Here is a 144179-nt window from a genome sequence, read left to right as displayed (position 1 = left end):
TACCTTCTTACACAGTATATCTTTGGCTGTTGGTCTATACTCAGGCTAGGTTTTGTCCCTTCAGATGGCCTGCTAAAGGTCACGCAGAATGGCAAATTGCTTGGAGAGATGCATCCCAGGACTGCCTTTGGAGAGTTGGCTATATTGTACAACTGTAAGAGAACTGCTACAGTGAAAGGTGAGTTTAACTAGTAGAGTCTCTAGAATGAGAGGATTTCCCCTTTTAGATACAATACTTTTCCACACACATCGTAAACAAAGTGTTCATACTTAAGTGAAGCAAACCACTCATGTGACATACACGATTACCAATGTATGACAGAGCAGCATGGCGGCACATGATTTTATGAAGTCACCAAGGGACTATTAAATCGCCATTAGAATGTGCAAAACCATATTTCACACAGGTGCTTTCTCTAATCTTGCATGGAATAGTACTGTAGGAACCACACACCTTTTTCACATATTGAAAGTATGTTCATGCAATGTTCACGCAATGTTTTTCCAGCTCATATAATGTTCTAAGAATACCCGGCCCAGTGAATGTCTAATGTTGTGTGGTGTGTTGATCGGACTTGTGATTTCCAATGGCCAGCTGTATCCCAGGCTCATATCTGGGCTCTGGACCGGCAGACCTTCCAGAGTATTATGATGAAGTCTACACAGGCCACACAAGAAGAGTACTTCAGCTTCCTACGCAGGTACAGCTAGAGGATTGGTCCTCAACCGTGAAGCAGGCATTGACGTCTAAGGGAGATGTGCATGAATGTTTAGGAACATTAGGAACACAATAGAGATCCAGTATGGAAAATAAGTATTTGGTCAATAACAAAAGTTTCTCAATACTTTGTTATATACCCTTTGTTGGCAATGACAGAGGTCAAACGTTTTCTGTAAGGCTTCACAAGGTTTTCACACACTGTTGCTGGTATTTTGGCCCATTCCTCCATGTAGATCTCCTCTAGAGAGAGATGTTGATGTTTTGGGGCTGTTGCTGGGCTGTTGCTGGGCAACATGGACTTTCAACTCCCTCCAAAGATTTTCCATGGGGTTGAGATCTGGAGACTGGCTAGGCCTCTCCAGGACCTTGAAATGCTTCTTACGAAGCCACTCCTTCGTTGCCCGGGCGGTGTGTTTGGGATCATTGTCATGATGAAAGACCCAGCCATGTTTCATCTTCAATGCCCTTGCTGATGGAAGGAGGTTTTCACTCAAAATCTCACGATACATGGCCCATTCATTCTTTTCTTTACACGGATCAGTCGTCCTGGTCCCTTTGCAGAAAAACAGCCCCAAAGCATGATGTTTCCACCCCCATGCTTCATAGTAGGTATGGTGTTCTTTGGATGCAACTCAGCATTCTTTGACCTCCAAACACGACGAGTTGAGTTTTTACCGAAAATTTCTATTTTGGTTTCATCTGACCACATGACATTCTCCCAATCTTCTTCTGGATCATCCAAATGCTCTCTAGCAAACTTCAGATGGGTCTGTACATGTACTGGCTTAAGCAGGGGGACACGTCTGGCACCTGGTGGCGTAGTGTGTTACTGATGGTAGGCTTTGTTACTTTGGTCCCAGCTCTCTGCACAGTCATTCACTAGGTCCCCCCGTGTGGTTCTGGGATTTTGCTCACCGTTCTTGTGATCATTTTGACCCCACGGGGTGAGATCTTGCGTGGAGCCCCAGATCGAGGGAGATTATCAGTGGTCTTGTATGTCTTCCATTTCCTAATAATTGCTCCCACAGTTGATTTCTTCAAACCAAGCTGCTTACTGTCACGTTCTGACCTTTATTTCCTTTGTTTTGTCATTATTTAGTATGGTCAGGGCGTGAGTTGGGGTGGGCAGTCTGTTTGTTTTTCTATGATTTTGGGGATTTCTATGTTTCGGCCTGGTATGGTTCTCAATCAGAGGCAGGTGTCATTAGTTGTCTCTGATTGAGAATCATACTTAGGTAGCCTGGGTTTCACTGTTTGTTTGTGGGTGATTGTCTATGTTAGTTGCTTGTGTCAACACAGTTCTTATGATAGCTTCACGGTCGTTATTTGTTTATTGTTTTTGTACAGTTTACTTCGTGTTTTTTGTCATCTATTAAATGATGCATTTACACCACGCTGTGCGTTGGTCCGCTTCTTACGACGATCGTGACACTTACCTATTGCAGATTCAGTCTTCCCAGCCTGGTGCAGGTCTACAATTTTGTTTTTGGTGTCCTTTGACAGCTCTTTGGTCTTGGCCATAGTGGAGTTTGGAGTGTGACTGTATGAGGTTGTGGACAGGTGTCTTTTATACTGATAACAAGTTCAAACAGGTGCCATTAATACAGTGGGGGACAGAGGAGCCTCTTAAAGAAGAGGTTACAGGTCAGTGTCAGCCAGAAATCTTGCTTGTTTGTAGGTGACCAAATACTTTTTTTCCACCATAATTTGCAAATAAATTCATTAAAAATCCTACAATGTGATTTTCTGGATTTCTTTTTCTAATTTTGTCTGTCATAGATGAAGTGTACCTATGATGAAAATTACAGGTCTCTCTCATCTTTTTAAGTGGGAGAACTTGCACAATTGGTGGCTGACTAAATACTTTTTTGCCCCACTGTATATGTATGTATGTATGTATGTATGTATGTATGTATGTATGTATGTATGTATGTATGTATGTATGTATGTATATAAATAAATGCAAAAATTGGAATTGATGCAGACAATTACATTGATGGAATTTATCTGCAATATTAAAGCTGATCTACCCCTTAACATTTTTTTAAATAAACATTTTACATTAGGAACACCTTCATTATATTGTGTTACAATATATGGAATGGCATCAAACCATGTGTTTGATGTATTTGATTCCATCCCATAATTCCGCTTCAGCCATTACCACGAGCCCGTCCTCCCCAATTAAGGTGCCAGCAACCTCCTGTGCTACTACAATACCCCGTTCAAAGGCACTTAAATACTTTGTCTTGCCCATTCACCCTATGAATGGCGCACACACACAATCCATGTCTCAATTGTCTCAAGGCTTAAACATCCTTATTTACGCTGCCTCCCCCCCTTCGTCTACACTGATTGAAGTGGATTCATCATCATGTGACATCAGTAAGGGAGCTTTCACCTGGTCAGTCTATGTCATGGAAAGAGCAGCTGTTCTTAATGTTTTGTACACTCAGTGTCTACTATTAAGTTAGGTTATCTTTGAAGTAGTTGTGAATATGTTGCATTGCTAAATCCACATTTCCCCCCCCCCCAATACCTATCTCTGTGTCCTTAACTTTTACAGTGTATCTCTACTGAGAGACCTGCCAGAAGAGAAGCTTTCTAAAATCGTTGACTGTCTGGAAATTGTGAGCCTTTTACTTTGTTTCTTAATCAGACTTTTTTTTTTATAACAGGTGATTTGGGAAGATTTGTTGATTTATTTTGTCTCATGCCTAGGACTATTTTGATAAAGGAGAGTATATCATTCGGGAGGGCGAAGAAGGGAACACTTTCTTCATTATAGCTAAAGGAGAGGTAAGACACAAGTGACACATGGTTCATGTTTGTAGCTGAAAAGACTCATTTTCGTATCTGGCGTTACAGAGAAGTTGAAGTGCTTTATCCGACCGTGATAGATCATGCTAACTTGATTGCAGAAAACGTAGTCTGCCATATTGGATCGAGGGCAAAAGAGATAGCCCTTAACATGCTGTGGTTTCTGGCCAGGTGTGTGTCACCCAGACCACAGGGGGATGTACTGAGCCGCGGGAGATAAAGACGCTGGGTGTGGGCGACTACTTTGGAGAAAAAGCCCTCATAAGGTAAGAGCTGTTACTGATCGCTTTGACCGACTCAAAATGTTAAATGGGCAAAAGCACTCTGACCTGGTTTGTCTTGCACCAAGGCAAGTATCAAACACACTTGTAACACACCGTCGGTTCCCTCGTTCTCCCATGTTAATATGCGTTTGTCCACTTTCTATCAATTGTCATTGCTAGCCCCCTGATTGACAATCCACACATTTTACCAACGCGGTTTCAATCAAATCCTTTCACCATATTGTAGAGTAGTGGGCCTCGGAATGTCTGTCTGTCTGACAAAGGCATGCATTATCTGGCGGCTATTGCATGATTCTGTGGTGAATTTCCATTGGATTCAATTGTGTGTAGCTCTGCTGAATAAGACTCTTGTTTCTTTCCAGTGAGGATGTGCGTTCAGCAAACATCATCTCTACTGAGAATGACACACAGTGCTTGGTGGTGGACAGAGAGTGAGTGCGTTCACTGCACACACACACACACACTGAAAGGAAACAGCAGTCATGTGTTTATGCCACCTCTCCAGCAACTTCAACCAGATGGTGGGCACTTATGAGGAGCTGCAGGCGTATCTGAAGGAATATGTCGAAAAGCTCTCCCGATGTGACGTGAGGAGAAATGCACTGTAAGTAGTTCCACAAAATTACTGTTTCCACATAATTCAAATAACAAATGGCAGTTACGTACATTGACAAATACCCAGCCACCCCAGACATTGTAGGGCCCCACTGTGGGCAGAAACAGAGATTTAGGAGTTGAACCCAAATGGTTCCTCCCTCCCTCCCTCCTTCCCTCTTTCCACAGGCCTCATTCCCCCGTTATCGACTCGTCCCCAGAGGCCCAGGAAGTGCATCGGCTCAGGGAGAGGATTGCTGTCCTCCCCACCCATGACCCCTTCCAGGACCTGGAGGTCATAGCCACACTGGGCATGGGTGGGTTCGGCCGAGTAGAGCTGGTGAGTGGCCTGATGTCTGGGTCACACCACAACATAAAGCAACGGCAAAAACAACAGCATAGGCCTACAGTTGCTATAAAAACGATGTAACATCATGTCAATAATTGTTATGTTTATATTGCAGGTGAAACTGAGAGATGAAGACACCACATTTGCTCTGAAGTGTATTAAAAAGAACCACATTTTGGACACGAGACAACAGGAGCACATCTACTCTGAGAGGAATGTCCTTCAGCTGACCAAGTCACACTTCATAGTCAGGTCTGCGTCATGTGCTCACAATGCTCTCTGGTTGTCCTCACACAACACTGCCTATTGCAAAGTCCCCAAAGCAGTGTAAACATCCATAGCCTTTTATTCAGGCTTTTTTTTTCAAGCTTTGACAACTGCAATGTTTTCTTAGAGTACTTCACATGATACATGTTTATATCAGTGTAAAGGAGTTCCAATATGAATGGAGCATGACTACTATCACCTGGACCATATGACAATCAGGTTCAATCTAAAGAGCAAGGCCAACTACTCTGTCACTGTAAGGTCTACACCTGTTGTACTCTGAGCACGTGACAAATACACATTTATTTGAAGAGGGAGACAAGACATTGATGTTTGCAAGGCCTCCCATGTGGAAAATCAGATACAGTGGGGTCTGAAATGATTGACACCATTGATAAAGATGAGCAATAATGATGGTATAAAATAAATAATGAAAATACTTAGCATTTTAGCATACAATATAGCTAACTTCCCCTGTTATTGGTAAGGGTGAAAGGTTAGCATGTCTTGCAGGTATGAAATGTTGAGCATACAATATAGCTCAGTATTGAAATGATTGATTTCATACAGTCATCTTTAATCAAGGGTGTCAATTTCAGGCCCCACTGTAGATGTACTCTATTCCCAATCATCATTTGCTTTTTGAGGATCCTGTATTGTTTCATAAAAAACAACGTATGGTTATACAACATCATACAATCGCAGTGGGATGCAAAGTGGGACCTCGTGAATCCGCTGAATGCATGAACAAACAGTTAAGTGAAGGACAAATTCGTTGTTCAGATCTATGAAACAGAGAAGAGAGTGTTTGTATTCACAATGGAAATGAATACAGCATGTATTGTATCCATCTAGTCAATGCGTAACACATGTTTAGAGTGGTTTCTGACAAAAGTCAAACTTGAAATATAAATGAGGCAAATGCTGCCAAGACCAGTCTTACTTTCACATACTTTCGATGGCTTTAAAATTCATTGAAACAAATATTGTAATCTAGTGTAACTAGGTTTCCATCCAATTGGCGACAGATATTCATGCCAATATTCTAAAATCTGCATTGAACAATATGCGCATTTTCACACCAGAGATGTTTCCATCAAACGGACTTATTGCGGATAAAAGGCTGTGCCTGATGACATAGTGCGTATAAAAATATATTTTGCGATTTTTAACTCCAATGTACCGAATAAAAAGTTAAATGGGTTTCAATTGCATTTTTCAACTTGACTGATGGTTTGTCACAAAAACCGTTATGTAATATTGCAAATGTGCCCACTCTGGTCTTGGCACGTGCACTATAGCCAACAGCTCACAGATACAGTGTGGGTGGGGCTAACTATACATGATGAGATTATCATGGATCATTTTTATTTGTCAAACGGCAACCAAACATCGATCATCATGTCACCAGAATAAGACCCTCGAAATGTATTGGAAAGGAGCATCAAGCTCACTTTCAGCACCCTGTGAAGTTCACATTAATGGATTTAATCTGTAGCCTAATAAACTGCATGCTTTCACAAGTAGTAGTGGGAGGACAACACAACATACAGTACCAGTCAAAAGTTTGGACACACCTACTCATTCAAGGGTTTTTCTTTATTTTTTACTATTTTCTTCATTGTAGTGTAATAGTGAAGACATCAAAACTATGAAATAACACATGGAATCATAACCAAAAAAGTGTTAAACAAATGTTTTATATTTGAGATTCTTCAAAGTAGCCACCCTTTGCCTTGATGACAGCTTTGCACACTCTTGGGATTCTCTCAACCAGCTTCATGAGGAATGCATTTCCAACGGTCTTGAAGGAGTTCCCACATATGCTGAGCACTTGTTGGCTGCTTTTCCTTCACTCTGTGGTCCAATTCATCCCAAACCATCTCAATTGGGTTGAGTTCAGGTGATTGTGGAGGCCCGGTCATCTGATGTAGCACTCAAATAGCCCTTACAGTGTGGAGGTGTGTTTTGGGTCATTGTGCTGTTGAAAACAAATGATAGTCCAACTAAGAGCAAACCAGATGGGATGGCGTATTGCTGCAGAATGCTATTATGCTGGTTAAGTGTGCCTTGAATTCTAAATCAATCACAAAGAGTGAGCAACCCCACACTATCACACCACCTCCTCCATGCTTCACGGTGGGAACCATACATAAGGAGATCATCCGTTCACCTGCTCTGCATCTCGCAAAGATCTCAAATTTGGACTCATTAGGTTTCATCAGGTTTCCACTGGTCTGATGTCCATTGCTCATGTTTCTTGCCCCAAGCAAGTCTCTTCTTCTTCTTGGTGTCCTTTAGTAGTCGTTTCTTTGCAGCAATTCGACCATGAAGGCCTGATTCACGCAGTCTCCTCTGAACAGATGTTGAGATGTGTCTGTTACTTGAATTCTGTGTTGCATTTATTTGGGCTGCAATCTGAGGTGCAGTTAACTCCTTTGCAGCAGAGGTAACTCTGGGTCTTCCTTTCATGTGGCGGTCCTCATAAGAGCCAGTTTCATCATAGCGCTTGAAGGTTTTTGCGACTGCACTTCAAGAAACTTTCAAAGTTCTGGAAATTTTCCACATTGACTGACCTTCATGTCTTAAAGTAATGATGGACTGTCGTTTCTCTTTGCTTATTCGAGCTGTTCTTGCCATAATATGGACTTGGTCTTACCAAATAGGGCTATCTTCCGTATACCACCTCCGACCACCAGAGCTGGTTGGCTCAAACGCATTAAAAAGTAAAGAAATTCCGCAAATTAACTTTTAACAAGGCACACCTGTTAATTGAAATGCATTCCAGGTGATTACCTCATGAAGCTGGTTGAGAGAAGGCAAAGAGTGTGCAAAGCTGTCATCAAGGCAAAGGGTGGCTACTTTGAAGAATCTGTCTAACACCTTTTTGGTTACTACATAATTCCATGTGTGTTATTTCATAGCTTTGATGTCTTCACTATAGTAAGAAAAACCCTTGAATTAGTAGGTGTGCCCAAACTTTTGTCTGGTACTGTATCGTTGCTTGACTCCAAATTTACTTCGATGTGTTGGTTACTATATTTCCACATAAAGGCATTTCCATCGCCATTTCTCGCATAATACACTTTACTGACCAAAAAGATCCCTCCATGTCGAAGGAACAAATGGTCTGTCAGCATTTATAAAATCCCCCGTTTCCATCAGCTCAGTCATGACTTTTTTCATACATCAGGTAATTAATCCGCATGAAATGAATGGATGGAAACCTGGCTAGTTTTAGACAAAGTGATGTTTATTATTTCCCAAGTGATTTAGTTCTATTGCCATGACTCCCATGACTTGAGAGTGAAAGGTCTCATTTCACTGAATACCCTATAAGACAAGTCAGCCCTCAGATTGACACGGGAAAAGGGACTGTGGAAGTGAAGGGTGTTGACCATGAAACAAGAAGTGGTTCATGAGAGGAAAGTTAGAACTTGTCCTATTAAGAGTGAGAGGCCCCCCTCCACGTGTTCTATGGTCCAGTATGAGTTGCTAAGGAGTCCCTTTGGAGAATGTCGTTGTCCTTGGTCTCACCGCTGAGTGTAGACTGAGGTTTGATTTATCCGCCCTGTGACATTCAAGGACAAAAGGTCTGGGCAAACACTGATTCCAGCTGCCACTCAAAGAGGAAAGTTCAGCTTGAATGCCATATCCATCTTCACACATCTCTCTTCTCTCTCTTTTTCAAAATGCTCCTTTCTCTCACTCTGCTTTCCTAGTAACTGTTCTTAGGGGCTCAATTGACAAACAGATCCAAGGCAAACAAAAAGCAGCTTAACACCTGAAAGTACCTCACCCAAAGAAACATACTGCGGAGCAGAAGACCTCTGTCAAGCAGTCATGTCTTTAAGAACCCCAGAACAGTAACATTGTTCAGATGGTCCTAAGTCCTCTAAATGTCACTTTGTGTTCCAGGTTGTTTCGGACATTCCGAGATGACAAGTATGTGTACTTGCTACTGGAGGCCTGCCTGGGTGGTGAACTGTGGAGTGTACTACGGGACATGTGAGTGTAGGTTGTCTTACATCTGCTAAAACACCTCAAAAGCCTGTAATCAATAGAGCTCGCCAGCTTGTAGTCCTAAAAACACAACGTTTTGTTTCGTAAAGCCGTTCCTATGGGGAAAAATGAATGGGGAAAGAAGCCTTTATGTGCGTCGTGTTTTTTTGAATTACATAAATGCTTCAAAATTCATAAGTTATGTTAGCTGATTAAGATTATCTCATAGAACAAAATGTATAAGATGTCTTAAGCCTGTGTTTATCACAGACCTTATTTTCAACGTTTATTCCAAAATCCTACAAAAACTCCATTCATTTTCCCATAGGCTTTGTCCAATGAACCGTAGTGGAGTTTGTGCCTAAAAAAAATATGCCATTACTATTGCTCTTATGATGCCAATTAAAAGTAATCAGTACAAAATCCTAGTATGTGTCTTAATGTTGGCCTTGACTGTGAAACAGGAGTTTGAGGAGCAGACAGCCCGCTTCTGCATTGCCTGTGTCCTGGAAGCCTTTGACTACCTCCACGCCAGAGGAATCATCTACAGAGACCTGAAACCTGAGAACCTACTACTGGATGCAGAAGGCTATGTCAAAATGGTAATATACCTTAATTTGATCACTGCTCATTTTCAGTTGTTTGTACATAGTCATACACTACATGACCAACAGTATGTGGACACCTGCTCATCAAACATCTCATTCCAAAATCAAGGACATGAATATCGAGTTGGTCCCCCCTTTGCTGCTATAACATCCTCCACTCTTCTGGGAAGGCTTTCCACTAGATGTTGGAACATTGCTGCTGGGACTTGCTTCCATTCAGCCACAAGAGGTTTAGTGAGGTCAAGCACTGATGTAGGGTGGTTTGTACTGGCTCGCAGTCGCTGTTCCAATTCATCCCAAAGGTGTTCGACAGGGTTGAGTTCAGGGTTCTGTGCAGCCTAGTCAAGTTCTTCCACACTGATCTCAATAAACCATTTCTGTATGGACCTTGCTTAGTACACGGGGGCATTGTCATGCTGAAACAGGAAAGGGCCTTCCCCAAACTGTTGCCACAAAGTTGGAAGCACAGAATCCTCTACAATATCATTGTACTGTATGCGGTGAGATTTCCCTTCACTGGAACTAATGGACCTAGCCATAGACCATTATTCCTCCTCCACCAAACATTACAGTTGGCACCATTCATTCGGGCAGGTAGCATTCTCCTGGCATCCGCCAAACCCAAATTTGTCCATCGGACTGCCAGTTGGTGAAGCGTGATTCATTACTCCAGAGAAGGCGTTTCCATTGCTCCAGAGTCCAATGGTGGTGAGCTTTACACCACTCCAACCGACACTTGGCATTGTGAATAGTGGTCTGTGTCGGCCATGGAAAGCTTCCAATGAACAGTTCTTGTGTTGACGTTGCTTCCAGAGGCAGTGTAACGGAGTGAATAACTGGTTGCCGGGAAGTAAGGTGCAGGAGAGCAGAGATGGTTGATAACAGGAGAACTTTAATATATACCCTGGCCCAAAGGCACAGGCGAGGCAACACAAAGCACAACCACGGTAACATGAACCGGATTAAACAAAACAAACAAACCTAGGTTTGAAACAAACCTAACGCAAGCCAGCCTGTAGCGTAACACCCTACACAAAGAACAATTCCACACACAGACATGGGGGAAACAGAGGGTAATATACATTTAGTCTGATGAGGGAATGTGAACCAGGTGTGCGGGAAAACAAGACAAATCCAATGGAAAATGAAAGTGGAGTGGCGATGGCTAGAAGACCGGTGACGTCGACCGCCGAACGTCGCCCGAACAAGGAGAGGGACCGACTTCGGCGGAAGTCATGACAGGCAGTTTGTAGTGATTGTTGCAACTAAGGACAGATTCTTTTTTTTGTGCGCTACACGCTTCAGCACTCTGCTGTTCAATTTTGTGAGCTTGTGTGGCCTACCACTTTATGGCCGAGCCGTTGTTGCTCCTAGACGTTTCCACTTCCCAATAACAGCACTTACAGTTGACCGGGGCATCTCTAGCAGGGCAGAAATTTGATGAACTGACTTGTTGCAAAGGTGGCATCCTATGACGGTGACAAATTGAAAGTCTCTTAGCTCTTCAGTAAGATCATTCTAGCCTTCTATAGCCAAAACTATGACATACATGTTTGAAGGGGTGTCCATGTTACAGTATCTGTCTGTTTCCACAGGCTGACTTTGGTTTTGCTAAGAGGATAGGCCTGGGGAAGAAGACATGGACATTCTGTGGGACCCCAGAGTATGTGGCCCCAGAGGTCATCATGAACAAGGGCCATGACTTTGGAGCTGACTGCTGGTCTCTAGGGATCCTCATCTTTGAGCTGCTGACTGGCAGGTGAGTCAGTAGGACAGTATGACCTGTGATGTGATCTGCCTTTGACAATAACAGTGCCCCAAAAGGGTGGAGTGTTGTGGACACTGAGTATGTGCTTGAATCTTGAATAAGGCTCTTCAGGCACTTCACTCTGAGAGGAACCATTAGACGTTAGGCCTCATTCCCCAACCACGGTAACATATGACACTAGGATGTTGAGTGTATGAGTGTCTATCAGCCTACTTGAGATAGTTTGTTGGGCTGCATAAGACAATACAGTGTGTGCAAGTGCCCCAAGCATATCCACGATACCATTTAGCTAGAGCCTGTCATGTTCATCATGAGCAAGATCCCTCAAGATCCCCTATTTGTTTTCTACACGTTTTCTACCCTCCAAACCACCTCTTCCAGCCCACCATTTTCTGGAACTGACCCTATAAAGATCTACACCATGGTCCTCCATGGGATTGAAAAGGTTGAGTTCCCCAAGAGGATCAGCAAGCGCCCCGATGACCTCATCAGGAGACTCTGCAAGTATGTGGCTGTGGCATCACTGACTGCTGCTGTAGTAATCCCATTAAGCGACAAATAAGGCTGTAGTTGAATTAAATTAACAGTGTGTCTGTCTGTCTACTTTGTTTGAGGTAAAGCCAACAAAAATAATGAAACCCTAGTTCCCCATAGGGTGGCGCACAATTGGCCCAGCGTCGTGCGGGTTTGGCCGGGGTAGGCCGTCATTGTAAATAAGAATTTGTTCTGAACTGACTTGCCTAGTTAAATAAAGGTTAAATAAAATGTTTTTTAAATTAATAATAATTGTGGTCCGTCCCCCTAGTAATTGATGTCCGTCCCCCTAGTAACATCCCTAGCAACCTATCAGGGCACAAGTCACACAGGTCAGAGAGAGTTTGAGAGGCTGGTTTATGGTACCCCCTAGACTCTCAGGCTCCAGTCATGGGGGATGGGGTGTGGAGTGTGCAGCTCAGGGTTGTGAGGTGCTAATAACAGTCCCTACTCACTGTATTCTCCCGATTAGCACCTTAACACCAGTAAACCTGACGAAGATCCTCTGGATCTAAATGTTGTCGTGGTGGTAATTGGCAGCATATAAAGGATGTGTTTGTAAATTCAATCTGGCAGTCTGCTCTGATAGCAGAGCACTCTGTATTGAGAGTGCCAGAGTACCAGAGAGAATAATGAAGGAATATACCAACGCCCTTCACGTGTGGATATGACAGGTGACAGTAAACATCTGCAAAAAAATATTTAATTAAATTGTTGCCAGCAGCACAGTTACATTCACTAACCCTCTAAATTACATGAAAACAGTCCAACTAGCTCTGCTAGGGCAGTAGAGTGTGTTCACTCATTTGTGTCTGGAAGTAGCTAGTAAGCTAGCCAACTTTAGCCTGTTAGCTTGGGTGCTTGACTGCTGTTGTGAGTTCAGAACACTCAGATTAAACCCTACCAGAGCATCCAGTGTGTGCTCTGAACGCTCAGAGAGTGAAACGATCTGAATTTATGCATGGACAATCTGACAACGCTCTGAATTTACTAACAACCCAGAGTGCACATTGACACACTTTCAGCTGACAAAACAGTATGTTGATATTTGATTGGTCATAAATAGGCTACTGGACAAGGCTAGTGAGCACCATGTTTAAAATCCTTTGGCCACCTCAGTGAGTCACACAGCAATTGAGCCTTTAGTAATTGACCAGACAAAAACAACTGAATGTAATTGGTCCATGAGTCCTACATGGATAATAATCACATATCAAACCAGACCAGGTCTGAATCAAATAGACTGTGTCATATCTACTGTATCAACCTGCTTTCGTGTGTGTGTATAGGGTATTAGCTGCAATCATGTTAGCATTCCGTTTGTCCAGATGGTTGTCAACAATAACAGGTACATATATATATTGTCCTGCCTTTAGGCTCAACCCTGTGGATAGGCTTGGTAATAAGAAGAACGGAATCCTCGACATTAAGAAACACAAGTAGGTCTGCTTATTTTTAATAAAGCATCATCAACAGCAACTACACACCTAGACAGATCCTAGATCCTAGCCACTGATCAGCTACGGTTCTTTAACGTATTCAGCCATTGATGGATTTCTGATCAAATGTGATATAAATCCAGCTCAGTTTGAACAACTTGCTCAGTGGTGCCTTCATAACCAGTAGGCTATGGATCATTCTCTCTCCGTTCAGTCACCCGAGACATTAGGATAATTATTTCTGAACCTATTGGTGTCATACCTCTCTGCACTGTGCAGAGCAATGTGTGTTGAGCACCTACCCCCTCCCTTCTCTTCAGTATCATGTCACAATAGTCAGTACTGCATAACAAAACAGCACTTTCACCTGGGAGCAATTAGTTGTGAGAATGGGGGGTGCATCTGCCTCCTTATTTAATCAGCAGAGCAGAGCCTGAATAGACCATAGGACTGGCAGAGCTGGCTCCCTCTCAACAGTCATCTGAGCACTAATGCTCAAAGCTGGAGGAACTCACTGAGCAAATCATAAAATCGTGACAGCCATTTTGACCTTTGTTTGGTCATTAGAGAGATGTTCCTGTTCTGTGTAGGCAAGTGATGTTTGGTAGAAATGGTATGTAAACATTAGTGGCCCTATTTGCAGTTCAATATGACCTAAATCATTCTGTTTTTAGTGTTGCTGTGACTGTATACTCCTGTGTGTGTGTGCAAAATAAATAAAAATTTTCACTGCTTGATACAGGGTCCTATAGGCTGGGGTCTGTCTTTGTGGGGTGATGTGTGTGCATGTATGCAATATCTATGCCAACTGTTCTGTATTGTATTGGGTCTGGTGGAGTGTGTGGGCACTGGGGGATGATGGGATCTGTAGTTCTGACAGAAAATGAATAGCTGACTGTTTGGGATGTCTTGCAGGTGGTTCCAGGGCTTCAACGGGGAGGGGCTGAGATGCCAGAAACTCATATCCCCACTGAAGAGAGAGGTGAAGTGTTCTGATGCGTAGTACTCTAATCACAAAAGTATAGAGTACAGGTATATGACCGTCAAAGGAGTTCTTGGATGTGACTGTATCTGACGGGTGTTCTTTGATGTTCCTCTCCCCAGCTGAAGGGGCCGATGGACCACAGCCACTTTGACATCTTTCCCCCAGAGCTGGAGGAGCCTCCAGATGAGCTGTCAGGCTGGGACAAAGACTTCTGAGGTGCCATTTTGAGCCTCTACTCCGCACAGCCAGACAGGTGATGTCACTCTACTACCTGACGCTGGTGTTCCACTACTGCAGTGAGCTGTGCTATCTGACCTAAGACAATAGACACCACAGAAGCAGCCTTGACTGAATACTGTAATCCCGTCTCTTCCCTGCGGTTGCCATTCTTGCCATATATTTGACATCATGAATGCCTGGCTGTTGCTGCCTTGCAGACGGAGAAGATCACCTTTTTTGGGGCTCTTGGCCAGAGGAACAGTGTGTGAAGTGTCACTTGAAACTCTCATGTGACAGCAAGGACTTTCATCAAGTGATTAACTTTGAGTGCCAAAAACTCTAATCTAGTCAAATTCTTTCCCTCAGACAGAAACTCTTAGGACAATGGAAATAAATAATAAAGCTTCTTGATTGTTACAATTAAAAACCAATGCATTTCGGCTTTTGGAATTCTTCAGGGTTTTTACAAAAGAAAATAAATAATGAGGGTTTTATACAGTACATTTCAAAATGGCCTACCATGGACAAATCACTATAAGACAACATACTGTAACAAAATATCTGATTAGTAAAAAATCTGACCAATTGTCCTTGACACACAATACATATTACAGTCACACATTATTTGGATAGTCCGGATCTGGATAGTCCATCTGTTGATGCTCTACAGATGGTCATATTATCAACAAACTATATGTTGATAAGCAACTGCTTGCTAAGATTAGGGTAAGGGTTAAGTTTAGGGTTAAGGCTAGGGTTAGTAGATACCAGTGGCGGTAAACTTCTTCAGGATCGGTGGATCCCCTGCGAGACAGTTGAGCTAACGTAAGCTAATGCGATTAGCATGAGGTTGTAAGTAACAAGAACATTTCCCAGAACATAGACATATGTTATTGGCTGAAAGCTTAAATGATTGTTAATCAAACTGCACTGTCAAATTTACAGTAGCTATTACAGTCAAAGACTACCATGCTATTGTTTGAGGAGAGTACACAGTTTTGAACATGAAAAGTTGTTAATAAACAAATTAGACACATTTGGGCAGTCTTGATACAACATTTTGAACAGAAATGCAATGGTTCATCGGACCAGTATAGATTTTGCACTTACACTGCTGCCATCTAGTGGGCTGGAATATTACATTTTGGCCTTTCTCTTGTGTTTAAAAGATGGTAGAATTTTTTTTACAAAAACCAGTTGTTTTTTTCTTTGTATTATCTTTTACCGGATCTAATGTGTTATATTCTACATTCCTCTCACATTTCCACAAACTTCAAAGTGTATCCTTTCAAATGGTACCAAGAATATTCATATCCTTGCTTCAGGGCCTGAGCTACAGGCAGTCAGATTAGGGTATGTCATTTTAGGCGAAAATTGACAAAAAAAGGGTCCGATCCTTAAGGTTACCAGATTTCTGAAATGAAAACCGGGGACATTTCCAGTTCGGCGGTCAATATATCATTAAATATCAATGTTTTTGTCTATGAAATAAAAAAAGGGGACAATTCCGGTTTCATGTATCTAGTCTAACAGGCACACTGATTAGAGAAAACTATATATACAGAAACACTACAGACAAGACAGAACAGCCTTTTAGTGGTCCTGGTAGTCTGGGTAGAATAAGAGCAGAAGAGAACATGAGCAAAATGTAAGAAAACAGAAATGTCCTGTCCTGATCTGTTTCACCTGTGATTGTCTGTCCCCCCCAGTGTATTTATCCCTGTGTCCTGTCTCTCTGTGCCAGTTCGTCTTTGTTATGAATCCCTTTTGGCCCGACAGTCTAGGGGGGATGGTAATGAGACCCGTAACGTAACTCATGCAAATTATAATTGTGACAAAGTAAAAGTGTGAACGAAATAACCACGATAACTGAAATTATACCGTCAAACTCAGGGTTTATTGTAAAACACACGGTAATGGGGGGAGCAGGAAAAGGGGCTGAGCTGGACCCAAGGAAAGAAACAATAAGCATCCAAAACACCCCTAAGCTAGACTAGCCTATTTTAACATCAGCTACCTAACTAACCAAAAATACAGTGGGTGGTCCGCCCAGTTCTAACTAGTGTTTTTAACAAAGTCTACCTACGGGTAGTGTATGCCCATGGGCGACTTGTCTTGGTTTCCCCTTTTCCCACCAGCAATCAAACACAAACACCATAACCAAAAACAATACTCACAGGAGATGACAAAGTGATTTGGAGGTGCTCAAACAAAAGAGAGGTTAAGACACAAAGCGAGAGTGAAACACAGAGATCTACATACATGGCATTTACAGAGAGATTAAGCTGAAGAGCCAACAACTGATGGGTTTTTAAACCAAGGGAAAGGAACTGTGATAGGGTAGGAAACAGGCGGAGGTGTGTCTTCTGATTGATGATTGATTGTTGTCTGATTGGGGAGTGATGATTTTCACCTGTGAGGGGAGAAGGAGAGAAAAGTAACACACACAGGATACTTGTATCCGTAACAGTCGTGTATGTTTAGTCAAGTCAAACAGTGGGTTTTTCCCGTACTCCTTTTGCTATTCTCCTTTTTCTAGTCCTCCTGGTTTTGACCCTTGCCTGTTTCTGGACTCTGTACCTGCCTGCCTGACCATTCTGCCTGCCTGACCATTCTGCCTGCCTTGATTCTGCCACTCTGTACCTCCTGGACTCTGATCTGGTTTTGACTTTTTGCCTGTCCACGACCATTCTCTTGCCTACCCCTTTGGATTATTAAACATTGTAAGACTCCAACCATCTGCATCCTGTGTCTCGCCTTGATAAAAAAAATAGTGTATGTGAAATATTTAACAACATTAAAAAAATAAGATGATGATGAGATTGGTAACTACATAATATACTTAAACCAACCTAATCTGTATATTTCTCAGAATAATGTATTTTCATCAGGATTGCTCTGTCTTTGGCCAGCTTCTCCATGAACTCCTGGCAGGGGAGGTTGAAGTTTGTCTTCACAATAAGCATGGCCTTGATGGTAGGAACAGTGACCCTATTTCTTGCTACTGTCCATATATCATTAATTTGGGAGAACACTCTCTCGACTGGTGCATTACTTCCAGGTAAGCACAGGACAACAGACGCTAATCTAGTCAGGTTAGTGTGCGGGATGTCACTCTCTTTGAAGTGGGTAACCACCGTGCTCCATCTATGACTAAGCGGTGTCTCAGATGTTTTCCATGCGATTTTATTTTTTTCCTTCCCCCTCTTTAGGAAATCTTGCAGGCCATTAACCTCGTCAAACAATGCATCCTCATTGATGGTCACATTGGGGCATTTTTCCTGCAGTGTGGCCGCTGCCTTCTGGATCTCTTCACCCGGAGGTTGCCTTTTTAAAAGGAGACAACCTAAACCAATCACCTCCCGCTGCGGAACATTTTTAATTTTGGTATGGACATTGACCCTCCCCAGCCTATTCAGTCCTCCAAAGTCGGTATTTGTGTTGCCACGACTTTGTTTTCCAGGTTACATTTTTGGATGACCACCAGGACCTCAGCTGCAATTTCCTCTGCTGTTTCTCCTTTCAATTTAACAAAATCAAGCAGTTTTGTTTCCACAGACGTGCTGCCATCATATATTTTAACATATCTGACTATTATTGGCAGCAGCTTTACATGTCTATGATTGAACGCATCAATGGACAGGGACACAAATTCAACTTGGTCTAGGTCCTGTAGTTGCCCATGGTGCTAACACGTTACTAACTATGGATATGTGTAACTATGATTGTGTCGCATAGTGTGGTAGCAAAGACATCCTCCTGCACAACTAAATCATATTCTTCTTGGGAAGTCTCTACCTTCTTGAAGAATGTGGTGACAGAGGGCATACCAACACGGCCAATCAGAGAGGCTTTATGCTTTTTCGTTCTACCACTGCCGTTCTCCCCCCCCCCCACTGCCAATTGAAAAAGAGGAATTGCAAAGGGTGCAGTGAACCATTCTATCGCCTTGACCTGAGCGTATAAATGGAAATTCTCTCATCACGTTGTCATTAAAATGGCATTTCCACTTGGAAAGAGCCATTGTACCTCCTTTGTCTGCTCTTCTTCACTCCCCTTGTGTCACTCTTCTTACTCTCAACTTGTTCTTTTCCTCCGATATTTCTCCTCTTTTCTTCACTCGTCTTCCTTCTCTTTCTTCCTTTCCTTCTCTTTACCTTTCCACCTCACTCTTCTACACTCTCCTCGCTTCACTCTTTTTACTCCCTTCATTTTTCCTTCTCTCTCTTCTCCTTCCTCTCCAATCTTTAGTAATTCATAGTAAACTATTACATAATATACTTTGGTTAACAGATTCCCAATGGTTGCCTCATTTTTGTATTTTATCTCAAAATCATTGTTTGGAATAATAAATTGGCAGGCTCTGTAATCATATCTTTACCTTTCCTCCTCTATCTCCTTCACTCTTCTTCCTATCCAGTCTTCCTCCTCTCCTTCTCCACTCTCTAACAGAAAACATTATGCTAATGTTATCCATGAAAATGGAGAGTGGGGGCTCCCTCTTTAATAATTTGTGCATCTTCGTTTTTAATCGCAGTGCTTAAAGCAAAGGCCCGCGGAATCATGCTCAGATCACATAAAGAATTTGCGATAGTAAAGTTTTGAAAAACGTATTTGTTATTCAAAGTAAAAGCCCAATGAATAATCGCCTTTGGGTAATGATTTAACTCCCAGTGCTTGTGGGACATTTATTTTGAAGGCACGTATAAATAACAACAGCACGAGGACAGACAGTGACTGACAGGCTGACACACACGTCACATTCTTATGAGGCTTAACCCCAGACTTTGAAATGACAGAGGAGCTTGCAGTCAATGAAGAGCACAACCATAGTGAAAGATTTATTGGGGAAGGTTAATAAGTGTGTGGCAAAGCTGGGACTGAGTTTTGAAAAGTTATCCAGTGTGACCACTGATGGTGCCCAAACTTGACAGGAAAAAAACGTTGGCCTTTTGAAAAGGATACAAGATCAAGTAGCTGAGCTGAACCCAGATCAGAAAATTATTTTCCTGCTTTGCATTATTCATCAGGAGGTGCTCTGTAAATGTGTTCTAAAAATGAGCCATGTTGGGGATACAGTCTCTAAAGCGGCAAACTTCATAAGAGCAAAATCTTTAAACCACAGACAGTTTCTCTCACTGTTGGAAGAGACAGAGTCGGGTCATGCAGATCTCCCCTACCACACAAACGTGAGATGGCTGAGTTTGGGGAAGGTGCTTAAAAGTGTGTGGGACCTGAAGTCTGAGATTGCTACGTTTTTGCAAATGAAAGGAAAATATGTGGATTTCCCTCAACTGCAAGATAACGAATGGTTGACTGATTTTGCCTTCACCATGGACATCATGGCCCTCATAAATGTACTGAATTCCAAACTACAAGGGAATGTACAGATGTACAGCCTTGTCAAAGCCTTCAAGGGACAATTACTCCTCCTGATTCGCGAAGTAGAAGCCAACAACCTCACCCACCTTCCGGCACTACTAGTCTGTTCCCTATCAGATGACCAGCGGGGGAAGTATACATCGCTGCTGTGTGCTTTGAACTGTGAATTTTCTCGTCGTTTTGACGATTTCAAAGTGTTGGAAAATGACATGCTGTTGGTTTCCTCTCCTTTCACCTTCAATGTGGGTAATGCTCCCACTGACCTGCAACTTGAGCTTATCAATCTTCAGTCTAATGCAGTGATTGGAGAACTATTTTTTTAAATGTCACTGACCAGGTTCTATGCATCTCGCAATGAACAAAACTTTCCAAAGATTAGGAGTCATGCTCAGAAGATGTTTATGGGTCAACCTATGTATGTGAACAGACATTTTCAATGGCGAAATATAACAAGTCAAGGCACAGATGATATCTTACTGACCCTCACCTCTCAGCACTCCTGCGCATAGCGACGTCAGAAACTATACCTGACTTCACTGCTCTAGTCAATCCCCATCAGAGACTTCACTCCTCACTCTGAGTGTTTTAAATGTCATCTCTCTCTTTCTTGTGTTTTTGTACATACCCGTTAACAAGAGTTCTGTCCGTGGTGCTGAATGCACAATGTACTTTTCCCTCCATGTAGTTCATTGCATGTTTAATAATGAAAATACCTACCAAAAGGAGAACATGGATGTGATTAATTTCTGTGCATGTTAAAAAAGTAAAATAAGTAGCATATCTGGATGTGATTTACAGTAGATATATCTGTCAACACAGTCATACACTTGTTAATCCTGTAATATGATGGCAAAAATATATTCTAATGTGGCCCTCCATGGAAAATAATTGCCCAGGCCTGACCTAGCCTATGAACGAAAGTTTACAATGTACGCTAGGTGCACAGGTCGAGAGGAATTTGAGTAATCAAGGTGACACGTTGACACATTCAATACAGCTTTGCACACTCTTTCCTGCATCTAGCTGATGTAGGATGTAATCATTAGTCCAGCAGTCGCAAAAGAGAGTTTCTATTGGACAAATTCAGGTATGTTTATCCCCGTTTCATTCCGTTTGCTTCTGTTTAAGAAACTTTTTTTAACAGAATCGGCAGAATGAATACACCCCTGATCACACGCAAACACAGGTCACTTTCATAGCAGCCATGTACATACAGCATGATCCCTTTGATCGTTGTATAATTTCTTCTCACTTCTATGCTCTCTCCTCCTCTCATCTTTTCTTTTCACTTGTGGACTTCAGTGCACAACACATCAGCTGTCTGTTACTAGGCAAAGAAAAAAAATCAGGCCAAATCTTCATATCTGTCATGTCCTGACCATAGAGAGCCATTGTTTCTCTATGGTGAAGTAGGTCAGGGCGTGACTGGGGGTGATCTAGTTTATTTATTTCTATGTGGTGATCTAAGTTTATTTTCTATGTTGGTGATTTGTATGATTCCCAATTAGAGGCAGCTTGTAATCGTTGTCTCTAATTGGGGATCATATTTAAGTAGCTGTTTTTTCCACCTGTGTTTGTGGGATATTATTTTGTGTTTTGTGCATGTGCACCACTTAGTCACATTTGGTTGTTTCTTTATTGTTTTGTTTTGCTTAAGTTGAACTTTTCTAATAAAAGATGTGCAACCCAGATCATGCTGCACGTTGGTCCGAGTATGCTTCCAGTTCGTACGACGAGCATGACAGAATATCCCACCACACCAGGACCAAGCAGCGTGCCCAGGAGGAGATGGCATCCTGGTCTTTGGAGGAGATCGAGGAGAGAATATCCTGGACTTGGGAGGAAGTCTTGGCAAGACATGAAAGGCTGCTGTGGAAAAAGACGACAGGAGAGAAGGGAGGACAGTGATGACGCCGGGGTTCGAGGCCACATAAAAAGCCCAAAAAACAGACCGAAGATATTTTGGGGGGGAGGCACAAGGGGTGGTTGGCGGAGCCGAGGAGTGAATCAGAGCCAGTCTGGAGAAGAGGGAGAAACTGGAGGAGAGTCAATGGAGAGAGTCAGAGACCGTCAGAGAGTGGATGGAGGTATTGGATGAAAAAGAGCGGAGAGAGTTGTTGAGTTGGTGGAAGATGCACGACATTTGCCCTAAGGAGCGTGTAATCAGTCTAATGCCACCTGAGTCAGCTCCCCGTATTCGTCCTGAGGAGCGTGCTATTAGTCTGGTGAAATCTGTACTGGCTCCATGCATCAGGTCTCCAGTACGCATCCACAGCCCAGTAAGTCCTGTGCCAGCTTTCCACACTCGCCTTGAGGAGCGTGTCATTTGTCCGTTGCCATGTGTGCCGGTTCTACGCACCAGGTCTCCAGTGCGCCTCCACAGCCCAGTACGTCCTGTGCCAGCTCCTCGCACTCACCGTGCGAAGTGTGTCATAATTCCGGTACAATTGATGCCGGCTATACGCACCAGGTCTCCAGTGCGCCTTCACAGCCCAGTACGTCCTGTGCCAGCTCCTCACACTTGCCGTGCGAGGTGTGTCATCGAACCGGTACCATTCATGCCGGCTTTACGCACTAGGTCTCCAGTACGTCTCCACAGCCCAGTAGGTCCTGTGCCAGCTCCACGCACCAGGCCTCCAGTGCACCTTCCCAGTCCGGTACGTCCTGTGCCTGCTCCCCGCACCTGCCCTGAAGTGCGTGTCACCAGCCCGGTGCCACCTGTACCGGCCCCACGCATCAGGTCTCCAGTGCGCCTTCACAGTCCAGAGCTTCCGGCAACAGTTCCCAGTCCAGAGCTTCCGGCAACAGTTCCCAGTCCAGAGCTTCCGGCGACATTCCACAGTCCGGAACCTCCTGAGATGGCCCGCAGTCCGGAACCTCCTGAGCCAGTCCGCAGTCCGGAACCTCCTGAGACGGTCCACAGTCCGGAACCTCCTGAGACGGCTCACAGTCCGGAACCTCCTGAGATGGTCCACAACCCGGAACCTCCGGCGACGGTCCACAGTCCGGAACCTCCAGCGACGGTCAACGATCCGGAACCTTCAGCGAGGGTCAACGGTCCGGAGCTTCCAAACACGGCGTCCAGTCCAGCTCCATGGCAGGAGCTCTCATCTGCGCCGATGCCCAGTCCAGACACGGCGTCCAGTCCCGCTCCATGGCAGGAGCCTTCCTCTGCGCCGATATCCAGTCCAAACACGGCGTCCAGTCCAGCTCCATGGCAGGAACCCTCCTCTGCGCCGATGCCCAGTCCTGACACGGCGTCCAGTCCCGCTCCATTGCAGGAGTCTTCCTCTGCACCGATGTCCAGGCCAGGGCCGGTGTCCAGTCCCGCTCCATGGCAGGAACCTTCCTCGGCATCGAGGTCCAGTCCAGGCACAGTGTTCAGCCTGGGTCCATGACTGGATCCGCGAGATGAGCGGGTTCTTCGTCCCGCACCAGAGCCGCCACTGACACTAATCACCCCCCTCCTACCCTCCCTATTTGGTTTCAGGGATTGCGGCCGGAGTCCGGGGGTACTTTCACGCCCTGACCATAGAGAACCATTGTGTCGCTATGGTGAAGTAGGTCAGGGCGTGACTGGGGGTGATCTAGTTTATTTTATTTCTATGTGGTGTTCTAAGTTTATTTTCTATGTTGGTGATTTGTATGATTCCCAATTAGAGGCAGCTGGTAATCGTTGTTTCTAATTGGGGATCATATTTAAGTAGCTGTTTTTCCCACCTGTGTTTGTGGGATATTATTTTGTGTTTTGTGCATGTGCACCACTTAGTCATGTTTCGTTGTTTCTTTATTGTTTTGTTTTGCTTATGTTTCACTTTTCTAATAAAAGATGTGGAACCCAGATCATGCTGCACATATTTTTAGAAATTTTTGCCAATTTATTGAATATTAAATACAGATATCTAATTTACATAAGAATTCATACCCCTGAGTCAATACATGCTAGAATCACATTTGGCAGCAATTACAGCTGTGAGTGTTTTGGGATAAGTCTCTAAGAGCTTTGCACACCTGGATTGTACAACATTTGCACATTATTCTTTAACAAACTCTTTAACTCCTGTCAAGTTGGTTGTTGATCATTGCTAGATAGCCATTTTCATGTCTTGCCATAGATTTTCAAGCCGATTTAAGTCAAAACTGTAACTAGGCCACTCAGGAACATTCAATGTCATTTTGGTAAGCAATTCCAGTGTATATTTGACCTGGGGTTTTAGGTTATTGTCCTGCTAAAAGGTGAATTAATCTCCCAGTGTCCTAGTCCTTGCCGATGACAAGCATATCCTTAATGTGATGTAACACTCGTCTGAAGAAGAGGGAGTGGACATAAGCAAAATGGACCAATAACAAAGAGCAAAAGGACAACGACCAGTTCTGTCAGGCGCAGAAACACAAAACAGAAAATAACTACCCACAAAACACAGGTGGGAAAAAGCTGCCTACGTATGATTCTCAATCAAAGACAACGATAGACAGCTGCCTCTGATTGAGAATCACACCCGGCCAAAGACACAGAAATAGAAAACATAGAAATAAAGAAACTAGAATGCCCACCCTAGTCACACCCTGGCCTAACCAAAATAGAGAATAAAAGCCTCTCTATGGCCAGGGTGTGACACATGATGCAGCCACCATCATTCTTGAAAATATGACGAGTGGTACTGCCCCAAACATAACACTTTTTATTCAGGACATAATGTACATTTCTTTGACACATGTTAGCAGTTTTACTTTAGTGCCTCATTGCAAACAGGATGCATGTTTTGGAATATTTTTATTCTGTACAGGCTTCCTTCTTTTCACTCTGTCATTTAGGTTAGTTTTGTGGAGTAACTACAATGATCCACCCCCAGTTTTCCATCACAGTCATTAAACTCTGTAACTGTTTTTAAGTTACCATTGGCCCCATGGTGAAATTCCCTGAACGGTTTCTTTCCTCTCCGGCAACTGAGTTAGGAAGGACGCCTGTATCTTTGTATTGACTAGGTGCATTGATACAACATCCTAAGTGTAATTAATAACTGTGCTCAAAGGGATATTCAATGTCTGCTTTTTAAAAATCCATCTGGATTTGATCTCGACTTCATCTCAGGCATAACACCCATGCCAATATATCCTCCAAACATCGGCTTCTCGGGCATTATCAGTTAAATATTTAATCCAGCTTGTTTGGTGAAAACAAGCATTAATAATTAGTTCACATTATTCCCAAAGGGGGCATAAAACATGAGAACCCGGGGGTTACGTGCGATAACGCCCTCCTAAGGGCTGTTCTTAGGCCCGAAAAAAACAGCACTTAGGAGGGCATTATCACACGATAATTCCCGGGTTCGAGGACCTTATTACTTTTATAAAACGGTTGCAAACATGTATATTTTTAAGATGAACAGCATGTTTTCAGTAAAACTTTATTTTATTTAGTAAATTTGTTTTATTTCATCCTTCCACCAGACAATATAGTCTGGGCAAAAGTCAGTTTTAAGTTCGGCAGTTGCTAACCAAACAGGCAGGTCATTATTAATACTCATGTTTTGAATCATTGGCATGGAGCTAGCTAGCTGAGGTTGCATGATAACGAGAGAGACAATAACTAACAATAAATCATTATTTAGTAAATCAATTATAAATAGGCAACAACTTATATTGTTGAGTAAATAAGATAGCTATGGAGGATAGCTAGGCTAACGTTACTTCTGTTTTACTAGCTAGCTAGCCAACTACAGGTAATACACAATGACATTAAACAGCTGAAATGACAGTAAACCATGTGCATTTTTGTTTGTTTTACTTTGGTTTATTTAGCTAATTCTTTGGATATATCCATTATAATGACCCTGATAATCATTGAGTTCATATGCATGGCACAGTGGATATCCACCCCAAAAAACAGCTTGCATAGGCACACATTGAGACGTATATGACTGCATTTAGAGAGGCAGTCCAATTCTGATATTTTTCCCCACTAATTTTAACCAATCACATTAGATCTTTCACATCAGCTCTTCATCAGAGCTGTTCTGATTGGTTAAAAAAAACATCAGAATTGGGCTGCCTGTCTAAACACAGCCGATTAACCCCCTGTACCAAACCAAATGCTAGGGTAGTAGCATGGGGAAATATTGTCGAGACACTTTTTTTCACGGGGGGGCTAAAGTTTAAAAATTGATGGGCTGTGGGACAGTGGATGCGCATTGATAAATGTAATGGAACTGTTACAGGCATTACCCGTGGAATTCATGGATTATGGTGCTATAACTCTCTGCTATCAATCAATCAGCATACAGGATCCAAACAACCCGTTTTATAAAGTTAGTTAGTTGAGTAATTTACCTGTAAATAAAGTAAGGCATTTGTACAATTTTATCACTAACTGATGGCAGTCATTATGGTTGTAAATAATCTGTAAATGAAAATGCATTGTAGATGCAAAACAGAAAGCTAGGCACTATTGGTTTTACCCCGGACAATCATTTTGGGCATGTTGCTTTGAATGTGCCGAAACACATTTCTGAGGACCGGTAATTTTAGATGGATATATTTCCCTTATATGAATGTAATGCAGCATTAATGTATTTGAATATAATGCAGCATTTGACATAACTCCAAAAAAGTATGTGCACCCTTAACTTATTGAGAAAAGCTCTATCGCAGCATATGGATTTGTAGATGTTACCAAAGTGAACCCAATATTTTTTCTCTTTATAATTAAACATATTTTCAACACCTGATACCAGTTCAACATTTTCAAGGTTGTTGATTTTGAAAGTAGTCACACCATTGCAATGACATTACAATAAATTGAAAAAATAATAAACATATTAGAAGCATTACAGACAGACAACATTTTACAGCAATAACTATTGCTTGTCATTTTGGTCATTTTAATTTGCGCTCTGTGAAAACGTGGCTTTGTAGAAATGTGTGTCATTCTGTGAACCACTCAAATTTTGCCTTGCAGCGATTTTAGGGAAGCAATGGCGCCCTCATCTGACCAGAGCCAAGTGAACAATGCCTTGAAACAGGTAGTCAAAAATAAAGATTTCAACTTTCCTTTAGTAGGGAAAGGGGGATACCTTCAACTGAAGTGTGTCTTCCACATTTAACCCAGCTCTGAATCAGAGAGGTGCAGGGGGCTGCCTTAATCAACATCCACAGTGCCCGGGGAACAGTGGGTTAACTGCCTTGCTCAGGGGCAGAACAACAGAACAATAGGTATCAGTAACAAATTATTTCAACTCTTGTCAGCTCAAGGATTTGATCCAGCAACTGGCCCAACGCTCTACCTGCCACCCATAGGTAAGGTATCTGTGTCAAATTGTGATATCTAAAATATGAGAAATCAGGGATACACAAAAAGAAAATGGTGACCTGTGATTGATGTTGCTTTGGAGGTTCTCAGATACAGGCCTGTGGTGCAGGTTCTATGGCACATAGCCCTGGGGGAGATGAGGCTCTCTGTTTGGCTCTGATTGGCTCTGAAAGAGAAGGTATTGTATACAAGTCAAGTCCTAATAGCTTTATGATGGTAAGTTATGGGGTCCTGTGTGGATCAGCTGGTAGAGCATGGTGTTTGTAACACCAGGGTTGAGTGTTTGATTCCCACAGGAGTACAAAAATGTATGCGTTCACAACTGAAAGTTGTTCAGGTTAAGAGCACCTGCTAAATGTATATTAATGTTTACCCCAAACATACTGCACAAGTCCACATGAGGGGACATGCCAGCAAGACTCAATCGCAGAGGAGATGTACACTACATGACCAAAAGTATGTGGACACCTGCTCGTCAAACATCTCATTCCTAAATCATGGGCATTAATATGGAGTTGGTCCTCCCTTTGCTGCTATAACAGCCTCCACTCTTCTGGGAAGGCATTCCACTAGATGTTGGAATATTGCTGTGGGAACTTGCTTCCATTCAGCCACAAGAGAATTAGTGAGGTCGGGCACTGATGTTGGTGATTAGGCCTGGCTCACAGTCAGCTTTCCAATTCATCCCAAAGGTGTTTAATGAGGTTGAGGTCAGGGCTCTGTGCAGGCTAGTCAAGTTCTTCCACACCAATTTTTAAAAAACAATTCTGTATGGACCTCGCTTTGTGCACAGGGCATTGTCATGCTGAAACAGGAAAGGGCCTGCCCCAAATTGCTGCCACAAAGTTGGAAGCACAGAATCTTCTAGAATATCATTGTATGCTGTAACATTAAGATTTCTCTTCACTGGAACTAAGGGGCCTAGACCGAATCATGAAAAACAGCCCCAGACCATTATTCCTCCTCCACCAAACTTTACAGTTGGCACTATGCATTGGTGCAGGTAGTGTTCTCTTGGCATCCGCCAAACACAGATTCGTCTGTCGAACTGCCAGATGCTCTTTAATTATTTGTTCCTTTCATTCATTTTTATTTTTATTATTTTTCTTAAAACTGCATTGTTGGTTTTAAGAGCTTGTAAGTAAGCATTTCACTGTAAGGTCTACCTACGCCTGTTGTATTCGGCGCATGTGACAAATACATTTGATTTCATTTGAAGCGTAATTCATCACCCCAGAGAACGCGTTTCCACTGCTCCAGAATCCAAAGGCGGCGAGCTTTACATCAAATCAAATCAAATTTATTTATATAGCCCTTCGTACATCAGCTGATATCTCAAAGTGCTGTACAGAAACCCAGCCTAAAACCCTAAACAGCAAGCAATGCAGGTGTAGAAGCACGGTGGCTAGGAAAAACTCCCTAGTAAGGCCAAAACCTAGGAAGAAACCGAGAGAGGAACCAGGCTATGTGGGGTGGCCAGTCCTCTTCTGGCTGTGCCGGGTGGAGATTATAACAGAACATGGCCAAGATGTTCAAATGTTCATAAATTACCAGCATGGTCAAATAATACTAATCACGGGCAGAACAGTTGAAACTGGAGCAGCAGCACGGCCAGGTGGACTGGGGACAGCAAGGAGTCATCATGTCAGGTAGTCCTGAGGCATGGTCCTAGGGCTCAGGTCCTCCGAGAGAGAGAAAGAAAGAGAGAAAGAGAGAATTAGAGAGAGCATACTTAAATTCACACAGGACACCGGAGGAGAAGTACTCCAGATATAACAAACTGACCCTAGCCCCCCGACACATAAACTACTGCAGCATAAATACTGGAGGCTGAGACAGGAGGGGTCACATCACTCCAGCCAAAGCTTGGCATTGTGCATGGTGATCTTAGTCTTGTGTGAGGCTACTCGGGCATTGAAACCCATTTCCTGAAGCTCCCGACAAACAGTTATTTTGCTGACGTTGCTTCCAGAGGCAGTTTGGAACTCGGTAGTGATTGTTGCAACCAAGGATAGACTTTTTACGCGCTTCTGCACTTGGCAGTCCCGTTCTGTGAGCTTGTGTGGCCTACCACTTCTCAGCTGAGCCATTGTTGCTCCTAGATGTTTCCACTTCACAATAACAGCATTTACAGTTGACCGGGGACGCTCTAGCAGGGCAGAAATTTGACAAACTGGCTTGTTGGAAAGGTGGCATTCTGTGACGGTGCCACGTTGAAAGTCATTGAATTCTTCAGTAAGATCATTCTACTGCCTGTTTGTCGATGGAGATTTCATGGCAGTGTGCACGATTATATACACCTGTTAGCAATAGGTATGGCTGAAATAGCCAAATCCACTCATTTGAAGGGGTGTCCACATACTTCTGTATATATAGTGTATTTCCCTTGCTATGAGGTAAGATAAGTCAGTTGGTCAATAGACACTTGATACTGGATTTATTCAGGGGATCTTCTGTTGTGACCTTAAATGACTCCTCTGTAGGCTACACAGATGTGAGAATATCACTAAACTGGAGGTGAGCGCTCTGCATAGACTTTAATAGAGTTCAATATGTGCAAAGATGACATACCTTGTCTCCGTGACAACCAAGCTGACCAGTCAAGGAACATTAACACTTGGTGAAACGTCCCCCTGTACTCTTATCACAGCCCCTACCTGCCAGAAAGAGAGGATGATGCTTTCATCAATATCAAGTTCAATGCGATCCATCACGCATTTGAGGTAAGCAATCCCCTTACTGGTCATGTGTCAGGCAGAGAACGACACATAAGCAGAATATTATGCCACTCATCCATGTCTGTTTCCTGCACCACAGCACATTCTCAGAGACCCATGGGCCAAACACATCCTGAAGGAGACAGGAAAGAGCCTGGTATGAGGGCTGCTAGCTTTAACAGGAAAGTTATGTAGCTAGTAGTATACCCACCTCACCCACTCGAAAAAATATGTACTGCGTGGAGAATAAATGCTTTGGTAGGTATTCAATACTTGTAACACCCTGACCATAGTTTGCTTTGTATGTTTCTATGTTTTGGTTGGTCAGGGTGTGATCTGAGTGGGCATTCTATGTTGGATGTCTTGTTTGTCTATTTCTATGTCTGGCCTGATATGGTTCTCAATCAGAGGCAGGTGTTAGTCATTGTCTCTGATTGGGAACCATATTTAGGTAGCCTGGGTTTCACTGTGTGTTGGTGGGTGATTGTTCCTGTCTCTGTGTTTTGCACCAGATAGGACTGTTTTAGGTTTTAGCACTTTTGTTGTTTTGTTAGTTTATTAGTGTACAGTTTCTTTATTAAAGTACAATGAATAACAACCACGCTGCATTTTGGTCCGCCTCTACTTCACCTAAAGAAAACCGTTACAATACTTGCATCCATTATATTAGCTGTCATCAATAATATAATTTTTGACATCTACTGTAAGAGCTTGGTATTTATCAAGACAAGCCCTGAAGGTTTTGAAGTTGTAAGTCTCCCTGCTATGTGAAGCAGTGGGTTTAATAGCCCTGTATCTCTCAGTGGGTTTGTACAGTACACAATTCTCTCTGCATCGCATGTTTTTTCCTGAATTCCTCTGGAGGTAGGCAATAGGAAACAGCCTATTTTCCTCAGAAACTTCACACAGTAAATATCATATATGTCCCAAGTTAGAATTATGCCATTAGATGCCTCTGAGTGTTTGTTTGGGTGTTGATCTCTGAAGGGCTCAGTGGGTTTTGGTCTGGTATGAGAAAAGCTCATGGCATTCACTGAAAATCCAACACTCGTTAACGAGTACCAAGAGGCAGGGGTGAGCTGCTGTCATAGAGACACATTATATCAGTACCATCCGGGAATACATTTTTCCGTTGATGATAGCAAGCTGTCCAGGCCCTGAGGTAGCATAGCAGTCCCAAACCATGACGCTCCCTCCACCATCCTTTACACTGGGGATGAGGTTTAGATGTTGGTGTGCTGTGCCTTTTCTTCTCCACGCATAGTGTTGTGTGTTCCTTCCAAATAACTCAGCTTAAGTTTCATCTGTCCATAGACTATTTTGCCAGTAGCGCTGTGGAACATCCAGGTGATCTTTTGTGAACTTCATACGTGCTTCAATGTTTTTTTCTACAGCAGCGGCTTCTTCCATGGTGTCCTCCCAAAAGGACGTATTGTAGACTCGTCAACAGAGATGTTAGTTTCTTCTAGAGATTTCTGTAAGTCTTTAGCTGACACTCTAGGATTCCTCTTAACCTCATTGAGCATTCTGCGCTGTGCTCTTGCAGTCATCTTTGCAGGACGGACACTCCTAGGGAGCATAGAAACAGTGCTGAACTTTCTCCATGTATAGACAATTTGTCTTACTGTGGACTGACTTTTAGAGATACATTTGTAACCCTTTCCAGCTTTATATAGACAAGAAAAATACAATAATTTGTGTGTTATTAGTTTAAGCACACTAGTTTAAGCACATTAGTTTAAGCACACATTGTTGTGACTTAGATGAAGATCAGATCAAATTGTATGTCAAATTTATGCAGAAATCCAGGTAATTCCAAATTCACATACCTTTTCTTGCCACTGAATCTCTATGGGACATTGTTCATCAAAGCACCATGTGAACCTACACAGTATACTAAAGCTATTAGAGCTACCTGTATTGTTAAAAGGGTCTGGGGAAACCTGATTTAGACATAAAGGGAGCAGTACGATTTTCCCTGCAGTAAATCATCCTTACCAGAAAGAATTTCCTCCATATTTCACTGAACAATGGCTCTGCTCCCTGCCTGCTATCTTTAGAAGCACATGTTGGGCTTTTATTACATCGTTTACGAGTCCATTGTCCAGGAGCACATTCTTAAAGCCAACTCTATGCACATAGATCTCAGAGGGCACCAAGAAAACAGTACACTTTTAAAAAAAATTCTCATAATCAATAACGCATACATTTTTTAAATCATATGTGTACTCAGCATTGATTCTAATGAGATTTCTACAGATGATTGGACATACTTTCACAATGGTAAAACGTCTCTTACGGTAAACAGGTGAAAGTCAAACCTTTATGTTCTGGTCACATTCAGCATGTAATAAGGTGAACCCACAGTCACTGTCTGTTTGAAAAATGTCTTCACAGTCTGTGACGTTCTATGCCTGGTCACACATTAAGAAGAAGATGGAGTGTTTAATGGTAGGATGAAAAAAAGGAGGGTGTAGGCAAAATAAATTCAATAGTATCAATATTTTTTCTTTTATCATACATGTATTACCACATATTACCAGAAGATGTCAGGATGGTTCTGAGGTAATGTATCCATGTGTCTGTGGAGGCCTGGCCTGGACTCTACCATCCACCAACTGTATAAGGTGTTCAACTACACAGACCCAAAGATTTATGTGGGCAGCCTATGGCCCACAGAGCAAAACCAAATAATTATACATCCTTCTTAGGGTATGTGACTTTTTGTTTCCCTTCTCTCAACTGTGAGTGAGTTAGTTTGCTTCCTCCCCGGTAGTTCTGTATGCTGAAGTAATTTACTATTGTGTAGTATCCTTTCTATGCCAATAGATCCAGTTGCAGTATTTGTATTTGATACAGACCTACTTAACCATGACGTGACGATCAAATACTTTTCCTTTGCCTTCAGATACCATTCTCTAATTCTGTCTTTTTATCCGACAACATTTCAGCCTGGACAGAAAGAGGTATGAATCTCTGGAGTCACTGGCTGTGAAGGTCCTTTCTGATTGGAAAAGGGCTTTTCTGCTTACTGTAGTCCTACCTGGATGAAGATCAGTAGTCATTACCTATTAGTGTTGTGATAAACTGAGTTTATAGATGATATGGCCACACATTGATTAATTCACCAGCGTGCAGCTAACTAGGGGGGAACTGCACAGGTGCGCGTAGGACAGGATAGGAAACCCAGTTCTCTGGTGTTGGGAGCAATTGCCTTGTGGACGCTGCAAGGAGAACTCCTTCGTTGTGGTATAGCTACAGCAAGAGCTGTTACATGTATTGTTGGGCGGAGCCCAAAGAACAGTGGGTGTATAGATGCACAGACTGAGTGTTGGGTATTAGACCGAAGAGTATCGCACTAGCTGACATAGGTTAGCCTGGTTTATGCCGAAGATGGGAGTGTGCGAGTTAGGACAGAGTTTGACATTCATTTGACATTTTAGTCATTTAGCAGACGCTCTTAGCGACTCTTAGTAGTAAGTGCATGCATTTTCATATTTTTCCCCTGTGGGAATTGAACCCACAACTCTGCGTTGCAAGCAACATGCCCTAACAACTGAGCCACACGGGTATTTGTTTGAAGATTTATGAGCTGCGTAACCATTTCACACAGACTGTGTTTCTGGTCCTCGGCTGAAGAGTGATTAGTACTAGGTCGGCATCGGCCGAAGGGGAGGGATGCTCACATGAACTTTGTTAGGACTTTGGTCTGAAGAAGAGTATGGTTTGCACTGTTCAATAAGAGACGGAACCTGGGTGGAGCCAACAAAAAATCATTTCCTAATGGATACAAACATTGCCATTGGCGTTCCGGCTAGGGCTGTTGCGGTGACTGGCCTCTATTAAAAAGAGGAGGTTCCCATGAGCTTTCTATAGTCTAGGCTTCCTATATTTCTCAACTTTCCTAATATTAAGCACATTGTTTATCTTTACAACAGGAGTATTGTCTACCTGGCTGGCATGAAAATGAACCACTGGATAAGCTTCCTCCATTTGCTATTCAATGGATGACATGTATTTTTTCCGCTGCCCCTGTTTAGAGACAGGTGCATGATAATGGTCCATTTGAAATCAAGTTTCACACATATATTATTTAGTGTATGTAAAGACGAGATTGCATCAAGAATAGTCTGATGGGTGACAATATTAGCCTATTTCTTGTGAATTATATATTATCACTTGTGAATGATGACCAGCTTAAGGCAAGAATCCTAGTCACACACCTCATGTAGCCTAGCCCATAGGCGTACATTGGGGCAAAAAAGTATTTAGTCAGCCACCAATTGTGCAAGTTCTCCCACTTAAAAATATGAGAGAGGTCTGTAATTTTCATCATAGGTACACTTCAACTATGACAGACAAAATTAGAAAAAGAAATCCAGAAAATCACATTGTAGGATTTTTTATGAATTTATTTGCAAATTATGGTGGAAAATAAGTATTTGGTCACCTACAAACAAGCAAGATTTCTGGCTCTCACAGATCAGTATAAAAGACACCTGTCCACAACCTCAAACAGTCACACTCCAAACTCCACTATGGCCAAGACCAAAGAGCTGTCAAAGGACACCAGAAACAAAATTGTAGACCTGCACCGGGCTGGGAAGACTGAATCTGCAATAGGTAAGCAGCTTGGTTTGAAGAAATCAACTGTGGGAGCAATTATTAGGAAATGGAAGACATACAAGACCACTGATAATCTCCCTCGATCTGGGGCTCCACGCAAGATCTCACCCCGTGGGGTCAAAATTATCTCAAGTACGGTGAGCAAAAATCCCAGAACCACATGGGGGGACCTAGTGAATGACCTGCAGAGAGCTGGGACCAAAGTAACAAAGCCTACCATCAGTAACACACTACGCCGCCAGGGACTCAAATCCTGCAGTGCCAGACGTGTCCCTCTGCTTAAGCCAGTACATGTCCAGGCCCGTCTGAAGTTTGCTAGAGAGCATTTGGATGATCCAGAAGAAGATTGGGAGAATGTCATATGGTCAGATGAAACCAAAATATAACTTTTTGGTAAAAACTCAACTCGTCGTGTTTGGAGGACAAAGAATGCTGAGTTGCATCCAAAGAACACCATACCTACTGTGAAGCATGGGGGTGGAAACATCATGCTTTGGGGCTGTTTTTCTGCAAAGGGACCAGGACGACTGATCCGTGTAAAGAAAAGAATGAATGGGGCCATGTATCGTGAGATTTTGAGTGAAAACCTCCTTCCATTGAAGATGGTTTGGCTGGGTCTTTCAGCATTACAATGATCCCAAACACACCGCCCGGGCAACCAAGGAGTGGCTTTGTAAGAAGCGTTTCAAGGTCCTGGAATGGTCTAGCCAGTCTCCAGATCTCAACCCCATAGAAAATCTTTGGAGGGAGTTGAAAGTCTGTGTTGCCCAGCAACAGCCCCAAAACATCACTGCTCTAGAAGAGATCTGCATGGAGGAATGGGCCAAAATACCAGCAACAGTGTGTGAAAACCTTGTGAAGACTTACAGAAAACGTTTGACCTCTGTCATTTCCAACAAAGGGTATATAACAAAGTATTGAGATAACCTTTTGTTATTGACCAAATACTTATTTTCCATCAAAATTGCTAATTAATTAATTAAAAATACTACAATGTGATTTTCTGGATTTTTTTTTTCTCATTTTGTCTGTCATAGTTGAAGTGTACCTATGATGAAAATTACAGACCTCTCTCATCTTTTTAAGTGGGAGAACTTGAACAATTGGTGGCTGACAAAATACTTTTTTGCCCCACTGTATATGTTTTGATAAGGTTTGTATCACAACTAAAGTGGCCAAATAACTTCTTAAAATTAAGCACATAAATTAGCTTTACAAGTGGTGTAGAGTCTAACTGGCATACATAAGCAGTGCGAGTTTCAAGTTTGTGAAAGATAATTTTCACAGTAAAAAAATGCACCTTTATAATAAAAGCATTACATACATAATCACATTTGCGGTCACTTTGATAATGATGTTTTCCCGCTAATGGAACATTTGCGCTTATAGCCTACTGCCTTGTGCACATTGCTGCGCTTGTAATGTGAAGAAATAGCCTAATAGTTTATCAACATTTTAAGCTAAATCAACATCTAAAGCTCTGATCTGTTATGTCAGCCACATTGTGTAAAAAAGTTTTTTTTGGTGCTAGTAATTGTATTCATTTGGGATCTATCACATCCCACAACTGTCTCAGACTATGCTTGGAATATTTATTTCTCGCACAGAATAGAATAGGTACATTTTTGTACTATGGGGGATAGTAGATTGATATAGGCTAGTGCTTTTGATGTTTGTTAGGCCTACTCATCTTGTTAGCTGACAAAAAATAAATGTGGACCTTGGAAATGGATAAGGACGCACGCAGTTGCGTCCCCGATGTCTGTCTTCACTTGTAGCCTGTGAGAAAGACCCATCATGTGAGCCATGTGACGCATTCAGGGAGAAGGTCGCAAGGCAGCACTCCGGGTGAAGGGCACAAAGGCCACTAGCCGCAAAAGGCATGGATTATTTTAGGGTGCATTACGGCCACACAAAGGGAATGCCACCGGGAAAAGCAAGGCATTAGTAAGTGCTTGTTAAATTGTGAATGAGAGACAGATGATGTGTACAGCCTGCGCAAAAAAGCAGAGCTCGTGCTTTTCAAGCAACTTTTTCCAAATCATCATTAGGATCGAATCATGCAGTCTTACAATGTCTTAAAACTCTAAACATATAGCCCAACATTTGTAGAACAACTAAAGTTACATTAATAACATTAATAAATAATTAAGCATATAGGAGTGCCCATTTTTTTGTTAAGTGCTCAACACAGAATAGCCGCATGTGCGCACTCCCTCAAATCGTTTGGTGAAAATATCCTTTCTATTTTATTCAGCTTTGTTCAATTGTATTCTTTATATTATAAAATAATGCCACGGAATTGTACGCAAATCTTGTCTGCTAAAGGAAGTAGTGTAGCCCACAGCCATTTGGAATAGCCAGATCAGGGTCTAACATAAGGACAACTCAGAGTATGTGATTCTGTTCTCCTGAAATAGACTACATTTTCTTCATATCATGTTTCTTTAGACCTGTCTAAAATAAATAATGGATTTATTGTGAAGGTGTCGGCTATTATATTACATGGATTTATTAGACTTTTTAAAAACGTATATGTTTTTAAAAAGTGTGTGGAAGCCAGGAGATGCTAAATGTGTTTATGTTAATTAACGGAAAATTACCATGAGACCGATTCCAGCAACAAGGATTACAGGAACAAGCGCTCCATCTAAATATAGCGCTCTCCACACCACTTCCAATTTCACTCATTTAATAGACCCCCCCTTCCTTAACATTCATAGATAATATCTGATGTCCCTTTGCTTTGTCATCTTATTTTTCCCCCTATGTTTAGTTAATTTTTAGAGTGTTTAGGGATTAAGGTAGAGTGTTTAGGGATTAAGGTGGAGTGTTTAGGGATTAAGGTAGAGTGTTTAGGGATTAAGTGCAGGGACCGGGTGAAAGGCAGGGTAAATTAGGGAAAGCGTAAGGGTACTGGGCTGTCTATTCATGGGTTCTGCTAGCTCTGGGTGATTGGTTGATATTCTATTTGTTTAATAAATGGATTACTGTGAACTACAAACTCTGTGTTGTATCCAATGCACACTCTACCCTGTGATGGAAAATGTTATGTTTGTGCTCTTCTAATTACCAATTTCTGTGTTCTATGTTTGTGCTGTTCTAATAACCAATTTCTGTGTTCATGCAAGTGACTGATTGAACGTGCCTGGGAGGAATTCTCACTATCAGTAGAGCACTTTGGTAGTACGCCCAGAACCTTGTTTTGGGAACACAAGGGATATCTCAGTTTCAAGGTCTCAGCTTGGAGAGGAAGTCTTGTGAGGTATTGGTCGGTCACATGCATGAACCAAACGTTAATGATGAATTAATTATGAATAATGAATAAGCTAAATTGTGCAAATATAACTTGTCTGTGTAAGCAGTATATAAGAGAACTAACGGGACTGCCCCGGGAGAGATAACTTCAGACCGGTACTTTATGCATCTAAGTTTGACTGTGACCTCTTCAGCATGCTGTTAATGAACAATGATCCATTTAAGTGTGGATATCGATTGTCCCTGTGTAGAATTTCCAAGAAAACCGCATCGTAGGTTTTACTATAGAATGAATCATAAAGAGAGGGGAATCTCTAAGGGCACACTGTTGAGTGTATCTTTCCACTTATTTGGAAACTCTAGTTTATAGTGAATGATCTTTACATCTTTCTTTCCATGAGAAACACAATTTGCTTTATATCCTGCAGGACTCGGTGAGTGGTATAAAATTACTAAAAGCACAGCATTTCATGTCATTGAAAATGTCAACTTTATTTCGAAAAATAACTTTGAATAATGATACATTACACATATTGAGATATTCCATCCATGTACAACTTACTGTGACTCTACAATATACAGATATAACAATCTTTAGTCTTTAGATCCCAGTCCTGACAAAACATGTAGGCCTATCATGCATATTGACAGCATTTACTGCCTCTCAAGTTGCAACAGATGTATTTTCTACTTGATTAGAGTATTTAGAAGTACATGAATTCCGTATGATACAGCCACAGCTGTGCTACGTGTACAGTACTACAGAGTACATTATTATTTTAATAGGAGTACACGTTGACCATGATGAATAACTCATTGGTGTTGTACTATACTGTTGTTCACATTGCTGAAGTACATACTTGGATAACTAACTGTTTTGTTCTTTCTGTGGGATTAGTATTTTCTAAAAATGTGATGACCTCCATTCCTGTTGTAAACAACACTGGACAGTTTTGAGCATTTGGAATTGACCTCTGCTGTATTTCAATTAGATGTCCAGGCTTTGAAGCCATTGTAATCATCCTTTTCAAAGCTTCTGTGTTGAACCTTCCTTCTGTAGTTTTACCCAGTGAGATTTCCAAGGTACCATGGCACTTGCCTGTCTGTTATCAAAGGAAGCTCATAGTGACGTAACTAAGGTTGCAAAATTCCAGTAGCTTTCCCAAAATTCCCAATTTTTCAAGGAAGCCTGTTGGGAAGATTCATGGCATTACGAGGGAAAAGCAGGAAATACGGGAATATTCCAACCAGGATTTCTGGAAAACCAGGGAATGTAACCGTGATGTAGAAAAGCTAAAATCACCGTTAGCTTGTCAAACCAGACTTGCATGTCACAATAAAATAAAAAATGCCTTGAAGATGAACATATGCAACAGCAGCCTCTGATAAAATACTGTACATGTTGCAGTGATGCGAAATTGTTTTTTTTCTTTGCTGTTTTTTTTTTTTACATAAATGTTTGAGAGGAACATTAAAAAACCTTGCGGCAATGCATCACAAACGTTTTCTAGCATCCTCAAAGTGTTTTTTTTTTATCATAAGGGATCTGGAACCCCTATCTCCAAAAAGTAAAAAAAAAAGTAAATTTCCATCATATAAACATAGGAATTTACAGAGGCATAACTCCCCTCCTGTACATACACGGTGACTGTACACAATTACCTTTTGTTATATACAGCACATTCACACAACATCACCACGATCTATTATCCCTGTATAGTGCATGCACACACAGCCTCTTAGGCCTACACTCAAAACAAGAAGAGAATTCATACAAAATGTGTTGAATAGTTAAGTACAATCCTCAAATATGTATGATATGTGTATGTTTCACATTTGTTCAAGGGGGCATGATAACCAAAGCGATTAGTTCACCCAAACACCAAATTACATATTGGTTTCCTTACCCTGTCATGGGACCGAAATTAATATTTTTCAAGCATCATGTTCAAATAATCTATGTGACTTTGTTGAGTTTGACAAGCGACTTTAGATACTTTCAAATGATTTTTACATTTACATTTTCATTTTAGTCATTTAGCAAACGCTCTTATCTAGAATTTAAATCATGTATTGATTTGGGCATGATGCGCGAATAATATCGGTCCCGTGACTTGAATGGGATTTGTGCCACAAATGCTAAAATGCTAGCATGTTGAAACAGTGGCAGGGAAACTAAACCAAAGGATGCATTGCTGCCATAGCTTGTCCATAGACGGCTTACAGTGTAAGGAAACCAATGTCATTTTGTAATTTGGGTGAACTATCCCTTTAATTTCACCCCAGAATATTGTCTAGGCTATTTCTTAGTTGGAACAACCATGTCAAAGAGTTGTTGTTTTCTCCATCAACACATAGTACTGAAATGTCACTAACATAACACATATTTAGAGAAAGCATTACAATATGAATTTATAGTACAAGATTAAATCATTTGTATCGTATTCATGTTCATTGTGGAGTACATGCATGTCTGTTCTCATATAAATACCAATGTTCCCTTATCTGAAACAATACAATCCCTTAGTTTAGAATTGTATCTCAAGAGAGATGTCTATGACCATCCCTCTTTTTGTTTTCTTTTCACTCCTCACTCAAAGTTTTGTCATCCATCACAAATGTTATTTCTCACATCCCTCCTTACACACTACTCTCTCAGTCCAGTCGAGAATCTGTGCAACTTCACCTTCCGGGCATTCTCTTCCCACTTCGGGCCGTCTGTTTCATATCTGGGTAGAAAACAAAGACATTCAGTGTGGGCAGTGTTACAAAAGTGTTGCCTCTTCACCTCTATGGATATCTTTATTACACATGTACGCTGAGAATAGATCGCACGACAGCTGCTAAATCAGTTGTGCTTGTACATGCACAGCATCCTTCCAACATGTTTCACTACGCATTAGCAATATTTTGCGTCAGAACTTTCTGTACCAACAATGGTTATCTGGGCCACTGGAAGTCCAGTTTGTTCTGATGGCCCAAGGCGATCATGGAGTTCCTGTTTCTTCCTGGTAGGTCCACTGGTCCCAGGTCAGGGCTGTAGGGAAATGGGTTATTGTTATTGGTGTGCTCCAATGCTATTACAATGAGCAACGCATTAGTTTGCACAACGCTTGAGAACAGGATGGTTTTTCCACATGCATTTCTTTCCAAGAGAGGGTCTCCCTTTTGATAAATTATGCATATCTCTATATATCATTGGACCACTCTGAAATACATGTGGAATTCTCCAACTCCTCCTTGCATACCTCAAACCTGACACTGCAACCCCTCCGCTATTTTTCTGGGTCCGTGCCCAGCTCCCTCACTCTGAGGAGTGCCCATCCAAGTTGTGGAATACGTTGAAGGGCACAACAAATAGCTGTTCTTTCCTCAAGCTTTTCAACTCCCACCAGATCCTTATGTTCTACAACCCTCAAACAGAATAATGCCACAATTCATCCACTGACACAGCCATCTCGCATGAACAAAATAAAATAAAATCTTGAAGTGCCAAGAACCTGTCATAGTTTGGTATTCGTCTAAAGTCGCTAAGGCTGTCAATACTTTCTAACCCAAAATATCCACGTCTTTTTGTCTACTCCAAATATGTTGACGTAGATTCCTGCTTAGTAGAAGCTGACATACTGTTAGAGGGGGCCAATTGTGTTTTGTTTAATAAATGAGGGAGGTTGGTTTGTTTTCAGTGGTTTTGAGCTTAGGCCATTTAAACCCAGCAGTGCTAGTCACCATTTACCACCAGTGGAGAGAGCCAGTGAACTTGGGAAGTATAATTTTACAAGCTTGTACTCAGATAAAAACACTTAAGCTTATCATATTTGCCTCAGTCATATTGAAATAAATGGTGCGTAGTCGCTCCCTGACACTGAAGAGTGCATCTGCTTTGTGTACAAGTCAGTTTTTTTGCTTCATTTGGACATTTTCGGGATGCTATTTAAGATAGATTCCAGTGGTTGTGGGCTAAGTTCTCCATGGCGTATGCTGAATGTTGTAAAATAAAATATTAAAGCCGTGGTTATTACTCAAGATAATTTGTCAAGGCACATACTTCTGACAGTTGTGTTGACTGAGTAACAATATATTCTGGTTAGTGGTACATTTTATTCTCAAAATCCATTTGATTTTTATGTGTTTAGCTTGGCTGATAATTTGGCACAGGGGAAAGTTAAATCGCTACTTACAAGTGATGTGTTATAACTGCATTTTAAAAAACAATATAAAAGTAATTTAATTTAAGTAATTATCTCTAAATGGTAAGATGATATGAGTCAGTTGGGCATTTTCAGTATTTTCAGTGTCTCTATTCTTCCTAGGAAGCAGTTGAATCATTCTGCAAACACAACCCATGACCTACTGCCAAAGACAGTCTTAACTCCTCTTTCTGCTAAGACTAAATTATCTAGAAGTAATAGGCACTTACAAAATATGAAACTAAAGCGAGCTGTGATTAATTACAACTTAACCTCTCCTTCCTTGTAGCATGATTGGCTCAAGATTTTCAAACATCCTTGAAGGAGCAACAAGCGCCAGCTGTTTTAATTTTATGAAGTTAAAGGTAATCCTAGTGTTAGTTACGTGTTTGTTTACAGATACTGTAGTAAGAGATACAGTATTTCGAGTAGACTGAGTGTTTCCTTCGGAAGAGAGCGAGAGAGAGCGGGGGTGGGTGGGTGGGTGGGGAGCGTCCTCACCGGTAAAGCTGTGGACAGGATCTCTTGAGGGAGGTGGATGTTTGTCCCAGTCTGCTCTGGTTCCTCAGCTTGGTCTTCTTCACCAGATCCTTCACTCTGCCCCACGTGTAGTTCTCACTCAGCTACACAACCATACACACATCTCTCAGCATTAACGAATGGGCGCTTTATCCACTGTTTGGTCGGGTAACATCGAGCTGCGCTGATGTAGATATTTGCACCGTAAACAGGGGTTGAGGGTATTATGCAGAGCCAGTGAGTCAGAGGAGGGATGTTAGAGTGACTCACCCGTCTGTGTGGGGCAGAGAGACCCTCTGTACTGTCAGATAGATAGGAGCGCGTATCTCCCTCTGTGTAGCTCATCCGATTCAGGCCCCTCTTCCAAAGGGGCACCAGGGGCTGGCATCCACCCTGGTCACTCTCTATAGAGAGAGAGAATAAATGAATCAGAAGATCTGTTTATACCTGGTTCTAGCATGCATACTTTGTTCTGATCTTGTCCACATTCTGATTGTGCCCACATTTTCAGACCAGTGTAGACTGGAGATGATTAAAATACGCATTGTGATCTGATTGTGATTTTTCTGACCACCTACGAAGGTAGTCAGGCACGCATTGTGTCTGGAAACATTACAAGTGTAGACGGACCTGGACAGTGAAACAGTTTAATTCATCATTATCCCACCTTCTTAACTCATTGACAGGTGGCACCATTTGACTTATGGCATCAATATGGGTCTTAAAATAAATAAATACTTACATTTTTTAAAGAATAGTGGATCACAATGCAAACACAGTGAGACACATTTTAATACCATGTGTAGACATATTTCTGAAAATGTGGGCACAGTCAGAATGTGGGCAAGATCAGGACAAAGGACGCATGTTAGCGCCAGGTATAAATGAGGCTAGAGTCACAAGGGTTGGAACCACTCGCTGCTCATAGTGGGGGGAAACTGTTATGACACATGGTGATGTGAATCAGCAGTCCCAGAGGAACCCCTTCTTTCAACCTGCCGCCACTGCCCACTCAACCTCCCCACGTCCTCAATCTGTTATCGCAGTACCATTCGCCATCCTCCTACTCCCCAGCTCCAATTTCCTGAATCCTGCTTATCGGAAGAGCAAGAAATTCCTGAATCTATGGGACTCTATATGTTCCCTCCATTTAACTACCTCATCAGTATGTTTTTTTGAACATTAGATCTTTATCAATCCAAACGCACAGATTTTTGTAGGCTGGAACCCGCTTGATGAGAGAGCTGTCCAATGAGTGAATATGTAGCCCTTTCGAGATTTTTTTTGTGAATTAAAGAACAACATATATTTAGTTTTGCCCGCATTAAGTACACGTTTTAAATCAACGAGGGCTTTCTGTAATGCAACAAAATCAGATTGCAGCTCTAACATAGCTCAGACAACACTCAGTGCAATGGCATACATAACCGTATTGTCTGCATAGTGATGAATATTACAGGATTGCATAGACCAATATTATTTATGTAAATAGTGAAGAGAACAGGTCCCAATACCAACCCTTGCGGTACACCTTTCGTAATATAGTGGCAACTAGACTTGACACCATGAGAGAGCACACATTGTGTCCTGTCGCAGTGTTCGTTAACTCTTGAGATCCAGCTTGTATTCATAAAGTTTAAATCTGCCTTTAGTTTTAACGCACCACAGTTACGGAATATCTTACAAAACAAATTACACCTGGATTCCCTGATGCCTATAAGGATGTTTAAAACTCTGTTGTTAAATTAGTTTACTGAAGTGTGCAATCATTTCAATGGACTATTATAACTTGTTGTAATAACCTGATGTAATGTATTCATAGCTATCTTGTGTCTTATCTTTTGTTGTTGTGTTGATGGAATCTCTGTCCTCAGGGCACCATTACAAATGAGACACTGGTTTCAATTGGTCTTCCCTGAATAAATAAAAGTAGATAATAATAGTCAGCCCACCTGAGGGAACGTGAGCCACTCTGAAAACAGGACAGTAAAAACATGATGAAAAAGTGAACATTGGGCGAAATCACACCTGGGGTCGTCGCCCGGTCACATTTTGAAAACCCCTAATGATTTTTAAATAAACCCAGAAAATCCATTTCAGGAAAACTTTGGGCAAACATTACTATAAATTGGTCTTGTGACTGAATGATTACCGCAGGAGCAGGTTATGAAGTGCTAATCTACCTGCCAATGAAATAATACACTATGGTTTTCTGAGGGAAACAAAAGGATTGGGCTGGAAACATCTGATGAGATTACAGTCAAACTGGGACAAAATTACTTTTGGAGAATTTATGGAATATCCATTGGATTTTGAGTGAGGAGAGATGCCTGGATGTAGATTATGGGTTGTTATCATGTTATTAAGTAGTTAACTGACCTCCCCTGGCTGTGAGTCCTGTGTGGTGTGTGACCTCAGGGATGGTGGAGAGGTCAGAGAGTGTGCCGCTCACGGAGGTGGTCAGGAACTCACTCCTAGAGTGTCTTTTCTGTTCATGGAAGGCCAGGCCGGCCGTTCCACAGCTACAGTGCTGCAGGAAGAAGTCCTGGGGGACAGACAGGAAGAAAAGGTACAGGACTGTGAGTAGGAGGCACATGAAATGTATTTTACAATATCCAAATCTAGTTTTGTTGTTTTTCTCACTCGTTGGTCAAGAATGGCCCTCCAATACTGCATACTTGGCTCAGCCAGCAACCATCTGTTACAAATTCAGGAGAGTGAAAATGTGTTATGGCCATCACACTCTTGTATTTCTTGGCCTTATATGCTACCACATTTTTTTACAAGAGTCTTTGGGATATCTGAGTTTATTGTTATTGTTTTAAACCTACTTCAACTTAATAACTTACTTTAATTATTGTTTTCATACATAGTGTGTATTTACTATTTATTTTCCAGACTGAGTTGGGTTTATGCTAACCTAACCTCAAACTTCTGAACTCAACATTAACTTGTCCAAAGTAGGCCTTCCAATCTATGTGCCATGCCGATACATGTATGGTGATTCAAAGAACAATGAGAGACACTTTCCGAGTCATTGTGTAAAGTTGGAATTTGTCAGGAAAATGTTCACATCCGTTTATCCCAGCTGAGGAAACTCTGGATGTCACATCCACGCTAACGTAAAAAAAATCACATTTATAACTCAAACAACGCAGGCACCCAGCAGTAGCATAAACGGAATAAGATGAAAGCCTGGAGACGAGTGTTGTTTTTTCCTGCTTCATAGTTAACATTTAAACGTGCAGTGTCACTTCTACAGTAGGGGGATTTTTCATCACGTGAAGGTTACACACTCACCACTTGCACAACTTCAGAACCCAGGACCGATACTCAGGAGGCTCATTAGGTGAAGTCACTTCCTAATCTTGTGCAAAATACTTTCCTTCTCCGCACTGAAGTTACCTCTAACCTGGACACAAGGTGCAAACTCTACACTAGAATATAATCATCTCTGGGCAGTGCTCTCTTCCAGAATTCCTTGTTGGAACTCTGAATAGCCTGTTACAAAACCGCTGGATGTTTAAACATAAAAAGGGGTAAATAGCATGATGAATGACCACTGAAGTCACACTCCATGGCTTTGTTTTTGTCTCACGGGACTTTGACCATCGTCTGACTTCCCCGCTGGAACCACGACCACACTCTCCACACGGTGAAGACACTGCCTCTACTGAGAAGGGGCTAGGCCCAGGTTCCTGGCCCTGGTTCCATGGGCGAAAACAGTGTGGTCTTTGCACTCTCCAAGGACCTACCCCATCCCCCAGCTCTATGTAGGTGGTAATTGGCCATTGTCTCATTGATCTCTGTGTTTATAGTGAGCCCAGCGGTGACCCTGGTGTTGATTTGAAAGGTGGGGTAGATGTGTGTAGGCACAGGGAACCATGGGTGTCATTCATGGAGCTTAGATGTGCCCCAACTGACTTGCTCCTCCTTTTGATGTGTCATCTATGGGGTTCAGCTTGTGGCATAACCATAGAAACACTCACAGCAGGGGAAAAGACCAACTGCTTGGGAGGCCAGCCGGTGTGGTCCTAAAAATCTTCTTTCAAGTCAGGGTTTGGCGCAAAGAGAATAACAACACCAAGTTATCTGGACAAATATCACAATCAAGGTGAAATCATGTCAGAATTTGATGACCTCAAAGAATAGTAAGTTCTGCTAAGAATGTTAAGAAATAGCTTTTGTAAGAGAGGATGCGTTTTCTTTGAATGAGCACTTTTTGGGATCTCTCTCTCTCTCTCTCTCTCTCTCTCTCTTACTGTGCCCCTTTCCCCTCTTACTGTGCCCCTTTCCCCCCTTCCTTTTTCTTTTCCTCTCTCACCCCTATCTCTCTCTCTTTCTCCCACTTTCTTTTTTTTTTCTCTCTCTCTGTCTTTGAAGACTTTGTAGTGTATGCTCCTGCTGGGCTCACCCTTTGCTTCAGTGGAAAGCTTTTCCGGACCCCAGGCCCAAACTGACAGGGATAGTTTGGAACCAGCTCTCTCTGAAACCCCCTGAACATAGCTGCTCCGGTAATGTGCCAAAGTCTCAAAAGGAAAGGGAGGCATCCACACAATGCCAAAATTATTTTCTTTAGAAGCACAGGCAACTGTCACAAGAGAGGGGGCAAAGTTGAATACAATGCAATAGGGTTGGGATAAATCTTGTGCCAATGTTGTTATTTTTCATATTCAAGGTCAGGATTTCTTATGATGTTGGGCTGAAAATAAAAACATAAAATTTAAGTAGCTTTGGGACTCTGTGAACTCTACGAGCCTCATTTTCTATTCAAGTGTGTTAAAATGCCACCCATGTGCCCATGTTTTACCATACTGATGTTTTTTAAATGACAACAATGCCACAACTTTTAAAAAGCCATAAATAATAAAAAATGTCTCTCTGGCGTTGGTAAGATAACATTCAGAGCCAACACATTCATCCTGTTTGGGAACGGAAAGTGAGCGCAGGGAGAGCTGGCCTGGGGATTTTATAGGTTACACATTGTTAACTGAGCAGAATTGTAGTTATTTTATGAGAGTTTACTGGAATACTACTCTAAAATGGTGCTTACTACAGAAAAACAAGAAATGTAATTTGCCCGATTTTACTGCTGACATTGTGCTTGCATTTGTACATTTTCATAGACAAAGGTTTAACAAACAAATGTGGCTATCTAATTTTGGACAGCTGTGAGAGAGTGATGTTACAGATACAGTACATGGTTAGCAAACATGGAGATTATTTCAGATATAAACAGATAATTCTTTTTTATTTACACCAATTCTGGTAAACCGTCTCGTTTGCACGATGTTGTTTGGGTTCAGATGTAGATTTTTCAGGTTATCATCATGAATGATGCATCATTGGCCCAGCCACATACTCTAACTTCTCTTCTCTCTCTAAACAGGTGACTGGAAAGCCCCTGATGTTTGTTATTAATAAACATAAACATACACGTGCCCCTTTGCCATGCTACAACAAACCCTTTACCGTGCTGTAAGGACCACTTTACCGTGCTATAAGGACCACTTTACCGTGCTATAACAATCCCTTTACCGTGCTATAACGACCCCTTTACCGTGCTATGAGGACCACTTTACCAGGCTATAACGACCCCTTTACCGTGCTATGAGGACCCCTTTACCGTGCTATAACAACCCCTTTACCGTGCTATAACGACCCCTTTACCGTGCTATAACGACCCCTTTACCGTGCTATAACAATCCCTTTACCGTGATATAATGACCCCTTTACCGTGCTATAACAACCCCTTTACCGTGCTATAAGAACCACTTTACCAGGCTATAATAGACCCTTTACCGTGCTATAAGGACCACTTTACCGTGCTATAACAATCCCTTTACCAGGCTATAATGACCCCTTTACCGTGCTATAAGGACCACTTTACCAGGCTATAACGACCCCTTTACCGTGCTATAAGGACCACTTTACCATGCTATAACAACCCCTTTACCAGGCTATAATGACCCTTTTACCATGCTATAAGGACCACCTTACCGTGCTATAACAACCCCTTTACCAGGCTATAATGACCCCTTTACCGTGCTATAAGGACCACTTTACCAGGCTATAACGACCCCTTTACCGTGCTATAAGGACCACTTTACCATGCTATAACAACCCCTTTACCAGGCTATAATGACCCTTTTACCGTGCTATAAGGACCACTTTACCTAGCTATAACGACCCCTTTACCATGCTATAAGGACCACTTTACCAGGCTATAACAACCCCTTTACCATGCTATAAGGACCACTTTACCAGGCTATAACAAAACATTTACCGTGCTATAACAAACCCTTTACCGTGCTATAACGACCCCTTTACCGTGCTATAACAAAACCTTTACCGTGCTATAACAAACCCTTTACCGTGCTATTACGACCTCTTTACCGTGATATAACGACCCCTTTAACGTGCTATAAGAACCACTTTACCAGGCTATAATAGACCCTTTACCGTGCTATAAGGACCACTTTACCGTGCTATAACAATCCCTTTACCAGGCTATAACGACCCCTTTACCAGGATATAACGACCCCTTTACCGTGCTATAAGGACCACTTTACCGTGCTATAACAACCCCTTTACCAGGCTATAATGACCCCTTTACCGTGCTATAAGGACCACTTTACCAGGCTATAACGACCCCTTTACCATGCTATAAGGACCACCTTGCCGTGCTATAACAACCCCTTTACCACGCTACAATGACCCTTTTACCGTGCTATAAGGACCACTTTACCTAGCTATAACGACCCCTTTACCATGCTATAAGGACCACTTTACCAGGCTATAACGACCCCTTTACCATGCTATAAGGACCACTTTACCAGGCTATAACAAAACATTTACCCTGCTATAACAAACCCTTTACCGTGCTATAACGACCCCTTTACCGAGCTATAACAAAACCTTTACCATGCTATAACAAACCCTTTACCGTGCTATAATGACCCCTTTACCGTGCTATAAGGACCCCTTTACCGTGCTATAAGGACCACTTTACCGTGCTATAACAACCCCTTTACCAGGCTATAACAAACCCTTTACCGTGCTATTACGACCCCTTTACCGTGCTATAACAAAACCTTTACCGTGCTATAACAAACCCTTTACCGTGCTATAATGACCCCTTTACCGTGCTATAAGGACCACTTTACCGTGCTATAACAACCCCTTTACCAGGCTATAACAAAACTTTTACCGTGCTATAACAAACCCTTTACCGTGCTATAACGACCCCTTTGCCGTGCTATAACGACCCCTTTGCCGTGCTACAACGACCCCTTTGCCCTGCTATAACAATCCCTTTACCGTGCTATAACGACCCCTTTACCGTGCTATAACAACCCCTTTACCGTGCTATAAGGACCACTTTACCGTGCTATAACAATCCCTTTACCAGGCTATAATGACCCCTTTACCGTGCTATAAGGGCCACTTTACCGTGCTATAACAACCCCTTTACCAGGCTATCACAAAACTTTTACCGTGCTATAACAAACCCTTTACCGTGCTATAACAAAACCTTTACCGTGCTATAACGACCCCTTTACCGTGCTATAACGACCCCTTTACCGTGCTATAACGACCCCTTTACCGTGCTACAACGACCCCTTTGCCGTGCTAGAAGGACCCCTTTGCCGTGCTACAACGACCCCTTTGCCGTGCTACAACGACCCTTTGCCGTGCTACAACGACCCCTTTGCCGTGACCCCTTTGCCGTGCTACAACGACCCCTTTGCTGTGCTACAACGACCCCTTTGCCGTGCTACAACGACCACTTTGCCGTGCTACAACGACCCCTTTGCCGTGCTACAACGACCCCTTTGCCGTGCTATAAGGACGTTACTAAATGTGTGCCCCATATGTGTTCCGGGCGGCAGGTAGCTTAGTGGCTAGAGCGTTGGGCTAGTAACCGAAAGGTTGGTCGATCGAATCCCTGAGCTGACAAGGTACAAAATCTGTCGTTCTGCCCCTGAACAAGGCAGTTAACCCACTGTTCCTAGGCCGTCATTGTAAATAAGAGTTTGTTCTTAACTGACTTGCCTCGTGAAAATAAAGGTAAAATAACTGAATAAATGTTTGAAGACTGCAGTGGGCTGGACCCAGCTGTTCTATTTATTAAACACACTTTCCTCCGGCATGACTTACAGCTCCTACTACCGTTCTGAAACCACTGGATTAGCACTGGGACCTAATGGTGAGTAATCAGTCACTTCAAGGCATGGCTATCTCTGCACCACCTGGACAGCAAGTCAGCTGCAAATCAAAGATCAATGGTCTTAGGTCTGCCCTGCACGACCTACAGCTACGTTCACAATGCTTTTACAACATTTGTAGGAGCTTTGTATCGCTGACAAATTAGCTAGTAACTGAGATAAATCATAATACCGTAACATTAGAACATTCACACTGTTAAGGACCCCTTTGTTTGCTATAACTCATTGAGAGAGATGGTTTGACCATAAGCAGGCTTTGTCTCAGTACTTACTCTCTTCGCCCTCCCTGATCTGACAAGACTAGATATGTTGTGCAAAAGCTATGTTGCGGAAGCCTATCTTTGATAGGACGCACAAGTCCAATCCAGATGTTTTAACCTGGGATTCTTCCCAGGTTGCTCACTGTGTGAGTATGCTGATGAGGATGATAGCGCATAGTATGTGTCTGTATGTGACTCACCTCTTTGGTCTTGGTCATCCTTCCATCCTTTTGCAGCCCACAGATTTGCTTCTGCAGCCTTAGGTTGTGTTCCTGGAGCTGCCCAATCTTCTCAATGAGCTGGCAGATGTGCTCCAGGTAGCCCAGTCCGGAGCCCAGGGGGTTGGAGCTGGCCTGGTGCACCTGAGGAAATAGAGACCATTTGGTTGGTGAGTTTAGTCATTAGGGCTCTGTAGGGCTTCAAAAATGAAACTTTACTGCTGAGAAGTAGTGGTCAAAGGTATTTGGTCAAATGATTCCAGAGGTTTACATCACCCTGTCATTCCTGATAACCAGATTAAAGAAAGGGCTACTGATTTACTGATCCCTAATCCACAAAAATGTTCCTGTGTGATAAAAATATCTTTACGTCCTCTGAAGTTCTTGGGTCCAGATATAACATCGACCTTAATGGTGCCCCATATATCGGTGGATTTAACAAGGTGACGTTTGATGAATGGTGTAACCTGCCAGGCAGGTTCTCCATCCACTCTGACATTTTCATTTTATTCCATTTTTATCATGGTCCTGTTTTTTTGTGGGATATTTTTTTGACTTACAAAACACTGTTACATGTGAACCATGTAGACGGAGTCTGTTTTACTACTCCGAATCATTGTTCAGACTCGTAAATACATTCCCCCACTGCCGCGTGGCCCACTCGTCTTCACCTAGCTTCCTGTCATCGTTGACCGGGAGGAGACGAGTCAGAAAGTCTGAAAGGGATTACTTGCGACTCATATGAATTCATCTTAGGGTCTCGCCTCATCGTGACGGTATTGCATAATCTATCGACATACCATAGTGGCAGTGGATACGTTTCTAATCGTCTGATGGATGGTAACGGCGGGTGGTGGTTTTATTCCCATGGTAGTTATGAAGATGTTCAAATTTAAACATCAAATTGCCATTGGCTGGAGATGGGTAGGTGAAAGGTCTGCGATGACAATGTAGAGTGCCTTTGGAAGGGGTGGGGGGGAGGGGGGACAGAGGTTAAGTCATTGCCATTGGTGTGGGAACACAAAGTCAGGTGTGTGCCATTTATTTGTTTGTTTGTTTTCTGGTGTGACTTTTAGCCCGAGAGGCGCAGATGCTCACGTTTGCAGAAATATGAAAAGGACATTTTGAGCAAATATTTATACACTCGTCCACCATTCCACAGTGTCCAAACAAAAGCAGGAAGTAAGCTCAGGTCGAAGCCCAGAAGGCTTTTCCGTGCCACTTCTGTGAAACTCCAGTAAGGGCCGTGTCCACTAATGGAAACGCAGGCCAAACAATGGGACAAAAAGTCATAACAGTCAGGAGAACTGACATCACTCATTTCCTCCACGGAGAAATTAACCTTCTACCCATGACACACGGTCTTGACTTACTACTCATTTCCCAGACAGTGGTTTTGAAGCATTACATTTTGTCAATGGCTCATGGAGACGTCCAGTACTGTCCTAGCTCTCCCCAGATATGCAGGTGTCTGGCCAGGGCCTCAGTGATGATATGTCGGGTGGACAGTGAATTGGTGCCTGTTCCTCGAGCCTGTAGCCTGGTCATCCCAGCTCTGTTTTACAGGGGTTCAATTAAGATAAGGAGGAGATTCCTCCTCACACACAGTAAGTCATGGGCAGAGGATATGAGACAGGCAGTCATTAGCAGTCTTCCTGGCAGAGGCGGTGATGGAAGCAGGTTGGGACTGATCTTATCACCCCTCCATGGCCCTCCTGGTCCCCCGTGGGTCAGGGAAGGGGACTAGAGGGGAAAAGAGAGAGGGAAGATATGCCCCCACTCCCTTCCTCAGAACTTCCTCTGGCCCCTTATGTTGTGAGGGGGTAACAATGTTTCAGACGTGGGAATCGCTGACGTGTGGAGGAAATGCCAGGCTTTGGCCTAGTTAGTGAATTACTTTTCACTTGGCTCTTTCCTTTAAAGTTGTGAGAGTGTGAAATGGAGAGAAAGGAGAGGTGCATGTGTTAAAATGGCATTTATGGGCAGGTCCATTTTCCAAAGCAAATACACAAGACCATCCATTGCCTTGACAATGAGAAACATATATTTAAAAAAATAACTGTGGATTATTTTTCTATTTTTCATATCATACAGTATCTAATGATTTTATTAATTTAGCAGACATTTATCCCAAGCGTCAGCATACATGGGAATCAAACCCACAACCCCGGCGTCGCAAGTGCCATGCCCTACCAAGTGAGCCAGACGCAACATAGAAAATATGAGCATGATATGCCAACATATCAAAGTTGTGGAAAACTGAGACTCTCCTCGGGTCTTGGTTCTGGACATTCCACTGCGTCTACTGCATCAAAAAATACTTTCCTAAACAGGACAGCGTTGAAAAGGAATTAGCCGTCAGATGTGGGATGCACACAGAGATAGATTGAAAGACAGAGATTGGGAGAAAGACAGAGAGAGGGAGAAAGACAGAGAGAGGGAGAAAAGTATGTGCTGTACACGTTTACTCGTTTTCTACCCAGAAAGCCCCATTTATTTTCAGCGCACACAGTCTGCGGAGAGAGTTGAGATAATATTCTTGCCTCTCTGCTTTGTTGTTTATCTCCCAAGCCACTCTCTGGGGAACACTTTGTGTGTCAATGCTGGCTCTGTCAAACTTTGACAGGAAAAGGGGATCTTGAGGATTTACAGAGAGACAGAATGCATGACGTAAGGTAAAAATGCCGACAAGGTAAAAATCTGTCGTTCGGCCCCTGAACAAGGCAGTTAACCCACTGTTCCCTGGTAGGCCGTCATTGTAAATAAGAATTTGTTCTTAACTGACTTGCCTAGCTAAATAAAGTTAAAATAAAAACATTTGATGGGTTCGTGGTGAGATTAACAACCCTAATGATGCTAGCTACCTGTCTCAATTAGCCACCAACCACACCTTACCAAAACGCTGGTCTACCTCAGTAGCTCTTACTACCTGCCAACAATAACCAGAATAAGTCCTTGGGTGTCTTGCATCAATTCAGCAGCTATACTTGTCATGTACTCTACAGATGCCTTGAGCCAAAGGGCATAAAGGAACGAGCACCACAATACACACAGACCGGCACATCATAAACAGACGAATCAGTGGAATGCATCTGAAGCCCCTAGGAAGTGTGCTTGGTACTGTACATCATGTGCATGTTTATGGGCTGCAGCTGTGGAAATTCGACAGGACCGCCATTTTAATTAACCCGGAGTTGCCGTCTTCCCCTGGTCTTCATTATTTTATGACACCATATTTTCCACAGTGTTCCACACTTCCTTCAACGGAGGGGAAAATATGCTTTGAATACCCTGTGGTTCCTCCTTTGGATAGAGGCACGCTGAAGATCAGATGGATAGCTAAACACATCCATATGATAAACCTCTTCTCCTCATGGTGAAATATGTCTGCGCTGCACTCTGCACTCTTACGCTGCCCTGCAGCCCTGTCGCTATAGTAGAAGGCAGTGTTGTTGGTTACTAACTGACATTACTGTTTTCATGTTCAGCATGCGTAGGGAATGATGTTCTTTTCAAAACATTTGATTGACAGACCATCTTGAGGCCATCATACCACTTAAAACTATAAAACAGGGGCAGAGGGAGAGAGAGAGAGAGAGTCTTTGATGTTTTTGACTGAGGGTGGGGTGGGGGGGCTTCCAATATCTAAATTCCTGGGGCCACAGAGCCCCATTTGGCAGGCAAAGGAATGGCATTATTAGCTGTGGTGACAAGTGATGATGATGATGATGATGAAGAGGTTTACCGCCGGACTGCCTGTCAGCAATACACCTCTAAAGTAAGCCACGGAAGGGCCCCCAAAAATAACCGCCACCCGCTGGTAGCTGGCTGTTCCCTTAAAGGGGCCCTAGAGGCTATCAAAGGGGCTTTATCTAGGTAAATATGTGAGTAATTTGAGCAATTTGACACCTGTTTGATGCGTCCAGGTAGACCGTCCATCTCTGGGCCCAGGGAGCGGCAAGACCCAGATGAGAGAGAGAGAGAGAGGGGAGCTGGCTGGCTGGCTGGTTCTCTGGGACAATATCACCACAGTCATCTGCACAGTCACTCAGCACAGATGAACAGGTGCTGTTTGACATGCGGCAGCATGAAATAGGCCCCCGCACTGTAACACATGCCCTCTCCACCTTTCCTTTCAGTCTGTAAGCTACTAGGCCCTGTGTTAAGATTCCCCTGCTGTATGCCATAATACAGCCTTGTCTTCACTGGGTCTTTGAACGTGACATTGTTGTGAAAGGTCTTTGAGGGAGAGATGGGGAAGTATGTGTTAAAGAGGTGCCTGGCTTTGAAGTATGGCCTAGTTTTTCTAGTTTGGCCACCTCAAATTCTTTAACAGATTAGTTTGCTCATTAATATTGGATTGTTGAACATTTTGTGTATCGTGTAAAGGATGTGAGATCAACTAACAGCTCGTGTGTCATCCAGGATAGGATCTGAGGAGATACCCATCTGTGTCCTGGGAAATTGTCAAAAGGTCACAGATGTCATGGGCATCACTTTCACCTTGCCTTGCTTGACACAGCACACCAAACTGTTCATGGTAAACTTGTATAGCTCACGTGTCCCTTATTGCCTAAATAAATTGCTGACTAGGCTACTTACAGTGAAATAAATGTTACGCAGATTTTTGGGGGGAGAAGATCAAAGCATCTCACGACGAAACGCTCATCTTCAGTCAAAACCAAAATCGACCAGACATTCAGATGAGAGAGCATTTGACGCCGTATCAAAGACAGAGCTGAGAGCTGATGGTGATGTGTACAGCAGCACATCAAACAGGTTATTATCGGTTGGCAAACCTCTACAGCTGTCAGGTGCAGCTCTACAAGACAACACTGTTTTCTCGTTTGGAACATGAAAAACAAGATATACATTTTTTCCAAACATGAATGAAAGCACAGCTGTCATTCACAAGCTTTCATTAGGGAACGTGCCTTTACTGGTCCTTTTGAACGGGTAAAGTAGCTTTTTGTTGCTCAGCTATCTCACTAAGGACAAGTTGAGGTCATAGTTATCTTTTTATTTGTACCCTTATTTAATGAGGCAAGTCAGTTAAGTACAAATGCTTATTTTCAATGACGGCCTAGGAACAGTGAGTTAACTGCCTTGTTCAGGGGCAGAACGACAGATTTGTACCTTGTCAGCTCGGGGATTCAATCTTGCAACCTTTCGGTTACTAGTCCAACGCTCTAATCACTAGGCTACCTGCCGCCCCTATAATGGAGGTTCAGTATGAGAATACTGTATTTATTTATTTTTTACCCATAATTAGAGATTTAAGCTGTGCTGTTTGTAAAATCAACAAGCACTAATGATGCTTGATGTTATCTTATTGCAATAATGTGATGCAGTGGTCTACACCTCTATTGGTTTGATTCTAATCTAGCACTTACTTGTAAACGCAAAGACAAAGTTGAGTCATTTCTCTCGAAATACACCCAAATTCCCTGAAATACTCTCCTGCCCACAGAGATACTTTCCTAGAGCCGTGTTGTCGTTAGAGGTTCCATGATTAGCTGCTGACATAGAGACTGGGAAGGGTTGGTAATCAGGGATAATTAGGGAGCGTAAAGATCTTTGTTGTCCACCACCCAAAATCCATCAAACTACTGAGGGCATCATGTTTAAATTAGTGAGAAGTCACTAAAGTATCCCTGGTTTGAATCATTTTAAGAGATGTGTGTTTTTCATATGAATGAAAAATTAGGTCCTTGATTCTGTTCAAGTAGCCAACACACTTAATGCTGCAGATGAAAGTACACATTAAATAGCTACAACACATTTCCCCATCAATAAACCTTCATCTTTTATACATAAAACAGAATATAAAACATTGGGAGTAGATACCAAGTGTGGGGGGTGGGGATATCTTTACCTCACTCAGTCGACAGCATTCCTCCATATACTCCTCTAGGCTGTCGCTCGTCGTGCTTTTCCTCAGAGGCCGCTGCTCAAAGTTAACTCCTGTCATATCATCACAGGCCCCTGTAGAGCACTGGCTCTTGGACCTTGTGTTCGCTGAGTTGATCCCGTCAGTCACAGCCCTGTTCTCACCCAGCTCCTCTGAAACCCTGTCACTGTCCTCAGCAGTGTCCTTCAAGGCCCTGTGTTGGGCCCTCTCCATATGTATGTCCTTCTCAGTTATATGAAGGTCTACCCTCTCAACCCCTGTGTTGAGTTCAGCCCCCAACTCCACAGTATTACACTCCAGCACAGCATTGTCTACAGTCGTACATGGTGTGTCTCTTATATCCTCTGTTTGTTTGGTGTCAGAGCACTGTTCAATGGTGAGGAGTGGACCTGGGGTAGGGACAGGAGTATTGAGGTTACAGGAGTCATAGGAGGGTTCCCGGCTGTGGACCACAAAGCTCTGCTCTGAGCCGGTGGGTGTGGAGGGAGAGTTGGTTCCACTGGGCAGTTCCACTCCAGAGTCCTCCGACTCAAACTTGTACAGCATGGGAAGCTGAGAGTCTGAGAAAATGTCAGAGAGGTAGCCTGAGTTTGACTCCATCAGGGGCTTTCCAGGCATGTTATCCAGATCAGCATTCCCCTTCAAGCCTTTGACAGGCTCTGAGATGTCCTGCTCAGATACTGACATGGAGATAGTGGATGAAGAATCATCAGTGTTGTTGAGGAGCTTCTCATGGAAGTTGTTGAAGAGCTTCATCTTGGTCAAGACAACCTCATTATCCAGCACATTGTCCCCCTTCCCTGTGAATAATGAAAAGCACAATTAGTAAAGCAGTTTTTTTTGCGCATTACCCAAGTTGCCTATTTCGAGTGTTCCCACAAGTGACTTGAATTTCACTCACAATTATCCCCAATGAAATAAAAATGTATGTGAGTGTACGCCGGTTTTCAAGTGTTGCATAGCAGTCTACTCTAAGGGCTACAACAATACCATATGCCAGAAAGCTTCAGGTGCACTAAAGGGATGGTGAAGCAAAAAGTAAACTCTTTCAGATTACAAAATGTACTTTTCTTGACCAGAGACATAGAATACCTGAGAACATAACTAACATCTAATTACAACATCTCTTTCTTAAGGACAGTGGATGTCAAGAGTAAATGTAAGACTGGAGCCGCTCAGGTATTTGAAATATTCTCTCTTCTTGTGTAAGCAGGAGGATGGTGTTTTTGTTCCAAAGGACTCACAGTTGCATGTCCAATTCCTTTGACCATGAATGACAGATGTACTCTCAAAATATACATCTAAGAGGTATTTGAGGATCTTCCAATGAAACCTGAAGACTGGTTTTATACAAACCAGCATTCTTTAACTCGGGCGTACACAGGACACACACTATTTAAACGTGCCCCACACTGGACTGTCCAGTTTGTCCAGCTTAATACTATGATGGGGTGCATTCATATGTGACATCTCCTCTTTCTCGACACGGGCAATCTGATACTCCTCTGTGTCAATCAAACATTTTCCCCCCTTACTTTGAATTCCAAAACAACAAACTTACATAACACCATCTCCTAGAGGTCTTCATGGGTCCACCCTAACCCGAATACCCGAGACCCAACCCGAGCTGGTCCAAAATTCTAACTTTTCCTTCGATCTAATGTCGGGTCCTGTTTGATTGTCATTGGGTCTATGTAACTACAGCTGATAGACCTGAATGGCCCCGAATGAACCAGAACACAGCTCTGCATAGCCTATAGCATATTTATTTGACGCTAATAGGGTGAATGTATTGACTTCTAAAAGGCTTAGCCAACATATTGTTACGTTCCCCAGTTTCTGTGTTGTGGTTTGTGTATTTGTATGTATTTCAGGAAATGGCTTCCTGGAAACCCCCAAGCGGCTGATTGGTCGACCTCATGGCTAATTGGAGCTGACCCCCCCCCGTCAGGATACAGCTGTATCCCATTAGACTCATTCTACAATTATAAAAGCCAGTGTTCTGTTGCTCAGAAAAGGAGGTGATTGCTGAGCGAAGAGAGATGAGGGTGATATCCTGTGTTGGTTGTTGTTAGGAGAGCGATGACTAGTGTGTCCTGTGTTGGTTGAGTGAGAGAGCTGATTGGTTATGTCTGTTATGTGTCAATAGGATGCAGTGTTTTGATTATTGAAATTGTTTTTGTTATTCTGTTTTTGTTCCCAGGGGGGAAGGGGAAGGCACCTAGGGAGTGCTTAGGCAAGAGGCCTGCGGGCATACATAACCCGTAGTAGTTCACTGCCCGCCCTGTGCAACTGGGTACTGGACTTCCTGACGGGCCGCCCCCAGGTGGTGAGGGTAGGCAACAACATCTCCTCCCCGCTGATCCTCAACACTGGGGCCCCACAAGGGTGCGTTCTGAGCCCTCTCCTGTACTCCCTGTTCACCCAGGACTGCGTGGCCACGCACGCCTCCAACTCAATCATCAAGTTTGCGGACGACACAACAGTGGTAGGCTTGATTACCAACAACGACGAGACGGCCTACAGGGAGGAGGTGAGGGCCCTCGGAGTGTGGTGTCAGGAAAATAACCTCACACTCAACGTCAACAAAACTAAGGAGATGATTGTGGACTTCAGGAAACAGCAGAGGGAACACCCCCATCCACATCGATGGAACAGTAGTGGAGAGGGTAGCAAGTTTTAAGTTCCTCGGCATACACATCACAGACAAACTGAATTGGTCCACTCACACAGACAGCATCGTGAGGAAGGCGCAGCAGCGCCTCTTCAACCTCAGGAGGCTGAAGAAATTCGGTATGGCAACTGCACCGCCCTCAACCGTAAGGCTCTCCAGAGGGTAGTGAGGTCTGCACAACGCATCACCGGGGGCAAACTACCTGCCCTCCAGGACACCTACACCACCCGATGCTACAGGAAGGCCATAAAGATCATCAAGGACATCAACCACCCGAGCCACTGCCTGTTCACCCCGCTGTCATCCAGAAGGCGAGGTCAGTACAGGTGCATCAAAGCTGGGACCGAGAGACTGAAAAACAGCTTCTATCTCAAGGCCATCAGACTGTTAAACAGCCACCACTAACATTGAGTGGCTACTGCCAACACACTGTCAATGACACTGACTCTACTCCAGCCACTTTAATAATGGGAATTGATGGGAAATGATGTAAATATATCACTAGCCACTTTAAACAATGCTACCTTATATAATGTTACTTACCCTACATTATTCATCTCATATGCATACGTAGATACTGTACTCTATATCATCGACTGCATCCTTATGTAATACATGTATCACTAGCCACTTTAACTATGCCACTTGGTTTACATACTCATCTCATATGTATATACTGTACTCGATATCACCTACTGTATCTTGCCTATGCTGCTCTGTACCATCACTCATTGATATATCCTTATGTACATATTCTTTATCCCCTTACACTGTATAAGACAGTAGTTTTTTGGAATTGTTAGTTAGATTACTTGTTCGTTATTACTGCATTGTCGGAACTAGAAGCACAAGCATTTCGCTACACTCGCATTAACATCTGCTAACCATGTGTATGTGACAAATAAAATTTGATTTTGATTTGATTTGATTCTATGCACACTAGGTAAGACCTGGGCGGACCATCCCTTGTATTTTGGTTAGTGCACCAGGTGGTGCTAGTTAGGTAAGTAGTGGGTAGGTGGGAGAGGGGGCTTTGATATTTACTTTCTTTGCTTAGGTTCCGTCCAGACCCTTTTCCACAAAAATTACCGTGTGACGGAATAAATTCCCTGTAAATGGTAATTCTCTGCCTTTTGTCATCCTTACTCGCACCTACAGTCGCACACATCTTTCACTTCACGGGGAGTTGAGTTGTAGCAGGGTGTTGCGTTCCCTCTTCCTAGAGGCGTACGTAACACATATTAAGACCTATTCATTAACCAGAAGAGCAACTTGGCTGATAAACATATTGTTTTTGTCACTCAGGTCTAAGTCAATGGATTATATATATATATATATATATATACACTCTAGATCACTAATAGGGGCTGCTGTGTTGAAGCCACCATGCCTCCATCTTGGCATACTTTTAAAGTATATTATGTGAGCTAAACGTTATTTTTATTTTTTTATATATGAAGACATTAGAGATTAACTGTTCCCACTACAACAAGAAAAATACTTAAATACATGTAATTTTATCTTTAAAACATTTCATGGAAAATACTGTAGAATTCCATTCTTTCCAATGGAAGACTGCTCCTACTGGGGAGAGGCAAAATGGCCGACCTGTGGCTTCAAAGCCTCTTAGTGAACACGTTTACATGCGCACAGTATTCTGCATAGTAGCTGGACCTTTGATATCCCACTCATTAGTTTCCCTGTATCCAAAAATAAACAAATATTCTTAATTGAAATGAATATGGGTTAAATGAAATAGTAACTGAAATCTGGACACTGACTGTAGGTCTATAACCTCTCACATGAAGCATAATATAATATAAACTCCTGCAGAATTATGCACTTCTCTCAGTAAAATGATACAACAAATGTTAATTTTGTTTCAGGAACAGGAGTGGAGAAATATGATTTCTTTCTTTCAGTATCCCCTAAGAAAATGTGAATGCGCACATGTAAATGTGTTATCTTTGACACTGTTATGCAAGCAGACAGTATTTTACCACATAAAATATGCACCCAAGATGAGTTGAAGTCCTATCAGAAAGGTATTTCATAGTTTTCTCAGCTTTTCATTTCCTTAAAACCGGTCAAACATATGACATTTGGACATTTTACACAGGACCAATCTGTTTTGGAGTTATTGCTTTTTCTCCCCGGTGCCTAAACGAAACAGTCAACTTTACAGGTGTTGACAAGATTTCTAATGCATTCATTCTATCGATGTAAGAGATTATTCTGGTGAGCACTACTTTATTTAGCCTTCTGGGTCAACAAGTTGTGACAGAAGAAAAAATGAATTTATCTAACTGTAGCGGACAATCAAATGACCTGCCTAATGTCAGAAATTATAAATCAGAAAGTTGTCTAGATATGGGGTGAAAGTAGCCAGTAGGCTATACGGTCCAGTAAGGAGTATCAGCAAAATCAATTATGGAATTATAGGGGATGGAACTGCACAGGTAGCCTACTTTTTAAAGTGATTTCTTTGACAATCAGATGAAAACATCATCACACAACACCCATGTTATGCGAAACTGAGCCTGCGAAAAACAACAGTAAACGAGATAAGATGTTTACATGCCACAGTATCCCCTCTAAGATCAATATATCCCAGGCATCTTAGCCGGGTTTCTCATAACCGGGATACAAGCTTTTTCGAGTTATTGTAAACGGGATATGATGTTTATATGTGTCAACTCAAAAACAAAATACTTGAGTATCCCGAATAATAACAGGATATTGGTGTGCATGTAAACGTGGTCAGTGAACAATACATAGTATCAGCAATGCAGGGCAATCCATACATCATTGGTCTAGGTTTGGTTGTCGTCGGATCCATTCGGATTCGGGTGTGATTGTTCTCGGCTCGGTTTGGTTCCGGGGTCCCACCTTTTTTGAAATTATCGAGTCCGTTTGGGTCCTGGTGTGATTGTCCTCAGGTCCCTTCGGGTTGGACCCAAGAAGACCTCCACCATCTCCTTGAGCATCTCATATGTTTGAATTAAATCTAAGTATTACTTTACTCTATTTATTTAGTCCTGTGCTGCAAATCTAACCCAAGGATCTTTCTGGTATAACGTAATAGCAGATTGTTAGATAAAACTTCAACAATAGAGGCTATTATAGAGGCTATTTAAATTGAAGATCTGGGCAAGGCAAATGTGAGATTAAAAAGGGCTTTGAAGATGTAATCCAGTGCTTTCATTCACTTTAGTGAGGGGAGTTTTTGAAGGAAACATTTGTGAGAGCTAAAAGAAAAGTAAAACTGAATTCATTTGAATATAAATACTAGTTGAATCCCATTACCACCTTACCTCGTTACCAAACAAAACAAAACTTCCTACCATGATGCCTACTTAAATGATGCCTACTTAAGGAGTTGTGGTAGGCCATTTTAAATATTTTACTGCAGTGGGCTGCAGGAATATATAAACACTTCCAGGGGAATTCCATAGCTGATTGTTAGGAAATTAGGCAGGCAGAGTTTGTGATTGGATTGGAGGGGACATGGATAGAATGATGGATGATCAAATTCACAGGAGCTCAGGCTGAGTGATGATCCTAAAACCTAATTGGCAGGAAGTTGGTCACTGAGATGAGCACACAAAACTGATTGGAATAGGTGTAACCACCATGTTTTGTTATAACATTCTACTAACAAACTATTTGGAGATGGTGACGTGTCAGATTTAAAAGCAGCCATTCAATTACATCGTAATAAATCATATTACAGTGATACTCTTCCCTCATTTTTGAAGTTGAATTCATTTTCTTAGTATGGAATTGCATTTGAATATTAGTGGGGGTTGTGAGGTGGAGATACTTCCACCCTGTTTGCTCGCCTGCTTTTTCTCACAAAACAAAACCCATTGTTTTATTATTTCACTGTGAATAACATCCACGACAATGGAGGCACACCCATGTTATCCCTGAGAAAACAATCAGTTGTGATAATACTGTTTTGGGTTTAGATAGCAGCTCCTATCAGCCTTGGTTCTGGCTCAGGTCTCTTCCCATTTAAAACAATGGCCTTGTTTTCCCAGTTAGTTCACATTTACCGATTCTGGCCAAAGCTTGTGAATCAAGATGGCGGAGCAGTTACGTGGGTGTTTCCAGACCACAACGTTGGCCTCTTGGAAATATTATAAGATTCAGAAATTCCACTGGTGGACAAATAACTTCAACATTAGTATCAGAAAGCAATACTTGCAAGCATATACAGTCAAATGTAGCCTACATGTGTTTTTCTCTTTCAAATTCTGAGTTCAATGTGTTCAACTGAAGTACATTCAGTCAAAATTCCACTGTTTATTAAAGTAGATATCATGAATGAGTTTTAATGGACAAAATTGCATGTGGTGTACATGTGTCATTTGGTATGTCTCACTTAATTGGAATGAGATGTGTACTTTCTACATGACATTCCCGTAGTGCTAATGTTACATGTGGAAAGAATTTCACTGGCTTAACTCAAGACAGTATTCTCAAAACAAATTATTGCAGTAGAGGCAAGGGAATGTATTTCCTGTTTTCTTCAAACGCCAGGAAAATGTAGCACAACTGTTTCCACTGTGGTCAGAGCAAAAGTACAACTACAGTGCCTTCAGAAAAAAAATCTGTGGAAAGACTTGAAGATTGCTGTTCACCGCCACTCCCCATCTAACTTAACAGAGCTTGAGAAAATGCCCAAATCCAGATGCGCAAAGCTTATACAGACATTCCTAAGATAACCCAAAGCTGTAATTGCCCCCATAGGTGCTTCTACAAAGTGTTGATTCAGGGGTGTGAATACTTATGTAAATGAGATTTCTGTATTCCAATTTCAATACATTTTCAAAAACATATTTTCACTTTGTCTTTATGGGTATTGTGTGTGGATGGGTGAGAGAAGAAAAAAAATGTTTAATCCATTTTGAATTCAGGCGGTAACGAAACAAAATGTGGAATAAGTCAAGGGGGTATGAATACTTTCTGAAGGCACTGCACTTCAACACTGTTTATGCCCTATTGTGTCAACGATTACCTAGCAACATCAGATGAAAGACTTGTCCAAGTGTGAGTTATGTCTGAGGTAAGTCATTCTTTAGCATGTCTCCGGAGTCTGGAGTATACAGCCTTTGATCAAATCAAATCAAATTGTATTGGTCACGTACACGTGTTTAGCAGACGTGATTGCGGGCGTAGCGAAATGCTTGTTCATGCTTGATCTAGCCTGAGCCCTGAACAAAAGCGTATGCAGGATCACATGGTGCTTCCCTTAATAGAGGTTTCACCAGTACAAACAACAGCAAGACTGCAAATAAAAACACACATTTAACCAAGCCCTATTGCTCCCAGATGAACACATAGCATGGACACTCCTGAATCCTGTGCAGTTCAATCAGAAGTATGGGAAATGGATGTCTGGGATGGCCCTCAAGGTTATGACTGTACACTAAAGAACTAGTAAATCTCATATGTATACCCATTTACAGCAGCTCCCTAAGCATTGATAAGGCTGTGGTCCCTTAGGGGAGATATGAGAGACTGCAGTCCATGTGTAATCCTCTCACAGTACCGCTCTGACTTTCTCTTCATTGTCTTTATCAGGTCAGTCTATGGTCAGTCATGTGTTATCAATACGAGTGTAATGGGAACTGGTGTATCTCACACGATGGCAACAGACCAGAAGGAGTAGATAGTTAAAGAGCAACATTGATGATCTCCTGCATAACAGCTAGCAGAGCCGGTTCCATGAGCTCAGTCGAGGTCTCAACTTACTATTGAGAGTAAGAATAGTCAAATAGACCGCACAATTTTAAAATGTGGTTATGCATCAGCGTTTTTTCTCTTGCTATGTCAGTCACTGACAGTCACTCAATTAGCCACTGACAGTCACTCAATCAGCTAAACAATTTTTTATTGGTAGTTAGTCTAGCCAGCTAAATAAACGTGTAGTAATCATGGCCTGGTCCAGGGGGCCCCCAATGATTTGTTAGTCATTCTCACTCAGATATCATATTAACATGGCATAAGTCATTACAAAATGGGTAGAATTGCAAGAAATGTGCTGTACAACTGCACGTTTATTCTCTCTGCCCCATGGCAAAAGGACTAGAATTGCAGGAAATGTATTATGAAATTGCAGTTGGCAAAATCTGCAGAATTACAGGAAATTAACTTTAAAACAAAACATTTTCTCTCCACCATCAAGAGGGGGGCCACTAAAATGTTTTGCCATGAGTTGGGGAGCCCCTAACCCAATTTTGCTTAGGGCCCCAACGAGACTAGAGTCTGCCCTGACAACTAGTGTACTGCACTTCATCCTATAGACAGACACACTGCACAACATGTAGGCTGTTGTATTTTGGTTGAAAGTTACTAAATGTTTGCATCTGCTACTGTAAACTAAAGCCCCCAACTGTCCCACCAAAAATAACTAATCTGAGTTTTCTTTAACTTCTTAAGGCTAGGCCCCTTTTTTCTCAATTTCCGCCGAGTTTTCTTTAACATGCAAGCAAATTGTAAACTGCATTACCATAATGTTTATGCTAGCAGCCAAAGCTTTACTCTCACAAGGTGTGATTCACCTTGTACTTCGAAGTTCACTGACATCCTAGGAATTGATATGCACTAGTATTTAAAGCAGTGCTGGGCTTCTAATTGAGCACAGGGATTTGCTGATGAGGGGGCATTTTTTTCTGTTGTCCTGAGAAGAAAGCAATCTGCATCCAAATCCCTTTGGATTTTCAATTAATGACCTAGAGACCTGGCTCCCTGTTCAGAGAGATCAAACAGCACTTCACCCAGCTCCAGGCAGCTTGGAATGTGACTAATGCAATACAATGTAAGTGCCCAGGAGTATGAATAAAGTGGATGTGTTTTGTAAAATACAAACAAGAGAAATAGGTCAATGCCTGTGTTTGCAGAATCTGTAGAGACCCTATTTCCCAATCAGTTTTCTTCCATAACCTCGACCACAAACTCTTTATTCAATTCCTTATCTTTCAGCAGAAGTACTGGAATGACTTAGTTGGAGAAGTTGACCTGGTTTTGGTCAACTGGTTTTGGCTATAGGTTCTCACTCAATAGCAAACCAAAGAATTAAAGGTTTGCTGTGTTTCAGGTTGTCTACACAGAGCAAGCTTAGAGGAAATCATTTCTGAAGTCCCTTTATCCAAGCCATCTTTTTTAACAGCACCAATTGACAATTTGATGTGCAGAGTGCTCTGTGAACGCCTTAGGGTCTCATGCCTTATAAAGCCAGGAAGCCCCGTCTGTGTCAGGTTTCAGAAGCCACATTTGCATAGGGAGTAACGTGTTATGTTTTCTGGCCTATCCAGACAAATAATCTATTCCCTCTGAGTTAGTGAGCCCAGCCTGGGAGAGCCCAACCTGTCACATGGGGCGGCAGGGTAGCCTAGTGGTTAGAGTGTTGGATTAGTAACCAGAATATTGCAAGTTCAAACCCCCGAGCTGACAAGGTACAAATCTGTCGTTCTGCCCCTGAACAGGCAGTTAACCCACTGTTCCTAGGCCGTCATTGAAAATAATAATTTGTTCTTAACTGACTTGCCTGGTTAAATAAAGGTAAAACAAAAAACAAAACATGAATGGTGACAGTCTAGTGATTCTGCTCGTTATGGTTTCATCTGGCTGTAGGGTTGTTCCACCTCAAAAAAAGCACAATATAGAGGATTTTGACACCCTCCATCTCAAGTTGTTCTGAAATCATTTCTGTTGTTAGAAACAAATAAGATAATTCCTGCAACATTATTTTGTTTAAATATAATTTGATCTCTGATAAACTAAGATAATTGATTGCACCTAAATTGGCAATTTTAATTTATAGGATTCATTTAATATTCAATAAATATAGTACCTAACATCCGATTTGGACCAAAGTTGGAGTATTATTTCTTCGCCATTTGTTATGTATTCTCAGTGAATTCAGTGATGTTTTTCCCACCTGTTTACAGAAATTAGTAATTGAAGTTGTTAGGTCTATGTCTCATCCGACATCCTGATATGACCAGGTTCTGTCCACTAGATGGTGCTGTTCCTGCTGTTAGGTGATTTCTTTTTAAAGACACCCCCAATGTTAAAGTTCACCCAATTACAAAATAACAATTTATAACTAACTATTACCAGAATGGTGAGTTCCAGACCTTTCTAAAACTATGTTATTGTTTATGGCCATCTCATGAAAAATAATTATGTTTGTATTTAGGAGGAAATAGAAGAGGTTTTAAGAGAAAACATATTTTTCTGGGACTGAAGAAACTAGGAACCTATTTTCAAAACCAAGAATGTGGAAATTAATAAAAGGTGGAGATTGTTAAAAACATTATTTCGTGGATTAAAGTTAATCAAGAAACTGGTTCAAGAAATTAGAAAAACAAAAATCTTGCTTTGTGATAAAAAAACGTTTGACTCTTTTCTTCTCTGTTTATGCTATCTTATCCTTACTCATAAATGCAGTAATTGCCAGCTCCTCTGAATTAGCAGCAGACAGAAATGGGACCAGATTGACATGAATCACACACTGAAGTCACCTTGCTTATTCAACCATGTAATCCAACTACTACCATTGTGATACAATCTGCTTGGCTTGATCCCTCAAATTATCTGATATTGCACCCAAGCAAGTGTCAACATCATCCAGGTGTCATCAACGGAAAGACAAAACAGATCTGAAATCCCACACTGTAGTTGAACAGACAGCTGAGTCAGCCTGTTTTCAGTAAGGCTGACTAACCCCACAACATATAATTAGGCTACACACTGTCCGCCCCCCTAGACTCGTCTTTAGCATCCATTCTGTCATAAAAGACAGTCAGGTGTTTCCCTTAACATTAATTTCACATTCCAGACACACAGTTGATTATTGTCAATCAGCTTAGCCAACAAAAATAAGCCCCAGATAATCAACTTCACAGTGATCTCTTTAAAGGGGAGTTCAGATAAATGGATCGCCCTCCCAAATGCCTGGAGCCTCCACTCTACTGTGAGAACAACGGTTTAAGCTCCTGGATGGCTGTCACTCTCTCACAGGGAAAACACAGCCAGCCAGCCAGTTGGCAGAAGCTGGTCGGATTGGGGAGGGGCAAAAATATGTGCTGTAAGGAGGGGTAATATCCATTCCTCCCCTCTTCAGTGTGTGTGTATGTGTGTGTGTGTGTCCTTCATTAGATTTCACAGACCCTCCCTGAGGTGTGTTGACCTGTGTATGTGCAGACTCAACATTCCACTACTGCTCTCGCAGTAGGGTGGAAGCTGAGATCCCAACAAACAGATGATTTACAACCAGAGAATGACAGATGTTGTTAGGTTGAGCATGTACAGTATATTTCTACTGAAATGCTCCCATTAATTAAACTATGACAAGAAGAGTTTCAAATAAACTTTTTTTTCTACCCACTGGAAAGGGTGTTTTCCTGCTTAGTGTTTTTGGAAGTAGGTTTTATCTCCCCACGCAGGTGTGCTTCCCCGAATACTAAAAGGCGGGCTCCAGTAGCTCAGGCTCTGGGCAATGGCATGTGAAATCCCCGGGCAAAACTATTAATTCAGTTGGCCCCTTGGATCCTAAGTGGAAAGGTCATAAACAGGTTGTGACAGGCGTGCTATTTTTACGGCCGGGGGGCTTTGGAGAATGTCCGTTCTCTGTTAGCACTTTGAGTGGTTAGTTGGACTGACCATAAGTCTGCTGGTAGAACTTCATGCCCATTACTAGTCACTGTCATGAAATGTTTTTTAATACATGTTTCAACCTCAAGTTGTTATGAATGTAATGATAACTAGAGGTGGATACGCAAGAGACACATTTATAATTCAAGGAAAACACCATTGTGATCCAATTGACCCGAAAGAAAACAAAAAAACATATTTTCCAACATAATTTCAACTGCAGTTCAGGTGACAGAAACAAGATGCCCTGATGAGGTGTGAAATATCACGACACACCTTCCCTCTCAGCCCTTCCCCATCTCTCACCTCATCCCCAAAAGAAACCCACCAGGGCACCTCTCAGCTCCATGTCTCTATCTTTTTTTCCCAATTCCACCTCTTCCTTGGACGTAATGTAGGATTCCCAGACTGTGAGCTAGATGCTAGCAGAGACCCCGCTCCCCACTCCTCCACTATAAGACGCCATTAGGATAAAACAAGAGTGAGTTAACTCAAGTCAAGTCTCCTTGGGGCTAGTTTCCTCCAACAGCTCAGGTCTGGAGTTTGAATCCTCCCACAATCCCCCTCACCAACCAACTCTGATGTTTCTAAATAACACATATTACTTCAACATTGAACACAAATCAAAATGAATATGTTTAAATAGGCCATTCCCAATCTTGTTGTAGGTTTGATGAAGGAATCCTACATCGACACTGCCTATTGGCTCTTGATTATTGTGATGATCATGAATTATTGTGGCAGGATCACACTGGAAAAAACTAGGGCATCAAGACACAGTTGAACTTCACACATAGTTGAAGTAAATCTGATGTTTAACATGTAAAGTACTCCCCTTACTCCCTCCAGGTGCTCAAATTCCTCAGGATCTGAATCATACCTGTCAGCCTGTCCTCACAGGATGATTCCATTCCATATATCAGTGAATTCCACTGTGTGCCATTCTGCCTGGTTGTTTATGAGTCAGGGTGATGAATACGGGGAGGCAAGTGGGGACACTTTTAATTTGTTTATCGCTATAAAGTGAACATTTTAAAACACTGCTGATGTAATTCCTTACTATGTGCTCAGGGAAACGCTATGCACAGAGGGTGTGTTCGTAAATGCATCAGTTATTCTGCACTCTGGCACACTCAGACGAGAGTGCTCTGAAATCGGAGTAGATAAACAGAGTGAATGTACAAAGTAAGAGCCCAAGGATGTTTCTGAATGTTTGCTCTTTCACACCCCGATCTGTTTCACTTGTCTTGTGCTTGTCTCCACCCCTCACCAGGTGTCTCCTATTTTTCCACATTATCCCCTGTGTTTTATGTTTGTCTGTTGCCAGTTCATCTTGTTTTGTCAGGTCTTACCAGCATGTTTCCCATTTCGCCAGTTCTCTAGTTCTTGTTTTTTAGTCTTCCCGGTTTCTGACCTTTCCTCCTGTCCTGAACCTGAGCCTGTCTGCCGTTCTGTCCCTGATTGACTCCGCCTTGGATTACGAACCTCTGCCTGCCCTCAACCTGCCCTTTGCCTGCCCCTTTGTTATAATAAATATTCTGAGAACCAAACTATCCGTCTCCTGTGTCTGCATCTGGGTCATATCCTGAGTTGTGATAAACTCCTTTTCCCCAAAAATAATTAGTGTCATTGTATTTCACCTCCTCTTGCAATCCTCGTTCTGTGAACTTAACAGGGATCGAAGACAACAAGAGGGCCACACAAGAATACACCAATAAATGCCTTGCCTTGATGTACTGTACACAAAGTGAGTGTTATCTTTAGAATGGTTATTTTCATCCAACCCAAGGATCATGGCAAACAACATGATTCCTGCCAAGGGGAGTCTAAGCTCTTTCACAACTACAACAATGCTGGAAATTCTCGGTCTCAGGACAAAACAAATTGAGGATCTGAGGGGGGACAATCCTTCCCAACATGTGTTGGTCATACTGTACATAAGCTGAGATCGTTATCTGATAGAGGCGGATTCTTGGAATGTCGACAAACCTGTAAGCTACAGAATAGTCCCATTATAAAGGAGTGGAAGGAGAATGATAAGTTACACTGTATCACAAGAGCCCCATAGATTCTGTGACTATTAACAGGTCCTAAACACAAGATGATGTCTATGTTTTTGAGTCAGGATATTTCAGACTTTTTCCCCCCTTAAACATGCAATATGTAGCTATCATGCTTTATCAGATGTGATTTGTCAAAGCACTTGGTTTTGCATTGTCATATAATATAAAGCTTTTTGTCTGTTGATTACCATATTTAATGTAATATGATATTCTTCAATTACCACAGACATGAGGATGTGGATTGATATGAATGTGTTTCACAGCTTTTTTTCAGAACGGCTCCACAGCACCGACTATTAATGTCCCCTCCTCTTAGAGTTTGGTTATTTCATGACACTGCCGAGTTTTGAAGAGTCAACCTAATTTTTGGTGGCACGTCTGTACAATATGCTTTGCTTTAGCTTGGATCGTATATAACAAACAGATGGTACATAAATGAGAATAATAAAAAATAAAAAAATGTCTCACTCCCCAATGGTATAGTAATTAAATATATTGCCATTGGAAAGCAAAAGTAATTGTTCTGTCTGGGCTCCAAATTAAAACCATGCTAGGCTATATAAGAGGATATCGTTGCTTATTCTAATCAAGAGACCATTACACTGTATCAAGTTCAGTTCTCCTCAATACATTCTATTGGGACATACAGCAGGAAAACAATCCTTCATCAACAGGAAATGCAAATTATTATGTGGATTATAAATAATGGACATTTCTCTAGGGGTTGATACATTTTTTATGAGGGCAAATATATTGGAAATTTCAAAGTGGAAATTACACATTTAGAAGACTTTAAAAAATCAAATACACTAGAAGTTTGCATTTCCTGCATTTCAGGAAAATTCTCAGCGTGATCAAATTAAGTGATCAAATTAAGATCCTACATCTGTATTTTTTAAATATATATTTTTATTTAACTTTTATTTAACTAGGCAAGTCAGTTAAGAACAAATTCTTATTTACAACGACGGCCTACCCCGGCCAAACCCGGACAACGCTGGGCCAATTGAGCGCCACCCTATGGGACTCCCAATCACGGCCGGATGTGATACAGCCTGGAATCGAACCATGGACTGCAGTGACCCCTCTTGCACTGAGATGCAGTTCCTTAGACCGAGAGGCAACAATACTACTTTACTCTCATCTGTTCACTGAGAAAAAGTCCATGTGGATATGAGACAATATATGTTTGTTTTTGTCTATGTTAGTGGTTCCCAACTCTAGTCCTCGATTACCCCCAACAGTAAACATTTTTATTGTAGCCCGGACAAGCATACCTGATTCAACTTGTCAACTAATCATCAGGCCCTCAATTAGTTTAATCAGGTGTTTTTTGTCTGGGGCTACAACAAAATATGTGTGCTGTTGGGGGTACTCGAGGAGTTGGGAACCGCTGGTCTATGTGATGAGACTATCAGTCTCCTAAAATCCTGACACCATAACAACCCAATGCTAAAGACACCCTCTACTTTCAGACTGAAATTACACCTGTCTCAAACCACAAACACACATCCATCAGACACTCAAATTACAACTTGTGCTGGCAAATCTAGCTGGTAGGATGAGACAACATGATGGCACAAGGGACAGAGACAGGTTCAACATGAAGCATACTGTACCTTTCCTCCAGGGGTTCAGGATGGCAAAGGACTTCTGCCAGCTGAATACCATGCTGGCTTTAGTCCTCCCCTGACTCATAGATGTAATTCCACAGGTTCAGCAACTACAGAAAAAGTGTGTAAAATACCCCCACCTCCTCAGCATAAAAAACAGCAGTCAAGAACTCCTCATCCCGTCTTGTTATTTGTCTTATTTTCTGCTTATTCCAGCTCCACTGAGGCTCTCAAAGTAAACTTCAGTGTTCAGTTCTGTGGGAGGCATCTGTTGTCACAGAGCTGAGTCTGTCCCCTGTTTGCGTCATGGTGCCTGCCTCCTGCTTACCTGTCTGCCGGTCTGTCTGGTAGCGTGCCTGCCTGTGGCTTGTTGCGTCTGTATGTGTGTCAGTGAGCTTCACTCCTCCATCTGAGGAGAGAGAGGGGGCCGGACTCAACCGACAACATACACCACTACCACAGGCACAGATCTGCTGGGAGGAGTGGCAGCCAGCCAGAGGGAGGAGGAAGGGAAGAGAGGGAGGAAGGAAGAGAGGAGGAGAGGGAGGAAGGGAAAAGACTAGGGAGAAGCATGAGACTCAAATTCAACCTGAGGGTGAATGTCTGAGAATAATACCAGATGGATAGAAGGAGAGAGAAAAGGGTAGAGTGGGTCAATTGCCAGATAAGGTATTATTCACTGAGATATAGTCTTTGAGGATTTATTGAGGACTTTTTTATCCCCTTGTCATAGGGAAAGTGAGGGGGATGGAATCTGCATCATGTGTCAATTACTCTATTGGGAAAACAGATATGTTTCACTTTTGCATCTCAGAAGAGAGACAGGGTGGAGAATGTGCTTTGCTGTCTTTCATTATAAATGCTCACATGGGCCAGGAAATACCAAAGGAAAATGGACTGGATGATCCAGTCTGCCTCACAGTAGAGTTCCTAATCTACTTTTACACCAAAATAAAATCCCCAAGTAGATTCTTGACTAGATATCTGACATTTTATCCCATTGTTAAAGCCAGACTGTATTGGCATTTGCTAACATATAACATCTCAACAAAACAATGGATCTGGAAATGTTTCACGACACTTCAAGCCTGCTACTGTACTACTGTTAATCAATGATAGCCAAAGTGAGACGTTTGAAAACATTTCAGAAAAAAAAGTATGTGGACACTCCTTCAAATTAGTGGATTTGGCAATGTCAGCCACACCTGTTGCTGACATGTGTCTATGTGACCAATGCAATTTGATTTGACTTGATTGGACAGGTGTATAAAATCGAGCACACCGCCATGCAATCTCCATAGACAAACATTGGCAGTAGAATGGCTCGTACTGAAGAGCTCAGTGACTTTTAACGCCACCTTTCCAACAAGTCAGTTTGTTAAATCTCTGCCTTGCTAGAGCTGCCCCAGTCAACTGTAAGTGCTGTTATTGTGAAGTGGAAACGTCTAAGAGCAACAACGGCTCATCTGTAAAGTGGTAGGCCACACAAGCTCACAGAACGGGAGTGCTGAAGTGCGCAAAGCGTAAAAATCTACTGTCCTCGGTTGCAACACTCACTACCAATCCCCAAACTCCCTCTGGAAGCAATGTCAGCACAATAACCGTTCGTTAGGGCTTTATGAAATGGTTTTCCATGGCCGTGCAACCACACACAAGGTTAAGATCACCATGCACAATGCCAGGAGTCGGCTGGAGTGGTGTAAAGCTCGCCACCATTGGACTCTGGAGCAGTGGAAACATGTTTCCCTAGAGTGATGAATCACGTCTCACCATCTGGCAGTCCAACGGACAAATCTGTGTTTGGCAGATGCCAGGAGAACTCTACCTGCCCGAATGCATAATGCTGACTGTAAAGTTTGGTGGAGGAGGAATAATGGTCTGGGACTGTTTTTCATGGTTCTGGCTAGGCCCCTTAGTTCCAATGAAGGGAAATCTTAACGATATAACGTACAATGCCATTCAAGACGATTCTGTGCTTCCAACTTTGTGGCAACAGTTTGGGGAAAGCCCATTCCTGTTTCAGCAGGAAGCGAGGTCCATACAGAAATGGCTTGTCAAGATCGGTGTGGAAGAACTTGACTGGCCTGCACAGAACCCTGACCTCAACCCCATCAACACCTTTGGGATGAATTGGAACGCTGACGGCGAGCCAGGCCTAATCGCCCAACATCAGTGCCCGACCTCACTAATGCTCTTGTGGCTAAGTGGAAGCAAGTACCCGCTGCAATGTTCCAACATCTAGTGGAAAGCCTCCCAGAAGAGTGGAGGCTGTTATAGCAGAAATGTTCCAACATCTAGTGGAAAGCCTTCCCAGAAGAGTGGAGGCTGTTATAGCAGCAATGTTCCAACATCTAGTGGAAAGCCTTCCCAGAAGAGTGGAGGCTGTTATAGCAGCAATGTTCCAACATCTAGTGGAAAGCCTTCCCAGAAGAGTGGAGGCTGTTATAGCAGCAAAGAGGGTGTTGTTGAAATTCTTACACAGGGACACTCAAAGTCAATATTAAATGAATCAATGTTTATTATTAGCGAGCTGACGAGGTTCCAACAAACTTAATGCACCATAGTGGCTGTCTGTCAGGAGCTCCACTGGGGCAGTCCCAGCAGTTGTCTTACATACGGCTATACACAGGTTGTCATGGTTCCTCCTGGCACCAGAGGGCAACAGAGACCGCCCTAGAGACTTGTATTGGACTCAGGTGTGTCTTATTATTTCATGAGTGTGTCCCTGTTAAAAGAGGTGTGTTTTCTGGGCCTCCCGGGTGGTGCAGTGGTCTAAGGCACTGCATTACAGTGCTAGCTCAGGAGTCGCTAGTGCTCTCATCACGCACTAGCGACTCCTGTGGTGGGCCGGGCGCAGTGCACGCTGACCAGACAGCTAGGTGCACAGTGTTTCCTCCGACACATTGGTTGGCTTCTGGGTTGGATGCGCAAACTTCTTACGGCTGCTGTCCCTGTACAGGGATCAACATCAGCGGAAATCAGAGGACATTTCAGACTGACAACTAATAGTACTCGATACAACTCAAACTTTCATTAAAACACACATGCAGGGTACTCAATTAAAGCTACACTCTTTGTGAATCTAGCCAACATGTCAGATTTTTAAAATGCTTTTTGGCGAAAGCATGAGAAGCTATTATCTGATAGCATGCAAACCCCGAAATTCCCAAAGGGGACGTAAACAGAATTATTAGCGTAGCCGGCGCTACACAAAACGCCGAAATAAAATATAAAACATTCATTACCTTTGACGAGCTTCTTTGTTGGCACTCCTATATGTCCCATAAACATCACAATTGGGTCTTTTTTTAAATTAAATCCGTCCATGTATACCCAAAATGTCCATTTATGAAGTCCGTCTGATCCATGAAAAAGCACCGTTCCAAAACGCAACGTCATTTTTTTAAATTAAAAAAGTTGCCTATAAACTTTGACAAAACACTTCAAACTACTTTTGTAATCCAACTTTAGGTATTAGTAAACGTTAATAATCGATCAAATTGATCACGGGGCGATCTGTATTCAATAGCAGCACGTTTTGAAATGATGGTCCATTTTCTCTCTCTCAAAACTTCCTGCTGTGTACTCAATAACAGGAAGTGCCTATTTCTCATCTGACCAAGGATTAACTTCAATCTAAATGCCAGTACTGGCGACATCGTGTGGAAGCTGTAGGCATTGTAAACTGGTCGCTATCTATTTTCCCTTGCCATAGACAATACAGAGACTGGCGGAGGGATATATATATATTTTTTTGTGAACAGTTTTCCTTGGGATTTTGCCTGCTAAACATGTTCTGTTATAGTCACAGACATGATTTAACCAGTTTTATAAACCTCAGAGTGTTTTCTATCCACACATACTAATCATATGCATATACTATATTCCTGGCATGAGTAGCAGGACGTTGAAATGTTGCGCGATTTTTAACAAAAAGTTATGAAAATTCGCAGCCTCCTTAAAATTAAGAAGCAGTGCGGCTTGGTTTGGTTGGATTGTGTTTCGGAGGACGCATGACTCTCGACCTTCGTCTCTCCCGAGCCCGTACGGAAGTTGTAGCGACAAGACAGTAATAATTTCTTTAAATAAATAAAAAAATTAAAAAGAGGTGTGTTTTCTGTGGTCCTTTGCAGAGGCTTGAATTGTTTACCGTGTGCGTTCATTTCCTGAGTGAGTTTTCGAGACTTAGTGTTTGTTGTTTTCTAGTGTACTGTGATCCTGCGGCTACTGTTTCTCAGTAAAGTATTTATGTTTATCCTTAACCACTGATTCCTCGTCTGGTCTCTTCTGCACATGGGTCCAACCTCATCACATCACAGCAAGCTTCTACCACATCATGGACCCAGCAGAGATCACCCAGATCTGGAATGTGGTAGCCTACCAAGGAGCACTGTTAGGACAGCAGCAAGAATAGCTATGCCAAATCTCCGGGACCCTTCAGGGACTTGCAGAGTCTGTCACATCTGCTTCTGCCACACCCCCTAGTGGACATACGGTGTCTCCTTGACCTGCAGCCATTCCCCCAGTACACTCTCCCTCTCTCTCGCTCTCTCTGTGTGATTGTGTGGTTGGAGACAGGTGTGCTGGAGTCAGAGCAGATCCCCAACAGCTGCAATCTGTTCCATAATCAAGACCTCTACAAATAATCAGTCCAGCCACTTCCACTCTGCCAGATCGTAATCTCCGTTCAGTCAGTCATGCTTACAGCTTTTTGTTGTAATTTAAGATCCTGTATCCTGCTGTGCCTGTTTTCCTGCCTGACACTATTTATCCTTGTGGCAGCAAGTAGCCTAGTGGTTAGAGCATTGGACTTGTAACCAAAAGGTTGTAAGATTGAATCCCCGAGCTGACAATGTAAAAAATCTGTCATTCTGAACAAGGCAGTTAACCCACTGTTCCTAGGCTGTCATTGAAAATAAGAATTTGTTCTTAACTTACTTGCCTAGTTAAATAAAGGTCAAATAAAAATCCTCTCACTGCAGTTTTGCCACACTGGTTCCTGTTCCACATCTCACTGCTACCCTGTTCTGGATTCAGCTCACCACCACTCCCTTGGATTCCCCTTCGGACCTGTTAACCCTGTCCCAACCCAGCTCACTCCAACCTCTTCCAAAAACGGCAAGCCCCCAACCCAGGAGGAGCCAATGTCCAAGTCTCATCAGCCAGTGCTACAGATGCCGTCGTGGTTCTACATCGGTAGCCCAAGATCCCAGCCCCCGAGCGGTAAGACGGCTACCTGGGAGGATGCAAGGGGTTTATCACTCAGTGTTCTCTGGTGTTTGAGCTACAGTCCACCTCGTTCCACACAGATTGGGCCATGATCGCCTACATCATCTTTCTACTCTCGAGCAAGGCCCTGGCGTGGGCAACGGCATTGTAGGAACAGCAGCCACTATCTTGCAGATCCATAGTAGCCTTCACTGCCAAGCTGCGACGAGTCTTCGACCACCCAGTCGGTGGACGAGAAGCGACCAGCCGACTGTTCGACCTCTGCCAAGAGGTCAGACCAGTTGCTGACTTTGTCATTTAGTTTCGCACCCTCGCCGCCAAGAGTGGGTGGAATACGGAGGCACTAGTTACTGCTTTCCACCAAGGTCTGTCTAACTCCATCAAAGATGAACTGGCCAGTCGGGAACTGGGAGAGGACCTCGGGATGACGCTGGCAATCAGGTTGACAACTGCATCTGGGAATGGGTAAGACAGCACCCTTTTGACACCACTCCATCATTCCGGTTTGCATCCCTTGAAGACCAATGCTTTTTTCCTGCTCCTCAACCTCCGGGATGCTTTCAGTAAGAGGCAGGCTGCCACCCTTCCCCTCATCGTCATTACGACTGTGCCATAGAACTTCCCGAGGTCATCTGTGCTCCCTTTCGACCCCTGAACCAGCAGTCATGAACAATTACACTGGAGTCACTGGAGGCAGGTTTCAATCTCCCCTCTACATCCCCTGCTGGTGCAGGCTTCTTCATGGGTAAGAAGAATGGAGGCCTGCATCCCTGCATCGACAACAGAGAGCTGAACCAGATTACGATCAAGAATTGTTACTCCCTACCCCTGATGTCCTCCGCATTGGAGTTGGTACAAAGGGCCCAATTCTTCACCAAACTGGACCTCTGTAAGCGTTGCAATCTGGTGAGAATCAGGGAAGGAGATGAGTGGAAGACTGTCTTTATTTTTTTATTTTTTATTTCACCTTTATTTAACCAGGTAAGCTAGTCGAGAACAAGTTTTCATTTACAACTGCTACCTGGCCAAGATAAAGCAAAGCAGTGCGACAGAAACAACAACACAGAGTTACATGGAATAAACAAGTGTACAGTCAACACAATAGAAAAAAGAAATTCTATATACAGTGTGTGCAAATGGCATGAGGAGGTATGGCAATAAATAGGCCATAGTAGCAAAGTAATTACAATTTAGCAGATTAACACTGGAGTGATAGATGAGCAGATGATGATGAGCAGATGATGGTGTGTAAGTAGTGATACTGGTGTGCAAAAGAGCAGCAAAGTAAATAAAAACAATATGTGGATGAGGTAGGTAGATTGGGTGGGCTATTTACAGATGGACTATGTACATCTGCAGCGATCGGTTAGCTGCTCAGATAGCTGATGTATAAAGTTAGTGAGGGAAATGTAAATCTCCAGTTTACGAGATTTTTTTTATCACCCCTAGTGGCCACTATGAGTATTTCGTCATTATTTTCGGATTATCGAACTCTCCGGCAGTCTTTCAAGAATTGGTCAATGACACCCTGAGGGACATGTTGAATTGGTTCATCTTTGTTTACCTCAACGACATCTTGATCTTCTCCAAGACCATTCCGGATCACACACTGCATGTCCACCAAGTCCTGAGACGCCTCCTGCAGAGTCAACTATATCAAGATAGAGAAGTGTGAGTTCCACGTATCCCAGGTTTCCTTCCTGGTCACATTACCTCTACCACAGGCATCCAAATGAACCCCGTAAAAATTGAGGCAGTTGCCGACTGGCCCCGTCCCACCTCACTCCAGCATTCCTCGCAACTTTGGTGTGGTGGCAGCGCCTCACACAGTCCTAACCAGTAAGTCCTAGACCCGTTTTTGCTGTACCCCCGAGGCTGACAGGGGGGGGTTCCTCTTGGCACCAGAGGGCGGCAAATACCACCCTAGAATCTTTTAATGGAGGTGTGTATTATTATGCCTAGAAGACCAGCATCTCAGTCTCTTCACTGTTGAGACTGATGTTTTGTGGGTAATATTTAATGAAGCTGCCAGTTGAGGACTTGTGAGGCGTCTGTTTCTCAAACTATACACTCTAATGTACTTGTCCTCTTGCTCAGTTGTGCACTGGGGCCTCCCACTCCTCTTTCTATTCTGGTTAGGGCCAGTTTGCACTGTTCTGTGAAGGGAGAAGTACACCGCGTTGTACGAGATCTTCAGTTTCTTGGCAATTTCTCACATGGAATAGCCTTCATTTCTCAGAACAAGAATAGACTGACGAGTTTCAGAAGAAAGTGCTTTGTTTCTAGCCATTTTGAGCCTGTAATCGAATCCACACATGCTGATGCTCCAGATACTCAACTAGTCTAAAGAATGCCAGTTTTATTGCTTCTGTAATCAGGACAACAGTTTTCATTTGTGCTAACATAATTGCAAAATGGTTTTCTAATGATCAAATAGCCTTTTAAAATGATAAACCTGGATTAGCTAACACAACGTGCCATTGGAACACAGGAGTGATGGTTGCTGATAATGGGCCTCTGTACGCCTATGTAGATATTCCATTAAAAATCTGCTGTGTCCAGCTACAATAGTCATTCACTGTATTTATGATCAATTTGATGTTATTTTAATCGACAAAAAAATAGCTTTTCTTTCAAAAACAAGGACTTTTCTAAGTGACCCCAAACTTCTGAACGGTGACCCCAAACCACTCCGTATTTGGTGTGACCACCATTTGCCTCATGCGACACATCTCCTTTGCATAGAGTTGATCAGGGGGGATTGTGGCCTGTGGAATATTATCCCACTCCTCTTCAATGGGTACGTGAAGTTGCTGGATATTGGCGGGAACTGGAACATGCTGTCGTACACGTCGAGCCTGAGCATCCCAAACATGCTGAATGGGGGACATGTATGGTGAGTATGCAGACCATGGAAGAATTGGCACATTTACAGTTTCCAGGAAATTTGTACAAATCCTTGCGACATGGGGCTGTGCACTATCATGCTGAAACATGAGGTGATGGCGGCTGATGAATGGCACGACAATGGGCCTCAGGATCTCATCATGGTATCTCTGTGCATTCAAATTGCCATCAGCAGTCCGGGTGGCTAGTCTTAGGCGATCCTGCAGGTGAAGAAGTTGGATGTGGAGGCCCTGAGCTGACGTGGTTACAAGTGGTCTGCGGTTGTGAAGCCATTTGGACTTATTGTTGAATTCTCAAAAATGACGTTGGAGGCGACTTATGGTTGCGAAATGAACATTTCATTATCTGGCAACAGCTCTGGTGGACCTTCCTGCAGTCAGCTTTCCAACTGCACGCTCCCTCATAACTTGAGACATCTGTGGTGTTGTGTTGTGTGACAAAACTTCACATTTTAGAGTGGACTTTTATTGTCCCCAGCACAAGGTTCACCTGTGTAATGATAATGCTGTTTAATCAGCTTCTTGATATGCCACATCTATTAGATGGATTGATTATCTTAGAAAATGAGAAATGCTCACTAACAGGGATGTAAACACATTTTTGCACAACATTTTAGAGAAATAAGCTTTTTGTGCATATGGCAAACTTTTGGGATCTTTTATTTCAGCTCATGAAACATGAGACCAACACTTTACATTTTGCATTGATACTTTTGTTCGGTATAGTTTTCATGCATCTAATTAGCCTATTTCTCAGCGGAGCCGACGGAGGCCCGCCTCGGCCTCCTCACCTAATTGCAGTGGTGTAAAGTACTTAAGTAAAATTACTTTAAAGTGCTACTTTAGTAGTTTTTTGGGGTATCTGTCCTTTACTTTACTATTTATATTTTTTACTACTTTTCCTTCACTACATTTCTAAAGAAAATAATGTACTTTTTACTCTATATATTTTCCCTGACACCCGAAAGTACTGGTTACATTTTTCCAACTTTTCTTTCCAATTCACTCGAGGTTGAAACCAGAGATCTGTATAAAAGGACAAGATGCTCATGTCTCTGCCCTAACAATGGGAGCCTTTGTCCCAAAGGCAGAAAGGCAGGAGACAAGCTTAGGTTTGCATATTATGCCCATAGAAACATTGAGCTTATTCTGGACAGAGTTTGGCAAGAGTGAGACCTCTCGTTTTGCCTCTTCCTCTCTGCTGAAACTGTGCTTTCGGATATTATTCATACCCCTTCACTTTTTCCACATTTTGTTACGTTATCGCCGTATTCCATTAATGTATTTTAAAAAATGTCATCATAAATCTACACACAATACCCCATAATGACCAAGCAAAAACAGTTTTTTTAGACATTTTGGCAAATGTATAAAAAATAAACTGGTTCACATAAGTATTCAGACCCTTTGCTATGAGTCTCAAAAATGAGCTCAGGTGCATCCTGGTTCCATTGATCATCCTTGAGATGTTTCTACAACTTGATTGGAGTCCACCTGTGGTAAATTACATTGATTAGACATGATTTGGAAAGGCACACACCTGTCTATATAAGGTCCCACAGTTGACAATGCATGTCAGAGGAAAAACCAAGCCATGAGGTCGACGGAATAGTCCATAGAGCCCAGAGCCAGGATTATGTCGAGACACAGATCTGGGGAAGGGTACAAAAAAGTATCTACACCATTGAAGGTCCCCAAGAATGCAGTGGCATTCATAATTTTGAAATAGAAGAAGTTTGGAACCACCAAGACTCTTCCTAGAGCTGGCCGCCTGGACAAACTGAGCAATCGATGGAGAAGGGACTTGGTCAGGGAGGTGACCAAAAACCCGATGGTCATTCTGCTGAGCCCTAGAGTTCATCTGTGGTGATGGGAGAAAATTCAAGAAGGACAACCATCTCTGCAGCACTCCACCAGCCTGTATGGTACAGTGGCCAGACGGAAGCCACTCCTCAGTAAAAGGCATATGAAATCCCGCTTGGAATTTGACAGAAGGCACCTAAAGACTCTCAGACCATGATAAACAAGATCCTCTGGTCTGATGAAACCAAGATTGAACTCTTTGGCCTGAATGCCAAGCATCACGTCTGGAGGAAACCTGACACCATCCGTACGGTGAAGCATAGTGGTGGCATCATCATTCTGTGGGGAAGTTTTTCAGCAGTACAGACTGGGAGACTAGTCATGATCGAGGGAAAGATGAACGAAGCAAAGTAAAGACAGATCCTTGATGAAAACCTGTTCCAGAGTGCTCAGGACTTCAGACTGGGGTGACGGTTCACCTTCCAACAGGACAACGACCCTAAGCACACAGCCAAGTCAACGCAGTAGTGGCTTCGGGACAAGTCTCTGAATGTCCTTGAGTGGCCCAGCCAGAGCCCAGACTTGATCCCGATCGAACATCTCTGGAGAGATCTGAAAACTCCCCAAATACAGGGGTGCCAAGCTTGAAGTGTCATACCCTAGAAGACTCAAGACTTTAATTGCTGCTAAAGGTGCTTCAACAAAGTACTGAGTCTGAATACTTATGTAAATGTGTTATTTCAGTTATGTATTTGTTATAAATGTGCAACATTTTCTAAAAACCTGTTTTTGCATTGTCATTATGGGGTATTGAGTGTCAATTGTTGAAGTAAAAAAACAAACAATTTTAGAGTACTTCTGCAACATAACAAAATGTGGAAAAAGTCAAGGAGTCTGAATACTTCCCGAATGCACTGTATGTATCCCAACCAGCCGTGATCGGGGGTCCCATAGGATGGCACACAATTGGCCCAGCGTCATCCGGGTTAGGGTAGGCCGGGCTAGGCCGTCATTATAAAATAAGAATTTCTTCTTAACTGACTTGCCTAGTTAAATAAAGTTTAAACAAAATAAAAACGTCACCGGAAAAAGCATCAGAGCAAGCAAAACAGCGCCATTCTATATCTAGCCCATGTATCTGATGCTGTCTGGACAGATATAGCATGACATGACATACTCTTTTGATCCAGATAGCATCAGATACATGGTCTACAGATACTGAGACAGAGGACGGGCATGGAGATGCGGTAGGGTGGGCCAGGCCCCCTAGGATTCGCCCATAACGCCGGACCTGCCAATGTTTAATTTAAATAGGCCACCAGCTAAATACTGTATATAGCTAGGCTAGACTGCATTGTCTACATAATGAAACAATCCCTTTTGGTTTGACGGTGGACTTTGTCACATGTGCCGAATACAACAGGTGTAGTAGACCTTACTGTGAAATGCTTACTTTACATGCCCTTAACCAACAATGCAGAGTTCTTCTTTTAAGTAAGAAAATATTTGCAAAATATGACCTGAAGATCACTGACGTCATGATATTACCTAGGTTTTTTCCCTCCAAGTTCCCAATTGTCTTGAAAGCAACATGACCATCATTCCTACAGAACTGTTTTTATTAACTTAATGTTTTTTTTTTTTAAGGCATGGTTTAAAAAAAATAGTAATTTAAGAAAAAATCTGAGCGCTAGATCTTGGCTTGCTTTTTGACTGCGAAAGTGATCTTGACTCAGAAAAGGTTGGTGACCACTGCAGTAGGGGGTAGATATTTTAGTTGTATCAGCTTGAACATTTTGAGTAACTCCACTAAACCACACTTCCACTATAATTTCCCAGTGTGCCTTGCCTTTGAGTGAATTGTAGTACTCTATTTGTTAGTGATAGAAACATGGTTGTTGAATGAATTCATTTTCAGTTCTGTGGCCTTCACCAAGTGAGTTCCTAAGGCAGTGTTTCCCAAACTTGGTCCTCGGGACCCAAAGGGGTGCACGTTTTGGATTTGCCCTAGAGTTACACAGCTGATTTAAAATGATTAAAGCTTGATGATGAGTTGGTTATTTGAATCAGCTGTGAAATGCTCGGGCAAAATTTTTTTTTTCGGGAAGCCCTGATATAGAGAGCAGCTGTTGCTTCATGACGTATCTCTACCTGAAAATACATGATCTAAGTGATTGATAGTTGGTATTAGGCAGCCATAAAAGTATGCTTATTTACTTTAAAGAACTATAAAACAGCGATTTTGTCAGACAGCATAGGCAGCAGATCTATAGAGATGAGATGATGACTTGGAATAAAATAATAGTCATCAAATAAAACAAATGTAATATACACAACTGAAATATTTTCGTAAAGTAATATATTAGAGTAAAAAAATAAAGTATGGCTACTAAGCGATAAGAATTAATGGGCAGTCACTACCATCATGGGACGTTCATTAACTGTTTTATTATTTGGAATTAGTTGTGTAGTTGGAGCATTCAACCCACAAAATGCATAGTGCAAAATGTCAAATAAAATAATCTTGAAATTGAAAACTGTGATTATTTAAAAAATAATCTAACCGAAACTGAACCGACCTCAAAAAGCACTCAACACTGTAAGGTATTCGCTCCCCTTGACTTTTTCTAAATGTTGTTGTATCACAGCCTGAATTAAATATATATATATTTAGTGAATTATGTTATTTTTTATATTTTTTTATAAATTATTTAAAAATTAAAAGCTGAAATGTCTTGAGTAAATAAATATTCAACACCTTTGTTATGGAAAGCCTAAATATGTTCAGGAGTAAACATTTGATTAACAAGTTACATAATAAGTTGAATGGACTGTGTGCAATAATAGTGTCTGTACCCAACACATACAATAAGCTGAAAGGTCCCTCAGGTGAGCAGTGAATGTCAGACACAGATTCAACCACAAAGACCAGGGAGGTTTTCCAATGCCTCGCAAAGAAGGGCACCTATGGTAGATGGGTAAAAAAAAGTTATTAATTACACTTTGGATGGTGTATCAATACTCCCAGTCACTACAAAGACACGAGCGTCCTTCCTAACTCAGTTGCTGGAGAGGAAGCAAACCGCTCAAGGATTTCACCATGAGGCCAATTGTGACTTTAAAACAGTTACAGAGTTTAATGGCTGTGATAGGAGAAAATTGAGGATGGATCAACATTATAGTTACTCCACAATACTAACCTAAATGACAGAGTGAAACGAAGAAAGCTGGTACAGAATAAACAATATGCAATAAGATAGAAAATAGAATAAAAATATGCAATAAGATAGAAAATAGAATAAAAAATATGCAATAAGGCACTAAAGTAAAACTGCAAAAAATGACACAAAGAATTTAACTTTATGTCCTGAATACAAAGTGTTATGTTTGGGGCAAATCCAACACAACACATCACTGCGTACCACTCTTCATATTTTCAATCATGGTGGTGGCTGCATCATGTTATGGGTATGCTTGTAAATTGGCAAGGACTATGGAGTTAAAAAAGAAATAAATCTAAATGTAGCTAAGCACAGGAAAAATCCTAGAGGAAAACCTGGTTTCGTCTGCTTTCCAACAGACACTGGGATACAAATTGCTTACCAAGACGACATTGATTGTTCCTTAGTGGCCTAGTTACAGTTTTGACTTAAATCGTCTTGAAAATCTATGGCAAGACTTGAACATGTCGGTCTAGCAATGATCAACAACCAACTTGACAGATCTGGAAGAATTTGAAAAAGAATAATGAGCAAGTATTGTACAATCCAGGAGTGTAAAGTTCTTTGAGAATTACCCAGAACAACTCACAGCTGTAATTGCTGCCAAAGATGATTCGAACATGTATTGACTTATGGTGTTAGTACTTATGTAAATAAAAATATTTCTGTATTTAATTTTTAATAAATAATTTTAAATCTAAAAACATTTTTTAATTTTGTCATTATGAGGTATTTTGTGTAAATGAGTGCAATTATTTGTTTTAATCCAATCCAGGATGTAACACAACAAAATGTTCGCTACACCAGACCTCCGGCTGCACTTTCCATCACAAGCAAAGAGCCGTCCCCCCACCTGATCCACAAGCTTTTGTCTTGATTTCATTTGATTGAAAGAGTTTGACAAAGACACCAATGGAACAGACCCAAAATGAAAGCATAAGGGCACACTCATGCACCTACACTTATACAGAAGCCATTGGCTTCACCATACCCACATCTAAGCCTTTAATTTTGTCACTTGCTGACTAACCTAAGAATAACCCAATTTAGGGTAATTTGATTCTGGTGGTCAGAAGATCAGAAAGAAGGGCAGTTGAGGTTTTATTAAGCCCCAAATATAGTAAGTTGAGATGGGGGGGGTCGTTTTAGTTCAGATCAAACTCTCTCTCGAGGAGGGAGATGACCTCAGCAATCTGATTACTGTCTGTGTTATCATAAGGCATTCTGACTCCTTTTGAGTAAATCTGACTGTGTCTGCAATGGTGCTGCTGCTAAACAAACATATGAGGTGTTCCTGAACTTTAGTCAAGTTATATAGACTGAATGCACCGGGGTGCACCTTTAACCCGAAGCAATAAGATAGGGGCATATTATTTAAGATGTCAGTCTAATATGTGACACTTATTTGTGAAGATAATGGTACTGGCAAATCATCTCTAAAGGGTTATGACTAACATGTCAATCAAGGCAGAAACCTGTCAATATTAATCTCAGACAATATGCTGAATGTTGTTTGATGAATAATTGTACGTTAATGACAACTGTGGTCATAACAGTGCCCACATTAGTAGAAATGAAAGAGCATGCACGTCCAGTTTCTTTTTCTCTTTTTGTCAGCAAACTTGGAATGAGGTTGTACATTTCTTTTCAATGCTGACACTTCAAAACCCACATTGATAAAAGTGTGTGTTGATTTGGAATTCCTGTCATTTCGGTGTGAAAAACATAACAGGTTCTTGAAACCAATTTAAGTTCTGATCCAGTCGGCCCCTTTTTCCTCTTGAACTTTAAAAGGCATTTTGAACTACATTTGGCCTTAATGACATTAGTTTATGCACACATGATAATGATTATAAATCAGAACAAATGTCAGAATGCTTTTATTAATTGTTAAGGCATGTGGGACTTGCGCTGTGTCTTTCACAGTACTTAAAATACAGCGTTTTCGACATGCAGCACGTGGACAGTTGCAATGTATCATTATCATGTTAACACTGGAAAATAATTGATGTTTTGACACCCATAAAAACCAAAGTCCTCAGCACCATAAAAGTATGTCAACGTAAAGAATTTGACCTACTATACAATTGAATACTTTAAAAGCTAGCACTGTTACACTTTTTGATTAATATGTTTTTGTTCTGCTTGTGTGAGATAACAATAACAATATGACCTGTGGGCGAACAAGCTTGAGAAATGCTTCAACATGACATAATTCAGGAGTATAGGAACATGTACAGGCCTTTTTAAGATAACGTACAAAGCTTCCTACACTATGGGACACAAATAAAACAGAGTTGATGAGCCTTTTGCTAAACTAACAGACGCAGCGTTGCAATGAAGGAAATGGTGTTAATGGGTCGCTTCCATACGTTTACAGCTAGCAGTCTCGTTGATAACCTCACAGATAACCCAGGCATATTTCTCTCCACCCCCAGCATGTGGGCCCAAAGCCTGCACACGCTGACTCAACAAAGAGCATATTTACCAGCCCAATGGCTGCTCCTTAGCGTGGGGTTTGCCGTCTAAAACTGGCAAGTCATCCTGGGGTTACACTATTGTTTCACAGTTTCTTTGTTATCCTCGTCACACACTGGCATGACTCAGTCCTGTGAAATGAATATAGGCCAGGGTGTGATGTGGGGGATTGTGTATTTTCGGATATCTTACCAAAGGTCAATTTGTGGTTGAATGGGGTTCCCATTGCGTCGATAGACCATGAACCGCAGTAAATATTGCAGAGCCCATGTAAAATGACTTCCTTTATGTACTTTTCTTTCTGTTGGATAACAGATAATCTATGTTTAAAAAAAAAACTTTTTCAAGCACCTCCTTGATTGTGAGCAACATCCGTGATTGTAAAAACATATGGGCAAACAAAACGTTGCTCTTCAGGACATCTTTGCCACAGATTTCCACATGGTTAGCTAAGCCTGGGCAAAACAACCCTGGAATGCAAGAGGCACACAGCAGCAGATAGTTTACACCCTCTACAAGTTTCCAAATACACACTGTCTCCCTGTCAAGAAGCCTATCACATGCAGTCTAAATGTCTACATTTGAACAATCAATATGATTTGATTGGTGTAGTCTCTCAATCTTGTGTTATGGTAAAATAACCAAAAAGTAATTACCTAAGGCAAAAAGCAGGATCACAAAGAGAGGGCCACAGAAAAGGGCTCAGAAAAGGAGAGGGCGAACTTAGGATGGGGACAAGCTGAACTGAAATGTGACACAGATCACTCACTTGCCCTGGGAGAAGATAAGATGGTATAGGGGAGAGGGGGGGGGGGGCAAGAGCCGTGTCCCTGGACCAAAAGTTGTTTTGTAAAATGATCCACTGTTATCAAGCATGAAGAATTCTAGAAGCGCTTTGGACTCAGCCTTTTTGCTTGTGGCAGTGGTCTCTGGAGCCATGTCTGTACTGCATTAAAAATACAAAAAGAAAACCCCAAACCAGGAAGGCATTGAGTCAAGCATTGCTACAGTACAACATCCTGAGACTTCAAAGCTTTGATTCCTATAGGAACATTTTAATATCATAAAGATGAAATTGGGGAAACCCCGGCACAGGATCCAACTTCCATTAATAAGCACAGGGTTTCCAGCACACCATGTATACATGCAGTGGGAAGACTCTGCATTCACAGTAGTCTTTGTCTCAGTTCATTATTTCAGAGTCAGCACTATATGATCATGGCTTGAACCAAAGACAAAAACCCTATTGTCTAGTCTAGGCTAGATATACAGTGCCTTCAGAAAGTATTCACACCCATTCATTTTTCCCCACATTTTGTTGTGTCACAGCCTGAATATAAATGGATTCAATTGAGGTTATGTGCCACTGGCCTATACACAATACCTCATAATGTCAAAGATGAATTATGTTTTTGAAAAGAAAATGAAAAGCTGAAATGTCTTGAGTTAAGTATTCAGCCCATTGTTATGACATGTCTAAATAAATCTAGGAGTACAAATGTGCTTAACAAGTCACATAATATGCTGCATGGACTCACTTTGTGCAATAAGTGTTTAACGTGATTTTTGAATGACTACCAAACAATAACTCAACCACAAAGACCAGAGTTTTCCCAATGCCTGGTGAAGAAGGGCACCTATTGGTAGATGGGAAAAAAATGTAATAATCTGACACTGAATATCCCTTTGAGCGTGGTGAAGTTATTAATTACACTTTGGAATGTGTATCAATACACCCTGCCACTACATTATACAGGTGTCCTTCCTAACTCAGTTGCCGGAGAGGAAGGGAACTGCTCAGGAATTTCACCATAAAGTTTTAAAACTTTAAAACAGTTAAAGAGTTTAATGACTGTGATAGAAAACAGATGGATCAACAACATTGTAGTTACCCCACAATACTAGCCTAAATGACAGAGTGAGAAGGAAGCCTGTACATAATAAAAAATATTCAAAAACATGCATTCTGTTTGCAATTAACATTATGTCCTGAATACAGTGTTATGTTTGGGGCAAACACAACACATCACTGAGCACCACTCTTCATATTTTCAAGCATGGTGGTTGCTGCATCATGTAATGAGTATGCTTGTCATTGGCAAGGACTAGGGATGTGAATACTTATGTAAATGAGATATTTCTGTATTTCATTTTCAATACATTAAAAAAAAATCATCCTAAAACATGTTTTCACTTTGTTATTATGGGGTATTGTGTGTAGATGGATGAGAAAAAAACTAACAATTTAATCAATTTTGAATTCAGGCTGTAACACAACAAAACGTGGAATACATCAAGGGCTATGAATAACTTCTGCAGGCACTGTAGCTGAAAGCGACTAAAACCATGTGTCCTTTACATATACAGTATACAGTAAATTACAATATACAATAATAATATTTATTGGCACTATATGTTATGGTACAGAAATGACCAGGGATTCTCTAATATATATTGTAAAATTATAATTACATAGTAACCTCTGAATTACTTATTTGTTGGGATTAGATGAATCAGGCACAACTAGGGACTATTTGTCAGTCCATCTGTAATTTGCATGTCTTGTATTCATGGAGTATGTAAAATTAACTATGCAAAACTAGCTAGTCTAAATCCCAGCATATTCAAATATTCTGAGGAACAAGATTTCTAAGGTCCGCTCTCTAAAAGTATTTGACATAATCATGTTGAATGTATTGTTTGTAGCTTATAGATTCTTATACTATTGTGCACACACACATCTAAACATCTGAGTAGAGGGTTTGTCCATTGTGGTCCTCCCAGGTGACACACACCCTAGGTCTGTAGGCCATCCTAGTGACATCCAGCTCAGGTTTACACTGGAACCATGTTTGAAGCAGTTGATCCATCTGTTCCTGCTTGGTGATTCCATGGAGTCTCTCCTCCTCTTCATCCACCATGTCTTCTTCCCCCCTGTACCTGACTTCGGGTGAGAGAGGCAGTCTGAGTACTGCGTCTTCCCGCATGCCCTCAAAGAACTGCACAACGCACTTGCGGGCAAAATCGCGGCAGTGAAGCACGCAGGTCTCATCGAAGAGCTTCTGCTCGATGTCCAGGTAGTTGCTCCAGTAGCGCGTCTGGAGGTTGGTGGCGTGGTCGTCGAAACAGGGCTTGATGAGACGGCCCAGCGCACCCAAGAGAATGAAGAAGAGGAGGATAGACCAGCCAATCGCCTGTCAGGAAATACAGTACAAAGCATTGGCATTCTCGAATGGAGAGTGGAGGACATCAGTCATCAGGGTGATAGTTTCTGACACACCCCGGTTAAGGAATGGGATTTGACTGTACAAATAATGAACAAAAGCCAGCCTACCTAAGTAGGGCAACAACATTTAAAAAAATCTCTTTGAATACTAAACCCATCAACTCAAATACGCAAAGTAAAGACATGAGTTTCAGAGGTATTTAAAAACGGGAGTGCACTCACTTGGGAGTAGCAGCGCACGTAGCGTGAAACAGCTTTACGAAATGTGCTGTTCCTAAAGATCATATCCTCCTTGCAGGGCACCTTGGCCATGAGCTTGATCAGGTCCAGGCCAGTATTGTTGGGCATGCCTGTGAAAGTATAGAGTACAACTAAAGTTTGTGTTTGAGTCCAAGTTCAAATGTTATAGTAGACAATACTACACTATTTTGACTCTGGGTGAGGGTTTGGGTGAAAGTCAGAGTTAGTTACAGGGCTATGAGTTAAGGTTATGATTGACAGGTGTTTCGGGCTATATAGCTACCTGAGAAAGGCTTGGGGTCTACACTCATGCTGAAAGCACAGATGAAGATCTTCCCATCCAGCAGAGTGACCAGAATCCACACCATGGGCGCCAGTAGAGCCCTCTGCATCATGGCAGAGAACATGTACCTGCAGAGGGTTTAGGAATAACATCACAATTAATTACAGGAAGTAGTAGTAGTTTTTTGGAAGAAAAGCTGTGACGGTAGTGGTCGTAAACACAGGAGCATGAGGTGGTTTGACAGCAGCACTTGACAACTCACTTGACAATGGCAGGATTTTTGCTTCTCTTCCCAATGGGTCTCAACCATTCTTCCATCATGACCCCTGTGTGTCGATTAACCAAGATTCCCAGGAAGAAGAATATTAAAGGCGGGACAAACATCACCCCCAGTGCGTAGAGTTTGTTGTATTGTGGAATACAGGGGCAGTTGAAGTCAAAGCTGGTGTAGAGCTTCACACTGATCAGGGCCAGTACAATACAGATTCCATTTGATATGGACTCAGAATTGGACTGAAAATACTGCAGGACTAATTTCAGACGGTCCATGGTTTAGTGAGACCGAAAACTTATGACACACACGTGATAATGATCTGGTAAAAGGGTCAGACTAGGTTAACACACTGTACAAAAGTAACCGCAAACACCTTAATTTTAAGAACAAGATTTTCCCTACCACAAAATAGTCCTCACTGAAGAATCAACTTCATTCCATTGTTGAATAAAAAAGGTATTGACTGTACTAGTATTTTTGTTAGGTTGAGTCAAGAGTCAGAGCAGAGGTTGAAAACACACCAGCCAGGTTAGTGTCATCTGACCACACCCCAGTTGTACGTGTGCAGGTCGGAGCACACTGACAGAGGCTTTAGGAGAGAACGGAGGGTGTGTTCACTAGCTCCTACTGTGCAGGTGCAACAGAGTTCAACACTGTATAACAATTACTGATCTTTGAATGACAGGTGTTTAATGACTTTGCTGTACTCTTATAAGAGCCAGAGCCTTTTATACCTATTATTTTTTACTCTGAATAACCTCAATGTTAACTGTTCACGTCACCTTTGTGTCTCACATTGCTTCCCAACCACGACACATTGTTTTATTAAATACATGTGAAAACATGGATACTCCTTTCAAAGACAAAAGGTGCATTCACCAGTGCTGCTTACAGACTATCTACCTCTAAGAAATAGAACTCACATGATCAGAACTACACATTCAAGTGTTGGTTTATTTTTAGATTTTTTTTTGCATACAAAACAATTAAAAGGACATGGTCTCAGCATGCATAAAGTGCTTGGAGTTTTGCTCCAACATACAGTGTCAACGAACCCGTTGCGTGAACAAGATATAGGAGTTCAGCATGCATTGTGAAAAGTAATTGATTCCAATTCAAGTGGGGCTTATGAATGATTACTTTAAGTGATTTAATCGTCGCACCTAAAATTGGTAAAGGTCCTACCAGCATCCTAATCCACAGCAAAAACAGCATAATGGCAGTTATGAGATTAGTCTAAGATTTCAAAATACTTCATTATACAGTGGACAAAACATGCTCTTTCCATGAGACTGACCAGGTGAAAGCAATGATCACTTATTGATGAAAATGGTTAAATCCACTCCAATCAGTTTAGATGAAGGCAGTATTTTTAAACATTGAGACATGGATTGTATGTGTGTGCCATTCAGAGGGTGAATGGGAAAAACAAGAACAGGGTATGGTAGGTGCCAGGTGCACTGGTTTGAGGGTCAAGAACTGCAACGCTGCTGGGTTTCACACAACAAAAATGTGTAAGTAAAATGGTCCACCACCCAAATCGACAACTGTGGGAAGCATTGGTGTCAACATGGGCCAGCATCCGTGTGGAAAGCTTGACACCTTGTAGAGTCCATGCCCTGACGAATTGAAGCTGTTCTGAGCACAACTCAATATTCGGAAGGTGTTCCTAAAGTTTTGGACATTCCGTGTATATGAACACTAGCTTCTGGAAGAAAGGATTCGGTCTCCACTATAACCAACAGCATTTGACAAACTCCACAACAAAAAGTAACATTTACCATAGGCAGTAAAGACATCAAAACTTTAGTATAAACAGTAGTTTCAGGAGAATGGGTTGAGTAATTCCTCTTGTTTCTGGTTCAGTACTACAACAAACATCAGAGCAGTGGACCCTTAAGATCCAGCTCTAGCTTAAGGTACGCCATTATGAGCATCACATCTGCGCCTCTCAAATTTAGGTCAAGCTGATCTCCGATGATTCTTTGGCTTCAATCACCTTGAAAACTCCAACCTTCTGTTTAGAGCTCCTCTTGGCCTTGTCTGGAAAGAGACAAACGGGTTACATTACACACAATACAACGGAGGCCAAACAAAAGCAAGGTTTCATCAGGTGACCATGTTACGGGGAGAGGCACTGGTGCTCTGCAGTGGTAAAGCATCCTGACAAAGGCCGAGGACTTTAGTATATTGTGACGCAGGTATGATCAACATTATTCATGATAACAGTAGTTGTGAATTGAATAGAACCCACAGCTTAACTCACCCAGAAGGTCACTGCGGTCCAGCAGAGCCTCCAGGTCCTTATCACTAATGACCTTCCCCTTGGTGCTTTTCACTTCCCTGAAAAAGACAAGAAACAAATCATTAGATAACCATAGACTTCTGACCAACCTAATATAAAATATTTCTGAGTTTAATAATGAAAAGACAATATGAAAATGGATCAAGGGGGTGGGTTGGGAAATAACACTAAAAAAACGAGTACTTCTCGTAATCTCTGGTGTTGAGAAGATCCATCAGCTCAGACACGTCGACGCAACTCTTGGTCTGTTTGAGCTCAGCCTTTCCTCCTTTGAATTTTTCTAAGAAAAAATAAACGGTACAGTCAGTCTGAATTCAGAGAATTAAATTGTCACATTATTTCCACGAATTCTATTAAATATTATCCCCAACAATTCCCTCAAGCTGATCATGTCATTGTTCAGACAACTAGATTTCCTGTATAGCTAGGCTTTGATAGTGCATTAGTAACATTGTCTCAAAGTCTATACCGTTGGGGGGGGGTTCTACTAGGCTAATAAATATATTGAATGGTTAAGATGATCATACCATGGATAATTTAGTCATTTGATTTGAGTTTTAGGTACACTTCATTTGATAAAATATTGAATTTGGCCTTCACTACTATAGCCCATAGAAGCACATTGCACACTCATAAATGTATCATAAGGATTACGGTTTTAAAGTGTCTGTCCTATATTTAGGAGATAAGGAAGCTCATCCTGATTTTCAGGATGTCTCACGGTCTGGCAAACGCAGGCCGACATAGGCGGATTTAGATGCAGGCCATGCAAAAAAAACTGTTCTCCATCTAAAAACGTACAGATTTTGATGGGGATGTTTTGTATTATGTCACTTAAATAGACACGGGTGAATTCAAGAATTGAATTGGAATTTCAAATGAACACACCAGACAGAGTTCAAATACCACTTCAAATATCTCAATTACTTTCAAAGTAAGTATTCAGATATATTTTATTTGAGAAGACAAGTAGTTGAATATTTAAATGTATTTGGAAATACACTTGGCAAGGTTGTTTTTGTCCTGGATCAAAAAGGGGCTTAGGTGGTTGGCGTGGCAGGGAGCATGGTCGGCCATCTTGGCGGTATAGAGACATGTTAGCATGTAAGTACATTCCCTGTAATTCTATACATTTCTCCATGGAGCCAAGATACAATTTATGACCCCACCCTCGGAGAGTGGGGCCACGGCCAGGAATCAGCCATTATTGACGCGACCGTGGAGCAATTACAGATAAGTGCCTTGCTTTCACCTTGTCGGCTGGGGATTTGAACTACTGACTCAACGCTCTAACCGATAAGCTACCTGCCACACCATGTTTCAAACTATTTTCAAATGCATAGGAATGCATTTAAAATATACTGGAAAAAAATTTGAAACGCAAAACGCAACAACTTCATTGATTTTACATAAGAGGAAATCAGTTTAAATAAATAAAATTAGGCCCTAATCTATGGACTTCAAATGACTGGGAATACAGATCTGCATCTGTTGGTCAGATAAATGAGAAAATCCTCACAATGGGCCTCAGGATCTCGTCACAGTATTTTTGTATGTTCAAATTGCCATCGATAAAATGCAAATTGGGTTTGTTGTCCGTAGCTTATGCCTGCCCATACCCCCACCATGGGACCATGGGGAAACTCTGTTCATAATGTCGACATCAGAAAATTGCTCGCCCATACGACGCCATACAAGTGGTCTGTGGTTGTGAGGCCGTTTGGACATACTGCCAAATTCTCTAAAACGACTTCGGAGGCAGCTTATGAAAATAACATCACTTTATTTCAGTTCATGAAACATGGTACCAACACTTTACATGTTGCGTTTATATATTTCTGTTCCGTGTAAATATTTGATAAAAATACATGTTATGCGCCGTGAATATACGACACTCAAATACACATGCAATTGAATCCAGGTCTGGAACACACGCGCCACAATAGTTTTCTATTCGGACATACTTAGCAGCTCTTCCATGCACCTTATATTCAGGTGGGTTTCACATTTACCTCAATGTAATAACCGTTTCGATGTGCTCTGGATGTGAGAGGAGTGGTACTCTACTCACTCTTGTGAATGACCATCTTCTCCAGCTTCCTCTTGGCTGACGCTCTCTCCAGGATCTTCTGGTCAATGGTATTGGCAGTGACCAGTCGGTACACCACCACGGGTTTTGTCTGTCCGATACGGTGGCATCTGTCCTGGGCCTGCAGGTCAGCCTGAGGGTTCTGACAGAAGAAGAGTCCATTAATAATCGTGTGGCTCTAGAAAAATCAGTACCAAACATGTAGCAGTAAGCAACAGTTAAGCTCAACCTGAGGGCATGAGTTCTACACCTACCCAGTCACTGTCAAAGATGATGACCGTGTCAGCAGCAGTCAGGTTGATGCCCAGGCCACCTGCTCTGGTGCTCAGTAGGAAGAGAAACACCTCTGGGTCAGAAGAGAACTTTGTCATCTGCAACAACAAAAAATATGATGGAAGGATAAGCTCACAGCACAAGAAATAGTGAGGGAGAAAGACTGCTACATGATTATAAGTAGAGCTGCATGATATGGGCAAATGCAAATTGAGCAAACACTGCGATTTATTTGCAATATTATTCTAACTCGATGGTTTGAAGTGGGCAACTCGAAGTGTTGTTTAGCATGACGAGTGAAAAAGCCAGCTAGGAGCGTGGATCGGAAAACCAGTCATCTAGTGCGACCATTTTTGCCTGATGCAGTGCGACATCTCCTTAGCAAAGAGTTGATTGGGTTTTGATTGTGGCCTGTTATCCCTCTCCTCTTCAATGGATGTGCGAAGTTGCTGGATATTGGTGGGAACTGGAACACACTGTCGTACATGTCGATCCAGAGCATCCCAAATAGGCTGAATGGGTGACATGTCTGGTGAGTATGCAGGCAATGGAAGAACTGGGACATTTACAGCTTCCAGGAATTGTATACAGATCCTGGTGACATGGGGCCGTGCGTTATCAACCTGAAAAATGAGGTGATGGCGGCAGATGAATGGCACGACAATGGGCCTCAGGATCTCATCACATTCAAATTGCCATTGATAAAATGCAATTGTGTTCATAGCCTACAGTGGGGCAAAAAAGTATTTAGTCAGCCACCAATTGCGCAAGTTCTCCCACTTAAAAAGATGAGGCCTGTAATTTATCATCATAGGTACACTTCATCTATGACAGACATGAGAAGAAAAGAAATCCAGAAAATCACATTGTAGGATTTTTTATGAATTTATTTGCAAATTATGGTGGAAAATAAGTATTTGGTCAATAACAAAAGTTTCTCAATACTTTGTTATATACCCTTTGTTGGCAATGACAGAGGTCAAACGTTTTCTGTAAGTCTTCACAAGGTTTTCACACACTGTTGCTGGTATTTTGGCCCATTCCTCCATGCAGATCTCTTCTAGAGCAGTGATGTTTTGGGGCTGTTGCTGGGCAACACAGACTTTCAACTCCCTCCAAAGATTTTCTATGGGGTTGAGATCTGGAGACTGGCTAGGCCACTCCAGGACCTTGAAACGCTTCTTACGAAGCCACTCCGTTGCCCGGCAGTGTGTTTGGGATCATTGTCATGCTGAAAGACCCAGCCACGTTTCATCTTCAATATCCTTGTTGATGGAAGGAGGTTTTCACTCAAAATCTCACGATACATGGCCCCATTCATTCTTTTCTTTACACGGATCAGTCATCCTGGTCCCTGTGCAGAAAAACAGCCCCAAAGCATGATGTTTCCACCCCCATGCTTCACAGTAGGTATGGTGTTCTTTGGATGCAACTCAGCATTCTTTGTCCTCCAAACACGAGTTGAGTTTTTACCAAAAAGTTATTTTGGTTTCATCTGACCATAAGACATTCTCCCAATCTTCTTCTGGATCATCCAAATGCTCTCTAGCAAACTTCGGATGGGCCTGGACATGTACTGGCTTAAGCAGGGGGACACGTCTGGCACCGCAGGATTTGAGTCCCTGGCGGCGTAGTGTGTTACTGATGGTAGGCTTTGTTACTTTGGTCCCAGCTCTGCAGGTCATTCACTAGGTCCCCCCGTGTGGTTCTGGGATTTTTGCTCACCGTTCTTGTGATCATTTTGACCCCACGGGGTGAGATCTTGCGTGGAGCCCCAGATCGAGGGAGATTATCAGTGGTCTTGTATGTCTTCCATTTCCTAATAAATGCTCCCACAGTTCATTTCTTCAAACCAAGCTGCTTACCTATTGCAGATTCAGTCTTCCCAGCCTGGTGCAGGTCTACAATTTTGTTTCTGGTGTCCTTTGACAGCACTCTGGTCTTGTGCATAGTGGAGTTTGGAGTGTGACTGTTTGAGGTTGTGGACAGGTGTCTTTTATACTGATAACATGTTCAAACAGGTGCCATTAATACAGGTAACGAGTGGAGGACAGAGGAGCCCCTTAAAGAAGTTACAGGTCTGAGAGCCAGAAAAGTATTTGGTCACCTACAAATAAGCAAGTTATTTTCCACCATAATTTGCAAATAAATTCATAAAAAAAATTCTACGATGTGATTTTCTGGATTTTTTTCTTCTCATTTTGTCTGTCATAGTTGAAGTGTACCTATGATGAAAATTACAGGCCTCATCTTTTTAAGTGGGAGAACTTGCAATTGGTTGCTGACTAAATACTTTTTTGCCCCACTGTATGTCTGCCCATACCATTTTTTATTTTACCTTTATTTAACCAGGCAAGTCTGTTAAGAACAAATTCTTATTTTCAATGACGGCCTAGGAAGTGGGTTAACTGCCTGTTCAGGGGCAGAATGACAGATTTGTACCTTGTCAGCTCGGGGATTTGAACTTGCAACTTTCCGGTTACTAGACCAACGCTCTAACCACTAGGCTACCCTGCCGCCCCATAACCCCACCACTACCATTGGGCACTCTTCACAACATTGACATCAGCAAATCGCTCACCCACACAACATACAGTTGAAACCGGGATTCATCCGTGAAAAGCACACGTCAGCATGCCAGTGGCCAACGAAGGTGAGCATTGTCTACTGAAGATGTTACAACGCCGAACTGCACTTAGGTCAAAACCCTGGTGAGGCCGACGAGCACACAGATGAGCTTCCCCGAGATGGTTTCTGACATTTTGTGAATAAATTATTTGGTTGTGCAAGGCCACAGTTTCATCAGTTGTCCGGGTGGCTGGTCTCAGACCATCGAGCAGGTGAAAATGCCGGATGAGGTGGTCCTGGGCTGTCGAGGTTACACATGGTCTGCGGTTTTGAGGCCGGATGGACCTACTGCAAAATTCTTTAAAACGTTTGAAGGGGCTTATGGTAGAGAACTGAACAGTATATTCTCTGGCAACAACTCTGGTGGACATTCCTGCAGTTAGCATGCCAATTGCACACTCCCTCAAAACTTCAGACATCTGTGGCATTGTGTGACAGCTGCACATTTTAGAGGGGCTTTTTATTGTCCCCAGCACAAGGTGCACCTGTGTAATGATCATACTGTTAAATTGGCTTCTTGATATGTCACACCTGTCAGGCGGATGGATTATCTTGGCAACGGTGAAATGCTCACTAACAGGGTCGTAATTTTTTTGTTGTACACAATTGAGAAATAATTGACTATTTCTGGGATCTTTTATTTCAGCTCATGAATTCAACACTTCACATGTTGCGTTTATATTTTTTGTTCAGTCTAGATTTGACATCAATCATAAGGTAAAGAAAAATATAACATTCATGCTTCGCCTATTCCTCTCCGACATACCGTTGCACAAACAATATGCTGATCTAGTCCTACAGCACCATAAGCCTGACGACTCATTACATTCTCCCGCTGCTCTGTCTTTCGCTACATACTTCGGCCATCATTGAAGTAGTTTGTGGTGACGAGGGGCATTGTACAAAAACCGAAGACATCAGCGATTGGGTCGCCTCTAACCAATCAGAGTATTAAAGCCAATAACAAATTTTCAACCGCCGCTTTACCTACGTGTGTTCAGGCTCAACCCATCGGTTTCTGGACCCGAGTCTGGGTTAGAGGTCGACCGATTATGATTTTTCAACGCCGATACCGATTATTGGAGGACCAAAAAAGGCGATTAAAAAAAATTGTATTTGTAATAATGACAATTACAACAATACTGAATTAACACTTATTTTTTACCTTATATAATACATCAATAAAATCAATTTATCCTCAAGTAGATAATGAAACGTTCAATTGTTTAAATAATGCAAAAACAAAGTGTTAGAGAAGAAAGTAAAAGTGCAATATGTGCTATGTAAGAAAGCTAATGTTTAAGTTCCTTGCTCAGAACATGAGAACACATGAAAGCTGGTGGTTCCTTTTACATGAGTCTTCAATATTCCCAGGTAAGAAGTTTTAGGTTGTAGTTATTATAGGACTATTTCCCTCTATACCATTTGTATTTCATTAACCTTTGAGCTTCAAAATATTGCAGACATTTGCAATTTAAACATTGCACATGTCAATATCAAAATTATATTAATCGTGCAGTTCTTATGGGCACTTTAGTATTGCCAGTGAATCAGTATAGCTTCCGTTTCTCTCCTCGCTCCTCCTTGGGCTTAAAACAGCAACACAACGACAACAGCCACCACATCGAAGCAGCGTTACCCATGCAGAGCAAGGGAAACAACCACCACAAGGCTCAGAGCGAGTGAAGTTTGAAACTCTATTAGCGCGCTAACTAGCCAGCCATTTCACTTTGGTCACACCAGCCTCATCTCGGGAGTTGATAGGTTTGAAGTCATAAACAGCGCAATGCTTGACGCACAACGAAGAGCTGCTGGCAAAACGCACGAAAGTGCTGTTTGAATTCATGTTTACACGCCTGCTTCTGCCTACCACCGCTCAATCAGATATTTGTATGCTCAGTCAAATTATATGCAACACAGGACACGCTAGATAATATCTAGTAATATCAACCATGTGTAGTTAACTAGTGATTATGATTGTTTCTTATAAGATAAGTTTAATGCTAGCTAGCAACTTACCTTGGCTTACTGCATTTGCGTAACAGGCAGGCTCCTTGTGGAGTGCAACGAGAGAGGCAGGTCATTATTGTGTTGGACTAGTTAACTGTAAGGTTGCAAGATTGCATCCCCGAGCTGACAAGGTGAAAATCTGTCGTTCTGCCGCTGAACGAGGCAATTAACCCACCGTTCCTAGGCCATCATTAAAAATAAGAATGTGTTCTTAACTGACTTGCCTAGTTAAAGATTAAATAAAGGTGGTAATTTAAAAATATATATATATATTTTTAAATCAGCAAATCGGCACCCAAAAATACCTATTTCCGATTGTTATGAAAACTTGAAATCGGCCCTTCCGATTAATCAGTCGACCTCTAGTCTGGGTAGCCAGGTAAACCACACCAGTGGTATCAGACTGTACTAGCTAGCTACGTTTGCGCTGGCTCAATGCCTTTAGCTAACTAGCGATTAGCTGCTAACACATTATTTTTGCCCCCAACTTGCTTAGACTAACTAACTGTTTGCAGAGTGTTCTATACACAAAGTAATAGCAGAATTATAAAAAATAATGTGGATTTATATTAAGATGCAAAGTGGAAAGCAGCATCTTAATCATTAAGATTTTGTTTCGTTGGCCATGAGCGAACTTGGAAGGAACAGCAAGTTGGTAAGGCGAGCAACTGCTCTCCTTGAGTGACGGGACGGGGCTTGGTGTGCGCGTGCAGCGGGAGAGACGGCTCAACTAGCAAACTATAAAATCAGATGTTAAACACCATGGAGAGGAGTTTCAAAATATTGCAGACATTTGCAATTTAAACATTGCACATGTCAATATCAAAATTATATTAATCGTGCAGTCCTAATAATAAGCGCTTTATGACTGCTTTAAAGAGGATAATTCCATTGTGGGGAGTAGACCATGCCACGACTCACGTTCTCTTCTCTGTCGGGATAGGCCATGCTCCCATCCAGTCGGCTGTATTGGTAACCCCGCAGGTAGCAGTAGTCCATTAGGATATCCAAGATGGACGTCATCTGGCTGAAAATCAGCACCTGTCAACAAGGTACACAACAGGTCACAAACATCTTACAATAAATACATATTCATGGTCAAGTAAAATTTGGGGGGATTAAAAATCAATCACTTGACTGAGGACATTAAGTATAACAACTGATTTTGCATGTTTACCTTGTGTCCCCTCTTCTTCAGCTCTGGCAGCATTCTGTCTAGAATGAGGAATTTCCCTGAGGTCTGGACCAGTTGCTCATCAATCTGCAATGGAAAGAGAGTCAAAGGGTGAAACAAGATCATGCATTTACACGAGCTACACCAACTGGCAGTCTAACTCCCTATACACTCTGACAAAGCCTCTACTTAGCAGTGCTGAGAGAAGTCATGAATGCACCCACAACATTCAATGGCCATGTCATGTCTACATAATTTGGTCACAGCCATTTCAATCGCACAGGGCCTTTACCTTGAACTCCTGAGTGGCCGGGTCCAGTGGGTACTCTATGAGATAGGGGTGGTTACAGCACCTCTTCAGCAGCATGAGGATGTTCTGCAGTTTCAGGTTGATTTGAGAGTCCAGGGGCATCTGCACGTCCACAACCGGGGCGGGGCTGAAGAGGACCGGGACAGGCAACGAGTTAGTGAGTTGCCCCAGCAGAGGTCTCACGTGCAACTATCAACTGCAAGTCTTTAGTTAATTTATTTTAAAAAGGGAGCACACGTTAAAATGTTTAACATTCACGGGAAAAAATGACTTGGTACAATCATGTAGTTTGTCTTCATGGACACGTGTGTATCCGATGTATCAAGTTGTATAACAGAAAAGATAAGACTTGATAAACTATCATTGGTATGACCAGTGCACCCCCTAGTGAGTAAAGGCACAAGCATAAAAAATAGAATCATCCCATTTCTATGGGCACCGCAGTGTTTGAGTCACACAGAACACTACCATAGTAGAAGATATTCTGACCTCTGCTCAGCCTCCTTCTGAACCCTCTCCAGGTATTTCTCCAGGTCGTAGGGCGTGTCACCATCAGTCTCTTTGTAGTCCACAGGCCTCCTGGTCCTGCGCTTAGGCCTGCCGTCGGTCGTCAGCACTACTGGAGCCTCCACCTGACACGTCAAAGTCTATTAGAAAGCTCCTTCAAACAAAGTATGGCCTCTGAAAAGTTGGCCATACATACATTTGCCATTCTATATAACAGCGTAGCAGTGAATTGAGGGCCTTACCTTCACCTGGCCCAGCACTTTGGCGATGGTCTTGTTGACCACAGCAGTGTAAAAAGACTCCTGTTTGACAGTGAGTGGGGCGTACACAACAATCTCCTTTTTGGGCGGCACCTCCAACGTCACATCAGACTTCAGTCTTCTCAGCAGGAATGGCGTCAGAATCTGGAGGTGAAAGAAAAGGTTTATAGACTACCTACAGGTTTAACCATTTTATCTTCCCCAGTGTATTGCAGAGCTAGTCAGTCAGAGGGCGTACCTGGTGGAGCATGTGCAGGATGTTCTGCTCTCGTTCGTTAGCCACAACATTTTTTGCATCCGAACCAATGGTGTCGATGTCAAACCACGACTCAAAGCTGTAGAGATATAGGTGAAGCGCAATTAGACTTTTTTTTTTAACAAGACAAAATAAAAACATTCCATATAGTCCCATTCCAACAGTAGAAACAGACATGTCCCCTACCTCTTGAGGTCGTCAAACACCTCAGGCAGAAGGAAGTTGAGCAGTGACCACAGCTCAGCTAGATTGTTCTGCAGCGGTGTGCCCGTCAGGAGCAGCTTATTGTCCGTGGGCAGCATCTTCAATTCCCTCACCAGTCGGCAGTTCAGGTTCTTGATCCTGTGGCCTTCATCCACAATCAGGTACTTCCAGTGAAAGCGCTGGGGAGGAAAAGCAAGGGGGTTATCAGTGAGAGGTTGAATGGGTTAAATAGGTGGAACAACTTGTAGTACGCATGCATAACTCAACTTTAACGCAAATTTACCTTTGATATCAATGCATTATTTGCACAAAAAGGAAAGTTATGCTCATGCCTTTCAAAAGATAAGATCTCAGTATCGTAAGTTCCAACCAACATCTACATCAGAATACCAAGTATAGAAAAAGAACATGTAACTTCTACAGCCTACATAGAATGATAGGAGGCGAGTTGGGCCTACCTGCAGAAACTTCCTGTCTATCATGGCAATCTCAAAGGAGGTGACCACCACAGGTAACATGTTGTGAGGTCCCTGGGGCTTACGAATCTGCTTTAACAACGCCATCCTATCCTTAGCAGGTCCATGGTACAGCTGCACTGACACCTTACAACACAAGATGAACAAAGACAATTTAACAGTGAAGTCAATAATTGGCATTGGTGATACAATTTTCATGTCATGTGTATCAATAGCACAACTTCTGTAATACCTGGAATGCTTATTTTTAGCAAGGAGTGTTTTTTTTTTTTTTTTTACCTCTGGAGTGAAGCGCTTGAACTCATTGATCCAGTTGGGCAGAGTGGACAGGGGGGCCACTACCAGGAAGGGACCCATCACCTTTCTCTCCAACATCATGGCCACGTGGGCGATGCACTGGATTGTCTTCCCCAGACCCATCTCATCTGCCAGGATCCCATTGATACCATTCTCCCACAACATCTGGAGAAAACAAAATTACAAACACACCAAGGATGATATGAAATACTGCATCTGTGATCAAACAAAGAAAATGTGCATAACCAACAGTCCACACTCACCCTGAGCCACTCCACACCCTCTATTTGGTAAGACCTCATGACTCCCCCAGTGAAGAGCAAGGGCTGCTGGGCGGGCACAGCCTGCCCGTTCACCTTCCTGTCTGGGTCCAGTAGATGCTTGGCATTGTCTCTCACAGTCTCCGACAGACGGCCCTTGATGTCAGCATTGGAGTCACTCATCTTTTCGATGTCCTCTGCTTCTAACTTCTTCATCCCAGGGACCTCCTGTTTTTCCATGTACAGACATATATTGACATTTGGAGGTACGGTACATCTAAAACACCCTCCAAGTTCTTGACTCTAAGAGTAAATCAGTCCAAAAATATCCTTTGCAGTGAATAAACAAAAGTCCTTTACCTCGTCCTCCACTTTACATTTCTTGGCCTTGGACATAATTTCCTGAAACAAAAACATGGCCAAAAAAATAACATGTTAAAAAATGTCAAATAGAGTGAAATAGGCCTTGATTTATATGTTGAGACACAGTTTACCTCTTTAGACATGACATCAGCAATTTTATAGTCTTCCTCCCTCTTCCTTTTATTTTTTTCAACTGAAAAAACAAAGAAACTTAAGTCGGAAATTGACACTATAGACTTTCCACATCAACTATAGAGGGGAACTCAATTGTCATGGATGCAAAGTAACGGAACACAAGTGCTACATACCTCTCCCAGCCTTTCTGCCAATGCTCTGTGACAGAAAAGTTAATAAGGTTAGTGATTAAGGACCTGCAGGCAGTAATTGTAACTGAAACAAACAAAAAAAGGACAATGTAAAACTCACCTTCTCTGCCTTCTTTTCCAGTTTTTCTTTCTTCAGCATTTCCTGAGTTTACAGGGAAAACACAGTTAGACATGGCTTTTCAAAGATTCCTCATACTCGTTGGGTAGATTTGACCATTGCCTTTTTGCATTTCCATGTATTTTCTGACCATCAAACATGAGTGAGAAAGCAATTAGGGATAGCTAGAGCAGAGTTCTACATGACCGCAGAGGGGGACTGGGAAGATCAGGGCTAAGGAGCCAAGGTACATTACTGTGGTCATTTGCTCACCCATCACACATGAGCTGTAACAGGATACGTAGTTGCACAATATGCTGTGCAAGGGCAACTTCTAATGTTCATATCCTTTGCACTGGTATTCGACTTACCTCCTGCTGCTGCTGTTCCATCTTCGTAAGAAGAAATTTGGAATATATGTTACTTTTGTCCAGCAAGTGTTGCAGTCTCTTGAAGCGAATGTCATGAGTTTCCTTCCTCTGAGCTTCTCGAGCCTAGTAAAAAATTTAAAAAAAACACATGCCAATGTTGGGCATTTAACATCCACACTTGCCAAACAAGATCAATACATTTTTCAAATATGTTCAAATTTTTGAACAAAGAAACCTTTTTCATAATCTCCTCTTCTTTTTTCTCTCCTTTCTCCACCAACTGCATCTCCTCCTCCTCCATCTCTTTTGTGATGACAACTTCAGACACCGCATTTTCAGCTTTCACACTTGCAGCTGCTGAGAACAAGTGGTGATATGGTTATTATGATATGGTTCATTTACATGAAGGGGAGAATTCTCAATTAGCTAGCAACTTCTAATTATGGCATGTACTACCTATTTAGCCACCGCTGGCCAATTAATGCGTTAACTTTACTTACAATTTCCAGGCAAAGTCTCCTCCATAGCCGTACCCAGCGGTTCTTCAGATTCGTTAGGCTTCGGACAATGAGGAGACACGCTTCGGGTTTCTTCCTTTACACTGTGTTGTGAGTGAATATTCAATGAATAAGAGTGTGATAAATAGCCTTGCCTGTGTTAACTGTACGGCAAGTTAACAGTTCAGCTAGCTAGCCTTGAAGCTATGAAACACCACACTAATGTTATTAACATTACGCTCGGGGAATTGCTTCGTCCCGTGACTAACCATTGCAGGCGGTTCATTTTGGAAGCCAAGCATCGTTGATCAACCAAATCTAAAATATTCAGTTTCACCAAGATAACGTTTCCAAACAAGAGGCATATCCAATAGCTCTAGGAACAATACTTAACTTCTTTGGGGTAGGGGGCAGTATTGGGAATTTTGGATGAAAAGCGAGCCCAAATTAAGCTGCCTGCTACTCAGCCATAAAAGCTAGAATATGCATAAAATTAGTACATTTGGATAGAAAACACTGAAGTTTAAAACTGTTTGAATGATGTCTGAGTATAACAGAACTCCTGGCAGGGAAAAACCTGAGAAGAAATCCAACCAGGAAGTGGGAAATCTGAGGTTTGTAGTTTTTGAACTCAGCCCCTATCGAATACACAGTGGGATATTGGTCATTATGCACTTCCTACGGCCTCCACTATATGTCAACAGTCTTTAGAAACTTGTTTGATGCTTCTACTCTAAAAGAGGGGCTCATAAGAGCTCTTTGAGCGAGTGGTCTAGCAGAGTGCCACAAGCTCAGTCTCGCACGCTCACCTAAAAAAGGTAGCTACGTTCCACTTCATTTCTGAAGACAAAGGAATTGTCCAGTTGGAACATTATTGAAGATTGATTCTATACATCATTTGACGTGTTTCTACTAACTGTAACGGAGCTTTTTTGACTTTGTCTGAAAATAGTGAAAGCGCTTTATGAATGTGGTTTACTGGACTGAACGCGCTAACAAAAAGGAGCTATTTTGACAAATGATGGACATCATCGAACAAAACAAACATTTGTGGAACTGGGATTCCTGGGAGTGCATTCTGATGAAGATCAAAGGTAAGTGACTATTTATAATGCTATTCTGACTAATGTTGACTCCACAACATGGAGGATATATGTATGGGCTCAGAGCTCTACTCAGATTGTAGCATGGTGTGCTTTTTCGGTGAAGATCTTTTAAAATCTGACACAGCGGTTGCATTAAGGAGAAGTGGATCTAAAATTCCATGCATAACACTAGTCTTTTATCAATGTTTATTATGAGTATTTCTGTAAAATTGATGTGGCTCTCTGCAAAATTACCAGATGTATTGGAGCTACTGAACGTAATGCGCCAATGTAAACTCAGATTTTTGGATATAAATATGAACTTTACAGAACAAAACATACATGTATTGTGTAACATGAAGTCCTATCAGTGTCATCCAATGAAGATCAAAGGTTAGAGATATTTTTTTCTATATTTCTGCTTTTTGTGACTCCTCTCTTTGGTTGGAAAATGGCCGAATGCTTTGTGGCTAGTTGCTGACCTAACATAATGATACATTGTTCTTTCGCGGAAAAGCATTTTTGAAAACAGACACTGTGGATGGATTAACGAGAAGTTTATCTATAAAATTGTGTAAAATACTTAGGTTTGAGGAATTTAAATTAGGCGTCTTGCAGTTTCTCTGGCTGTGGAGAGGTGGGACGCTCACGTCCCGAACGGTCCCAGAGGTTAGCGTTAGGATTTGACGTCTTGAATGTGTCCTTCGCTATCAAATAAGTGTTGTTTTTTTAAAACACGTTATCCAGGGTCTCCCATTTTCCGTATGTAGAAGATCGACGGTTACGTATGTAACCACGGTTATGTGAGTTATATGGATCACTCCAATATACTCCGCGGCGGAGTGATACATCCAAGGTGAGAATTTACAGATTGATCAATATAGCTCACATAACCGTGGTTACATATGTAACCGCTGTTAGGTTTCACTATATTGGATCACTCCAATATATTGGTATACCCATACCAGATTAGTCAGTGCTAGAGGTACCTGGCCAGCCAGCGGCAAAGTCCCAGCGCGGGACCGAGAGACAGGGGCTGTCAATGTGGAAGGGGGGTCCCGGCACAATCCCCGGAAAGGGAAGCGACGCCCTTGGCCTGTCCATCCACCCCGCATGGCAGGCAGATATAGCAGCCAAATACCATCTCAGTGTAGAGGCTGTCAAACACTCATCCAAGCGAGACTGCAGGTATTGGAGAACATACTGCACCCCGCATGACTTGGGGTCTGCAAGGTGTTCATTACACCCTCCTGTAGTCCTAACATGGACCATTGGTGCCGTTCAGTGGCCAAGCCCACAGACTGGAGGTGGTGCGGCCTTGGATGCCACAGAGTTCCCCCGACCTGAGACAGCAGGTCCGGTCTCAGGGGAAGTTGCCATGGTGTACCAAACAGGGACAGGAGAGGTCTTAACCAGGGTTGTCTGGGACAGTATGGGGCCACCGGAAGCAGACGATGCTCTGCCATCCCGGTCCAGCACAGCCTGGATCAGGGGAAAAGGGGGAAATGCGTAAGCTCCAGCCTGGCCAATCGTGAGCCAGAGCATCCAAGCCCAAAGGCCCTGGTGGCTGTGACATGGAGTACCACAGGGGGCAGTGTGCATTGTCCAGGGAGGCAAACTGGTCCACCTGCAACCTCCCGAACTTGTCCCACAGGCGATGCACCACCTGGGGATGTAGGCTCCAGTCAAGGTGACGGGCCCTCCAAGAGTATATCCGCTGCCACATTTAGTATGCCAGGTACGTGTGCTGCGCGTAGAGTCGCTAGACATCCCTGAGCACAGAGAAGGAGCTTCTGTGCCATAATATGGAGGCGGTGGGACCTCAGTCCACGCTGATGGTTGATGTAAGCCACCACCGTGGTGTTGTCCATTCTCACCAGGACAGGTCTTACCTTCAGGTATGGAAGGAAAGACCGCAGGGCCAGCGGTACAGGTGGGACCTGTAGTGTATTGATGTGCGTGCCGCTCCAAGGGGGTAGCCAACAGCCGCTGGCCGACCTGCCTTTGGTCACACCCCCCCAGCAGATCTGGGAGGCTTCTGTGCTGACCAACTCCCGGCGGCACATCCTCAGCTTCTCCACCCCATCTGACAGAAAGGAGTGACAGCGCCACCTCAACAATGCCACCTTAACAATGCCCTGAGGCACTGCATCACAGCGCTTTGGGTGCAGCTGGTGGGAGTTGAACCGCCGTTGAAAAGGCCAGAGTTGGAGCAGGCCCAGGGGAATAAACAACGAGGCCACCATCAGCAAGCCCAAAAGACATTGGCAAGTTAGGGCGGATACCACCCGCCCCTGACGAAAGTAGTCGAGGCAAGATAAGATGGCCAAAACCGGGGGAAGACCAGTTTGGGAAAAACAGGCTGTTGCTTCACCTCACACTGTGCCCCTCTCTGCTGTCGTCCCTTAGCACAAGGCGATGGGGCAGGAGAGGGACCCCACCGCTGTTCGGGTGCAGGTATGTGGCGACAGTCCGTCTGCCTTGGACACAGGGCCTGAAGAGGTAGCATGAACTGTCTCAGGGCCTCCAGGTCCCCACGAACATTATCGGTCTGCTCTATAATGTCATCAACCCGTGGGCCAAAATTATCCCTGGGGTGATGGGCAAATGTGCTCTGGAGAGCAGCTGGCAGACATGATTGGGCCAGTCAGACACGGCGCCAGGAGGTAACCATCTGCACCATGGCCCGTCCATTGGCGCAGGCCACATCCTTCTGGAACAGAGAAAGCAGGCGAGACACCTCCATCACTTCCCAGAGGAGCTCCTAAGTACCCTCCTGCAGCCAGGAAAACAGAGTCTGCAGGTAGGCCTGCAACAGCATGGTCGTGTTGGTAAGGCAGCCAAGAGAGCAGAGGGACCCATATGTGGATCTCAAGTCCATATCAAAGACTCTTTGGGGGGGGCTCTAAAGTTAATGTCTCAACAGTGGCAGCCCACCATTCTGCAGGAGAAAGAACAAGAAATCCCTGTAGAGGAATTAGTTGAGAACCCGAGTAAGGTAATTATTAGCAGATAAACTAAAGCAATTCACAACACATACAAAACAAGCCAGTCGGCAGTTGTGTAAGATAAATACAGTTTGTGGCAGCGAGAGCCACCAATATATTAATGGATGCACACAGAGTTGTAATGAACGCTAACGAAACACAAGCACGACAAACCACGGGTGGAAGATAGAGATCAACCCCACGCTGTAATTGCAGCACGCAAACAGCCAGTGAGTAACTCCAACGCAAGTTATTACAATTATCAGTGACTTACCAAGCATGCTTCAGAAAGTTTGTACCTCAAACCATAGGAAAAATGAAAGGGAACGTGTGTCGCTCAGTAGACAATGGACCTGATGGGAGAGCTCCTGCTCTTTTCTGTCCATAAGAAACAATTGGATTGGTGGAAGCGGCAGGGCAGGCCAGGAGCAAGGAAGGAGAGTGTGGTCAAGCAAGGCATCCCGAGGCTAGATGCCCTAAGGTCTTTATCAGAACAGGCGTAGATTAGTTTTGCCCTTTTCTTTTCCAAACATTAAAAAAAGAGAAAAAATAAAAGAGAAATAAATCATTTAAATTATAGCTCACAACTATGCAGGGGGAGAGGGGTGGGGGCACTAAGGAGTGCATGCACATATATCTACACATTTTCATACACACACAATTGATTGTATTTTTTCCTTCTTTCCTCTCTTCTAGGTCAGTTTCAGCATTATGCACATATGGGTGTATCTGTGGTCCATTTGGCCTGTCCCACCGCTTCCTTCAGTGATGCGTTGTGAGTGGCTCTGTTGATGAACTTCTGGCCAATGATTGACTGTCTATTGTTGATTGATGTCAGTCCAGATATGCTGTTGACGTAGTGATTGCTTATACATCTTGGAAGTCTGTAAGCCATTTTTATTACCATGTTTTGGACTAGCTGTAGCCGATTCATCTGCTGCGGTGAAGCTGTTATCCAGGCTGGTAGGGCGTATTCAAAGAGGGATCGGATGCGTGTGTCACGGCCATGGGATCTATATTTTTATAAGGGTGGACCCCAGCCGTATACAGTAAATCGAAATCCTCACCTCCGACCCCCGAAAGAGTCTTTCCCTCCACCGCGGAGTGATCCAATACAGTGAAACAATCGTTTTTACCCTTACACTACTATGTGGTAGAATGGACTACAATTGCAGCCCATAAGCGGAAAATAGGAGAAATTGCTGTATACAAACGTGTTTTAAAAACACTTATTTGATAGCGAAGGATACATTCAAAAGTATTCACATAGAAATATTATTCTAGAGAAACTAAAATACATCTTGGCTGCAAACGTTATTTTGATGAAACCGAATAGTTTAGATTTGGTTGATCAAAGGACGCCAGCCTACAGAAGCTTTTGCAACGAGCCATCGACATGGGTTACTACTTAACCTTATCTAGCTGCTTGGAACAACAAAGTCTTGAAACAAACAGAAGGACTTACCAACTCATATTGAAAAACTGCCAAACTAGATATGTAGTCAACTGTTTACTACTATTTTCCTGGGATATTTGTTTGAAGAACCCGTTAAAGCAAGTTACACAACATAAAGCATGCAGTAGTCTGTGTGTGATTGTATAATGAAGAAGGCGGAGCTTCAACATTTCGCGCCAAAGTGGATGCAACCAATGTAAAAGACAGGGGTGTCTGATATTTTGCTAAACCAAGTCTCTATATTTTTGGTTTGCAGAGCATCGAAAGAGAGAAGACTTGCTAGTATGATCATTACCAAAATCATATACACATTTTACTCAACTTAACGGTTTAGAATTGCGATATGAAATCGCTTGATGAAACATGTACCCCTTCTTAGGATATCTAGATCCATTGCCTTAATATTTCCCGCAAAACTCTTGTGTTCATTCATTCGTCGACACAGTGGGTGATTCGTTTTGCATGGCCTGGCCAGGCGCCCGGTGTACATGTTAGACCATTCCATTGGTCCTTCAACGGAAATTGCAAAATGTTTCTACATAATATTCAGAATCTCCAGCACCACCCCAACATCAACATATGTGAAAATGGCACGTTTCTATGTTTTGGAGGGGGGATATAGAAGATGATACCTATAATTTGTCACCAGAGTGGTTTGTTTACATAGCAGGTTAGGATAATTAACGTGGCTGGTTAGGTCAATTATCGTGGCAGGTTAGGAGAATGAGGTTATGGTTAGGGGTAGGCTTAGCTACAATGTTACAGTTGTTGATAAATTAGATAAAGAATGATAGCAGCAAACTCAACTGCATCCTTCAATGTGGCAGAAGGCTTGTTCATAACAAAACCCTTTGATATTGCCAACCACTTTAATAACTTTTTTGTTGACGAGATTAGAAAACTTAGCCATGACATGCAGCCGTCTTCATCGACCTGGCCAAGGCTTTCGACTCTGTCAATCACCATATTCTTATCGACAGACTCAGTAGCCTCGGTTTTTCTAATGACTGCCTTGCCTGGTTCAGTGTGTCAAATCGGAGGGCATGTTGTCCGGTCCTCTGACAGTCTCTATGGGGGTTCCACAGGGTTCAATTCTCGGGCCGACTCTTTTCTCTGTATATATCAATGATGTTGCCCTTGCTGCGAGCGATTCCCTGATCCCTTTTGTTGATCCCTGCCTACAGACAGAAACTAAAACAAGAAGCTCCCACGCTGAGGTCTGTCCAACGCTGGTCCGACCAAGCTGACTCCACACTCCAAGACTGCTTCCATCACGTGGACTGGGAGATGTTTCGTATTGCGTCAGACAACAACATTGACGAATACGCTGATACGGTGTGCGAGTTCATTAGAACGTGCGTTGAAGATGTCGTTCCCATAGCAACGATTAAAACATTCCCTAACCAGAAACCGTGGATTGATGGCAGCATTCGTGTGAAACTGAAGGCACGAACCACTGCTTTTAATCAGGGCAAGGTGTCTGGTAACATGGCTGAATACAAACAGTGCAGCTATTCCTCCGCAAGGCTATCAAACAAGCTAAGCGCCAGTACAGAGACAAAGTAGAATCTCAATTCAACGGCTCAGACACAAGAGGTATGTGGCAGGGTCTACAGTCAATCACGGACTACAGGAAGAAACCCAGCCCAGTCACGGACCAGGATGTCTTGCTCCCAGGCAGACTAAATAACTTTTTGCCCGCTTTGAGGACAATACAGGGCCACTGACACGGCCTGCAACGGAAACATGCGGTCTCTCCTTCACTGCAGCCGAAGTGAGTAAGACATTTAAACGTGTTAACCCTCGCAAGGCTGCAGGCCCAGACGGCATCCCCAGCCGCGCCCTCAGAGCATGCGCAGACCAGCTGGCCGGTGTGTTTACGGACATATTCAATCAATCCCTATACCAGTCTGCTGTTCCCACATGCTTCAAGAGGGCCACCATTGTTCCTGTTCCCAAGAAAGCTAAGGTAACTGAGCTAAACGACTACCGCCCCGTAGCACTCACATCCGTCATCATGAAGTGCTTTGAGAGACTAGTCAAGGACCATATCACCTCCACCCTACCTGACACCCTTGACCCACTCCAATTTGCTTACCGCCCAAATAGGTCCACAGACGATGCAATCTCAACCACACTGCACACTGCCCTAACCCATCTGGACAAGAGGAATACCTATGTGAGAATGCTGTTCATCGACTACAGCTCGGCATTCAACACCATAGTACCCTCCAAGCTCGTCATCAAGCTCGAGACCCTGGGTCTCGACCCCGCCCTGTGCAACTGGGTACTGGACTTCCTGACGGGCCGCCCCCAGGTGGTGAGGGTAGGCAACAACATCTCCTCCCTGCTGATCCTCAACACTGGGGCCCCACAAGGGTGCGTTCTGAGCCCTCTCCTGTACTCCCTGTTCACCCACGACTGCGTGGCCATGCACGCCTCCAACTCAATCATCAAGTTTGCGGACGACACAACAGTGGTAGGCTTGATTACCAACAACGACGAGACGGCCTACAGGGAGGAGGTGAGGGCCCTCGGAGTGTGGTGTCAGGAAAATAACCTCACACTCAACGTCAACAAAACTAAGGAGATGATTGTGGACTTCAGGAAACAGCAGAGGGAACACCCCCATCCACATCGATGGAACAGTAGTGGAGAGGGTAGCAAGTTTTAAGTTCCTCGGCATACACATCACAGACAAACTGAATTGGTCCACTCACACAGACAGCATCGTGAGGAAGGCGCAGCAGCGCCTCTTCAACCTCAGGAGGCTGAAGAAATTCGGCTTGACACCAAAAGCACTCACAAACTTCTACAGATGCACAATCGAGAGCATCCTGGCGGGCTGTATCACCGCCTGGTATGGCAACTGCACCGCCCTCAACCGTAAGGCTCTCCAGAGGGTAGTGAGGTCTGCACAACGCATCACCGGGGCAAAACCTGCCCTCCAGGACACCTACACCACCCGATGCTACAGGAAGGCCATAAAGATCATCAAGGACATCAACCACCGAGCCACTGCCTGTTCACCCCGCTGCCATCCAGAAGGCGAGGTCAGTACAGGTGCATCAAAGCTGGGACCGAGAGACTGAAAAACAGCTTCTATCTCAAGGCCATCAGACTGTTAAACAGCCACCACTAACATTGAGTGGCTACTGCCAACACACTGTCAATGACACTGACTCTACTCCAGCCACTTTAATCATGGGAATCGATGGGAAATGATGTAAATATATCACTAGCCACTTTAAACAATGCTACCTTATATAATGTTACTTACCCTACATTGTTCATCTCATATGCATACGTTGATACTGTACTCTATATCATCGACTGCATCCTTATGTAATACATGTATCACTAGCCACTTTAACTATGCCACTTGGTTTACATACTTATCTCATATGTATATACTGTACTCGATATCATCTACTGTATCTTGCCTATGCTGCTCTGTACCATCACTCATTCATATATCCTTATGTACATATTCTTTATCCCCTTACACTGTGTATGACAGTAGTTTTTTTTGGAATTGTTAGTTAGATTACTTGCTCGTTATTACTGCATTGTCGGAACTAGAAGCACAAGCATTTCGCTACACTCGCATTAACATCTGCTAACCATGTGTATGTGACAAATAAAATTTGATTTGATTTGATTTGATTTGATTTGATTTGATTTGATTTGATTTGATCCACCTCTACGCAGACGACACCATTCTGTATACTTCTGGCCCTTCCTTGGACACTGTGCTATCTAACCTCCAAACGAGCTTCAATGCCATACAACACTCCTTCCGTGGCCTCCAACTGCTCTTAAACGCTAGTAAAACCAAATGCATGCTTTTCAACCGTTCGCTGCCTGCACCCGCACACTCGACTAGCATCACCACCCTGGATGGTTCCGACCTAGAATATGTGGACATCTATAAGTACCTAGGTGTCTGACTAGACTATAAACTCTCCTTCCAGACTCATATCAAACATCTCCAATCTAAAATCAAATCTAGAGTTGGCTTTCTATTCCGCAACAAAGCCTCCTTCACTCACGCCGCCAAACTTACCCTAGTAAAACTGACTATCCTACCGATCCTCGACTTTGGCCATGTCATCTACAAAATAGCTTCCAATACTCTACTCAGCAAACTGAATGCAGTTTATCACAGTGCCATCCGTTTTGTCACTAAAGCACCTTTATACCACCCACCACTGCGACCTGTATGCTCGAGTCGGATGGCCCTCGCTACATATTCGTCGCCAGACCCACTGACTCCAGGTCATCTACAAGTCCATGCTAGGTAAAGCTCCGCCTTATCTCAGTTCACTGGTCATGATGGCAACACCCACCCGTAGCACACGCTCCAGCAGGTGTATCTCACTGATCATCCCTAAAGCCAACACCTCATTTGGCCGCCTTTCGTTCCAGTTCTCTGCTGCCTGTGACTGGAACGAATTGCAAAAATCGCTGAAGTTGGAGACTTTTATCTCCCTCACCAACTTCAAACATCTGCTATCTGAGCAGCTAACAGATCGCTGCAGCTGTACATAGTCCATCGGTAAATAGCCCACCCGATTTACCTACCTCATCCCCATACTGTTTATATTTATTTACTTTTCTGCTCTTTTACACACCAGTATCTCTACCTGTACATGACCATCTGATCATTTATCACTCCAGTGTTAATCTGCAAAATTGTAATTATTCGCCTACCACCTCATGCCTTTTGCACACAATGTATATAGCCTCTTTTTTTTCTTTTTTTCTACTGTGTTATTGACTTGTTAATTGTTTACTCCATGTGTGACTGACAACCTTGATGGTACAGTAAATTGCTGAAGTTGGTAGCGGAATACATTGCGACTCCTGTTTGCCATATATTCAATTTAGGCCTAGAAGACTGTGTGCCCTCAGGCCCGAAGGGAGGCAAAGGTCATTCCACTGCCCAAGAATAGCAAAGCACCCTTTAATGGTTCAAACGGCCGACCAATCAGCCTGTTACCGATGCTTAGCAAACATTTTTGTATTTGGTAAAACACCATTTTTTCCAATGTTATTTAATAGAAAACGAATTAACAACAGACTTCCAGCATGCTTATAGGGAAGAACACTCAACATGCTCGGCACCAACACAAATGACTGATGATTTGCTAAAATAAATTGATAATAAGAAGATTGTGGGAGCTGTTTTGTTAGATTTCAGTGCAGCTTTTGATATCATTGATCATAACCTATTGCTGAAAGAAATTAGATGTTATGGATTTACATCCTCTGCCTTATCATGGATTGAGAGTTATCTATCTAATAGAACACTGAGGGTTTTCTTTAATGGAAGCCTCTCTAATGCAAATTCGGTTTAGTGTGGTGTACCACAGGACATTCAGCTTGGGACATTGTTTTCTGTTTTTACTCATGACCTTCCACTGATCTTGAAAAAAGCCTGTGTCTTTGTACACTGCTGACTCAACCGTATTCACATCAGCTATGACAGTAAAATAAATAACTGACACCATTAACATAGAGCTCCAGTCCGTTTTAGAATGGGTAACTAGAAATAGTCGCGCTTAATATCTCAAACTAAAAGCATAGTTTCTGGGACAAATCACTCACTCAACCCTAAACCTGATCTAGATCTATTACTGAATAATGTGGCGATTGAGCAAGTTGAGGAGACTAAACTGCTGGGTGTAACCCTAGATAGCAAGCTGTCATGGTCAAAACATATAGATTCAAAGGTTGCTAAAATGGGTAGTATGTCCATGATAAGGTGTTGCTCTGCTTTTTTGACATCTAAATGAACCAGGCAGGTCCTACAGACCCTATTTTTGTCGCACCTGGACTACTGCCCAGTTGTGTGGTCATATGCTTCAAAGAAGGACGATGTGAAAATTGCAGTTGGTCCAGAACAGAGCAGCATGTATTTCACTTAGCTGTACTGTACATGGAGGACGAATGTCAGTAGTATGCATGTCAATCACTCCTGGCTCAAAGTTGAGGAGAGACTGACTGCATCACTATTGGTCTTTGTGTGAGGTGGTGATGGGTTAAATATAACAAACTGTCTGTTTAAGTAGTTGGCACACAGTTTGGACACTCATTGATACTACACCAGACATTCAGCCAGAGGTCTCTTCACAGCCCCCAGGTCCAGAACAAAGGCTGGGAAATGCACAGTTAAATAGAGCCATGCCTACATGGACATCTCTGCCACCCCAGGTAACTCAAGCTAGCAATAAAACAAGATTTTAAGAAAAAACTGGGGTCTGTGAAGAGACACAGACATTTTATATATTTTGAATTGTATTTTTCATTGTATTATTTATTGTAAAATATAGTGTTAGTTATTTTATGTATTTTATTTGTTGTATTTTGTTTCCTGTTTGGACCCCAGGAAGAGAAGCCTAATTGGGGATTCTAATAAAATACTAAACACTGTTGTCCCCGATGCAACCACTAGATGGAGCTGTAGGCATACTCCATTTAGCCACAACTGTAGAAACGTAAACAAACCATCTGTAGCACAAATCATCAGTATCAATAAGTAGGCTATGTTCATCATACTATAACCTATTAGTAATTGAAGACATCTGAATGTAATTCATGTTTTGAAAAAAAGTACGTTGTTTGGACAAAAAAGATTATCCCTTATCATAACACTATCCATTCCAGATGAGAATATTGTGTTACTTTTTCCTCCTCAGTAACCAGGTTTCCCTCCAACCTTTTTACGTGAGTAAAATCAATTTCGGATATAAAATGACAGGTCTGATGGAAACAGAACATTTTCCGGTAAACTTTCCAAATGTCTACAAAATAAAATACGCTAGACTGTTGGTAAAATTAATTATGTGAGAAATGTTGGTGGAGATGCTTTTATGCGCAAATATTGATATAATAACCATCACATCGAAGTAAACTTGGAGACGCGATGACATGTTGTGTGGTCCTGCCACTATGACTTGTCGGCAAAGCATGCAGTTTATTAGACTACAGATGAAATATATTATGATAACCACAGGGTGGTGAACGTGCAAGGTGATGAGCTTGATGTTCCTTTTCGATAAATATCAAGGGTCTTATAATGGTAACATGATCATCGATGCTTGGCTTCCCTTTGACAAAATAATCTTGCTATTTTGTCCACTATAATCTCATCATGTTGGCCAGTGGTTCCCAACCAGGGGTACTAGGACTAGTACTTACCAGGGGTACTAACCAGGGGTACTTACCAGGGGTACCCAACCAGGGGTACTAGTACTTAATTGGCCTATGTACAGGGGGTACTTGAAAAGACTCATGAGTCCATATGGTTACTGGTACAATGCACGTGAAGGGGTACTTCAGGAGTACTCCGGGCAGAGCAAAATTCAGTTCTGTAGTAGGGTAACCAAAAAAGGTTGGGAACCACTGATGTAGGCTATATGTGCGCTTAAGCCAACAGTGGGGAATAAGAGTACAGTGATGGGCCTCAACATCATGATTTAACTGGACAGCACTATATAGGGCAGAACCCAAGTCGTCAGGTCCAGAGTCATTCTCCCTGTCAGGTCCAGCATCAGTTTCTGTGGCAGGACCAGCGTCATTCTCCCTGTCAAGTACAGAGTCATTTTCCTTGTCAAGTTCAGAGTCAGTTTCCCTGTCAGGTCGAGAGTAAGTTTCCCTGTCAGGTCGAGAGTAAGTTTCCCTGTCAGATCCAGTCAATTTCTCTGTCAGGTCCAGAGTCATTCTCCCTGTCAGGTCCAGTTGTTCTCCCTGTCAGGTCTAGAGTCAGTTTCCCTGTCAGGTCCAGAGTCGTTCTCCCTGTCTGGTCCAGAGTCGTTCTCCCTGTCTGGTCCAGAGTCAGTTTCCCTGTCAGGTCCGGAGTCGGTTTCTCTGTCAGGTACAGAGACGTTCTCCCTGTCAGGCCCAAAGTTATCAGCACTAGGCTTTGAGCCTTCAGCCGTTAAGTTTCGCTGTGTCCAGCTCTAGTCGGCCCTCAGTCCACTGCTCTGCCATGCTATAGGTTCTCTGCCCCACTAGGTCTGCAGCATCTGCCCTCAGTTGGTCCGTAGCCCCCAGCCTCGGTCGGCAAGCAGTCAGCTCCCTCAGTGCTCCACTCCAAACCACCGCCCTAGTTCTAGGCCTTAGGTCTCCTGCTCCCCTAGATCCAGAGTTATCTGCTCCTCTAGGTGTGCAATTAGACCGTTCTCAGCCTGTACCCAGTCGCCTATACTAGCGCTAGACTACACGATCCCTGCTCGACTAGATTTGCAGCCTGCACCATGCCTGGCTTGAAATCCTCAGATTTAGTAGTGAGTTCCAATTCCCCTGCCCTGCTAGGCCCTCAGCTCCCTGACCTGGGGGAACCACCATTCCCTGACCCGGGGGGCCTGCTGTCTCTAGTTCTGGGGGGTCGCCTGCCACCTGCCTTGGACGACCCTCAGCCCTTCCCCCGTGGGAGACAACCTGACCTCTACTTTGGGGCCCAGCCACCTCCAGATCCTTGATGATCATTGCCCAGGGATTGCCACATGGTCCACCATGGGAGTCATCGCTTTCAGCAGTGGTGAAAGAGTCACCAGCCTCAACCACAGCCAGCGAGCTGCCAACAACAGTTGTGGCCAGCATGCAACATTCCTCCACCACAGTAGGTGAGCCACTTGCTTCAGCCGTGGCCAGTCTCCGCCATTGCACTCAGTATCTAAGCATAGGGCCCAGCTGCCCTGCACCAGCTGAGTTAGAGGGCCCTCCCCCACCCGCTTGGCATTCCATGGGGCGGCCCAGGACTGTCTCTGCGTATCAGTGTGTCAAGTTAATTAATCACTGTCTTTTGTTGAATTTATATAACAACATTCCAACCTTGTTTAGCATTATCTAGTCCAAATTTGGCATGATTCCTCTATTTGTATCCATTTGTGTCACTTTCAAGAGGGGCTTTTATTTTGAAGGCAAACTATAAATGCCACTATTGTGGCTAATCCTTACTGTGGCTAGTTTCACATAGGTGTCGGACCATTTAAGACGCGGGAGCCGGATGAAGCTAGTTAGCTGCTTATAACGTTAGCTTGGTCATGTGGTTTGGTAAGAAGAATGCCCCTCTTCCCACAGGTGTTATTACTATCTCTGAAGGTTTAGAGCTTGAGGTAGTCACCTCATACAAGTACATGGGAGTATGGCTAGACGGTGCACTGTCCTTCTCTCAGCACATATCAAAGCTGCAGGCTAAAGTTAAATCTAGACTTGGTTTCCTCTATCGTATTAACTACTCTTTTACCCCAGCTGCCAAATTAACCCTAATTCAGATGACCATCCTACCCATGCTAGATTACGGAGATGTAATCTATAGATCAGCAGGTAAGGGTGCTCTCGAGAGGCTAGATGTTCTTTACCATTCGGCCATCAGATTTGCCACCAATGCTCTTTATAGAACACATCACTGCACTCTATACTCCTCTGTAAACTGGTCATCTCTGTATACCCGTCGCAAGACCCACTGGTTGATGCTTATTTATAAAACCCTCTTAGGCATCACTCCCCCCATCTGAGATATCTATTGCAGCCCTCATCCTCCACATACAACACCCGTTCTGCCAGTCACATTCTATTAAAGGTCCACAAAGCACCCACATCCCTGGGTCGCTCCTCTATTCAGTTTGCTGCAGCTAGTGACTGGAACGAGCTGCACAAACACTCAAACTGGACAGTTTTATCTCAATCTCTTCATTCAAAGACTCAATCATGGACACTCTTAATGACAGTTGTGGCTGCTTTGTGTGATGTATTGTTGTCTCTACCTTCTTGACCTTTGTGCTGTTGACTGTGCCCAATAATGTTTGTACCATGTTTTGTGCTTCTATCATGTTGTGTTCTCGCCATGATGTTGTTATGTTGTGTTGCTACCGTGCTGTATTGTCATGTGTTGCTGCCTTGCTATATTGTTGTCTTAGGTCTCTCTTTATGTAGTGTTGTGATGTCTCTCTTGTTGTGATGTGTGTTTTGTCCTATATTAATACTGTATTTATTATTTTATTTTTATCCCAGGCCCCTGACATGAAAAATGGAGTGGCGATGGCTAGAAAGCCAGTGACGTCAACCGCCGCCCAAACAAGGAGAGGAGCTGACTTCGGCGGAAGTCGTGACAACATATGCTAAGTCTGGCATAAGCTTATTTCCACACTTTACAATAGCTCTGTTGCAGTGGTCTTAGGTAGTCTCTGTATAGGCTATTCCCTCCATCGCGACACTGCTGCCCTGTTGAAGAGCTTGTGTTCTCCATGCAGCACGACAGCACAATGCGCCTTCGGAAAAGCACCCCTCAGCCTCAGAAGATACCCTCTGGAGGCATGCAGCCATAGTCATTATACCCTAATGTAGGCCTATTTGCCTACTAGCCAAATAAAGTGCAGAGCATGCATGATGCGTACAACTCATCATTCCAACATATTTGAACATTTAATTCATCCTTCATTCAGTTCAGTCAGTCAGTAAGTCATCCATTCTGTCATTTGTCTGAGTTGTAACTTAAAGAGAATAGAACAGTCATATCCATTAGTTTTATTGAAATCCATGTGTGTATTCAAAATTATCTAAATTCTCAAACGTTATTTAGCCTATCACTTTAATAATTCAATGTTTAATATAGGCCCGTTCAAATAATAAATATAGGCCTTCAACTTGTAGGCATTGCAATTTAGGCTATCATTTTGGGCACTGGTGTCTTGACAAATAATTTTAGAACTCTATTTGTGTTTTATAACTGTTTTTATTATAGGCCTCAGGACAGGTTATAGCCAAGAGTTAATCAATATTTAGTTGTCTCATTTATTGATATGGATACAGCCTCTGCGTGATGGGGTTGTGCAACGCAAATGGTTATAACAAGCCTAAGTACAGAGTGGAATTCACTAATAAAACATCAAAATGCCTAACATAAGGCTGACAGTCCGTGATCCCAAATACTGGAAGAAGTGTAATTCATTAGGTTACTTGATCACCACAGTAGCCCCACGCGGCTATAAAAAATGTATTAAAATAATTATATGGCCATTAAATAACACACTACATTATGGTATATTTAGATAGTGGAATAGGCCTAGCCTAAATCATATTTGCTTTCTATTTTGCTGTGTCTTTAAAGTATAATTCTCACACAAGTCATTTGCTGAAGGCCCAAGTCTATACTACGCCATCTACTGGTATAATGTCGTTATTGACTGCAGTTCTAAAACAAACTACTTTATTTTGTAAATTAATTCGGAAGCTGCAAAGTAACTCTAAAGTCTGGGCTAGAGTTGCTTGATTGACTAGCTACTTTCGGTTCATGTCCTTTGCAGATGCCACATTCCTGACAAAAATTTGTATATATAAAAAAAAATATCTGTAACCGAGTAAAGGGAGACGTAAAGTAAGGATTGAACCTGTAAACAGATCAAATTTAACCGTTACGTTTCATGTTTCACGCATGACTTTTCTTATGATCCTAACAATTTACGTATGAATTTTCGTACGATCCTAAGGATACATACGTTCAACCTTTTGGCAGCTATCTGGCTCTATAAAAACTTTACCAGCATCATAGCATATGTATCGGTGAATCGCTGTGACATATGATATACGAATGATAGTGTTAATCAATGTGTAATAACTACGTAAATGTTTTATTAACGTGTTAAATTCTTGTGTGACAAGCAGTCAAGTTTATTTGACACGCAAAGACCCAAACGGCTTTCCATAATCTGGTGCCCGACTACTCAATCATAGACGCCGCACGCAACCAATTCTCAATTCAAGGGGCTTTATTAGCATGGGAAACATGTGTTAACATTGCCAAAGCAAGTGAGGTAGATAATATACAAAAGTGACCATTGGACGAGGAGATGGGCAGCTCCATTGTTTTAACAGCCAGTGTGTACGTTGCCCATGTCTCGTCACTGGGCTGCATGGAGCATTCTGGGTGATTCTGGGACAAGGAGGGGTCTCCAAGGAGTGAATGGGAAGTCAACTGGGCTCTAGCTCAAAACTAAACATTAGCATGAATTTCGTGAACAAGAAGTACAACATTTCAAATATTTTCCGAGATGTGAGAATTAACTTGTTCTCTGTAATATCAGTATAGGTCGTTATCAATAAAACGTCACAATAAGGTGCAGAGCGTTTGATTTGCCTGCTGGGGGGCAAAAGAGACCCCCAACTCCTCTAAAATCATTCATAACTGCGTGCCGTTTTCAAGAGATTGTTAAATAAATGTAAATTATTTGGTTGTAATATCATTACCTCTTGGAAGAGCATAGTCAGAACTACACCTTTTCCATGATTCCATCTAAAACAAGTGCGCACCTTTAGCTCTATCATCAGAGTTATACAGCAAGTAACTGCATGCTTATCATGATCAGTAAACATCAATTGATCATGACATTTCAGGTATGTTGAGGCTAATATCACGTATCTCTCAATATTGCCCACCATTAATTGAGTATTTGAGTGATATAAAATCAAACTAAAATCAAACTACAAGTTTAATTGATGTAGGTTAATTTCCCATGTTTGTGGGCTCTGCCTATCTAGCAGCTGAAGTGCGCATTTGCCGATGTACTGTTAGCTGATAGTGTTTACTTTGCAAGCTACCGGTAGAAACGTTGTACAGTGGTAAATAGACATAATCTACTTTTTTCCTCCAACCAACATAGGCCTAACTAGTGAAGTTAGCTAACATTATCCCCTTTTCAACAGTGTTTTTAACGTGTTTAATCACGATTGCTGCTGACAGGCATGATAGGCTACATTGATTGATGGACCACGTTAAATTGGCTAGCTAGCTAATAACAGACCACGTCAATATGGCTAGTTAGGAAACTAACTTTCAGGGGATAAAATAGGTGGCTATATCCAAATATTGTTCTATTTGCTTGCCGTCTACACTGAGTGTACAACACATTAAGAACACCTGCTCTTTCCATGATAGACTGACCAGGTGAATCCAAATAAAAGCTTTATTGATAACGACCTATACTGTTGATTTAGAGTCGTGACGTTACGTACTTTTGAGGAAAATAGGCAGGTTTTGACTCATACCCTGACTTTGAGAAGGGATTGCTGACGCTTAGCAACCGCGTGACGCAACATGACGACGTGAACGCGATTGATCGTCAGTCTGCTGGGAGAGGTGTTATACGTTCCTCCATTCATTGCTCAATGGGATTCCTATCTCCTTCCTTCTCTAATAGCGCTGCCTTTTCTGCTCAGCGGTAGCGGCTTGACTACATTTTGTCCCTATAATCAATATCCACATGGTGTGACAATTCTGTGTTTAAACAATGAGCCAGCATTTGGGCACCATTGCAGGGGAAGGTTCTCCTGCAATGAGGAAGTACAAAAGATATTGCTGGAGCACATGGTCTGAACAGATTGTAAGCTTTATCAAAAATATGAAAACAAATATTGTACTTTTCTGCCGTTATCAAAGAGATTTCTTACATGCTGACCACACCACTCACATACATGTTATTAAATAATAGCACCCACACTGCTTGCGCAGGTCAAAGAGGGTCTTCGTAGCCAGGCACTAAAATAGAACTTGGTTCTATTTGTGATGCAAGTCCCGCCTCTCTCATGTCCTCATTGGTTTTTAAGAGCATATATCCATGTGGGTGATTGAAAGATGCACTGAGGTCCACACTCCAGTCAGTGATGGTAATGCACCTTAAAGTTAAAGTTGGTTGCCAACCTCAATATAAAGTCCAGAGAAGAAGAAGAACCCTGAAGGAGGAGAGATGACTAGAAACTAACTCAGTTTACCCTTTTATCTGAGGATTAATCATCGGAGTAGAGGACCTTGTGCATTTCAGGTAAAATAACAACCCAATGTTTATATCCCAGGACAAAATAGCTAGCAACAGCAAGCTAGCTAGCTAAATTGCCATAAATGTTTAATGCTTTTCGACCTGTCCCCAAATTATAGTTGGTTCAGAGTTTGTTTTGATATTTCAACCTGCAAGTCCTGATCACCTCTGGTGTGGGTGGACAAAATCAACATGCGCACAATGACGCACACGGTGTGGTCATCATGTTAGTCCTTTGGTGTGACGCCTTTTGATTGTATAATTGAAAATAAATCATATTTATTTAACAATTGAAATATAAAAAGCTATGAGAAAATGTTCTGGTGAAATCAAATGGAAGGCTTATTGTTAACAATAAGGACCAAAATGGACCATACAGCCTGAGATTTCCAACGCCGTGACAGCTTTTTCTGCTTGGTGTGACATGAACGTATCACATCAGAGGAAATAGCTGCCACTCCAAGGGACATAAATACACTTCTATAATGACTTTTTTTTCATCAAATAACACTTTTTTGTATTAGACTTATTTGTATCCTGTTGCAATTTAGATACTTTTAAGTGGTTCTGAGTGGAATAGTTACATTTTCATTCTACCAGGTCTGGTTTCTCACACCCTGCAGGTGACCATTGCTTCGCCGACCACTGGGTCACCCTATTCAGAATCAGTGTCACTTTGTGTTTTTCAAACCTTGTTATTGGCTCCATTGTGCTGTATACTCCAACAGAACACATCTCGAGTGGTGCTTCTGCTCTCACAGCTTCCATGGCTTCAGCTGTTGGTAGGTTGGTGCCTCCCACTGGGTGCACTTGGTTCTCCCACTTCATTATGGGCCAGGTACACCTCAATGTTTTGGAGGTCTACCTAAGTGATCCGGCCAGTCTTTTCCCAAAGATTAAGCCATGTAAGTCTTAGTAGAAACGGCCTGTACAGTGAAACTGCAAATGGCTCATTAAATTAGTTATGGTTCCTTTGATTGCTCCAACGTTACTTGGATGACTTCAGCAGTTATAGAGATGACACATTCCAACAAAGTGCTGACCTTCGTGGATGATCATCTGACTATTACGACTCTGGAAAGGGGTTAGAGGGCATGGCTTGAAGCGCTGCTGCTCTCCCCTGGGCTACCAACAGGAGGCGTACTGGTCCCAGTTCAGCTCCTAAGAGCATGACCTTTTCCATGCACGCACCCTGACTTCCGACAGTGTGAAGAGCTACATTTGATTCGAGGAGAAGGAGAAACGGGAGGAGCACCAGAGTGCCAACCCCATCTTTAGTACAGTGTGGAACTGGATCTCTGGGTTCTACCTGTACAGGGAGAACAAGGGACTGCCCCTCTACAGCCACTACTTCAACAAGTGGGCCCAGTACAGTGTGGAGAACAACATTGAGGCCACAGAGAAAGAAATCCTGGGAATCCACAGGTACTGCAGGCTTTTGTACCAGCCCAGCACTGACACATTCAACTGATTAACTTTATAGTCAAGTCCTTGATTTAGTTGAATGAATCAGGTGGTGTAAGCACAGGGATAGAACCAAAGCATACACACCCAATGGGTACCCAGGACCAGGGTTGAAGAACACTGGCCTAGGTAGATTAGTACTTTACTTGTATTCTCCCACATTGATATGTGTAATCAAATCAAATCAAATTTATTTATATAGCCCTTCGTACATCAGCTGATATCTCAAAGTGCTGTACAGAAACCCAGCCTAAAACCCCAAACAGCAAGCAATGCAGGTGTAGAAGCACGCAAACTGTGTTTGGGGGTGTAACCTCCTTCAACTTGTGATAAATGTAGGCAATTGGAATAGACTCAAATATGGACTGAAATAATGTTCCCAACGTTACTGTCATTGTTCCCCATTTACTTCTGTTCTCTTCCAGTTGTCAAATGCTTGTAATGGCTGATAAAGGATTTCTAAGTTTGTGTTTATATACTTATTGTGTATAGTTCACGGTCCATGTTTAACAGGACGTTGTATGCAAGGTGATTTACCCTCCCCCCAATAGCTTTTCTTTAAGATGGTCAGTTACTGTAACATCCTGCACTTCCAAACATCAGCCAGTAGACAGAGCGCCTTTCTTTATTTTTTACTCGTAACTTTATATTTTGCCTGTCTTCCTGATTATCTCTAAGATAGTTGCTAAGTCTGTCAGTTTCTGTGTGTGTTTATCTGATTGCTTATCTGATTGTCTGTCTGACTAACAGATTCACTGGCTGCCTAATTGTCCCACTGTCAAACACACCTGTCTGCTTATCTGTCTAGGAGCCTTTCATGTGTACCTATCATTTTGCCTGTTTGTCCTCATGTCTATGTTACCACGGTCGAGTTCCTGCCCAACCAAATGTGCAGGTGTTGCATTGCATCAACCAAGGGTTGCGTGCCACGTAATCGACTGTGCAGTCAGGCATCAGATTTTGCTATATCATATGTGGTTAGCTGATATGTTCAATCCATGCTTTGTAAGATCTGGCATGCGTCTGCAATTGTGTCAGGCAAGAACTTGACCATCTGTCTGCCTGCTGTCTGTCTGTGATCCTACCTGCCTTCCCAGCTTCCAACAAACATTCCCACAACTTTAGGGAACCTTTCCTTAAGAGTCTCATTGTGTACCGGTGTCCCCGGTTCGCCTGCATAGCCCAGTGCGGGCTATTCCACCTCGCCGCCCTGGCAGGGCGACCGGGACCATTCAACCGGGTAAGGTTGGGCAGGCTCGGTGCTCAAGAGCTCCAGTGCGCCTGCACGGTCCGGTCTATCCATCACCACCTCCACACACCAGCCCTCCGGTGGCAGCTCCCCGCACCAGGCTTCCTGTGCGTGTCCTCGGCCCAGTACCACCAGTGCCAGCACCACGCATCAGGCCTACAGTGCGTTCCACCTGTCCAGCGCTGCCGGGGCCTTCCTCCTCTCCAGCGCTGCCGGAGTCTCCCGCCTGTCCGGCGCTGCTGCCGGAGTCTCCCGCCTGTCCGGCGCTGCTGCCGGAGACTCCCGCCTGTGCGGCGCTGCTGCCGGAGTCTCCCGCCTGTCCAGCGCTGCTGCCGGAGTCTGAGGCGCCAGAGCCCCTCAGCCCAGAGGCGCCAGAGCCCCTCAGCCCAGAGGCGTCAGAGCCGACGCCCCTCTGTCCAGTGGGGTCATTAAGTAGGGTCGCCGTGGCTAGGAGGCCACGGAAGCGGACAAGGTGGGGGACCAAGACTACGGTGAAGTGGGGGCCACGTCCAGCACCAGAGCCGCCACCGCGGACAGATGTACTGTCACACCCTGACCATAGTTTGCTTTTTATGCTTCTATGTTTTGGTTGGTCAGGGTGTGATCTGAGTGGGCATTCTATGTTGGATGTCTTGTTTGTTTATTTCTATGTCTGGCCTGATATGGTTCTCAATCAGAGGCAGGTGTTAGTCATTGTCTCTGATTGGGAACCATATTTAGGTAGCCTGGGTTTCACTGTGTTTGGGGGTGATTGTTCCTGTCTCCTTGTTTTGCACCAGATAGGGCTGTTTTTGGTTTTCCACATTTATTGTTTTGTCGTGTTCGTGTTTATCTTTTTGTTATTAAACATGAATCAAAGAAACCACGCTGCATTTTGGTCCGCTTCTCTTTCACCAGAAGAAAACCGTTACAACACTGTATTTCTGATCAATTTTATGATATTTTAATGGACAAAAAATTGCTTTTCTTTCAAAAACAAGGACATTTCTAAGTGACCCCAAACTTTTGAACAGTAGTGTGTGTGTATGTGTATGTATATATATATACACACACACACACACACACACACACACACACAGTTGAAGTCGGAAGTTTACATACACCTTAGCCAAAAACATTTAAATTCAGTTTTTCACAATTACTGACATTTAATCCTAGTAAAAATTCGCTGTCTTAGGTCAGTTAGGATCACCACTTTATTTTAAGAATGTGAAATGTCAGAATAATAGTAGAGCGAATGATTTATTTCAGCTTTTATTTCTTTCATCACATTCCCAGTGGGTCAGAAGTCTACATACACTCAATTAGTATTTGGTAGCATTGCCTTTAAATTGTTTAACTTGGGTCACGCTCTCCGTAGCTGATGTGAATAAGACCTGTAAACAGGTTCAAATTCACAAGGCCGCAGGGCCAGGTGTATTAGCAGGATGTGTACTCGGAGCATGCGCTGACCAGCTGGCAAGTGTCTTCACTGACATTCCCAATCTCTTCCTGACCCAGTTTGCAATACCTACATGTTTCAAGCAGACCACCACAGTCCCTGTACCCAAGAACGCCAAGGTAACCTGCCCAAGAACGCCAAGGTAACCTATATAAATCACCTCGTAGCACTCATATCTCTAGCTTTGAAATGCTTTGAAAGGCTGGCTCACATCAACACCATAATCTCAGATACCCTGGACCCACTCCAATTTGCATACCGCCCCAACAGATCCACAGATGACGCAATCTCTATTGCACTTGGACCCCAGTAAGACAAGCTGTTGCCATTGGTTTCAGCTAATGGGGATCCTAATAAATCAAATCACTCCACACTGCCCTCTCCCACCTGGACAAGAGGAACACCTATGTGAGAATGCTGTTCATTGGCTTCAGCTCAGCGCTGTCATGGCGTGGCCCTCTTTGGGTATAGCGAGTACCATCCCCCTCTCTCTCCCTCTCTCTCCCTCCTACACCCAGGTCCTGTTATCTCAGGTCATAAATTCCTGGAGGAGACTCTCCTCCTGTCCATGCAGAAAGAGACACGTGTAGAAGAAGTTCCTTTGTTCTCTCTATCACAGAACTTGAGAACTGAAAAATATCCATGTTTTGGAGAATGTGTCAGTGGAGAAGCCAGCTACGACCCGGTCCATTTTGTTTCATGTTTATGACCTCATGAAAGACAATACAGCCACATTACCATAACTCTGTTTATACAGGAGCCTCCGTTATGAGGTTTGCGTCTAATTATTGGATAAAATGAATGTGTAAAAATGAAACTATTTGTGAAATGATGTAATATGATTTTAAACCGTTAATGTGAAAGTATTGTATTTCCTTTAAAGTTGAAGTCATTGGCCCGCCACATGAGCACAGACATTGATCTGGCATCATGGGACAGCCCTTTTCTACTGTTCCGAAATAAAAACCCCACCTGAAGAAATCCTCTCCAGACCATGCATACCTCGGTCAGCTGAGGGAGCGAAGGTTGAGTAGAGACCACAAAAACCTCAGAATAAGCTAAGGTTGTAATGGTTGTTGAAACTCTATTGATCACGACAAAATAAGAGCAAATCTTAGATACTAATTACTAGTCTGCAGCTAGAAATTATGTTAACCTGAGATGCGAGGACCGACAACCGCCGAAACATCTATTCTATAAGAACATTTCTGAATGTTACTCTGAAGTATCCATTCTAACCACAAGAGACTTAATGGAAGCAGAGAGACGATCAGATGAACTTTCCAACAGAAAGACAGACGATTCCAACAGCGATCATGAAGACACACTGAGCGTAAATATACATTGATTGCAATTATTCCCGAATGAGTGAGAGTTCATGGGCAAAGGATTAGCATTTCAATCAATATAATTATCAATTGTGTAGTTACTCTGATCTTTCCCGCCCTTCTCAGTCCACACCCACTTCCCTTTGTCTACCAAGCCGTCATATCGGCTTAGCCTCCCCTATCACTTCCTTGTAACCATATCTACTGTTTGTTTGTTTATACATTTCTGTGTTTATTTAGTAAATAAATGATTAAGACAATTGATGTATGGAGGATTCATAGTAAAGGAATGAGACTAACGTGAGGTAAATAATAATTCATTAATTAGAAGACTAATTGATCAGATATTAAAATATCTGAAGAGTTACATTAGGAAAATTATAACTTTAATCTGAAGATTTTCTTTGGTGCCCCAACTTCCTAGTTAATTACATTTACATGATTAGTTTAATCACGTAATAATAATTACAGAGAATTGATTTGATAAAATAAGTCTTGACTTTAATGATGCCAAAGACACGACAGCGCTCAACACCATAGTGCCCTCCAAGCTCATCACTAAGTTAAGGACCCTGGGACTGAACACCTTCTGCAACTGGATCCTTGACTTCCTGACAGGCCGCCCTGGCCAAGATAAAGCAAAGCAGTTTGACACATACAACAACACAGAGTTACACATGGAAAAAACAAACATACAGTCAATAATACAGTAGAAAAAAAGTCTATATACATTGTGTGCAAATGAGGTAAGATAAGGGAGGTAAGGAAATAAATAGGCCATGGTGGCGAAGTAATTACAATATAGCAATTAAACACTGGAATGGTAGATGTGCAGAAGATGAATGTGTAAGTAGAGATACTGGGGTGTAAAGGAGCAAATAAATACAGTATGGATATGAGATAGCTGGATGGGCTATATACAGGTGCAGTGATCTCTGAGCTGCTCTGACAGCTGGTGCTTAAAGCTAGTGAGGTAGATATGTGTCTCCAGCTTCAGTGATATTTGCAGTTCGCTCCAGTCATTGGCAGCAGAGAACTGGAAGGAAAGGCGGCCGAAGGAGGAATTGGTTTTGGTGGTGACCAAATCAAAAAAATGTATAAAGCCCTTCTTACATCAGCTGATATCTCAAAGTGCTGTACAGAAACCCAACCTAAAACCCCAAACAGCAAGTAATGCAGGTGTAGAAGCACGGTGGCCACCCGTGCTGCTATGGTGACCAGTGAGCTGAGATAAGGCGGGGCTTTACCTAGCAAAGACTTGTAGATGACCTGGAGCCAGTGGGTTTGGCGACGAGTATGAAGCGAGGGCCAGTCAACGAGAGTGTACAGGTCGCAGTGGTGGGTAGTATATGGGGCTTTGATGACAAAAAGGATGGCACTGTGATAGACTGCATCCAATTTGTTGGATGCAGACGTTGAAGATTGGTAGGATGGCCAGTTTTATGAGGGTATGTTTGGCAGCATGAGTGAAGGATGCTTTATTGCGAAATAGGAATCCGATTCTAGATTTAATTTTGGATTGGAGATGTTTAATGTGAGTCTGGAAGGAGAGTTTACAGTCTAACCAGACACCTAGAATATGTGGACAACTACAAATACCTAAGTCAGAACCCTCAGGTGGTGAGGGTAGACAACAACACATCCGCCATGCAGAACCTCAACACGGGGGCCCCTCAGGGGTGAGTGCTTAGTCCCCTCCTGTACTCCCTGTTCACCCACAACCGCACACGATTCCAACACCATCATTAAGTTTGCTGATGACACGACGGTGTTAGGCCTGATCACCGGATGATGATGAGACAGCCTATAAGGAGGAGGTCAGAGATCTGGCAGTGTGGTGCCAGGACAACAACCTCTGCCAAGAGTGTGCAAAGCTGTCGTCAAGGCAAAGGGTGGCTACTTTGAAGAATCTCAAATATATTTTGATTTGTTTAACACATTTTTGGTTATTACATGACTCCTTGTGTTATTTCATAGTTTTGATGTGTTCACTATTATTCTACAAGGTAGCAAATAGTAAAAATAAAGACAAATCCTGGAATGAGTAGGTATGTCCAAACGTTTTACTGGTACCGTACATCAAATCAGTGATCAGTGAGAATAGTCAGATTAACCAATACTTAAAAGGGACATGGTGGCATAGCAAGACGATTGGTGTAACATGAACCTGGACAGTTTTATCTCAATCTCTTCATTCAAAGACTCAATCATGGACACTATTACTGGCAGTTGTGGCTGCTTTGTGTGATGTATTGTTGTCTCTACCTTATTTCCCTTTGTGCTGTTGTCTGTGCCCAATAATGTTTGTACCATGTTTTGTGCTGCTACCATGTTGTTGTCTTAGGTCTCTTATGTAGTGTTGCGTTGTCTCTCTTGTCGTGATGTGTTTAGTCCTATATTTATATATTTTTTAAAATATTATAATAATCCCAGCCCCCGTCCCCGCAGGAGGCCTTTTGGTAGGCCGTCATTGTAAATAAGAATTTGTTCTTAACTGACTTGCCTAGTTAAATAAAGGTTCAATAAAAAATCAATAAAAACCAGGAGGTTGTGAGTCAAATCCCAGGTAAGGGGAAACCATGTGTTTGATGTTGTTGATACCTTTCCACTTGTTCTGCTCCAGCCATTACCACGTGCCCGTCCTCCCCAATTAAGGTGCCACCAATCTCCTGTGACATGAATGTGTCTAGAACATTGTTGTATATATTCTGAGAACATGGTAACCACGTTCTAGGTATGTTCTGTTTGACATTAAAGGGAATGTTCTAACTCCAATGGCAAAATACACTAAAAAGGTTCTCAGAAGGTTTTTGCTAACATAGATAGAATGTTCCCCTATCTATCTAATGGGAAAATTGGGCACTCAAACATTAGGGGAACATCACGGGTAACATTACAAAAATGTTCTTTCTGCCTCTTTCTGTTAGTTGGGTTTCTGACTGTCTGCCTGTAGGGCTCCTGCTCTGTAATAGCTTACAGCTGGAAAGAAAGAGAGGGGGAGGGAGGGAAAATGAGATAGGGAAAGTGAGCAAGGCAGTGAGAAAGGAGGGGGAGGGTGAAAGCAGAACTATGGTGCAGACAGCGAATCACATGAGCAGGGATATGTTTACAAACTGAGCTGAGGAGGTGTGCTCACTAACCCCATTGTGAGGAAGAGGGACAGAGAGCAGAGAGAGAGAAAAAGAGAGAGTGGGACGAGAGGAGAGCGGCTTCCTGGGTTAAAATGATCAGTGTTAGGCTAATTTTCGCTGTCTCCTTTTTCACCCCCTCTGTGTCCGTTTTGGAAAAAGGGGAGCAGATGGTTGGGCCTGACAGAGCAGACAGCACAACGCAAGTGCAGGCAAAATAGCTGCTTTTACAGGAACACTGGGCACTGCAGGGAACCATTCAAGTTCTTCCTTCGTTTCCCATAATTAGCAGGTTTTCACAGCAAGAGAGGAAATCTATGTCGAGACGAGTATTCAAGGAAGGCGGAGGCAGAGAGAGAGAGAGAGGGAGAGGAGAACAGGACTTCAGGGGAGGGAGGGATAAGCCCTGTGACAATGTTTTGAAGGGGAGACAAAGCAAAGCAGCGACTGCACTCAGCTGGATAGATTGAGTTAGCTGCATGGGAGTTCTCTCTCCATTTGGAATATTAACAATAACATTGATGTGTCTTTAACCTGCGAGGGTATGATGTTTATCCCATAATATAAACACGGCTATGCTCTGGAAATCCCTTTGTTTATTTGAAGAGAGGAGCCATTGCAATACGGATATATTTGATTCTGTTGCCTTTAGTACCTTTTCACACTTTTTAGCATCATTTTGGATTTTAAAAAGTAGCTATCAATTCCTGATGATATTGTTGCTTGATTATTCACATAATGACAAATCATCACAAAGAAGAGTGTGGATTTCAACAATGAGTGAGTTGTTTTTGTCATGTTTTACTGGAAAACAGAGCCTCATCCATAGGAGAGCTTCTTGGGGAACTGAGAATGTTTATCACAATGGGATTGACTCATAGTCTACAAATAAACGTCATTTTCATTGGGGACACAGAAGAGGTTGGACTCACATCATTGTCTGGAAGACAGTGACTTTTTTGGGGGACAAGGTTGTGACCCCAGACACAGTGACTCTAGAGGCTGTGAGTAACTTCAGACGTTTTTGACCCCCATCCACTGATTCCCTGGGTCCCTCTGGCTTTCTTGAGGCTGATTTCACCCAGTCCAGTGGTGTCATGGTGAGTACCTTCTTCCTATGTGTAGTGTCGTAATAATGACCTTTGTGTTTGTGGTGTAACAATGTGTTGTCTCGTGACAAATTGATTTGCATTTGAGTGGGTATGACTTGTATGGTCCTGTCTGTTTTGTTGTGTGCCTTTCCCTTCGATGCTAGGCCCTAGACACTCTCCCAGACAGCATGTGTTCACAATGGCCTACCTCTTAGACCTCGACTGTCAATGATTCACTAACATCCTACTAAGATTACAGATGCCCGTTCCCTCACCCAAACCCAGCACCCCACCCCCCTCAGAGACAGATCTGGTGGAATGGCCCTTCTGGCCAGACCCGCACACAGGCAGAAGTGACCTTTGACCCAGGAAGTACTCTACTTATTGTGAGACTATGGGTGGCATTAGACGTTAAGGTTGATCACCATTCTCTCCATAGGCAGTGCTGCTGGTGATGGTCTGAAACGGCTGCATGGACTGAAAGGACCAAATTCCAATTCCCCATCTCCCACTCACGCCCACAAAACGACACACACACACACACACACACACACACACACACACACACACACACACACACACACACACACACACACACACACACACACACACACACACACACACACACACAAAACACATACACACACATCCCCAGGCCGACAAACAAGCGTAACACATTCAAGTCCAACAATATACTGCATATTATACTACAGTGGTATTCAAAATCGGAATTAGGAGCAACACATTTAAGAGTACAAATTATGGTATGGGACAACATACAAACGTTTAAAAATATATATTTCATTGAGTAAATGTATTTATTGGTTTCTTTTCATTTTGGTAAGAGATTAAAATGCAATGAATTGAAGGTTATTTGTTAATGTAAAAATCCAAATGTACCGATTTTAAGGTTTTGTCATTAGATTTCTTGTTGTCATTGTGGAGTGCCTCATTGCTGGGGTGGCCTTTAGATATGGGACTCACGCACACCTGTCAAACACACACGCACAGGCCTTACTGGGGGAGCTGGTCCAACAACCACTCCCACTGAGAGCTCACTTTTCAGTAGAAGTAACGCAGTACATTTTGAAAAGTTCATGCAGCTCAATGAAGTTCAACAATGGAAGTAGTGTTACATTGATACAGTACGTAAAACAAGAAGCTGCTGTGCTGAGTGGCTAACAGTATGCAATATGCATGTCCACCCTGCCTTAGGCACGCACACGCAATGAGATGAGCCCAGAGACCAGTACCGGCCAGACATACGATGCGCAGCCCACTTCACAGTAAATAACGCATTTATGCTAATAGGACATTCCAAATTTCATTTGATTCAGTCTGCTTCATATGTAAAACATATTCTGTGCACTTAGTAGATGAACACACACACGCAGAGATACAGCACAATGTTTTCAAATGCCACATACCAATTTCTTGAATGTAAAACATCCTCCCTACATTGTAAATGAAACACACACGTCACTGAAACGTGCTTCAGAATCCATTATTGAGGATGACGTACATACTGAATCCCTTTTTGTCTTTTGCCTGTGATGACAGACGGGCCTGTAGAGTTTGGTCAAGTAAACTCAAGGCTCTCTGTCTTCCTCCTCTCAGGATGTCTGTGCGGTTTAGGGTCGCAGAGCTCAGACCCATACTGCAAGATGACATCGGAAGACATCTACCACCTGCCCCTCAACATGTATGTCATCATTCTGGGCATCGGCCTCTTCATCTTCATGCTCAGCCTGATCTTCTGCTGCTACATGTTCAGGTGAGGCTTAGGGGAGAGTGGGGTAAGTTTAGCCATTTTTTTAACATTCAGAATCACTCCGTCAAGGGAGCTATAGTATTCTTTCTAACAAAGATATCAACATATATTTCATGATGTTGTTTATCCCTGGAAATAATCAGAATTCATGTAAACATGACATCGCAGCGCTAGCTGTGCCACCAGAGACTCTGGGTTCGCGCCCAGGCTCTCTCGCAGCCGGCCGCGACCGGGAGGTCCGTGGAGCGATGCACAATTGGCCTAGCATTGTCCGGGTTAGGGGGGGCTCGGCCGGTAGGGATATCCTTGTCTCATCGCGCACCAGCGACTCATGTGGCGGGCCGGGTGAAGTGCACGCTAACCAAGGTCGCCAGGTGCACAGTGTTTCCTCTGACACGTTGGTGTGGCTGGCTTCCGGGTTGGATGCACGCTGTGTTAAGAAGCAGTGCGGCTTGGTTGGGTTGTGTTTCGGAGGACGCATGACTTTTGACCTTCGTCTCTCCCGAGCATGTACGGGAGTTGTAGCAATGAGACAAGATAGTAATTACTAACAATTGGATACCACGAAGAAGGGGGTAAAATAAACATAAAAATAAATATACTTTGGTTTAGATACAAGCATTATGAAACCTCTAACACCTTTCAATTGGGGAACCCTGCTGCGCTAGGTGATCGCTGCTGTGCAGTAGGGGAGAGTGGTGTAAGTTTTGCCAAAGGGGTAAATTGACTTGGTGAAAATCTGTTTTTTGGATCTAACTTGCTTAGCACTTTTTCCATGAGGTTTCTTCCTTCACAGACTCCTACACTACCAGTCAAAAGTTTTAGAACACCTACTCATTCAAGGGTCTTTCTTTATTTTTTAAAACTATTTTCTACATTGTAGAATAATAGTAAAGACATCAAAACTATGAAATAACACATATGGAATCATGTAGTAACCAAGAAAGTGTATTTGAGATTCTTCAAATAGCCATCATTTGCCTTGATAACAGGTCAAATATTACATTTTGTGTATGGTTTCCTAGAAAGGTGACTCAACTTACCCCTTACCCCAAAACGTATACCACTCTCCCCTACTGCACAGCAGCGGTCACCTAGCGCAGCAGGGTTCCCCAACTGAAAGGTGATTTTATTTGGCCCCCAAGTTTTTTGAGCAAGAATATAATAAAATGTTATTGTATACAAATGTAAGCAAGTTTTAAAATTATTTTCTATTCAAATATTATACTGAACAAAAATATAAATGCAACATGTAAAGTGTTTGTCCCATGTTTCATGAGCTGAAATAAAAGTTCCCAGAAATGTTCCATATTCTCTAAAATGTGTGCTCCAAGTGGGTTTACACCTGTTAGTCAACATTTCTCCTTTGTCAAGATAATCCATCCACCTGACAGGTGTGACATATCAAGAAGCTGATTAAACAGCACGATTACTCAGGTGCACCTTGTGCTGGGGACAATAGCCACTCTAAAATGTGCAGTTTTATCACACAACACAATGCCACAAATTTTGAGGGTATGTGTAATTGTCATGCTGACTGCAGGAATGTCCATCAGAGCTGTAGCCAGAGAATTTCAGGTTAATTTCTCTACCATAAGCCGCCTCCAACGTCGTATTAGAGAATTTGGCAGTGCGTCCAACCGGCCTCACAACCACAGACCACGCACCACGCCAGCCCAGGACCTCCACATCCAGCTACTTTACCTGCAGGATCATTTATATTTTTGTTCAGTATATATCTGTTTGGGTTTTTTGTCAAATTGAAGTTTTGTTTGTAATTATTCCGGCCCCCTGACCATCCGCACAAGAAAAAGATCTTCCCTCTGTAACGGCGTTCGTCTGTTGAAGGAGAGTCGGACCAAAATGCAGCGTGGTGGTTACTCATGTTCTTTAATGAAAAAATAGCGATACATGAACTAACTAAATAAATAAATACAAAAACAACAAACGAAACGTGAAAACCTCATTACAGCCTATCTGGTGAACACTACACAGAGACAGGAACAATCACCCACAAAATACACAGTGAAACCCAGGCTACCTAAATATGGTTCCCAATCAGAGACAACGAGAATCACCTGACTCTGATTGAGAACCGCCTCAGGCAGCCAAGCCTATGCTAGACACACCCCTAATCAGCCACAATCCCAATGCCTACAAAAAAAAACTATACGACAACACAATAAACCCATGTCACACCCTGGCCTGAACAAATAATTAAAGAAAACACAAAATACTAAGACCAAGGTGTGACAGAACCCCCCCCAAGGTGCGGACTCCCGGACGCACCTCAAAACCATAGGGAGGGTCCGGGTGGGCGTCTGTCCATGGTGGCGGCTCCGGCTCGGGCGTGGACCCCACTCCATAAATGTCTTAGTTCCTCCCCTTGCGTCCTGGGATAGTCCACCCTCGCCGCCGACCATGACCTCGTAGTCCTCACCCAGAACTCCACTGGACTGAGGGGCAGCTCGGGACTGAGGGGCAGCTCGGGACTGAGGGGCAGCTCGGGACTGAGGGGCAGCTCGGGACTGAGGGGCAGCTCGGGACTGAGGGGAAGCTCGGGACTGAGGAGAAGCTCGGGACTGAGGGGCAGCTCGGGCCTGAGGGGCAGCTCGGGCCTGAGGGGCAGCTCGGGACTGAGGGGCAGCCCAGTACTGAGGGGAAGCCCAGTACTGAGGGGAAGCCCAGTACTGAGAGGAAGCCCAGTACTGAGATGAAGCTCAGGCAGGTAGTTGGCTCCGGCAGATCCTGGCTGGCTGGCGGATCTGGAAGAGTCTGGTTGACTGGCAGATCTGGAAGAGTCTGGTTGACTGGCAGATCTGGAAGAGTCTGGTTGTCTGGCAGATCTGGAAGATCATGGCTGACTGGCAGATCTAGCTGCTCTGGCTGCTCCATGCAGACTGACAGCTCTGGCAGCTCCATGTAGATTGGCAACTCTGGCTGCTCCATGCAGATTGACAGCTCTGGCTTCTCCATGCAGACTGGTAGCTTTGTGCAGACTGACAGCTCTGGCTGCTCCATGCAAACTGGCAGCTTAGGCTGCTCCATGCAGGCTGACAGCTCTGGCTGCTCCATGTAGACTGGCAGCTCTGGCTGCTCCATGCAGACTGGCAACTCTGGCTGCTCCATGCAGATTGACAGCTCTGGCCTCTCCGTGCAGACTGGCAGCTCTGGCTGCTCCATGCAGACTGACAGCTCTATGCAGATTGACAGCTCAGGCTGCTCCATGCAGACTGACAGCTCAGGCTGCTCCATGCAGACTGACAGCTCAGGCTGCTCCATGCAGACTGACATCTCAGGCTGCGCTGAACAGGCGGGAGGCTCCGGCAGCGCTGTAGAGGAGGAAGGCTCTGGCTGCGCTAAACAGGCGGGAGGCTCGGCAGCGCAGGAGAGGAGAAAGGCTCTGGCTGCGCTAAACAGGCGGGAGACTCCAACAGCGCTGTAGAGAAGGAAGGCTCTGGCTGCGCTGAACAGGCGGGAGACTCCAACAGCGCAGGAGAGGAGGAAAGCGCTGGCTGCGCTGAACAGGTGAGGCGCACTGAAGGCCTGGTGCGTGGTGCTGGAACTGGTGGTACTGAACCGAGGACACGCACAGGAAGCCTGGTGCGGGGAGCTGCTACCGGAGGACTGGTGTGTGGAGGTGGCACTGGATAGACCGGACCGTGCAGGCGCACTGGGGCTCTTGAGCACTGAGCTTGCCCAACCTTACTTGGCTCGATGCCCACTCTAGCCCGGCTAATACGAAGAGCTGGTATGTACCGTACTGGGCTATACACCCACACTGGAGACACCGTGCGCACACTAGCATAACACGGTGCCTGCCCGGTCTCTTTAGCCCCCCGGTAAGCACAGGGAGTTTGCGCAGGTCTCCTACCTGGCATAGCCATACTCCCTGTGAGCCCCCCCCCAAGAAATTTTTGGGGCCGACTCTCAGGCTTCCATCCGCGTCGCCGTGCTGCCTCTTCATACCAGCGCCTCTCCGCTTTCGCCACCTCCAGTTCTTCTTTGGGGCGTCGATATTCACCAGGCTGTGCCCAGGGTCCTTTTCCGTCCAATATCTCCTCCCAAGTCCAGAAGTCCTTTGATCGCTGCTCATCACGATTAACAGGGGGAGTTGGCTCAGGTCTGAACCCTGACTCTGCCACACTCTCCCTGAGCCCCCCCCCCCAATACATTTTTGGGGCTGCTTTTCAGGCTTCCTTGCCAACCGTGTTCCCTCGTATCGTCGGCTCTTATCTCCGGCTGCCTCTGCTCTCCTAAGTGCCTCCACCTGTTCCCATGGGAGGCGATCTCTTCCGGCCAGTATCTCCTCCCAAGTGTAACAACCTTTGCCATCCAACACGTCTTCCCATGTCCATTCCTCCTTTCGCTTTTCCTGCTGTCGCTGCCTGTTACCACACTGCTTGGTTCGTGTGTGGTGGATGATTCTGTAACGGCGTTCGTCTGTTGAAGGAGAGTCGGACCAAAATGCAGCGTGGTGGTTACTCATGTTCTTTAATGAAAAAATAGCAATACATGAAATAACTAAATAAATACAAAAACAACAAACGAAACGTGAAAACCTCATTACAGCCTATCTGGTGAACACTACACAGAGACAGGAACAATCACCCACAAAATACACAGTGAAACCCAGGCTACCTAAATATGGTTCCCAATCAGAGACAACGAGAATCACCTGACTCTGATTGAGAACCGCCTCAGGCAGCCAAGCCTATGCTAGACACACCCCTAATCAGCCACAATCCCAATGCCTACAAAAAAAAACTATACGACAACACAATAAACCCATGTCACACCCTGGCCTGAACAAATAATTAAAGAAAACACAAAATACTAAGACCAAGGCGTGACACCCTCGGCTGAATCTAGTTGATGATCAATGAGTTATGGGCTTGTTAATCACAATAACCCATAGTCAGCTATAGCATTCTTTATAGATCAGGGCCTGGTTTCTCAAAAGCATCTTTAAGCTAAGTTCATCATTAGAACCTTTGTAGGAGCATCGTTAAATGTCAGAGCTGTTTTCTGGCCAAATCTGAGGCGTCTTCTTTTAGACTGACTTGTTGTCGAGAACCAAAAATACATACTCAAATCTGCTCCTGATGAGGTGTTTTGCAGCTGGAGCACAGCCAAGTGTAGGCACATTGTGACTTGCATTTGGCATACTGTTCATGGGTTGCATGTTTCGTCACAATACTGTTTTGAACGTTCACATTGGACTGATGCCCGACTGAGCGTTCCACTCAATGCATCGTCAATGAGCGCTGATGAAGATTTCATCAAATGTGCATTATGGTGGGATGGAACTACAATGCATTCAAAATAAAATAATTAGCAGGAAAACCTTTTGTCATGATTTTGATGTCGCCAGATTGACTTTAGACTTTAGATTGTGGGGAGGCCACCGGATATTAGCTAGCTAACGTTAGCATTGCTAGCTATTTTTGACGAACTTTGCTAGCTAATGACAACATTGCCATCCGTCTAAAGTAAATTTGATGACATGATAATGCTGTCAAAGTTGTTTCCTATTAAATATTTGAATACTTTAGCAATGTCATCTTATTTCCAGGAACTATAGTGGAATTTAGACGAAACAGTAGTTAGCCTCCATCCAGAATGACTGTGCTTCTTCTTCTCTAAAGTTTTATGGCAGACTACACCAAGTGGTGGCAACACTCGGGGGGGTCCCGAGATAATAGAAAAATAAATCAAACAACCATCCCACTCTTTCAGTCACATTCAAATCAATCCCTACACAGGCTCAGGTGT

At 42.9% G+C, this 144179-nt stretch overlaps 5 protein-coding genes across 8 annotated transcripts in view; 2 read left to right on the top strand and 3 right to left on the bottom strand.

The window, feature by feature from the left end:
- Nucleotides 1-15272, top strand: part of LOC112253870 (cGMP-dependent protein kinase 2-like) — an 18183-nt gene extending 2911 nt beyond the window's left edge. The window contains 16 exon segments of the mRNA XM_024425934.2: nucleotides 65-178; nucleotides 596-701; nucleotides 3288-3351; nucleotides 3443-3520; nucleotides 3713-3807; nucleotides 4188-4256; nucleotides 4331-4429; nucleotides 4609-4759; nucleotides 4884-5020; nucleotides 8954-9047; nucleotides 9502-9639; nucleotides 11241-11404; nucleotides 11795-11917; nucleotides 13324-13386; nucleotides 14302-14368; nucleotides 14491-15272. Coding sequence (XP_024281702.1) covers nucleotides 65-178; nucleotides 596-701; nucleotides 3288-3351; nucleotides 3443-3520; nucleotides 3713-3807; nucleotides 4188-4256; nucleotides 4331-4429; nucleotides 4609-4759; nucleotides 4884-5020; nucleotides 8954-9047; nucleotides 9502-9639; nucleotides 11241-11404; nucleotides 11795-11917; nucleotides 13324-13386; nucleotides 14302-14368; nucleotides 14491-14586 — 1658 coding nt within the window. The 3' untranslated portion in view covers nucleotides 14587-15272.
- A 23081-nt stretch (nucleotides 15273-38353) lies between these two features.
- LOC112253863 lies at nucleotides 38354-73652 on the bottom strand. 2 transcript variants are annotated; one of them, XM_024425919.2, is made up of 8 exons: nucleotides 73231-73652; nucleotides 57173-58008; nucleotides 51280-51441; nucleotides 44971-45136; nucleotides 42862-42995; nucleotides 42574-42695; nucleotides 40818-40919; nucleotides 38354-40611 (listed from the first exon to the last, which is right to left on the bottom strand). In XM_024425919.2, exons 1-7 carry the CDS (start codon nucleotides 73307-73309, stop codon nucleotides 40823-40825), a joined length of 1596 nt encoding a protein of 531 aa, XP_024281687.1. In that variant the 5' UTR covers nucleotides 73310-73652; the 3' UTR covers nucleotides 38354-40611; nucleotides 40818-40822. The 2 variants fall into 2 exon arrangements, with proteins under 2 accessions (XP_024281687.1, XP_024281678.1); XM_024425910.2 differs by having other exon boundaries at nucleotides 40814-40919; nucleotides 73231-73651.
- A 17410-nt stretch (nucleotides 73653-91062) lies between these two features.
- On the bottom strand, nucleotides 91063-93467 carry calhm3 (calcium homeostasis modulator 3). Its single transcript, XM_024421603.2, has 4 exons — nucleotides 92873-93467; nucleotides 92611-92738; nucleotides 92310-92437; nucleotides 91063-92055 (listed from the first exon to the last, which is right to left on the bottom strand). Exons 1-4 carry the CDS (start codon nucleotides 93157-93159, stop codon nucleotides 91603-91605), a joined length of 996 nt encoding a protein of 331 aa, XP_024277371.1. The 5' UTR covers nucleotides 93160-93467; the 3' UTR covers nucleotides 91063-91602.
- Nucleotides 93468-94438: 971 nt separating this feature from the next.
- Nucleotides 94439-113275, bottom strand: LOC112253851 (lymphocyte-specific helicase). 2 transcript variants are annotated; one of them, XM_024425891.2, is made up of 23 exons: nucleotides 113125-113275; nucleotides 107591-107691; nucleotides 107326-107447; nucleotides 107091-107213; nucleotides 106723-106764; nucleotides 106605-106629; nucleotides 106428-106489; nucleotides 106294-106335; nucleotides 105937-106161; nucleotides 105656-105838; nucleotides 105359-105502; nucleotides 104883-105079; nucleotides 104679-104775; nucleotides 104423-104584; nucleotides 104163-104305; nucleotides 103656-103800; nucleotides 103367-103450; nucleotides 103111-103230; nucleotides 97533-97649; nucleotides 97261-97420; nucleotides 95373-95469; nucleotides 95151-95227; nucleotides 94439-94927 (listed from the first exon to the last, which is right to left on the bottom strand). In XM_024425891.2, the coding sequence occupies exons 1-23, from the start codon at nucleotides 113130-113132 to the stop codon at nucleotides 94842-94844; spliced, it is 2562 nt and encodes an 853-aa protein (XP_024281659.1). In that variant the 5' UTR covers nucleotides 113133-113275; the 3' UTR covers nucleotides 94439-94841. The 2 variants fall into 2 exon arrangements, with proteins under 2 accessions (XP_024281659.1, XP_024281666.1); XM_024425898.2 differs by having other exon boundaries at nucleotides 107326-107444.
- A 22267-nt stretch (nucleotides 113276-135542) lies between these two features.
- Nucleotides 135543-144179, top strand: part of si:dkey-51a16.9 (RING finger protein 122) — a 12599-nt gene continuing 3962 nt past the window's right edge. The window contains exons 1-2 of one of the 2 annotated variants that reach the window (XM_024425872.2): nucleotides 135543-136642; nucleotides 138251-138407. In XM_024425872.2, the coding sequence (XP_024281640.1) occupies nucleotides 138298-138407 (110 nt within the window). In that variant the 5' untranslated portion in view covers nucleotides 135543-136642; nucleotides 138251-138297. Of the gene's footprint in view, nucleotides 136643-137246; nucleotides 137398-138250; nucleotides 138408-144179 lie in introns of those variants that run through there. The other variant, XM_024425879.2, reaches the window with a different exon arrangement.

The sequence above is a fragment of the Oncorhynchus tshawytscha genome, linkage group LG01, assembly GCF_018296145.1.
Source record: "Oncorhynchus tshawytscha isolate Ot180627B linkage group LG01, Otsh_v2.0, whole genome shotgun sequence".
NCBI classification, from domain to species: Eukaryota; Metazoa; Chordata; class Actinopteri; order Salmoniformes; family Salmonidae; genus Oncorhynchus; species Oncorhynchus tshawytscha.
This window is presented reverse-complemented; position numbering and strand designations above follow the sequence as displayed.

What these genes read in the sequence shown, in the direction of transcription:
- LOC112253863 (XM_024425919.2), bottom strand. Translation starts at nt 73,309, where the DNA reads ATGAGTCAGGGGAGGACTAAAGCCAGCATGGTATTCAGCTGGCAGAAG. An exon ending in AATGCTGTCGACTGAGTGAG is followed by an intron (nt 51,442 to 57,172) that starts GTAAAGATATCC and finishes CTATTTCCTCAG; the next exon opens with GTGCACCAGGCCAGCTCCAA. An exon ending in GGATGACCAAGACCAAAGAG is followed by an intron (nt 45,137 to 51,279) that starts GTGAGTCACATA and finishes TCTGTCCCCCAG; the next exon opens with GACTTCTTCCTGCAGCACTG.
- calhm3 (XM_024421603.2), bottom strand. Translation starts at nt 93,159, where the DNA reads ATGGACCGTCTGAAATTAGTCCTGCAGTATTTTCAGTCCAATTCTGAG. An exon ending in AGACCCCAAGCCTTTCTCAG is followed by an intron (nt 92,438 to 92,610) that starts GTAGCTATATAG and finishes ATACTTTCACAG; the next exon opens with GCATGCCCAACAATACTGGC. An exon ending in ACGTGCGCTGCTACTCCCAA is followed by an intron (nt 92,056 to 92,309) that starts GTGAGTGCACTC and finishes ATTTCCTGACAG; the next exon opens with GCGATTGGCTGGTCTATCCT.
- LOC112253851 (XM_024425891.2), bottom strand. An exon ending in GGAGACTTTGCCTGGAAATT is followed by an intron (nt 107,448 to 107,590) that starts GTAAGTAAAGTT and finishes ACTTGTTCTCAG; the next exon opens with CAGCTGCAAGTGTGAAAGCT. An exon ending in CTGATGTCATGTCTAAAGAG is followed by an intron (nt 106,336 to 106,427) that starts GTAAACTGTGTC and finishes TTTTTGTTTCAG; the next exon opens with GAAATTATGTCCAAGGCCAA.